Source organism: Pongo abelii, chromosome 20 (assembly GCF_028885655.2).
Source record: "Pongo abelii isolate AG06213 chromosome 20, NHGRI_mPonAbe1-v2.0_pri, whole genome shotgun sequence".
Taxonomy (NCBI): Eukaryota; Metazoa; Chordata; class Mammalia; order Primates; family Hominidae; genus Pongo; species Pongo abelii.
The window spans coordinates 21,177,276-21,321,454 of NC_072005.2; the positions used below are offsets into that span (position 1 = coordinate 21,177,276).

At 40.0% G+C, this 144,179-nt stretch overlaps 2 protein-coding genes, 1 long non-coding RNA gene and 1 pseudogene across 6 annotated transcripts; all 4 read left to right on the forward strand.

Annotated features, from left to right (window-relative positions):
* The first annotated feature begins 2,712 nt into the window (after positions 1 to 2,712).
* LOC129051921 (uncharacterized) lies at positions 2,713 to 14,484 on the forward strand. Its single transcript, XR_008516478.2, has 3 exons — positions 2,713 to 5,892; positions 8,269 to 10,432; positions 11,126 to 14,484. It is a non-coding gene; the product is annotated as an uncharacterized LOC129051921 (long non-coding RNA).
* Positions 14,485 to 18,646: 4,162 nt separating this feature from the next.
* LOC112131818 (zinc finger protein 430) lies at positions 18,647 to 61,222 on the forward strand. Of its 4 annotated transcripts, none has more exons than XM_063720029.1 (5): positions 18,647 to 18,837; positions 20,803 to 20,895; positions 31,500 to 31,626; positions 32,134 to 32,229; positions 53,913 to 61,222. In XM_063720029.1, the coding sequence occupies exons 1-5, from the start codon at positions 18,835 to 18,837 to the stop codon at positions 55,301 to 55,303; spliced, it is 1,710 nt and encodes a 569-aa protein (XP_063576099.1). In that variant the 5' UTR covers positions 18,647 to 18,834; the 3' UTR covers positions 55,304 to 61,222. The 4 variants fall into 4 exon arrangements, with proteins under 4 accessions (XP_063576099.1, XP_063576098.1, XP_063576100.1 ...); XM_063720028.1 differs by having other exon boundaries at positions 18,649 to 18,837; positions 32,131 to 32,229; XM_063720030.1 differs by lacking the exon at positions 53,913 to 61,222 and adding an exon at positions 32,446 to 47,129 and having other exon boundaries at positions 18,650 to 18,837.
* Positions 61,223 to 86,023: 24,801 nt separating this feature from the next.
* LOC129051918 (zinc finger protein 714-like) lies at positions 86,024 to 127,952 on the forward strand. The gene is given in 8 exon segments (XM_063720041.1): positions 86,024 to 86,227; positions 102,241 to 102,367; positions 102,866 to 102,961; positions 120,070 to 121,429; positions 121,740 to 121,805; positions 121,807 to 121,897; positions 121,899 to 122,016; positions 122,019 to 127,952. Coding segments are annotated over 8 exon segments (1,938 nt in total). The 5' UTR covers positions 86,024 to 86,224; the 3' UTR covers positions 122,096 to 127,952.
* On the forward strand, positions 127,070 to 127,822 carry PONPYGV1R-PS1896 (vomeronasal 1 receptor ponPygV1R-ps1896 pseudogene; annotated as a pseudogene).
* Positions 127,953 to 144,179: the final 16,227 nt, after the last annotated feature.

Consider the following 144,179-nt stretch of genomic DNA (forward strand, 5'->3'; position numbering starts at 1 on the left):
CACCTGAGGTCGGGAGTTCGAGACCAGCCTGACCAACATGGAGAAATCCCGTCTCTACTAAAAATACAAAATTAGCCAGGTGTGGTGGCACATGCCTGTAATCCCAGCTACTAGGGAGGCTGAGGCAAGAGAATCACTTGAACCCGGGAGGCGGAGGTTGTGGTGAGCTGAGATCCTGCCATTGCACTCCAGCCTGGGCAACAAAAGCGAAACTCCATCTCAAAAAAAATAAAATAAAATAAGGAGTTGACCTTTGTATTAATTTATTTTCACACTGCTATAAAGACCTACCTGAGGCCAGGCACGGTGGCTCACACCTGTAATCCCAGCACTTTGGAAGGCCAAGGCAGGTGGATCACGAGGTCAGGAGTTCAAGACCAGCCTGGCCAAGATAGTGAAACCCCATCTCTACTAAAAATACAAAAATTAGCCGGGTGTGGTGGCAGGTGCCTGTAGTCCCAGCTACTCGGGAGGCTGAGCCAGGAGAATTGCTTGAACCTGGGAGGCAGAGGTTTCAGTGAGCAGAGATCGTGCCACTGCACTCCAGCCTGGGCGACAGAGCGAGACTCCATCTCAAAAAAAAAAAAAAAAAAAAAAAGGACTACTTGAAACTGGGTAGTTTATGAAGAGAAGAGATTTAATTGACACAAAATTCTGCATAGTTGGGGAGGTCTCAGGAAACGTACAATCATGGCAGAAGGCAAAAGGGAAGCAAGGCATGTCTTCAAAGGGTGGCAGGAGAGACTGAAAGAGACAGAAAGAACCACAGACTTATCAAACAACCAGATCTCCTGAGAACTCTATCGGAGAACAGCAAGGGGGAAGTCTGCCGCCAAGACTCAATCACCTCCCACAAGGCCCCTTCCCGACATGTGGGGATTACAATTCAAGATGAGATTTGGGTTGGGACAAAGAGCCAAACCATATCAGCCTTTAATCTATTCCCTTCACATCTAAACTTTGGAGGTCAACATTGTGAAGAGACCTGAAAAAATGGGGTTTCCTCCTTCTGAGGAGGCCCTACCATCCATTGTTTACTGTCTGATGTTTGGAAGAGAAATCCCTCCAAACAGCAACTGGGACACAGTGGTCTACGTGTGGACACTTGCTGCTTGCAGCTGCTGCTCTGTCTAAGTGCACTGTCTCTCCCACCCTTGGGCCTGAACAGAGAAGTTTATAGGCACAGGCTGTTCTCTCACTTCCAGCAGAAAAAGGATATTCAGGTCCTTTACCTCTTTGAGGTCAGAGAGTCAGAGTCTTCAGAGATGCACTTCAGTGTGCCAGCTCCTTGCCATTTGAGGCTACTGGGTACCTGGAATGTGGCTGATTTAAAATGAGATGTGCTGCAGATGTGAAATAGAGTCAGTTAAGAAGATTTCGAACCAAAAATCACTCTATTAATAATTACATATTGGGCTAGGCACGGTGGCTCACGCCTGTAAGCCCAGCACTTTGGGAGGCCGAGGTGGGTGGATCATGAGGTCAGGATATCGATACCATCCTGGCAAACATGGTGAAACCCCGTCTCTACTAAAAATACAAAAAATTAGCCAGGCGTGGTGGTGGGTGCCTGTAGTCCCAGCTACTCGGGAGGCTGAGGGAGAAGAATGGCGTGAACCCAGGAGGCGGAGCTTGCAGTGAGCCGAGATCATGCCACTGCACTCCAGCCTGGGCGACAGTGAGACTCCATCTCAAAATAATAATAATAATTATTATTATTATTATATATTGGGCTGGGTGCGGTTGCTCACACCTGTAATCCCAGCACTTTGAGAGGCCAAGATGGGTGATCACTGAGGCCAGGAGTTCAAGACCAGCCTGGCCAACATGGCAAAATCCTGTCTCTACTAAAAATACAAAATTAGCTGGGTGTGGTGGCACACATCCGTAATCCCAGCTACTTGGGAGGCTGAGGCAGGAGAAGCAATTGAACCCAAGAGGCAGAGGTTGCAGTGAGCTGAGATCACGCCATTGCACTCTAGCCTGGGCAACAAGAGCAAAACTCTTTCTCAAAAAAAAGATGATGATAATAATTATTATTATATATTGATCACACATTTATTCCCAGTGTTCCATTATTGGAACACTAAGCATATGGGAGTTATTTATATCCCACTGCTCAAGGTCATTGCCAACGTCTGATTGCAAAAATTTTAAAAATTGCAACCTCAGGCATAAATGGGTTAAAATAATAATATTTTGGATGTACTGGGTTAAAAAATAACAAATAATTTCACTTGTTTCTTTTTATTATATTTAATGTGGCTACTAAAGTATTTAAAATCCACAAACGGCTAACATTTTATGTTTTAGAGGATTGCTTTTCTTTTAAAATCTCAGGTTGCCTACTCAGAAGATCAGGGGCCAGAAAGGTTATGAAATATTAAATATTAAAATAATTGTCATTATAGTGTTTCCATTTGTAAACAACATATATGTGTGTGTATAAAATTTATAAGTGGACCTAACCTTATACACAAGATTAAAAAATTACCCCCAGGCAGAGCTAAGCCCAGCACAGAGAAAGCCCTTGCTGGAAATGACTGGAGCCAAGAGTCTGTCACTCTTGCCTCATTCAGTGCACTGTCTGATAGCATCTTCTGTCACTCAAGGCCTGAGGGCGCGGGGCCTGGAGCTCTATCCAATCAGGGCGCTGGGGTGGAAACTGTCCAATCAGATTCACAGTCAGAGAGGAAGGGGTGGCTCCCGGTATCTGGCGGGGCCTTTGTCTTTCGCTCCAGGAAGAGCTTGGGGTTAGTACTTCACTGACCTGCGTGCTCCGCCCCAGGAGGTCTTGGTGATTCTGCCACAGCCTCAGCCTCCGTCGCTCTGTGACCTGCTGGTATTGGAACAGTCATAGCTAAGACTCCAGGACACCCACAAAGCCGAGAAATGCTGAGTGTGCGGGGCAGGGCGTCCGGAGACTGGGGAGGCCTCATCGGAGTCGGCCGGAAATGGCGGTGGCGGGACCGAGTCTGTGAGCCTAAGCCCCCTTCAGCTCAGCCCTCAGTCTCCTCTGGTGCAGGGTCCCCAGGCGTCCTGTCCCGTTTCAGCACAGCGGCTTTGGCCCCAGCCTGTAGCCCTCTTTGCGCAGCTCTGCGCCCGCAGCCCCACATCTTCCCCAGCCTGTGAGGTGATGATGAGAGGGGTCACCAGGGAAAGACGCCGACTCAGTGTGCAGGGCTCCTGCGTGGAAGGAGCTCTGGTCTGTGGGGTCACCAGTCCCTACTTTAACCTATTCAGAAATAAACGGAGGCACCATTAAAACATTAAAGAGTTTATATGAGCAAATAATGATGAACCAGTGGGACAGCCCCAGACACGGTTTGTCGTTTGGGGGCTACCAACGGGTCTTGAAGAAAAGGCTTTAAGGTTTGTGAAGAAGCAAAGCAAACCAAATAATTGATTGGGTACAGTTATGTAGTCGTTTCATTTGGAGTGTCCAGGAGAAAATTTTCTGGTTATGTAATCAGATTAATTGGAGATTTATGGTTGGTTAAGCCTGAATTTTGTTTTCTCCTAAGGTAGTAACTTACAACATATGCATTTGAGTTCGATCGTTTTGTTGTTGTTATACAGGAACCTAGATCCCTAGAGCCACTTCAGTCTACCTATTTAATTATTTTAACTTTAATCAGAAGCACTGTTTTTTTCCTGCATTTTCCAAATGTGTGGCAAGCAGAGTCTTAAATCTGTTCTGCCAGCCTAACTTGGCTTGCAGTAAAATCTTAAATTTCCAGTTTCTTTTTTTTTTTTTTTTTTTTTGTGACGGAGTCTCACTCTGTCTGCCAGGCTGCAACCTCCGTCTCCCAGGCTCAAGGAATTCTCCTGCCTCAGCCTCCCAAGTAGCCAGGATTACCGGCGTGTGCCACCACACCTGGCTAATTTTTGTATTTTTAGTAGAGATGGGGTTTCACCGTGTTAGCCAGGCTGTTCTCCAACTCCTGACCTCAGGTAATCTACCCGCCTTGGCCTCCCAAAGTGCTGGGATTACAGGCGTGAGCCACCACACCCGGCCTGAAATTTCCAGTTTCTTTTCAACATTCACCAAAGCCAACTCTTCCCGTCCAATTCACAACATTATCAACTATTTTTGTTTTTTATTGTATGTTTCTATTTGTAAATATTTCACCGGAGGAAAGCAGAAAATAATCCCATTACACTCCACTGTCAAAAGTTTTTCTGCTTTTTCTCCTTTTATCTTCCCTAGGCACAAATGCCTTATCAGGATATCTTTAAATTCAAGTTTCCCTTTGGAAACTTGATGGGACAATGTGTCCTCAGCCATACTGCTTTTTTTTAAGTCTTGAGTTTTAGAGCTCTCTTGGGATAACCCAAGATACACACAACAGCCATGCCTTTTGGAAGCTTTGATGAATATCAGCCCCTTGGTCATCTCATTCCAGAGGACACACTGATGTATGGAAATGGAGCTTCTCAGGAGAGCAGCTGAATGTCCCGAGGCTGAGAGAAATATCCTGGCTTACCCTTCCCATAAAAAGAACCTTTGGGGATCTTAAGATTTTCTTTCCCCAACCCCAGTTCTTCCTGGTCAGCCAATTGGATGGTTGTATTTAGAGAAAAAGACAAAAATAATGCCTGTCTTCTGAATTATCTCATATTTGTGAAGGGGGAAAAACTGTTTTAAAAGACAAAAAAACAACAACAACAACAAAAAAAACTCACCCCAAGGAGGCATGCAAGAACTTGCAAAGCAAAAACAAAAAAAAACACCAGGGACACACTGTAGGGCACTGTGCAGTGTCTTCTGGGAGGGAGAGCTTTGAGCACTTTAGTGAGTAGGGTAAGGGTGGCAGAATGTCCCAACTTATAGGATTGCCTGATTTGACACTTGAGTCAGATATGTGTCTCTTCTGGCCGGGTATGGTGGCTCATGCCTGTAATCCCAGCAGTTTGGGAGGCCAAGATGGGTGGATCATGAGGTCAGGCGATCGAGACCATCCTGGCTAACGCGGTGAAACCCCATCTCTACTAAGAATACAAAAAAAGTAGCCGGGCATGGTGGCACGTGCCTGTAGTCCCAGCTACTTGGGAGGCTGAGGCAGGAGAATTGCTTTAACCAGGGAATAGGAGGTTGCAGTGAGCTGAGCTCACACCAGTGCACTCCAGCCTGGGCCACAAAGCAAGACTCCGTCTCAAGAATAAGGAAGGAGACCAGCCCTCATATTGTCTTATGCCCAATTTCTGCCTCCAAAGAAAGAAGAACTAAAAACTAAAAGGCAGAAATGAAATCCACAGGCAGACAGCCCGGTGCCACACCCTGAGCCTGGTAGTTAAAGATTGACTCCTGACCTAATTGGTTATGTCATCTATAGATTACAGACATTGTATGGAAAAGCACTGTGAAAATCCCTGTCCTGTTCTGTTCCATTCTAATTACTAGTGCATGCAGCTGCCAGTCAGGTACCCCCTGCTTTCTCAATTGATCACAACCCTCTCATGCGGACCCCCTTAGAGTTGCAAGCCCTTAAGAGGGACAGGAATTGCTCACTCAGGGAGCTCAGTTTTTGGAGTTGTGAATCTGCCAGTGCTCCCAGCTGAATAAAGCCCTTCCTTAACTTGGTGTCTGAGGGATTTTTGTCTGCGGCTAGTCCTGCTACATTTCTTGGTTCCCTGACTGGGAAGTGAGGTGATTAATGGATGGATGGTCAAGGCAGCTCCTTAGGCAGCTGAGGCTTGCCCTGTGGAGCATCCCTGCGGGGGACTCTGGCCAGCTTGAGCAACACGGATCCTGAGAGCACTCCCGGATAGGCATTTGCCCTGGTGGAATGCCTCGTTAGAATGGTGCATGGCAGGCCCCTGTGGAGAATCAATGCAGTGGCTGAACACCAGGAAGGAACGGGCACTTGGAGTCCAGACATCTGAAACTTGGTAAGACTGGTCTTTGGAACTTGCCCACTCCATTTGAGTGGAAGCATGGCCTGATCACCCACAATGTGCCTGTACTGGCACTTTGGTTTTTGTTTTTGACTTGACTTGGATTGCTTGATACTTTGGTTTTGGTTTTGACCTGGCTTGGATTTCTTGATACTCTGATTTTGGTTTTGGTTCTGATTTGGTGTAAACTGTAAAAGTGTGTGTGTGCCCTTTTTACCCATTCTTTGTTTTGTGGTGTGCGTGTGGTGTGAGCGTCGTGTTTTGTCTTGAGGAAGCATGGGTCAGGCACAAAGTAAGCCCACCCCACCAGGAACTATGTTGAAAATTTCAAGATTTAAGGGAGACTATGGAGTACTATGACACCAGGAAAACTTAAAACTTTGTGTAAGATAGACTGAACAGCATTAGAGGTGGGTTGGCCACCAGAAGGAAGCCTGGACAGGTCCCTTGTTTCAAAGGTATGGCACAAGGTAACCTGTAAGCCAGGGCACACAGACCAGTTCCCGTACATAGACACTTGGTTACAGCTGGTTTTAGACCGCCCCCCACAGTGGTTGAGAGAACAGCAGGGTAAGCAGCGGCAGAGGCAAGGAAAGACCAGCAGAGAGAGAGAGAGGAAGAGACAGACAAAGAGGGAGTCGAGAGAGAGAGAGAGAGAGACAGAAGGTGAAAGAGAGAAAGAAAGAGGGAAATATACAAGTAGTTAAGAAAAAAAAGTGTACCCTATTCCTTTAAAAGCCAGGGCAAATTTAAAACCTATAATTGATAATTGGAGGTCTTTTCCGTGACCCTATAACACTCCAATACAACCTTGTTGTAAGTGTAAACAAGGGCGAAGCCCAAAAGCACTGAGGCCACTGACAACCTGTAGCCTTCCTATCAAAAATTCTTAACCGAGTAATCTGTGGATGGCCCAAATGCGTTCAATCTGTAGCAGCAACTGCTTTGTTAACAGAAGAAAGTAGAAAAATAACTTTTAGAGGAAACCTCATTGTGAGCATACCTCACCAGTTCAGAAGTATCCTAAGGGGAAAAAAAAAAAAAAAAAAAGATGATTTAACATTAGCCACTGAAAATTCCCTTAACCTAGCAGGTTTCCTAACAGGGGATCTAAATCTTAATTACCATACAAAGTTCTGACCAGACCTAGGAGGAACTCCCTTTAGGACGGGATGATAGATGGTTCCTCCTGGGTAATTGAAGGAAAAAAAAAAAAAGCCATCTATACCAATTCTAAGTTAATTTGGACTAAGCGAGGTCTTGTTAGTAGCAAAGGATAATTGAAATCCCAAACTTACAAGGTTTTCAACAAAAGTAAAGATTGCTAAAAGTTAACAGTGTAACATGTATTATAGTAACTTCTAATCTTGTGGCCTTAGACAATCTAGTCCACAGACATAAAGGAAGTTCACTTTGGAAAAGAATGCTTATCATCTTTGGGAAAAAAAAAAAGGGAAAGAAGGTGAGGGAGCAGAATTTATGTAAAAAGAATGTTATATGGTAAATTCTTATCCTGAAATAAATTAACTGGTTGTTTAAAGAAAGAAATGTTTGTAATAAGTCAGAAAGTTGAGGCCTGTCGAAGAATTGTCTGTGAAAGTCGTGAAAGAAAAAAAAAGTTATAAAAAAAGAATTTATGCAAGAAATGTTGTATAATTTAAAAGTAACTAGGCCTCCTGAATGTAAAACTAATGAAAATACAGTTTATATGCAAGGTGTATAAACAAAGTAAAATATACCTTTGGTAAAAGGATTATAAGGAGGCATAAGAATGTAAATTTTTACCTACATTAGAAGGTTAAAAAAACTTGTTTTGAAGGTTTAAGCAAGTTTTAAAACATTAATTTTAAAGAAAATTCTGTGTGTAAACATATTAGCTAAAGTTAAAGGGGTATCATCCAGTTTTTCTGTGAACTGCACATTAAAGTAAAAACACAACGGGTTTTTCTTAAAGCACCAACGTGATCTTTAACAAAGATTATAAAAGGTTAAAAAGGGTCTGTAAAAATCTTACCTTATGATCCAACATTAAAAATCGAATAAATGTGTCTACAAAGTTTTATTAAAACTAAGTTTAACATTAATAGCACTCTAATATAAAGGTGAAATTTAGCTTATCTTGTATAAAAATCATACAGGAAGCATTGTCCAATATAAAATGGTATTTGGCTTCTTTGATCTAAAAACTAATAAAAAATACATGCTAAAGGAAATTTCTCAGTAGAAAGGCACCAAGGACTACAAAGTCCACTGCTGATGTCTCCACATTTAAAACAAAAGGTCAGTTTCTTAGAAATTATATACTTGGTTTATCTTCCACTTTCCTTTCCATCAAAACTAAAAGTCTTTTGGCACATGTACCACCCCTAGAATTTCCAGTAAACCAGCACCAGCCTGAAGATCACGTTCTCATCAAAGGGTGAAAAGAAAGGAAACTCGAGCCAGCCTAGGAAGGACCCTACCTTGTGCTGCTAACCACTGAGACTGCTGTTTATACAGTGAAAAAAGGATGGACTCATCACAACTGAGTCAAGAAAGCGCCACCCCCTCCAGAGTCATGGGCCATAGTCCCAGGGGAAAACCGTACCAAACTAAAGCTAAGAAAAATTTAACTCTCTCATCTATTCTATTACTCTTTCTTCTTTCCTTGCTCTATTGCTGACCATCAGTTATTAATGTAGCCAAGTCAATTTCACCTCAAACTATTGCATTTAATGCATGCCTTGTTATACCCTGTGGGGACTTGCCAAGTCAAAGACAGCTCTCTACTTCAGAAAAGTACCTCTGTCCCTCCTGACTCTCCTCAGGAGGTCCTAATTAGTAAATTAGGACCATTTAATCCGGGGAAATTTCGATAAAGACTCCAGTGTCAACCAGGAGCCTTGCTCCCCAATGTAGAGCTTTGATGCCATAGTTGGTCCAACATTCTGTGGACCACTAAAGAGCAAGGATGGACTGCCCCAACCGGTTTTTGTAATTTCCTAAAATCATACATTAATTTTACTAGAGGAACATAGAAGTTAAAGACTTAAACTTTGGCAAACAGGATACGAAGATGCAAATGCCTGGTTGGAATGGATCAAATATTCCATTCGCACGTTAAACAAAAGCAATTGTTATGCTTGGGTACATGGCAGGCCAGAGGCCCAGATTGTCCCCTTTCCACTAAGGTGGTCCTCCTGTCAACCAGGCATGAGCTGCATGGTAGCTCTTTTCCAGGATTCTACAGCCTGGAGTAATAAGTCGTGCCAAGCTCTCTCTGTGATATCCCAAAGTCCGGCACCCTGTGAGTCAGCCCCCGAGGGCCATCCAGCTTCAGTCTCCCAACACTAAGTTCACTTTGTATCTCTCATGACAGGGAGGAAACTTAGCATTCCTTGGAGACCTGAAGGGATGCAGTGAGCTTAAGAATTTTCAAGGGCTTATCAATCAGTCAGCCCTTGTTCATCCCTGAGCGGATGTGTGGTGGTATTGTGGTGGACCTTTACTGGGCACTCTGCCGAATAACTGGAGTGGCACTTGTACTTTAGTCCAATTGGCTATCCCTTTCAACCTGGCATTTCATCAAACAGAGGGAGGAAAAATAAGACATCGTAAAGTGAGAGAAGCCCCTTATGGGTCTTTCAACTCTCACGTCTATTTAGACGCAATTGGAGTCCCACGGGGAATACCAGATCAATTTAAAGCTTGAAATCAAATAGCTGCAGGATTTGAGTCAATATTTTGGTTGGTGACAGTTAATAAAAATGTAGATTGGATAAACTACATCTATTACAACCAACAGCAACGAGCTTTTCGTGAGTTAAAAGAAAAGCTCATGGTGGCTCCAGCCCTGGGGCTACCTGACCTGACAATAGTTTTACATTCAGGAGGACTAATTACTTTTAAATGTATACAACAATTTATTGCATAAATTCTTTTTTTATAACTTTTTTTTTACACTATATGTGTCAGAAAAAAAAAAAAAATTGGTAGTTAAGAGTTTTAACCCAGACTGTGGGACACTGGCCAAAGCTGGTGGCCTACCTCTCTAAACAACTAGACAGGGTTTCTAAGTGTTGGCCCCCATGTTTGAGGGCCTTGGCAGCAACAGCCCTGCTGGCACAACAAGCAGATAAGCTAACTCTTGGGCAAAACCTGAATATAAAGGCCCCCCATGCTGTGGTAAATTTGATGAATACCAAAGGACATCATTGGCTAACAAATGCTAGATTAACAAGTACCAAAGCTTGCTATGTGAAAATCCCCACATAACCATTGAAGTTTGCAACACCCTAAACCCTGCCACCTTACTCCGGTATCAGAGAGCCCAGTTAAAACATAATTGTCTTAATCCTTTTAAATGGATCAAACCCCTCGGAGGATCATTGTTGTCACTGGCATTATTAATATTGGTATGTTTATGTTGTCTACTTTTAGTCTGCACATGTCTCCAAGGAGTCCGAGGACAAGTCCAAAGTCAACGACAAGCAATGATGGTGGTGGTGATCCTAGTCAATAAAAAGGGGGAAGATGTGGATGGCAAGCCACCCGGGTGCCAAAGCAAGAGGCTGAGGGCACAAGCTGTTCCAGTATAATAAAGAAAATATATAGAATAAGAATAGTTATACTAGAAATAGATTACAGATATGATTATATATGAATGTCATTAATCATTAGTTTGTAGCATTATTCTTTATTCTAATATTATAATAATCTTTGTTCTACAATTATAAGCTAGGAAAAACCAGGCCATACAGAGATAGGAGGTGAAGGGACATGGTGAGAAGTGACCAGAAGTCAAGAATGTTAGCCCTCTGTTACGCCCAGACAGGGCCACTAGAGGGCTCCCTGGTCTAACAGTAATGCCAGCGCCCATTACCTAGCGGACCTTGGTCTAGCAGTAGCATCAGTGCCTAGGGAAGGCACCCATTACTTAGCAGACCAGGAAAGGGAGTCTCCCTTTCCCTGGGGGAGTTAGAGAAGACTCTGCTCCACCACCTCTTGTGGAAGGCCTGACATTAGTCAGGCCCGCCCGCAGCCATCTGGAGGCCTAACCGTCTCCCTGTGATGCTATGCTTCAGCAGTCATGCTCCTGGTCCGCTTTCATGTTCCACCCTTTACACCTGGTTCTGCCTTCTAGTTAGCAGTAGCAGAATTAGTGAAAGTACTAAAAGTCTTTGAAATGCACAGAAGAAATAATGGTGTAATCTGTCCTCTCTCTCTCTCCACCTCGGCTGCCAAACAGGGAAGGGCCCCCTGTCCAGTGGACACATGACTCGCGTGACCTTACCTATCATCGGAGATGGCTCACACTCCTTACCCTGCCCCCTTGTCTTGTATCCAACAAATAACAGCACGGCCAGGCATTCAGGGCCACTACTGGTCTCCACACCTTGGTGGTAGTGGTCCCCCAGGCCCAGCTGTCTTTTCTTCTATCTCTTTGTCTTGTGTCTTTATTTCTATGATCTCTCATCTCCACACATGAGGAGAAAAAACCCACAGACCCTGTAGGGCTGGACCCTACATAACTGTGTAGAGGTATTGGACTCAGTTTATTCTAGTGGGCCCAACCTCCAAGACCATCCTTGAATATCAGTAGACTGTGAGATGTACTTGGACAAGAGCAGCTTTGCCAATCTCTGCAAAGTGACTCTGAAAAAGATGACAAGCCCTGGTCCAGTCACAGCTGGAAGCCAACTGGCCCCCGCATGGCCAAAGCATGAAGAAATTCATCACAGAACTCATTTCCCTTAAAATTTGGACTTGTACAGTAAGGACTTCAACTGACCTTCCTCAGACTGAGGACTGTTCCAAGCATATACATCAAGTCACTGAGGTAGGACAAAAGTTTGCTACAGTCCTATTATTTTATGGTTATTTTAAGTGTACCAGGACTCTAAAAGGAACTTGTTTGTATAATGCTATTCTATACAAGGTATGTAGCCCACAAAATGACCAGCCTGATGTGTGCTATAACCCATCCTTTTTCCTACTGCCCATAAAAACAGGCGAACTTCTAGGTTTCCTGGTCTATGCTTCCCGAGAAAAGAGAAGCATAGCTATAGGCTACTGCAAAGATGACAAGTGGCCCCCTGAAAGAATCATACAGTACTATGGGCCTGCCACTTAGGCACAAGACAGCTCATGGGGATACCGAATCCCCATTTATATGCTCAACTGAATCATACGATTACAAGCTGTCTTAGAAATAATCACTAATAAAACTGGCAGAGCTTCAACTATTTTAGCCCAGCAAGAAACCCAGATGAGAAATGCTATCTATAAAAATAGACTAGCCCTAGACTACTTGCTAACAGCTAAAGGAGGGGTCTGTGGGAAATTTAACCTTACTAATTGCTGTCTACACATAGATGACCAAGGGCAAGTAGTTGAAGACATAGTTAGAGATATGACAAAACTGGCACATGTGCCTGTGCAAGTGTGGCATGGATTTAATCCTGGGGCCATGTTTGAAAATTGGTTCCCAGCACTAGGAGAATTTAAAACTCTTATAGTAGGAGTTATAATAGTAATAAGAACATGCTTACTGCTCCCTTGTTTGCTACCTGTACTTCTTCAAATGATAAAAAGCTTCATCGCTACCTTAGTTCACCAAAATGCTTCAGCACAAGTGTACTATATGAATCACTATCGATCTGTCTTACAAGAAGACATGAGTAGTGAGGATAAAGGTGAGAACTCCCACTAATGAGTGAGGTTCTCAAACGGGGGGAATAAGGGAGGAGACCACCCCTCATATTGTCTATACCCAATTTCTGCCTCCAAAGAAAGAAGAAGTGAAAACTGAAAGGCAGAAATGGAATCCACAGGCAGATAGCCCAGCATCATGCCCTGGGCCTGGTAGTTAAAAATCCACCCCGACCTAACTGCTTGTGTTATCTATAGATTTCAGACATCGTATGGAAAAGCATCATGAAAATCTCTGTCCTGTTCTGTTCTGTTCTGACTACTGGTGCATGCAGCCCCCAGTCACATACCCTCTGCTTGCTCAATCAATCATGACCCTTTCACGTGGACCCCCTTATAGTTGTAAGCCCTTAAAAGGGACAGGAATTGCTCACTCAGGGAGCTCAGTTTTTGGAGATGTGAGTCTGCCAATGCTGCCAGCTGAATAAAGCCCTTTCCTTCTGCAACTCAGTGTCTGAGGGGTTCTTGTCTGTGTCTCATCCTGCTACAACAGAGGTGGGCAGATCACGAGGTCAGGAGTTCAAGACCAGCCTGACCAACATGGCGAAACCCTGTCTCTAGTAAAAATACAAAAATTAGCCAGGCGTGGTGGTGCAAGCCTTTAATCCCAGCTACTCAGGGGGCTGAGGCAGGAGAATCACTTGAACCTGGGAGGCAGAGGTTGTAGTGAGCCAAGATTGCACCATTGCACTCTAGCCTGGTCGACAGAGCAAGACTCCATCTCAAAAAAATAAAAAAATAGGCTGGGCGATGTGGCTCATGCCTGTAATCCCAGCACTCTGGGAGGCTGAGGTGGATGGATCACCTGAGGTCGGGAGTTCGAGACTAGCCTGACCAACGTGGAGAAACCCAATCTCTACTAAAAATACAAAATTAGCCAGGTGTGATGGAGCATGCCTGTAATCCCGGCTACTCAGGAGGCTGAGGAAGGAGAATTGCTTGAACCCGGGAGGCAGAGGTTGTGGTGAGCCAAGATCGTGCCATTGCACTCCAGCCTGGGCAACAAGAGTGAAACTCTATCTCAAAAAATAATAATAATAAATAAATAAAATAATAAAAATAATGAATAAGTAAATAAAATGAAAATAAGTGAAGGGAGAAATATGCAAGGACATAGCATAAACAAAAAACAATCAGAACTTCAGGAAATATTGGACACACTTATAAAAATGCAAAATGCTCTGGAAAGTAAGCAATAGAATTGAACAAGTAGAAGAAAGAAATTCAGAGATCAAAGACAAGATCTTCAAATTAACACAATCCAGCAAAGACAAAAAAAATGAACAAAACATTAAAGAAGCCTGGGATTATGTTAAATGACCAAACCTAAGAATAATTGGTTTTTCTGGAAAAGAAGAAAAACCTAAAAGTTTGGAAAACATATTTGGGGAAATAATTGAAGAAAACTTCTCTGGTTTTGCCAGAGGCCTAGACATTCAAATACAAAAAGCACAAAGAATACCTGAGAAATTCATCGCAAAAAGATCATCACCTAATCACATTGTCATCAGGTTATCTAATGTTAAGATGAAGGAAAGAATCATATCTCATACACACACACACACACACACACACACAATGGAATACTACTCAGCCATAAAAAGGAATGAATTAACATTTGCAGTGACCTGGATAAGATTGTAGACTATTATTCTAAGTGAAGTCACTCAGGAATGGAAAATCAAACATTGAATGTTTTCACTGAGATGTGGGAGCTAAGCTATGAGGACACAAAGGCATAAGAATGATGCAATGGACTTTGGGGATGTTGGGGAAAGAGTGGGAGGGGGATGAGGGATAGAAGACTACCAATATGGTGCAGTGTATGCTGCTCGGGTGATGGGTGCAACAAAATCTCACAAATCACCACTAAAGAACATACTAATGTAACCAAATACCACCTGTACCCCAGTAACTTATGGGGGAAAAAAAAGAGACTTAAAAAAAATATATATATATATATATATACAAAAATTAGCCCGGCATAGTGGTGCATGCCTGTAATCCCAGCTACTTGGGAGGCTGAGGGGAGAATCACTTTAACCTGGGAGGTGGAGGTTGCAGTGAGCCAAAATTGTGCCATTGCACTCCAGCCTGAGACACAGAGTGAGACTCTGTCTCAAAAAATATATATAAAAAATAAAACTAGTAATCCAGGCAAAACAAAAATTAATTATACATTGTGAAAAATACTCTGCCACATTCTTAAACTAAATCAGCCAGTACTGAATTTTTTTAGATATGCCATTTGAATAAACTGTGTGTTCCAAGTCAAATTACCTATGATAAACTCTCAGTTATCAGTGCTATGAACCTAAATTGAAGAAACAAACCTGATATTTAAGAGGACATAAATTTAATGTTAACTGTGAACTCATGGAGAACCTAGACAGCAGTGACTTTTTTCATTCCTGAGTTCTTAAAGCTTCCTTTATCAAAAGCACTGCATTTTATCACTCGCCACAGAAGAGATAAAAAAATAGTCTAAGTTGGCGGGGCACAGTGGCTCATGCCTGTAATCCCAGTACTTTCGGAGGCTGAGGCAGGCAGATCACCCAAGGTCAGGAGTTCAAGACCAGCCTGACCAACATGGAGAAACTCTGTCTCTACTAAAAATACAAAATTAGCTGGGCGTGGCGGTGCACTCCTGTAATCCCAGCTACTTGGGCGGCTGAGGCAGGAGAATCACTTGAACCTGGGAGGCAGAGGTTGCAGAGAGCTGAGATGGCACCATTGCAGTCCAGCCTGTGCAATAAGAGTGAAACTCCATCTCAAAAAAATACATAATAATAATCTAAGTTAAATATAAATTAAATGTGTGTGTGTGTGTGTGTGTGTGTGTGTGTGTGTGTGTGTGTGGTGACAGTCCTAACTGCTAAAATAGGTTAGGACCATTTTTTTTTCTCTAAAACATATAATACTGAGAAGACAATCCAAACTTCATGTACACTTTGGGAGGCCAGGGCGGGTGGATCACAAGGTCAGGAGATTGAGAACATCCTGGCGAACATGGTGAAACCCCGTCTCTTCTAAAAATATGAAAAAAAAAATTAGCCGGGCGTGGTGGCGGGCGCTTGTAGTCTCAGTTACTCAGGAGGCTGAGGCAGGAGAATGGCATGAACTCGGGGGACGGAGGTTGCAGTGAGCCGAGATCGCGCCACTGCACTCCAAGCCTGGGTGACAGAGCGAGACTCCATCTCAAAAAAAAAAAAAAAACAAATGTTTCATGTACATTTCTGCTACCTGAGGAACTATTTAAACATTTATAAAGAAATTTTATTCAGTTTTCATGTTTAATGTATATTTTCTTGTAGAATAAAAATTTTCTCATGGGAAAAGTCTGATGTTATAACAGTAGCTTAAAGGATAATAAAAAATATGTTTTGCTCATGAGACATTTCTGAAAAAGTCTCCAATAATATACTTATTTCGGCTGGGAGCAGTGGCTCATGCCTGTAATACCAGCACTTTGGGAGGCCAAGAAGGGTGGAGCACGAGGTCAGGAGTTCAAGACCAGCCTGGCCAAGATGGTGAAACCCTGTCTTTACTAAAAATACAAAAATTAGCCAGGCATGGTGGCGGGTGCCTGTAATCCCAGCTACTCGGGAGGCTGAGGCAGAGAATTGCTTGAACCCAGGAGGCAAAGGCTGCAGTGAGCTGAGATCATGCCACTGCACTCCAGCCTGGGTGACAGAGTGCGACTCTGTCTCAGGAAAAAAAAAAAAAAAAAAAAAAAAAACTATTTCACTGGAGAAGTTATAAACTGTTAAATAAGGTATTCCAGAAACAATAGTATTGAGAAAATCCAGCTAAATTGACCGGATTGCTTTTGTAATTGCAGATTGATGACAATCAGATTCACTGAGAGTGAAAAACTGTTTTGACTATTATAAACTTGTCATTGGATGGCTTATGTACCTGATAATAGAACCTCATGTGTATTCTGTTACTGAAGTTTAATATGACTAAATGCAGCAAGAGTTTAATGCGTTATGGCAAAGCATATTTTCACCAGGTAAACAACCTTTTATGGTCTACTGACTAAGGACAGAAAAACCCTTTATAGTCTAGAACCCAGAGATTGAGTCTGCTTGTCATCCCTAGATCAGGCTGGCCTTATTTGCTCAGGGCAGTAGAAACCTGTGAACATGGTAATGGGCTAGTTTTGGGCCTAGGCTCAAATGGTCTTGAATGCTTCTATTTTTCTTTTAGAATGTTGACATCACCTTGGAAAAAAGCCCATGTTAGCCAGCTGTAAAATAAGTATCATGGGGAGGAGAAGCAAGGTGTCCCTGTTGACAACCCCAGAAGCAGAACATCACCCCCAGAAGCACAGCTGCCTAGTCAACAAGCAGCTGACGACATATGTCTGAAGGAGCTCAGCTGAAACCAGAAGAATGGCCCCACTGAGCCCAACCTAAATGGCTGACCATCTCAATTATGAACTAATAAGTTTTGGATGATTTGTTATGCTGCAATAGCTAACTAATACATGCACTCAGTGCAGATAGGATGCCAGGATTTAATGACAGGTTGATTACTAGTTACGTTCTAACAGTGGGCACCCTATAGGTACTGATTTTTTCTCCTGATTTAAAGTTGGGTGACTTGTAAGAGAATGTTGAGTAATGCAGAAATACACGTAGACATGTATGCATGTGATTGGTGCTTATACCCACACAGTCCCACACACCACAGGAGAAAACAGGTAACTATAGCCTGACTATTAGGGCCAAGGCCAATAGCAAAATAAGTTTTGCCTTTAATCTGTTTTCTCCATATCTAAACATTTGAGGTCAAGAGTGTGGACAGATCTGAAAACACAGAGTTTTATTATCCTATGGCCCTAACATTCTTTGTTCACTGTCTGATCTCTGGAAGAAAAGTGGGCAACAGGTGGCCAGCAGTGGTCTACCTGTGGTTATTTTACTCCTGCTGCCATCTGCTCTTTTGATGGCCACTATCTGTTCCACCCTTAGAACTGAAGAATGATATTGGTAGGGAGAGGCTCTGCCTTCACTTCTGGCAGAAAAGGGATGTTCAGTTCATTCACCCCCCTGACATCAGAGCTGAACTTCAATGTGGCAGCTATTGGCCACGTGTGCCTCCTGAGTGACTGGAATGTGGCTGGTCTGAACTGCGATGTGCTAGAAAGGTAAAATACAGTTAGTCTCAAAGATTTAGTTTCAAATGTTTATATACATTATTAATAATTACACATTCCTCACACATTAAAATGATAATATTATGGACATATTGGGTTAATTAAGTTGTTACAATCAGTTCAACCTGTTGCTTGTTTCTTTTTCGAGTTTGTCTACTAGAAAATTTAAGATTCACATGTGGCTCACATTTTATTTCAGAGATGACCTCCTTTCTAAAATCTCAGGCTGCCTGCTCAAAGACCAGAGCCAGGAAGCTCATAACATCTGAAATTTTAAAATAATTATTGTTACATTCTTTTCATTTTTGAATAGCCACTATATATATATATATATATATATATATATATATTTTTTTTTTTTTTTTTTTTTTTTTGGACAGAGTTTTGCTCTTGTTGCCCAGGCTGTAGTGCAATGGCACAATCTCGGCTTACCGCAACCTCCGCCTCCCAGGTTCAAGCGGTTCTCCTGCCTCAGCCTCCCGAGTACCTGGGATAACAGGCATGGGCCACCACGACCCGCTAATTTTATATTTTTTGTAAGAACTGGGTTTCTCCATGTTGGTCAGGCTGGTCTCTAACTCCCGACCTCAGGTGATCTGCCCGCTTCGGCCTTCCAAAATGTTGGGATTACGGGCGTGAGCCACCGCGCCCGGCCCCATATGTTATTTATAAGTGCATATGACCTTACACACAAGGTTAAATGCAAATAACCTCTGGGGTGGGCCTGGCTCAGCTCAGGGAGGAAGCCCTGTCAGAGAAGGATGCAGCCCAGGCTGTCACTCTTCTTTCAGCCCCGCATCTCATCACATCTCCGTCAATCATGGCCTGAGGGGGCGGGGATTTAAATGTTATCCAATCAGAGACGTTAGGCAGGGAACCGTCCAATGAGGCACGCAGGTGAAGCGAACAGGGCGGCTTCCGGGTTTGGCGGGGCCTTTGTCTCTCGTTGTGCCCTGAGTTCTAGGTCTCGTTTTCACCGTTCTGTGTCCTCTGCTCCTAGAGGTCCAGGCTCTGTGGCCCTTTGACCTGCAGGTACTGGGAGATCTACAGCTAAGACGCCAGGAACCCCTGGAAGCCTAGAAATGGTGAGAGCGCCGGGTCCGACATCCCCAGGGAGGGGAGGGGCTGGTTGTAATGGGTGGGAAGTGGCTGTGGCGGGACTCAGGCCTCCCGGCAGTCAGCTGCACAATCTGCGCCCCGAGTTCTCCTTTCCCAGCTGGGCCTCAGTCCTCATCAGCCATAAGATGGCGGCTGCGCTGACAGGCGGGCCCCCGCACGTCCTGTCTCTTCCTTGAGCAGTGACTGTGCCCTGGCCTGGAGCCCTCTGAGCAGCTCTGCATCCGCAGCGCCGCGTCTCACTCAGACTGTGCAGGGACCACGGGAGGATCGTTACGGGAGAATCCTGACTTGGGGTGCGAGTTGATGAATGGGGAAGAACTTTGGTCCTGGGTTCCTAGTTCCTCTTTTCTTCTATTAAAAATGTACAGGCCGGGCGGGGTGGCTCACGTCTGCAATCCCAGTACTTTGGGAGGCCGAGGCGGGCGCATCACTAAGTCAGGAGTTCAAGACCAGCCTGGCCAGCATAGTGAAACCCCCGTCTTTACTAAAAATACAAAAATTTGCCGGGCATGGTGGCACACGCCTGTATTCCCAGCTGCTTGGGAGACTGAGGCAGGAGAATCACTTGAACCTGGGAGGTGGAGGTTGCAGTGAGCCGAGATCGTGCCACTGCACTACAGGCTGTGTAACAGAGCAAGACTCCGTCTCGGGAAAAAAAAAAAATGTACAGAAGTCACCGCAAAAAATTAAAGAAATTAATCAAAGAGTGATTAAAAAACTGTAGAGCACCCAGCTGTGGTTTGTGATTTGTTGTTCATGGCGGGGCTTGAAGGAAAGACTTTTATAAGGTGCATGATGAAGAAAGCCAAATTCAGTAATTGGTTAGGTACCGTTATGTAGTTTCTTAGCTTGTACAGTAAAGGTGAAAATTTTCTGATTGTGTAATCAGAGCTTAATTGGCAGTATACAGTTGGTTAAGCCTGAATTTTGTGTCTTTCAATGTAGTAATTTTCAAAACGATACGCTTGAGTTAGATTTTTTTTTTTTTTTTTTTTTGAGTTGGAGTCTCGCTCTTGTCGCCCAGGCTGGAGTGCAGTGGCACAATCTCGGGTCACTACAACTTCTGCCGCTGCCCGTGTTCAAGCTTCTCCTGCCTCAGCCTCTTGAGTAGCTGGAATTACAAGCACTCACCACCCTGCCCAGCTAATTTTTGTACTTTTAGTAGAGACGGGGTTTCACCATGTTGGCCTGGCTGGCCTCGAACTCTTGACTTCAGGTGATCCGCCTGCCTTGGCCTCCCAAAATGCTGGGATTACAGGTGTGAGCTACCACGCCCAGCCACATTAGATCTTTTTAAAAGTAGGAACCCAGGGTCTAGAGACACCTCAGTCTAATTGCCTGCCACTCAATTATTTTCACACTCCATGGGGAACTGATTTTCTGCTGCATTTTTCACCTGTGTCCCAAGCAGGGTCTTAAGTCTAACCCCCGTCCCCCATTTCTCCAGCCTCACTCTGGCTTACAGTAAGATACTAAATTTCCAATTCTTTCTGGCGTTCCCACATGCCAACTTTTCCTCCCTAATTCACATTATCACCTATTTGTCCTTTAGTGTACTTTTTTTACACCGTATTTTAATTAGTTATTTTCTGACAAAGTATTAAATGGTGCTTTTAATAAGATTTGTTATCTGTTTGTAAATATTTCCCATGTGAAGAAAGCAAAGAATAATCCCCTGACACTGTATTGTAAAAACTCTCCGTGCTGCTTCTCCTTGTATCTTCTCTGGGCACAGAGATCTTGTCTCAGGATGTTTTTGGGTCAAGGTTTTCCTTTGGAAACTTTATGGGGTGATGTGTCCTCAGCCACCCTTCAGTTTTTTTCTGGTCCTGGGTTTCAGTACTGTCTGGGGATAAACCAAGATATCCACCATGGTTATGTCAGCTAGAGTGTCTAGTGGATATCAGCTTCTGGGTTATTTTCTCCCATAGGAGAACCTGAAGTCTGGAGTGTATCCTCTCAAGGAAGCAAGTGGATGCCCTGGGGCTGACAGGAATCTTCTGGTGTACTCTGTTTATGAAAAGGTAACCCCTTGAGATGTTAAAATTGTCTTCATCCAACCCAGCTTTCATTTCTTGGAGACACATTGCTGGTCAACCAATCAGACTGTGGCACTGAGGGGAAAGCAAATAACTTTTGCCTCTGGATTGTCTAAGGGAGGCAGAAAAATAGTGAAATAAATATAGTGAAAGTAAAATAGTGGAAAAAAGTGGAACATTTGTGACAGAAAAAATAGTATCCCAAAAGACAAAAAGAAAAAGAAAAACACTGACCCCAGTGAGATGCTGTAAGAACTTGCAAAGTTAAATGCCTGTGGGACAGTCACTGGGGCATAGTGTGGTATCTCCTGAGTGGGTGGTTCTTGAGCACATAAGTGAGCAGGAGTGGGTGGAAGACTGTTTCAAGTAATTGAATGGCCTGACTTGAAACATGAGTCAGACACATCTGTTTTTTCATCAGCACTGCCACTCCCTGGGTTTGTCACCTTGAAAAGATTTGTTCACTTATTTTAACCTCAGTTTTTTAGCTGTAAATTGTATTAGTAGGGCTTGAAAGGTAGGAAAATATTTACCAAAGGCATAAAAGTGGTGGGTTTAAGAAAAAAAATAGTATCTAATAATATATTCCATTCATTAAAAATTCTCTATTCCCTTTTTCCCCCCAGGGTGAGTTTAGGAATTTTCTCAGGTGTGTTTTTTATGGCTGGGTGATTTCAAACAGAATTCTAAGGCTCAACTTTTAGAATGCTACCAAGGAAATGAGTAGGGAAAATCTCTGTTCCATTTTTTTGTAGAAAATAAATACATTTCTACAAGAAAATGTGATAGATAATTGGTGAGTTACATAGGTTCATGAAAACATCAGTTTCTCTCTCCGCAGGGTAAATTTGTGACAGTGAGTATCTCTGTTCAAATCCTGTTATCTTGATTTCTGAGTTTCATGCTAAATTTTATGAGGTGAAACTTGGTACCACCTAGAAGTTTTCCCATATGACTAATTGTTTACTAAATGATTCTTAACGGAATTAATAAAATAATGCATATATTATGTGAAAGAAATAGATACTTCTGCTTTTTTTATTGAGGTATAAATTGCAAACACCTTAAAATTTCCTTCCCTTATATGAACACTGTGAGTAATTTTGCTAGATTTTTCAAACACATAGTTTCAAAACCAAGTGAGTAACTCTAACATAGAAATTAAAGCTTGAGCCCAGTGACTCAGAGCTGAGGCTAATATTGAGCCTGCAAAAGGAGTTTATTACAGGCCCAGTTAGTTTTTTCTGGGGAGCCTCCCCTGTAGATGTCCTAGCCAGCTCACTCTAGCTGTGGAAGAAGCTTTTCTCCTGAGAGAAGCTACAGAGTCCTGGAAAGGTGGGGACCCACAGGCAGATGCAGTTAAGGTTAAGATGGTAGGGGATTGAGAGGGTCTTACTGATGATAAAGTTGTTACTGTTTGAAGGCAGTTTCTAGACTTTGTAATACATAACAAAGTTAGATTTATGTTAAAAATTTGAATTCCAAAGGACTATTGCAACAGGAGGAAATACCAACTGTAAGAACCTTAAGGATTGCAAAGTTTAGGCAGAAAAGGGCTTTCTTTCATGGGGAGGAGCAAACAAAATTAGAAGTTGGAGACGGCCGGATGCTGTGGCTCACGCCTGTAATCTCAGCACTTTGGGAGGCCGAGGCAGGCGGATCATGAGGTCAGGAGATCGAGACCATCCTGGCTAACATAGTGAAACTCCGTTTCTACTAAAAATACAAAAAAAATCAGCCAGGCATGGTCACGGGCGCCTGTAGTCCCAGCTACTCGGGAGGCTGAGGCAGGAGAATGGCATAAACCCAGGAGGCGGAGCTGGCAGTGAGCCTGGATCGCGCCACTGCACTCCAGCCTGTGTGACAGGGTCAGACTCCGTCTCAAAAAAAAAAAAAAAAAGAAGTTGGAGGGGACTGGCAAATGAAGGGTGAAATAATCAGATTTTAGACCAGAGAATGTTTTACCCTGAAGTCAACATGTTCTTAGGAAGGACATAAAATGGAATTGTATATTGGCTTAGATTGAGGGTAGCTCCAAGTTCAGGAGCCTGTGGAAAATTTTATTTAGACCACTGAAGACAAATTCAACTGATTTTTTTTAATGAGGAAAAGAAAATGTGCAGAGTTCTTATCGGAAAGGGGTCACAATCCACACCCCAAGAGAGGGTTCTTGGATTTCGCTCAAGAAAGAATTCAGGTTGAGTCTACAGAGTAAAGTAAAAGCAAGTTTGTTAGGAAACAGAAGGAATAAAAGAATGGCTTACTCTATAGGCAGAGCAGCCCTGAGGGCTGCTGGTTGCCCATTTTTATGGTTATTTCTTGATTATATGCTAAACAAGGGGTGGATTATTTTTGCCTTCCCAATTAGACAATATAAAGTAATTTCCTGATGTTTCCATGATGTCTCTATGGCATTTTGTAAACTGTCATGGCACTGGTAGTAGTGTAGCAGTGAGGACGACCAGAGGTCACTCTCATCCCATCTTGGTTTTGGTGGGTTTTATCCACCTTCTTTACTGCAACCTGTTTTATCACCCAGATCTTTATAACCTGTATCTTGTGCTGAAATCTTGTCTCATCCTGTGACTTAGAATGCCTAACCATCTGGGAGTGCAGCCCCATAGGTCTCAGCCTCATTTTACCCAGCCCCTATTCGAAATGGATTTGCCCTGATTCAATACACCTCTGACATTTCTCCTTTCTTTTTTTTTTTTTTTTTTTTTTTTTTAATCTAAGATGGAGTCTCACTCTGTTGGCCAGGCTGGAGTGCAACGGCATCATCTCGGCTCAGTGCAACCTCCACCTACCGGGTTCAAGTATTTCTCCTGCCTCAGCCTTCCCAGTAGCTGGGATTACAGGCACCTGCCACCACGCCTGGCTAATTTTTGTACTTTTTTTTTTTTTTTTTTTTAGTCCAATCAGTTTACTCTGCTTTCTCCATCTCCTCCTCCCATTAGTCAGCCATTGGAACTGGGAAACCTCCTACTTTCCCCCTCTTTGTGCTCTTTCCACAATTCATCTTGTCTTTCTGCAGCCATATCTTCTTAATACAGACTGAAGGTTCTGTCATTGAGAATAGAGTGATCCATAAACCTGGTCATCGCACTTTTTATGAGACAGTGATGTGGGCCCCAGATCCATGGCATGGTTTCCTCTGGATGCACTCCTGGATCTAATTTTTTGTATTTTTAATAGAGACTGGGTTTCACCATGTTGACCAGGATGGTCTCCATCTCTTGACCTCATGATCCACCTGATCCACCTGCCTCAGCCTCCCAAAGTGCTGGGATTACAGGCATGAGCCACTGTGCCTGGCCGTATCTCTGACTTTTTTTTTTTTTTCTTGAGACGGAGTCTCACTCTGCTGCCCCAGCTGGAGTTCAGTGGCATGATCTCAGCTCACTGCAATCTCCACCTCCCAGGTTCAAGTGATTCTCCTGCCTCAGCCTTCTGAGTAGCTGGGATTATAGGCGTATGCCACCACGTCTGGCCAGTTTTTGTATTTTTAGTAGAGATGGTGTTTCACCATGTTGGTCAGGCTGGTCTCAAACTCCTGACCTTGTGATCTGCCTGCCCCGGCCTCCCAAAGTGCTGGGGTTACAGGCGTGAGCCACCGTGCCCGGCCAATCTCTGACTTCTTTAAGCAGTGTTTTGTGATTCTTGTCATAGGGATCGTTCACCATTCTGATTAGCTGTATTCCTAGATATTCTATTCTTTTTGTGGCAATTGTGAATGGGATTATGTTTTTGATTTGGCTTTTGGCTTGGATGTTTTGATGTACAGAGATTCTACTGATTTTTGTACATGTATTTTGTATCCTGAAACTTTGCTAAAGTTGTTTATCGGTTTAAAGAGCTTTTCTGCTGAGACTATAGGGTTTTGAAGATATAGAATCATGTCATCTGCACACAGGGATAGTTAGACTTCCTTTCTTCCTGTTTGGATGTCTTTTCTTTTCTTTTCTTTTTTTTTTTTGAGACAGAGTATTGCTCTCGCCAGGCTGGAGTGCAGTGGTGTGATCTCGGCTTATTGCAACCTCCGCCTCCCGGGTTCAAGCGATTCTCCTGCCTCAGCCTCCTGAGTAGCTGGGACTACAGGCGCATGCCACCATGCCCAGCTAAGTTTTGTATTTTTCGGAGAGACGGGGTTTCACCATGTTGTCCAGGATGGTCTCAATCTCTTGACCTCGTGATCCACCCGCCTCAGCCTCCCAAAGTGCTGGGATTACAGGTGTGAGCTCCCACGCCCAGCAGATGCCTTTTATTTTCATCTCTTCTCTGATTGCTCTGGCCAAGATTTCCAATTTTATGTTGAATAGGATGTTTGAGAGAATGCATCCTTATCTTGTGCCAGTTTTCAAGGAGGAATGCTTCCAGCTTGTATCCATTCAGTATGTTGGCTGTAAGTTTGTCATTGATGTCTCATTGTTTTGAAGTATATACCTTCAATGCCTAGTTTGTTGAGGGTTTTAAACATGAAAAATATTAAATTATATTGAAAATGTTTTAGCATCTATTGAGATAATCTTGGTATTTGTTATTAGTTCTCTTTATGTGATGAATAACATTTATTGATTGTATATTGAACCAACTTGCCTCCCAGAGATGCAGCCTACTTGATTATAATGGATTAGCTTTTTGATGTTCTTCTGAATTCAGTTTCCCAGTATTTTGTTGAGGATATTTTCATCAATGTTCATCAAGGATATTGGCCTGAAGTTTTCTTTTTTTTAATCTCTGCCAGGTTTTGATATCAGAATGATGCTATTCTTATATATAATGAGTTGAAAAAGAGTCCTTTCTTTTCAATATTTTGAAATATTTTTAGTAGAAATGGTACTAGCTCTTGTTTGTACATCTGGTAGACTTCAGCTAGGAATTTGTCTGGTTCTTTGCTTTTTTTTTTTGGCTAGTAGGCTATTTCTTACTAATTCAATTTTGGAGCTTGTTATTGGTCTATTCAGGGATTCACTTTCTTATTTGTTCAGTCTCTAGAAAATGTGTCTTTGCTCCCAGGTTGCTATTCTCAAGCTTGGCCCAAATAAACTCTCTTATATTCATGTTGCCTCAGCTTTTTCCTTTTAGGTAGTCATATCACGTAGAATGAGCTAGAGCAGCCTCTATGAGGGGATCTCTCCTTTGATTGTACTCCACTTGCTGTAACACCCAAGAATGCAGAGTGTGGTTGATCCTACCTAGAATCTGCACATAAGGTCTGGCCTCTTCCTGGGATTTATAGGACACGGCCAGACTTTAGATTGAGAATGTACAGAAAACCAACAGGAGGCATTTTCTCCATTATGAGTTGTCAACATAGACATCTTAAAGCCCCCTTTGAGAGTGTGGTTCTTTAAGCTTTTCAGATCTTGTTCAGTGATTTGCCACAGTTATGTGAGAGGCTCCAGATATAAATAGAATCTGATGACAGAATCAGCATTTTAAGAGTGAGATATCAAAGTCATAATGTATCCATAGCCATGACCACAACTATACCTACCTGTAAAATGTGATACTGGAGTAGAGTATTCTTGTCTTTCTCCTTACCCAAAAGCTAGCAAATTGGGACAAGTGATTAGGTTCTGGAGCTCCACCAGGCCATTTTCTATTTAGAATCAGCCTGAATCTCTCCAGCCTGGCTTATCATTGGGCCATCAGCCCAGGGTCACTAAGAACCCTCTCACAATCACCTAGGCGTCTTTGAGACATTTGAGGATGTCCAGGGCAGAATTGTGTCAGGCTGATGAGTGGTTAATTCTGCTTCTGGCTTGGTGTAAGAGAAATGAGTCATTCTGTGTGTGTGTGTGGTTTTTTTAGGGGTTTTTTTTTCTTCTTTTTTTCTTTTTTTAGACGGAGTATTGCTCTAGCGCCCAGGCTGGACTGCAGTGACGCGATCTCGTCTCACTGCAACCTCTGCCTCCCGGGTTCGAGTGACTCTTTTGCCTCAGCCTCCCAAACAGCTGGGAATACAGGCTCTTGCCACCATGCCTGGCTAATTTTTGCATTTTTAGTAGAGACGGGGTTTCACCATATTGCACAGGCTGGTCTTGAACTCCTGACCTTGTGATCCACCCACCTCAGCCTCCCAAAATGCTGGGATCACAGGTGTGAGCCACCATGCCTGGCAATTCTGTGTTTTTTTCTCTCCTTATACAAGAGATAACTTTGGTTGGTACCCAGACGAGAGTTTCTCAAGTTTCCTGGTACTTGGATGAAAGCAATAGGAGGTCTGGTGACTCAGACAGATAAAGTAATTGTTTTCATTTTATATGGCCATTCAAAAAACAGATGAAGCAGTCATGATCCTTACTATCCAGGAACATTTTGTCTAGACTAACAACTGGATACATGGGTGAATTAAGCATTATATGGTTGGTACAATGAATAGATGTGTCCAAAAAAAATTTGGGCCACTGTTTTATATTGTTATTTCTGATACCATCAGCTGAAGGGATATTTATGGAGCGAAGATTTGTTATTATTTGTGTTTCTTTTACTTTGCTAAGAATATATATTTATCTTCTAATATAATTATTCTAAAGAACTAATAAATTTGTTTAAATTGCTCATTAGCATATGTTATAAAATTGACAGGGCAGTGGCAAAAATAGATTAAAGTTACATAAGCTCTGGGATTTAAGATTCTCTTATGTAAGCTTAGGAAAAACAGAACTGGAAATACCTTGGTGGCAGAGAGAACATAATTCTACATAGGGTCCTTTCCCTGCCCAAATTCTGTTCAGATTCACCCTTTTTGGAGGCCTTATTTATGTCTGGCCCTACTCTGGAGCCTTGCCTCACAAAACTGATTTATAAAAATCAGAGTTTTGGCTGGGTGTGGTGGCTCACACCTGTAATCCCAACACTTTGGGAGGCTGAGGCAGACAGATCACGAGGTCGGGAGTTTGAGACCAGCCTGACTAACATGGTGAAACCCCGTCTCTACTAAAAATACAAAAATTAGCCAGGCGTGGTGGCACATGCCTGTAATCCCAGCTGCTCAGGAGGCTGAGGCAGGAGAATCACTTGAACCCAGGAGGCAGAGGTTGCATTGAGCCAAGATTGTGCCACTGCACTCCAGCCTGGCAACAGAGCGAGACTCCGTCTACAAAAAAATAGATTGGAGTTTTGTCTGGTGAATCTTGCTGCTTTTCTAGAGCTGGTGCTCACAATTTTCTGAAACCCAAAAACAGATAAATGACAGAAATAAACTATTTATTTTAGGATCTTATTTTTAAAATTTTGTATTAAAACCAGTGCTTACAGAAACCTTCCATTTAGCACCTTGTTTTCTGTTTCTGCCAATCTAGCAGTTGCTCCACAAGCCACAAACAAGTAAATGTATACACAATAAAAATTTCTCTAAACTACATTAAACTTTTTCTATGTTCTTCTCATCTGCCTGTATTTAACTTTTATTCTATACATTTAAAACAAAATCAATGACAGAGAAACAGAGGAAGAAATAAAAATGCTGAACACTTTATCTAAATCCTGGGAATTATTGAACACTTAGTGTCAACTTCCAGGGTGTTACTAGGATTAAATCCCAAAATGTGTTATTCCCAGCACAGTGCTCTGTAACATACCCTTGAGCACGTAGTACCTGCTTAATAAACATTGCATTTGTATATGTGTACATGTTATTTTCCAAAGGCAGATTTATTCAGACATTGCCGCCTTCTGTTTGTTCTGTAAACTTTAAAGAGCCAGCAAAGAATATAAAACTTTAAGATGGAGATTGGTTTTATTTGTACCAGAAGTATTTGTGTTGTGACAAGAGTGCTAAGTGTAAGGGACTCTGTGCTGTACCTGCTTCTCTAACTAATGCTAATGAGCCCAGGGGGAACAACATCAGCATTGACAGGGAACTTGTTTGAAACACCCATTCATGAACCCTTTTCAAACTTGCAAATCCACATTACATAGAGTGGGGCCAAAATTACCAAGCTGGTTTTAAGCTCATTAAAGTTTGAGAGGCAGTGCTTAGCTAAGTGGTTATCAGCCCCGTCTTGTTTTTTTGTTTTGTTTTGTTTTTGTTTTTAAGACAGGATCTCACCCTGTTACCCAGTCTGGAGTGCAATGGCATAATCTCGGCTCAGTGAAACCTCCGCCTCCCGGGTTCAAGCCATTCTTATGCCTCAGCCTCCTGAGTAGCTGGGATTACAGGTACCCGCCACCATTCCTGGCTAATTTTTTGTGTTTTTAGTAGAGATGAGGTTACACCATGTTGGCCAGGCTGATCTTGAACTCCTGACCGCAGGTGATCCATGTGCCTCGGCCTCCCAAAGTGCCGGGATTACAGGTGTGAGCCACCGCGCCCGGCCTCTGCCCAGTCTTCTAATTAGGATTACATGGCAGAAATCTCTGTACTTATGCCCTTTCCATGGATTTCGTTTATTGTTCTGGGTGGAAGCATCCATGTTGTTTTAATGAAGTGCCTCATGTGCCTCTAAGGTGAGGCCAGAATCAAGTATGAGGGCTTCAATATACATTCATGAGAGCTAAGTGCCACCTTTGCACTAAAGGGTGGTCACAGGGCCCGTTCTGTTTGGGTTTGGTAGGGACGGAGGAGTGTGGCTCATATTTCCATTACTGTAGCAGAAATTGCTGGTGTCTGTGGCGGGGGAGGGCACCTAAGGACAGGAAAAGAGAAACATACTTTTATATTCATAGAGCAGCCCATTGTTCCTGAATCCCTTCTGTTATAAAGGACAGAGAAATGGGTGGACTTTTTCTGCAGGACCTTCCTTCTATTTGTGTGCGTGATGGTAGCAGACAAAAAGGTGGTGCTGACATTTTTAAAGGAACATTCTCAAAATGCAGGTATAACTTGTCCAGAGAATGTTATCTAAAAAGGATTTTCAGAGAAGGAGAGAGAAAAAATGGCTTTTTTCAGCTAAACATGTCTCAGATGAAGAGCTGTGTGCACTCTGCTTCATGGAATGCCATGCGTTTAGTACTTGCAAATCTTTACTTCTCTATTTGTGTTTTTCCTTCTTAAGGAGTTTGTTTTAACTACATTTAAAAATTCTTAAAATATTCAAGGCTCTCTGCAAAACATTACTATATACCAGAGCTTTCTCTACATTCTCTACATCATGGCTTCTTATATGCCACGCAGAATTCCTACCATAAATTTATAATTGGCACTACTAAAAATGTTCCCTTTGTGGCTGTTAAACATGGGGAGATGTAGATACTCAAGATTCCTATTGGGGGAAAGCTGGGGTCCCTAGTAAAGATAGAGAATATGTAATGTTGAGGTTTCATCTGTTTTCTCTATTAACTCTGTGCAGAACAGGATTAAGAAAATGCTTATTTAAACAGAATACCATTTATTACCCAGAAAGTTATGAAAAAAATTATTAGGAGATACCTGCTCTCTAGGGTGCTAAAGAAAGACTACTTAAAATCACTATTAAAAATAACAGAACATGGGAGATATTTGTATTTTGAACTTTGTATAAAACTGATGTATCTTTATGGTTGCATTCAGACTATAATTTACTGTCTGAGGGGCAATATCTTAGCAGTGATGCCGTGTTCTTCTATGTGCATCAGCACATCATAAAAATTTGTTGGCCGGGTGTGGTGGCTCACACCTGTAGTCCCAGCACTTTGGGAGGCCGAGGTGGGCGGGTCACCTGAGGTCAGGAGTTCGAGACCAGACTGACCAACGTGGAGAAACCCCGTCTCTACTAAAAATACAAAATTAGCTGGGCATGGTGGTGCATGCCTGTAATCCCAGCCACTTGGGAGGTTGAGGCAGGAGAATCGCTTGAACCCAGGAGGTGGAGGTTGCAGTGAGCCAAGATGGTGTCATTGCACTCCAGCCTGGACAACAAGAGCAAAACTCCATCTCAAAGAAAAAAAAAAGAAGAAAGAAATTTAGAAATTCAGACTTTACTCCAAATCTTCTGAAGAAAAAAAATCTGCACAACAGGATCTCCAGTTTATTGTTCACCTTTAAAGTTGAGAGGTACCTTCGAACTCAGCATGTCTTTTTTGTCTGAAAAATATACACAACTCAAACTTTATGATGTAAATATAGCACTCAAAGTGTACAAATTTTTGTTTATGCCCTTAATTTTATGCTTCTCATCCAGAGAAGTATCATATATATATTGGTGTTATGGATCTTATGCCATTCTCTTCTCTCAGAGTTAGAGAAAACATTAGATAATATTTCTGTGTGAAAAATTATTGGGGCCGGGCACAGTGGCTCACACCCGTAATGCCAGCATTTTTGGAGGCCAAGGCTGATGGATCACCTGAGGTTGAGAGTTCGTGACCAGCCTGACCAACATGGAGAAACCCCGTCTCTACTAAAAATACAAAATTAGCTGAATGTGGTGGTGCATGCCTGTAATCCCAGCTACCCGGGAGGCTGAGGCAGGAGAATCGCTTGAAGCCGGGATGCAGAGGTTGCCTTTGTCTCAAAAAAAAAAAAATTATTGGATAATTTCAGTCATTCCCGTAAGTCAGAACCAATTCTCTTTATTCTCTCATTTCACTTTAATTCAAATAATAAATTCTGCCCGTGGCCACTTGGTAAATATACGTGTGTCTTGTGTGCTTGTGTTTTTCAGGGGCCGTTGACATTTAGGGATGTGGCCATAGAATTCTCTCTGGAGGAGTGGCAATGCCTGGACACTGCTCAGCAGGATTTGTATAGAAAAGTGATGTTAGAGAACTACAGAAACCTGGTCTTCTTGGGTGAGAATAACTTTAGTACACAATTACTAATATACCCTAAAGGTTTCATTTCTCATTTTTTTTAGAATAATGTTTGGTAATTTATGCTTTGCATAAATGAGTTTCTGCTAATTGTTCTTAAGAAAACCTTGAGGATTTTTCCATATAGAAAAGAATTTTTTCAGGAAGTTTTATCTTGACTCAAACTTTCCACATTCCTGGGCTGATCTGTATCCTTCACTCTAGATTAGTGGCAATTCCAGAAATTTAGTGGCATAAAATATTGTTGCCCATATCTTAAAATCTATTTGCCACCACCAATTTTTGATTAATGAATACCAGGTAGTGAAATTAAGAACCTACAAATGTAAAATATTTTCTAAATACTTAGAAATTTCTGTTATAAATTAGTATTTTTAGGATTAATTTTCTAGAATATTCTACTACATCCTCTTTACTCAGCACAGTACTAGGTTGGTAACTGAAGAATATGAGAAAGATTCATGTTATTTATTTTCAATAAAGCAGGTATTGCTGTTTCTAAGCCAGACCTGATCACCTGTCTAGAGCAAGGAAAAGAGCCCTGGAATATGAAGAGACATGCGATGGTAGATGAACCCCCAGGTAGGTGAGAGTGAACACAACAGACGACATGAATGAGAGGTCGAAAAAAAAAGAAAGCTAATGCTTAAAATGTTATTTGAGAAGCTGTGTTCCAAAGCAAATATTTTCTGGAAAGCCTGAGTTTTTTTTTTTAATTTTGCTCTCGCATAGGGGCGTCTTCTGTCTTATGCTTTTAAATTCTTTAAGGATTCTTTCCCCTTGGTGATCTCCCTTCAGGTTTGCTTCAGAACCAAAGTGCTCTTCATGGCATGTGAGACTCGCAATCTGACTGCTTTTCCATTGTTTTGGGGGACACACAAATATCTACATGATTTTGAGAAACTCTATGTTAAACTATTTTCTTTTCTTTTCTTTTTTCTTTCTTTTTTTTTTTTTTTTTGTTTGAGACTGAGTTTCGTGCTCGTTGCCCAGGCTAAAGTGCAATGGCACGATCTAGGCTCACTGCAACCTCTGCCTCCTGGATTCAAGCAATTCTCCTGCCTCAGCCTCCCGAGTAGGTGGAATTACAGGCACCCGCCACCATGCCCAGTTAATTTTTTGTATTTTTAGTAGAGACAGGGTTTCACCATGTTGGGCAGGCTGGCCTTGAACTCCTGACTTCAAGTGATCCGCCCGCCTTGACCTCCCAAAGTACTGGGATTACAGGTGTGAGCCACTGCACCTGGCCAAACTATTTTCTTAGTTCTCTTTTTGCATCATGTCTGAAATGTGTAAGAGTAGTGGCTTCTGCTCCATTGTTTGTTGTTGTTGTTGTTAACTTTTCTGTACATTCCATTCTGTTCTTATTACTATATTCTCGAAATATAGTTTGAAATTATAAAGTATGATGTCTTTCTACTTTGTTCTTTTTCCTCACGATTGCTTTGGCTATTTGAAGTTTATTGTAGTTTCTTGTAAATTTTAGAATTGTATTTTCCATTACTATGAAGAAAAATGCCACTGAAATTTTGATTGGGAATTTATTGAATCTATAGATTACTTAGATAATATGACACTTTAACAATATTTATTTTTTCAATCTGTAGACATGCAATATTTTTAAATTTGTTTGTGTCTTCTCTAATTTCTTTTATTAATAACATATCTTTCATTGTAAAGATTTTTCACTTGTTCTCAGAAATTTGTTATTTTAATGCTGTTTTAAATTGTTTTCTTTCTCTGTTAGTTTAAGCGTATGGAACAATAACTTAATACTTGTGTTAATTTTATGTTTTGCTAATTTACTGAGTATTAATTCAGACAAATTTCAATGTAGTGTTCATGGTTTTTTATATATAAAATCATATGATCCACAAAGAGCAACTTTTTACTTGTCTTCAATTTCAGTGGCTTTTTAAAAATGTTTTTGACTCATTATTCTGCCACATACTTCCAGTGCTATGTTAAAATAGAAGCATTGACAATGGGCACAATATAATTTTGCATTAGCGTCTGTGAATTTGAAGGAGCAAACAACTCCTCAAGCTTCTATAAACTGGTTTCAGTAGGTAAAGATCTTTTTCTGTCATGTCTCCAGGGTCATAGAATGCTATCTGGGTTTGTAGTGGAGAGGGGGTGTAGCTTGGTCACAAGGCTGCTGGGACTGCACTAGGGTCCACCTTTAGTTGGCTTGTTACAGGGGTTTGGGTGGTTGTAATTCCCATTTTATTTTTGGACACACTGAATATCCTTCAAGACTTTGATCTGTAAAGCAGATAATAGGGCAGGTTTCTGCAGTCAGGTTCATATATAATGGTCCTTATATCAGGATGTGAATGAGTATGGCTTTTATTGAATACCAGAGAGGATTACTGTAGTTATGCAGACAAATTCTTTTTAATGGTATATCAGTGTTGCACAGCAGATTTTATGAGTTAATATGTCACTTACTATTGTTGTGCAGTTTCATATCAGTGTTTTGTTAGTGTAGGTTTCTTAACATTGAGTTATTCTGTTTTTTTGTTTCACTTTTGTATTGTAATTTTAGAGAGTTTGCAATTTGGTTTATCTCTTATAATTAAGAGATAAATCAGCCATATGTCTGTCACAATTAGATATATATGTGTGTGTGTTTATCTATAAATATGACCCCAATATTGGTTATGGCTTATCTTGTATATATTCTTTCTTAGCTAATTTTCAGTGGTTGTTTTATCTCACCTAAGTGAGTAGTCATAGAAATATTTTCACCATCTCTTATTTTCACCATATGTTTAATGATGATGTTTCTCTCACCTTTGTGTGAGAGAAACACTTTTGTAATTTGAAGGTAGTTTTTGAAAAGAGTTATAAATCTGTATTTTTTTCAGTTTTTCCTTTAGAAAAATTAATTGTTGTAAAAACACATAATATTTACCATCTTAAATCTGTTTAAGTGTACATTTTAGGGCCAGACATGGTGGTGGCTCACATCTGTAATCCAGGATTATTTGAGCTCAAAAGTTTGAGACCAACCTGGGAAACATATGGAGATTCCCTCTCTACAAAATGTTTTCTAAAAATAGCCAGGCATGGTGTTATGCATCTGTGGTTCAGGCTACTTGCAAGATTGAGGTGGGAGGGTTACTTGAGCCTCGGAGTTTGAGGCCGAAGTGAGCCATAATTGTACCACTGCACTCCAGCTTTTTGACAGAGTGAGACTCTGTCTCAAAAAAAAAAAAAAAAAAAAAAAAACCAGAGCTCTACATTTCAGGCAGGCATGTTAATTATATTCACATTGTTATGCAAAAGACTTAGATATTTTACATTTTGTGAAACTAAAACTCAATACCCATTAAATAACAGCAACCCATTTTACCCTCTTTCCAGCCCTTGACAAACATCCTTCCACTTTCTGCTTTTAGGAGTGTGACTAATTAAAATATCTCATATAAGTGGAATCATACTGTATCCATCATTTCGTTACTGGGTTATTTCAGGTGACATAATATTCTCAAAGTTTATCTTAAAATGTGACAAGATTTTCTTTTTTTTTTTTTTTTCTTTTTTTTTTTTTTGAGACGGAGTCTCCTGTCACCCAGGCTGGAGGAGTGCAATGACGCAATCTCGGCTCCCTGCAACCTCTGCCTCCCCGGTTCAAGCGATTCTCCTGCCTCAGCCTCCCGAGTAGCTGGGACTACAGGCATGTGCCACCACGCCCAGCTAATTTTTTTTTATTTTTATTAGAGGGAGGGTTTCACCATGTTGGTCAGGCTGGTCTCGAACTCCTGACCTCAGGTGATCTGCCATCCTCGGCCTCCCAAAGTGCTGGGATTACAGGCGTGAGTCACACGCTTGGCAAGATTTTGTTTTTTAAGACTGAATAATATTTCACTGTACACATATGTTACATTTTTGATGTGTTTATAAATCAAGAGACACCTGGGTTGCTTCAGCCTTTTAGCTTTTGTGAATACTAGTACAATAAACATGGATGTTCAAATATGTCTTCCAGGTCATGTGTTGCATATTTTAAATTGATAAACAGGATTGCTGTATTTGATGATAATTCCATTTTTAATTATTTGAGAAACATTTATAACATTTAAAAATAATGACTGCATCTTTGTTTTCTACCAACAATCGACATAGGTTTTATTTTCATTGCATCATCAACAGATTTGGTGTTTTTAAATAATTTATAGTGGCCATTGTAATGGGTATGACATGATTTCATTTTTCATTGTTATTTTTATGTGTTTCTCTACAAATTATTAATTTTGCATGTCATTTCAAATGCTTTTTTCATTTGTGTATCTTTTATGATAAAAATTTAGTTCAATTGTTAATTTTCAAATCAAGTTATTTAACTTATTCAGTTTTAAGGGTTTTTTATATATTCTGAATATTAACTATCACATGTAATTTGGAAATATTCTTACCCATTTTCTAGGAGGCGTTTTCACTGAGTTAAATGTTTTGTTTTAATGTGCAGAAATTTTGAAGTATAGCATAGTAAATTTTTTGTTGTTGTTCCTCATGCATTTAGTGTCTTATCTAAGAAAATGGTGCCAAGACCAATGTTATGTCTTCTATTTTTTTCTAAGAGACTTATTAGTCTTTTTATGTCTAAATATTTTACTTAAAATATTTTTGTATATGATTCAAAGCAATGATCCAACCTTATTTTATCAGTATTGCTATTTAGTTTTTAACATTGTTTAAAAGACTATCTTTATTGTTTCCTCTTGGCAGCTTTGTAGATCATTTAATTATATATAAAGGGTTTCATTTCTGGGCTTCATATTCTGTTCTTTCATCTGTTTATCTGCCTTTGTGTCAATATTACACTGTTTTTGTTACTGTAGCTTTTAATTTTTTGTTACTACTATTTTTGAGATGGAGTCTGGCTCTGTCGCCCAGGCTGGAGTGCAGTGGCTCGATCTCAGCTCACTGCAACCTCCTCCTCTGGGATTTCAGCGGTTCTTCTGCCTTAGTCCTCCGAGTAGCTGAGGTTACAGGCGTGCACTACCACGCCTGGCTAATTTTTGTATTTTTAGTAGAGACGGGGGTTTCACAATGTTGACCAGGCTGTTCTCAAACTCCTGAGCTCAGGTGATCCCCCCACCTTGGCCTCACAAAGTGCTGGCATTACAGGCGTGAGCCACTGCACCCTGCCTAATATGTTTAAAAATCAGGAAGTATAATGCCGGTTTATTCTTTTTCATGGGTGTTTGGCTATAGTTCATAATCAAATTTAAAAATTTTAAACAATATTTGTGTAATAAAACTGTGCTATTGTCATTTTTATAGAGATCATATTTAATTTGTTCACCACTGTAGGTTGTATTGACAACTTAACTAAATTAAACTTTTTGAACCTTGAGCTGAAGAGTGTGTTTGATTGATTGATTTGAGACGGAGTCTCGCTCTGTCGCCCAGGCTGGAGTGCAATGGCATGGTCTCGGCTCACTTCAACCTCTGCCTCCCGGGTTCAAGGAATTCTCCTGCCTCAGCCTCCCGAGTAGCTGGGATTACAGGTGCCTGCCACCATGCCTGGCTAACTTTTGTATTTTTAGTAGAGACGGGGCTTCACCATGTTGGCCAGGCTGGTCAACTCCTGACCTCAAGTGATTCACCCACATCGGCCTCCCAAAGTGCTGGGATTACGGGCATGAGCCACCATGCTTGGCCTTAGTTTTATTTTATTTATTTTTATTTTTAGAGACAGGGTTTTCCTATGTTGCCCGTGGTAGTTTGGAACTCCTGGGCTCAAGCAATTTTCTTGCCTTGGCCTCTCAAAGTGCTAGTATTATAGCCGTGAGCCCCTACACTCGGCCCATGTGTTTTTTTTGTTGTTGTTGTTGTTTTTTCAAATATGTTATTGGATTTGACAGTTTTACTTTTGCTTTTTTTTAATTTATTTTTATTTTTTATTGAGACGGAGTCTCACTCTGTTGCCCAGGCTGGGGTGCAATGGTGCGATCTTGGCTCACTGCAACCTCCGCCTCCCAGGTTCAAGCAATTCTCCCGCCTCAGTCTCCCGAGTAGCTGGGATTACAGGCACCCACCATTATGCCCGGGTAATTTTTGTATTTTTGTAGAGACAGGGTTTCACTACGTTGGCCAGGTTGGTCTTGAACTCCTAACCCCAGGTGATCCACCCACCTTGACCTCCCAAAGTGCTGGCATTACAGGTGTGAGCCACCACACCCGGCCTACTTTTGCTTTTAATTTTTAGTTTCATTCAGTTTTGGTCAGAAAACACACAGTGTGTGATTTTGGTTTTCTTATATTTATTTGTTGTTGTTTTGAAACAGGATCATACTCCATCACCCAGGCTGGAGTATAGTGGCATAATTTTGGCTCACTGCAACCTCAGTCTCCTTGACTCAAGTGATCTATTCTTCCTCCTAAGTAGCTGAGACTACAGACATGCACTACCATGCCTCGCTAATTTTTTTATTTTTTGTAGTGACAGAGTCTTACTATATTATTCAGTCTGGTATCAAACTTCTGGTCCCAAGTGATCCTCCCACCTTCATCTTCCAAATTGTTGGGATTAGATGTATCAGCCACTACTCCCAGATGGTATTCTTTAATAAGACTTGTTATCTGTCCTAACAGAATATATCACATCCAAATAGAAATACTGTGTATTCTCTTGCTTTTAACTGGAAAGTTTTGTACATGCTGTTAAGCCTAGTTGGTCTGTGGTACAGTTTGGATGTCCACGATCTGCAAGGCTCATGCTGCAATGTAATACTCAATGTTGGATGTGGAACCTGGTAGGAGGTGTTTGGGTCATGGGGACTAATTCTCATAAATGCCATGGCACCATCCTTTTAGTAATCAGAAAGTTTTCACTACATTAATTCAAATGAGAGCTGGTTCATTAAAATAACCTGCCTCCTTCACCTCACACTTGCTCTGTCTCTTACTATGTGATATGTCCAGCTACTCTGTCTTCCACTAAGATTATAAGTTTCCTGAGACCCTCACCAGAAGCAGATACTGGCACACACTTCTTATACAGTCTGCCAAATTGTAAACCAAATAAACCTTTTTACTTTATAATTTATCCACTCTCAGTTATTTGTCTATATGCAAAATAGTTAATACAGTCTATAATGTCTGTTTTCTTACTGATCTTTTATCTAAATTTTCTATTTATTATTGCAAATGGGATCTTGATGTCTACAATTATTATGTTGCTATATATTTCTTGCTTTACCTTTACCAAAATATGCTTTATATATTTTGGAGTCCTGATGTTATATATACATATACATATAAACATAAATAGGTAGATATGATAGTTATAGATTCTTGACCCATTTGGCCATTATATAATATCAGTGTTTGTCTCATGTTAGTACTTGACTTAAAGCATATTATATTCAATATAATTACTACCACCTCACCCAGTTATGGTTACTATTTGCATGGAATATAGATTCTTTTCATTCTGTTACTTTCAGCCTATTTGACTCAATGCTAAAATGAGTCTGTTATAGACAGCATATTGTATGCTTTTTTACTTAAACTACTCAGGCATCTTATTTCTTTTTCTTTTTATAAATTTATCAGTTTTTGAGATAGAGTCTCATTCTGTCAACCAAGCTGGTTTGCAGTGGCATGATTACAGCTCACTGCAGCCTCAACCTCCCAAACTCAGATGATCTCATCTCAGCTTCCAAGTAGCTGGGCTGCAAATGTGTGCCATCAGGCCCAGCTCATTTTATTGTTTTTATTTTTGTTTTTGTAGGGACAGAATTTTGCCATGTTATCCAGTCTGGTCTCAGACTCCTAAGTTAAAGTAATCAGTCCCCCTGGGCCTCCCAAAGTCCTGGGATTACATTTTTTTATTAAGTAGTTTAATTAATTTATATTTAAAATGATTGCTTAAAGAAATAAAGTTACTATTACCAGTTTCATTGTTATTGTTTTGTTTAAATATTTTGTGTGTGTGTGTTCTGGGATACATGTACAGGATTTACAAGTTTGTTACATAGGTAAACATGTCCCATAGTGGTTTACTGCACCTATCAATTCATCACTTAGGTGTGAAGCCCTGCATGCATTAGCTATTTATCTTGATGCTGTTTCCCCCACTCTGACAGGTTCCAGTGTGTGTTGTTCCCCTCTGTGTGTCCATGTTTGTTTTTGTTTCTGTTTTTGTTTTTGTTGTTGAGACAGAGTCTCGCTCTGTCGCCAGGCCAGAGTGCTATGGCATGATCTCAGCTCACTGCCAACTCCGACACCCTGGTTCAAGCGATTCTCCTGCCTCAGCCTCCCAAGTAGCTGGGATTACAGGCATGCACCACCATTCTCAGCTAATTTTTGTATTTTTAGTAGAGATGGGGTTTCACCATGCTGGCCAGGATGGTCTTGATCTCCTGACCTCGTGATCTGCCCGCCTCAGCCTCCCAAAGTGCTGAATTGCAGGCATGAGCCACCGTGCCCGGCCCATGTGTTCTTATTGTTTGGCTCTCACTTACGAGTGAGAACATGTGGTGTTTGGTTTTGTGTTCCTGCATTAGTTTGCTGAGGATAATGGCTTTCAGCTCTATCCATGCCTTTGCAAACTACATGCTCTTATTTTTTATGGTTGCATAGTATTCCATAGTGTATGTGTACCACATTTTCTTTATCCAGTCTATTATTGATGGGCATGTGGGTTGATTCCATGTCTTTGCTATTGTAAATAGTGCTGCAGTGAACATACACATCCACATATCTTTATAACAGAATTATTTATATTCCTTTGGGTATATACCCAGTAATGGGATTGCTGGGTCAAATGGTATTTCTGGTTCTAGGTCCTTGAGGAATTCCCATACTGTCTTCCACAATGATTGAACTAATTTACATTCCCACCGACAGTGTAAAAGTATTTCTGTTTCTCCACAGCCTCACTAGCATCTGTTGTTTCTTGACTTTTTAATAATCACTATTCTTGGCCGGGCACTGTGTCTCACGCCTGTAATCCCAGCACTTTGGGAGGTTGAGGCAGGAGGATCACGAGGTCAGGAGATCGACACCATCCTGGCTAACACGGTGAAACCCCGTCCCTACTAAAAATACAAAAAATTAGCCGGGCGTGGTGGCAGACGCCTGTGGTCCCTGCTACTCAGGAGGCTGAGGCAGGAGAATGGCGTGAACCTGGGAGGCAGAGCTTGCAGTGAGCCAAGATCGTGCCACTGCACTCTAGCCTGGGCGAAAGAGTGAGACTCCGTCTAAAAAAAAAAAAAAAAAAATTTAGAAAAAATAATCACTATTCTTACTGGCATAAGATGGTATCTAATTCTGGTTTTGATTTGCATTTCTCTAACGATCCCTGAGGTTGAGCTTTGTTTGTTTCTTGGCCACATAAATGTATTCTTTTGAGAAGTGTCCATGTTCTTTGCCCACTTTTTAATGGGGTTGTTTTATTCTTGTAAATTTGCTTAAGTTCCTTTTAGACTCTGGATATTAACGTTTGTCAGATGAATAGGTTGCAAAAATGTTCTCCAATTCTGTAGGTTGTCTGTTCACTCTGATGATAGTTTTTTTGTTGTTGTGCAAAAGGTTTTTAGTTTAATTAGATTCTATTTGTCAAGTTTTGCTTTTGTTGCAGTTGCTTTTGACGTTTTCATGAATGAAATCTTTGTCCATGCCTATGTCCTGAATGGTATTGCCTAGATTTTCTTCTAGGGTTTTTATAGTTTTGGGTTTCATATTTAAGTCTTTAATTCATCGAGTTAATTTTTGTACAGATGTAAGGAAGGGTTCCAGTTTCAGTTTTCTGCATATGGCTAGCCAATTCTCCCAGCACCATTCATTAAATAGGGAGTTTGTTCCTCATTGCTTGTTTTTGTCAGATTTTTCAAAGATCAGATAGTTGTAGATAAGCAGTCTTAGTGAGTTCTGCATTCTTTTTCACTGGTCTATGTGTATGTTTTTATATCAGTACCAGGCTGTTTTGGTTACTATAGCCTTGTGGTGTAGTTTGAAGTCAGATAGCATGATGCTTCCAGCTTTGTTCTTTTTGGTTAGAATTGTCGTAGCTATATGGGGTCTTTTGGGTTCCATATGAATTTTAAAATAGTTTTTTGTAATTCTGTGAAAGATGTCAGTAATAGTTTAGTGGGATAAAATAAACTTAGTGGGATAAGCATTGAATTACTTTTGGCAATATGGCCGTTTTTACAATATTGATTCTTTCTATCTTTTCCATTTGTTTGTGTCTTCTCTGATTTTCTTGAGCAGTGGTTTGTGTTCTCCTTAAAGAGGTCCTTCACTTACCTTGTTAGCTGTATTCCTAAGTATTTTATTCTTTTTGTAGCAATTGTGGATGGAGGTTCATTCATGATATGGCTCTCTGCTTGTTTATTATTAATGTATTGAAATGCTTGTAATTTTTGCACATTGATTTTGTATCCTGAGACTTTGCTGAAGCTTCTTATTAGCTGAAGAAGCTTTTGGGCTGACATTGGGGCATTCTAGATATGGGATCATGTCATCTGCAAACACAGACAGTTTGACTTCCTATTTGAATACCCCTTATTTATTTTTCTTGCCTGATTTTCCTGGCCAGAACTTCCAATACTATGTTGAATAAGAGTGGTGAGAGAGGGCATTCTTGTTGTGCTGGTTTTCAAGGGGAATGCTTCCAGCTTTTGCCCTTTCAGTATGATATTGGCTGTGGGTTCATCATAAATGACTCTTATTATTTTGAGGTATGACATAGTTTATTGAGCATTTTTAACATGAAGGTATGTTGAATTTGATCAAAGACCTTTTCTGCATCTATTGAGATAGTCATATGGATTTTATTTTTAGTTCTGTTTATATGATGAATTGTATTTATTGATTTGTTTATGTTGAAATAGCCTTGCATCCCAGGGATGAAGCTGACTTGAACGCGGTGGATAAGCTTTTCGATGTGCTGCTGGATTTGGTTTGCCAGTATTTTATTGAGAATTTTTGCATCAATGTTTATCAGGGATATTGGCTTGAAGTTTCTTGTTGTTGTTATATCTTTGCCAGATCTTGGTATCAGAATGATGCTGATCTTATAAAATGAGTTAGAGTGGAGTCCCTCTTTTTGTATCATTTGGAATAGTTTCAGAAGAAATGGTACCAACTCCTCTTTGTACCTCTGGTAGAATTCAGCTGTAAATCCATCTGCCCCTGGGCATTTTTAGTTTGTAGGCTATTTATTACTTCCTCAATTTCAGAACTTCTTATTGGTCTATTCAGGGATTCAAATTTTTCCTGGTTTGGTCTTGGGAGGGTGTATGTGTCCAGTAATTTATCTATTTCTTCTAGCTTTTTCAGTTTATGTGCATACAGATGTTTATAGTATTTTCTGATGGTTTGTATTTCTGTGGGGTCAGTGGTGATATCCTCTTTATCATTTTGTATTGTGTCTATTTCTTCTTCTCTCTTTTGTTCTCCATTACTCTAGTTAGTGTTCTATTTTATTAATGTATTCAAAAAAATAGCTCCTGGATTCATTGGTTTTTTGAAGGGTTTTTTGTGTCTCTATCTCTTTCACTTTCAGTTGGATTCTGGTTATTTCTTGTCTTCTGTTAGCTTTGGGGTTTGTTTGCTCTTGGTTTTCTTGTTCTTTTAATTGTAATATTAGGGTGTCATTTTGAGATCTTTCCAGCTTTTTTCTGTGGCTATGTAGTGGTATAAAATTTCCCCTTAACACTGCTTTAGCTGCATTCTAGAGATTCTAGTACATAGTCTCTTTGTTCTCATTGGTTTCAAAGAATTTCTTGGTTTCTGATTTAATTTTATTATTTACCCAGAAGTCATTCAGGAGCAGGTTGTTCAATTTCCATGTACTTGTGTGGTTTTGAGTTTCTTACTCTCGAGTTCCAATTTGATTGCACTGTGGTCTGAGAGACTGTTATGATTTCAGTTCTTTTGCATTTGCTAAGGAGTGTTCCTTCCAATTATGTGATCAATTTTAAAATTTTAAAGTAAGTGCCATGTGGCACTTAGGAGAATGTGTATTGTGTTGTTTTTGGCTGGAGAGTTCTGTAGATATCCATCAGGTCCATTTGACCCAAAGCTGAGTTCAAGTCGTGAATATCTTTGTTACTTTTCTGTCTCAATTGTTGGTCTAATATTGGCAGTAGGGTGTTAAAGTCTCCCACTATTATTGTGTGGGAGTTTGTTTAAGTCCCTTTGTAGGTCTCTAATAAATCTGGATGCTCCTTGAATTGATTCCTTTAACATTATGTAATGCCCTTCTTTTTCTGTTTTGATCTTTGTTGGTTTAAAGTCTATTTTGTCAGAAACTACAATCGCAACCCCTCCTTTTTTCTTCTTTTATTTGCTTGGTGAATTTTCTTCCATTCCTTTATTTTAAGCATGTGTGTGTCTTTGCATGTGAGATGGGTTTCTTGAATATGGCTCACCAATGGGTCTTGACTCTTTAATCAGCTTGACATTCTGTGTCTTTTAATGAGGGCATTTAGCCCATTTAAATTTAAGATTAGGCCAGGCACGGTGGCTTATGCCTATAATCCCAGCACTTTGGGAGGTTGAGGCAGGTGAATCACCTGAGGTCAGGAGTTCATGACCAGCCTGGCCAACATGGCGAAACCCCGCCTCTACTAAAAATATAAAAATTAGCCTGTCATGGTGGTGCACATCTGTAATCCCAGCTGCTCAGGAAGCTGAGGCAGAATTGCTTGAACCTAGGAGGCAGATGTTGCAGTTAGTCAAGATTGTGCACTGCGCTCCAGCCTGGGTGACAGAACAAGACTCCATCTCAAAAAAAAAAAAAAAGTTTAAGGTTAATATTGCTATGTGTGAATTTGATCCTGTTTTCATGGTGCTAGCTGGTTATTTTGAAGACTCTTTCATGTAGTTTTTTCATAGTGTCATTGGTCTTTGTACTTCAGTGTGTTTTTGCAGTGGCTAGTAATGGTTTTTTTCTTTCCACGTTTAGTGCTTCTTTCAGGAGCTCTTGCAGGGCAGGCCTGGTGGTGATGAATTCCTTCAGCATGTACTTGTCTGAAAATGATTTTATTCCTCCTTTACTTATGAAGCTTAGTTTTTCTGGATATTCTTGGTTGGAAATTCTTTTCTTTAAGAATGTTGAGTGGTGGCCCCCAATCTCTTACGGCTTGTAGGGTTTCTGCTTAAAGGTCTGTTATTAGTCTGATGAACTTTTGTCTGTAGGTGATGTGGCCTTTCTCTCTGGCTGCCTTATCGTTTATTCCTGAATTTCAATCTTGAAGAATCTGATTATTATGTGTCTTGGGGATGATCTTCTCATGGAGTATCTTCCTGGGGTTTTCTGGATTTTCTGAATTTGAATGTTGGCCTTTCTTGTTAGCTTGGAAAAGTTCTTCTGGATGATATCCTGAAGGATGTTTTCTAATTTGGTTCCATTCTCCCTGTCTATTTAAGGTACCCCAGTCAATCATAGGTTCGGTCTTTTTACATAATCTCATAGACCTCAGAGATTTCTTTCATTCCCGCTTATTCTTTTTTCTTCAATCTTGTCTGCCTGTTTTATTTCAGCAATATTGTCTTCAAGCTCTGAAGCTCTTTCCTTGGCTTGGTCTACTCGGTTATTGATACTTGTGGTTGCATTATGAAGTTCTGATGCTGTGTTTTTCAGTTCCATCAGGTCATTTATGTTCCTCTCTAAATTGGTTGTTTTGGTTAACTGCTCCTGTAACGTTTTTCATGGTTCTTAGCTTCTTTGCATTGGGTTAGAAGATACTCCATTAGCTCAGCAAAGTTCATCATTACCCACCTTCTGAAGCCTACTTTTGTCAATTTATCAACCTTAGCCGCCGCGCAGTTCTGTGCCCTTGCTGGAGATATGCTGGGATCATTTGGAGGAAAGGAGGCACTCTGGCTTTTTAAGTTTTCAGCATTTTTTGGTTTATTCTTTTCATCTTTGTGAGTTTTTCTAGCTTCGATCTTTGAGGCTGCTGACCTTTGGATGGGATTCTTGTGAGGACTTTTTCGTTCATGCTGTTTTTGTCGTTGCTTTCTGTTTGTTTTTCTAACCATCAGGCCACTTTTCTGTAGCACTGTTGTGATTTGCTTGGGATCTACTTCAGACCCTATTTGCCTGGGTTTCTCCCACATCTGGAGGTGTCAACCAGTGGAGCCTGCAGAATAGCAGAGATGACTGCCTGCTCCTTCCTCTGGGGTCTTTGTCCCAGAAGGGCAATGACCTGATGACAGTGGGAACACTCCTTTATAAGTTGTCTGATGATGTCTGTTGTGGGGGTCTCACCCAGTCAGGATGCATGAGATCTGGGAACCACTTAAGAAAGCACTCTGGCTGCCCCTTGGTGGAGTGGCTGTGCTGCACTGCGGGAGATTCCATACATCTGTACTGCCTGGATTGCTCAGAGCCAGCAGAGGGAAAGACTAAGTCTGCTGATCTGCAGAAACCACCTCATTGTTCCTGTTTTATGTGTTTCTTGTAGATAAGTGTTTTCTCATTTCCTGTTTTACTACCTTTATTTTTGTTAACTTTATCGTTACATGCTTCAATTATTTTTTCATTTTTTTGCATACTTTTTATAAATATTATGTAATTATCTTGAAGTATAATGTAATCATCTTAAAGTGGAGATTACATAAAACATCTTAAAGTTAAAAAAATAAGGCCAGGCATGGTGGCTCACACCTGTAATCCCAGCACTTTGGGAGGCTGAGGTGGATAGATCACCTGAGGTCAGGAGTTTGAGACCAGCCTGGCCAACATGGTGAAACTCCGTCTCTACTAAAAATACAAAAATTAGCTGGGTGTGGTGGCAGACACCTGAGACTGAGGCAGGATAATCACTTGAACCCAGATGGCAGAGATTGCACCACTGCACTCCAGCCTGGGTGACAGAGTGAGACTCCATCTCAAAAAAAAAAAAAAAAGTAAAGAAGATATATTTTAACTTCTTAAAAACTTTAATTAAATACAAAACCTATACTGCTACATTTTCCAGTTTGTTATTGATACTACAAATTATATTATGTATCTATTAACAGATTTATATCTTGTATTTTTATATCTACAGAACTTTAACGGTTTTAGGTACCATTACTATGGTAGTAAAAAATTCTATATGTATCTGCATATTTATATTTAATAGGGAGTTTTATATATATATGTGGTTTTATGATGCCATCTAGCATCATTTTATTTTTCAACAAAATGGATTCATTTTAGCATTTCTATTTGTTTATGCGCAGAGTCTGTGTTTCTCAGACTGGATCTTGGACTCCTGGTCTCAAGAGATCTGACTGCCTTGGCTTCCTAAAGCTGTAGAATTACAGGCATGAGCCACTATGTCTGGCCACCATGTAACATTTCTTGTAGGAATGTGCTAGTTGTAATGAACACCCTGAAATTTAATTTAGGAAAGTCTGTATTTTTATTTTGTTTTTCAAGTAAAATAACTTTGAATTAAATATTATTGGTTAGAATTTTTTATTACATCAAAATTTGGGAAGTTCTCAGCTTTCTTTTTCTTTAATTTACCTCTGTATTACTTTTTCCCTATATTATTCTTCTTTTTTTTTTTTTTTTTTTTTGAGACAGAGTCTCTCTCTGCTGCCCAGGCTGGAGTGCGGTGGCTCGATCTCAGCTCACTGCAAGCTCTGCCTCCCGGTTCACGCCATTCTTCTACCTCAGCCTCCCGAGTGGCTGGGACCACAGACGTCCACCACCATGCCCGGCTAATTTTTTGTATTTTTTTAGTAGAGGCGGGGTTTCACCGTCTTAGCCAGGATGGTCTCGATCTCCTGACCACATGATCCACCCACCTCGGCCTCCCACGCTGGGATTACAGGCATGAGCCACTGTGCCCGGCCCCCCATATTCTTTTTCTAAGATTTATTTCATGAATATATTGATGGACTTGATGGTGTCCAATAAGTTTTACATTCCATATTTTTCTTTTGTTTTGCAATTTTATATTTTTATGTTATATATTTTAGGGTATGCCACCTCATACCAGTTAACTGTGTTTTGATGTTTTAGTTTATATTATAATTGTGTATGACAATGTTTAACTCTGTACAATCTAAGGCAGTTTGGAGCAGAATCAAATATAAATCAGCCATATGTCTATTGCCAATATAATTATCTCTTTTATCTCTTTTTCCCTGTATAAATATTATCTCTGTATTTTTTATGACTTGTATATTTGTTATGTAGGTTTGTTGTGAATGGCTATTCAATCTTGTCTAGGTGAGTCATCTCCTAATTTCAATATCTATTGTGAAGCTATATTATTTTTGTGTGGAAGGAACACTCTTGGATTTGAAGATTATATACAAACTATCATAACTTTGTATCTTTTTTAGGTATTATTATTTTTACTTGTCAGAACCACATAACAAAATTTATTATCAAACATTTTAAAATATGCTGTTTAGGCTAGGCGCAGTGGCTCATGCCTGTAATCCCAGCTCTTTCGGAGGACAAGGTGGGAGGATTGTCCGAGGTCAGGAGTTCGAGACCAGCCTGGCTAACTTGGTGAAATCCTGTCTCTACTAAAAATACAAAAATTGCCCTGGTGTGGTGGCGAGTGCCTGTAGTCCTAGCTACTCAGGAGGCTGAGGCAGGAGAATCACTTGAACCCGGGAGGTAGAGGTTGTAGTGAGCTGAGATCATGCCACCACACTCCAGCCTGGGCAACAGAGCAAGATTCTGTCTTTGAAAAAAATAAAATATGCTGTTTAGTCATATTAATTATATGACAATATTATGCAACATATCCCTATAATATTTATATGTTGCAAAGCTAAATCTCAATACACACTTAACAAGAACCAATTTTTCTGACTTTCTGGCACTTTGCAAACACCACTTTGTTTTCTTTTTCTAAGAGTGTAACTGCTTCATGTATCTCCTACAGTCTCTTTTTGTGGCTGGCTCATTTCATTTTGCATAATGTCATCAAGCTTTATCTTTATAATTGTTAGAATATTTTTGGCTTTTTAAGTCCTAGGTGATACTCCAGTATTTTTATATTTTAAATTATATCTACTGAATAATTGGGTGACAGAAATTTGCATTCCTTTTACCTACTGGCTTTCAGTAGCAATGCTGCAATAATTATGGATATGCAAATAACTTCATATGGCCATATATGTGAACATTTATACATGTGCTAACTTCTATTTTATTAGTTCACTTTGTTTTGAGACAGAGTCTCACTTTGTCACCTGGGCTGGAGTGCAGTGGCGTGATCTCGGCACACTGCAACCTCCACCTCCCGGGTTCAAGCGATTCTCCTGCCTCAGCCTCTTGAGTAGCTGGGACTACAGGCTCGTACCACCAAGCCCAGCTAATTTTTTTACTTTTAGTAGAGATGGGGTTTCACCGTGTTGGCCTGGATGGTCTCGATCTCTTGACCTCGTGATCCGCCCACCCTGGCCCCCCCAAAGTGCTGGAATTATAGGCGTGAGCCACTGCACCCAGCCTATTAGTCTACTTTTTAGCCATTATACTCATACCAAATTGTTTTTATTCTGTAACTTTGTAATGTATTTTGAAATCAGGAACTATAATGACTTCAACATTGTTCCTTTTTTTGAATACTTTGGGTACTTTATTGTCTTTTGAGAGTCCATATACTACTTTTGGAGTTGCTGTTTCTGTTTCCTCAAAAATGCAATGAGAAATTTTTAAAAAACCATTGCATTAAATCTCTATATTACATTGAGCAGTATGGACATCTTCAAAATATTAATTATTTCAACCTTTGAACAGGAGCATGCTGGAGAATTTGTTTAATATCTATATAGTTATAAATTTTTCAGTTTTTGTCTGTTGTTTTATACTCATTTCATTTTGGTCATAGAATGTAATTCATAAATTTGTTTTTAAAAACTTAAAAATTAAAAAAATTTGTTAAGACTTCTTTTTTTGCCTGCCAGGTGGTCTATCAAGGAGAATGTTGTATGAGCTATTGAGAAGGGCGTGCATCCTGATATTGTTGAGGTGTCTTCTCTATACCTCTGTTAGAAATAATTGTTTTATACTGCCTTCAAGTCCTCTCTTTACTTACTAATATTCTGTCTTGTGTTATTTTTATTACTGAAAGTTGGGTATTGAAATGTCCTACCATATATATTACTGTCTAGGTGTTTTTTCCATTCTGTCAATATTTGCTTTATATATTTGGAGACTTAATGTGAGATACAAACACACACACACACATATATATACATAGGTTCCCAGTAAATGAATGTATTATTGTTTAATGTCCTTCTTTGTCTCTTTGCAGTTTTGACTTAAAGTACATTTTATAAACTATGACAGTTTTTGACTTAAGATGTAGCTTGTGTAATATTATTTTGGCCTCTTCTGCTCTCATTTGGTTAATATTTGCATGGAGTGTCTAAGTCCATCTTGCCACTTTCAATCCTTTTTTATCATTAGATTTTAGCTGACTCTTGTAGAAAGGCAAGTTGCATCTTGGTGTGAGAAACAAACTCACCGATCCAAACCCAAAGAACGGACTCAGAGACCCGGAGAACAGCGAAAGTGAGACTTTTAATGACGGTCTTGCAAGATTGAGTGTCTGGCATACAGGCACATGCAGCACAGTTTCAACAAACAATTTATCTCTTCGTGCACAGGTTCCTCGTAGGCTAACTACTATTGGGTCACAATCTTCCCAGATGTCACCTATTGGCAAGGGCTTTAGGTGTTTCTCTTATGAGTTGTCTTGTTGCATTTTGTTGCAGCCCAAAATGCATCGCGACTGTTCAGGACTCTTCAGACATTTGACTTCTGGCCCTAGTGGCTGCACTTAGCTGATAAGAAAGGGTACAATTATCTATGTTGCAAACTAACCTAAATTTTTTGGTGGGGTGGAGGAGGGGTAGTTGCGGAGACCCTGACCTATAGGCGCCTGGCTACTGGGTAAAAGAGAAGGCAGGAAGGAGGGGGGTAGTGACTCAGTACACTCTACTTCTTTATGTCTTTATTTCCATGTAACCTGCTTAAAACTAACGCACTTAGAATTGAGATTGGACCATCACATATAGGTTATTTTCTACATTGGTTTTTTTATTTTTATTTATTTATTTATTTTGATACAAAGTCTCAGTGTGTCGCCTAGGCTGGAGTGCAATGGCATGATCTTGGCTCACTGCAACTTCCGCCTTCCAGGTTCAAGTGATTCTCCTGCCTCAGCCTCCCGAGTAGCTGGGATTACAGGCAGGTACCACCACACCGAGCTAATTTTTGTATTTTTGCTAGAGATGGGGTTTCACCATGTTGGCCAGGCTGGTCTCAAACTCCTGACCTCAAGTGATCCGCCCATCTTGGCTTCTGAAAGTGCTGGGATTACCGGCATGAGCCACTGCACCCAGCCAAACATTTTTTTAATAAATCACTTTATTGAACGTATGTCTCATGAGTGGAAAGTTAGTTATATACATGTATGTGTATATATATAAACTCTGAAACAGAAAGACTTACTAATGTTATTTTATTGTTTTATTTGATTCTTGTATCTTTGCCTCTCATTTTCTCTCTTAATTTGTGTCTTTTTAATTTTTATGTTGATATGCTTTTACTTCTTTCTTATTTTGTTTGCGTCTCTATACAAATATATTATTTGTGCTATTTTGGGGATTACATAAAACCTCTAACAGATACAACGATATATTTCAGTCTGGTAAAAAGAAAAAAACTTCAGTTACATGCAAATATTTTTTCTCATTACATCTGCCCTCAAATTTTTCATTGATGTTTGAATTATATTTTTTTATGTGGTATATTCACTAACAGATGTTTATAATGATTTCTATGCTTTTAACTTTCAAATTTTAGAAAATAATTAAAAATGTTTTCTGCACCATTATAATAATGCTTAAAAATTCAATTTTTGTGTTTGTGCATATCTTTTCCAGAAAATAATGTATTTTTCTATGATTATGTGTTGTTTCATTGAATAATGTTATTTTCAGTAGAAGCAACTGCTTTTAGCATCTTTTATGTGTAGAGCATACGGATTACCAATGCACTTTTTCAGAATTTGGTTATTTTTTAAGGTTTTTTTTTTTTTTTGCTGATGGTATTATACTCACTTGATAGCTATTTTTTTCAGGACTTTGACTATATCAGACAGTACCCTTCTGGCCTGCAAAATTTTTGTTGACAATTTACTGGCCGTCTCATAAGACTATGCTTGCAAATGACATCACTTTTATCTTGCAGTTTCCAAGAGGCTGTTTTTTGTCTGTGACTTTTGAAATTGTGCTTATATATGTGTTTGTTATAAATATCTTTGTGTGTATCCTAGTTTGTTTTTTGAGCTTCTTCATTTTCACGTCTTTTTTTTTTTTCTTTTTTTGAGATGGATTTTCTCTCTGTCGCCCAGGCTGGAGTGCAGTGGCGCATCTCTGCTCACTGCAAGCTCCGCCTCCCGGGTTCACGCCATTCTCCTGCCTCAGCCTCCTGCGTAACTGGGACTACAGGCGCCCGCCACCATGCCCGGCTAATTTTTTGTATTTTTTTTAGTAGAGACAGGGTTTCACCATATTAGCCAGGATGGTCTCGATCTCCTGACCTTGTGATGTGCCGTCTTGGCCTCCCAAAGTGCTGGTATTACAGGCGTGAGCCCCCGCGCCTGGCCGTCATTTTTTCTTTCAGGATTTTTCAGTTAGTCTTATTGATATTTTTTGCCTTCATAATTTCTGTTTTTCTGGTATTTTACGTATTTTTGTTCTTACCCTCATTTTTCTGATTTTCTGTAGTTCTCTATATTTCTATGTCACTCACTATTATTCAATTTGTTTTCAATTTTTAAAATTAATATATACATTTTTATGGTTTCTCTCTGAAACTTATATTTTTGATAAAACCATATTGCCTTATTTTGTATACATTGTAATCTTTGATTGAAATTTGTACATTTAAAAAAGCTACCTGTCACAATCTTTATAATGTAGCTTTGTCCTGGCATAGTCTGAACAATTGTCTTGATTAGACATACTGGGAGTCTCTCAAACATGTTGCTAGAATGTGTCTTGTCTACAATTTTGTGTTTATTTTTTAATTAAAGGAGTTTTTCTTCTTTTTTTAGTTTTTTTTTTTTTTTTGTCAGACGGAGTCTTGCTCTGTCTCTCAGACTAGAGTGCAGTGGCGCAATCTCAGCTCACTGCACCCTTCGCCTCCTGGGTTCAAGTGATTCTCCTGCCTCAGCCTCCCAAGTAGCTGGGAATACAGGTGCACTCTATCACACCTGGCTAACTTTTGTTTTGTTTTTTTAGTAGAGATGGAGTTTCACCATGCTGGCCAGGCTGGTCTCAAACTTGTGACCTCAAGTGATCCACCAGCCTTGGCCTCCCAAAGTACTGGAATTACAGGCATGAACCACCACACCTGGCCTTTTTTTGTTTCTTCTTAATAGTAATAACTTGCTACACCTGTTTTCTGTGTGTGGCACTGCAGTCTCTCTGCTGCTGTAACATTTAGCTTTGGTCTCAGCAGACTTAAACTGTCATTCCAAAGTATACCACCATTTCTTTCAGCACTGTATGTCATAGGAGACAGAAACCAGTGTCTAGATAGGCCCCTAGAAGCAAGTAATAAAGATGTATGTGCCAGTATTTTAATTGTCTTTTAAAAAAGAAACCAAAAGTTGGCAGTTTACTTCAAAAGGCACTATATTATATTGGGGAGCAGGAAGAGCTGTGTTGGGTAAATTTAACAGACTTTTCTTTTTCTTCTGTGTCACTCTCTATGTTGTGCTCAGCTGGGGCACTTCACACACTTATTTATAAATTTTCCTCAGATGTATTTTTGTTGGATGTTTTTGTTACATTTACATGTCCATAAAAAATTAGGGCCTTTGGGCCAGGCGCTGTGGCCAGTGTGCCAAAATGCGGTAATCCTAGCACTTTGGGAGGCTGAAGTGGACGCATCATCTGAGGTCAGGAGTTCGAGACCAGACTGGCCAACATGGCGAAACCCCATCTCTACTAAAAATACAAAAATTAGCTGCGTGTGGTGGTGCGTGCCTGTAATCCCAGCTACCTTGGAGGCTTGGGCAGGAGAATAGCTTGAGCCTGGGTGGCGGAGGTTGCAGTGAGCAGAGATCATGCCATTGCACTCCATCCTGGGCTACAGAATGAGACTCCGTCTAAAAAAAAAAAAAAAAAAAAAAATTAGGGCCTTTATTATTTTGCTATGCCATCTTGTTTATGTAGTTTGTATAATTTTATGGGTTAGATTTGTAAAGCATATTCATCTGAGTCTAGTAAATGGAGTAATTTGTTATTTTTATTTCTTTCAGTTATATATTCTCATTTTGCCCAAGACCTTTGGCCAGAGCAAGGCATAAAAGATTCTTTCCAAGAAGTCATATTGAGAAGATATGGAAAATGTGGACATGAAGATTTACAGTTAAGAACAGGCTGTAAAAGTGTGGATGAGTATAGTCTGCACAAAGAATGTTATGATGAACTAAACCAGTGTTTGACAACTACCCAGAGTGAAATATTTCAATGTGATAAATATGTGAATGTCTTTTATAAATTTTCAAATCCAAATATACATAAGATAAGACATACTGGAAAGAAGCCTTTCAAATGTAAAAAATGTGACAAATCGTTTTGCATGCTTTTACACCTAACTCAACATAAAAGAATTCATATTAGGGAAAATTCTTACCAATGTGAAGAATGTGGTAAAGTCTTTAACTGGTTCTCAACCCTTACTAGACACAGAAGAATTCATACTGGAGAGAAACCCTACAAATGTGAAGAATGTGGCAAAGCTTTTAAGCAGTCCTCAACCCTTACTACACATAAGATAATTCATACTGGAGAGAAACCCTACAGATGTGAAGAATGTGGCAAAACCTTTAACCGGTCCTCACACCTTACTACACATAAAAGAATTCATACTGGAGAGAAACCCTACAGATGTGAAGAATGTGGCAGAGCTTTTAACCGGTCCTCACACCTTACTACACATAAGATTATTCATACTGGAGAGAAACCTTACAAATGTGAAGAATGTGGCAAAGCTTTTAACCAATCCTCAACCCTTACTACACATAAGATAATTCATGCTGGAGAGAAACCTTACAAATGTGAAGAATGTGGCAAAGCTTTTTACCGATTCTCATACCTTACTAAACATAAGATAATTCATACTGGAGAGAAATTCTACAAATGTGAAGAATGTGGCAAAGGCTTTAATTGGTCCTCGACCCTTACAAAACATAAAAGAATTCATACTGGAGAGAAACCCTACAAATGTGAACAATGTGGCAAAGCTTTTAATGAGTCCTCAAACCTTACTGCACATAAGATAATTCACACTGGAGAGAAACCCTACAAATGTGAAGAATGTGGCAAAGCCTTTAACCGGTCCCCAAAACTTACTGCACATAAGGTAATTCATTCTGGAGAGAAACCCTACAAATGTGAAGAATGTGGCAAAGCTTTTAACCAATTCTCAAACCTTACTAAACATAAGATAACTCATATTGGAGATACATCTTACAAATATCTAGAATGTGATAAAGCCTTTAGCCAGTCTTCAACTCTTACTAAACATAAGGTAATTCATACTGGAGAGAAACCCTACAACTGTGAAGAATACGGCAAAGTTTTCAACCAGTCCTCAAACCTTATTGAACAAAGTAATTCATACTGGAGAGAAACCCTACAAATGTGAAGATTGTGGCAAAGCCTCTAACCAGTCCTGAATTCTTACTAAACATAAGAACATTCATACTGAAGAGGAACCCTATGAGTGTGAAGAATATGGCAAAGCCTTCAACAAGTCCTCAATTCTTACCAGACATAAGATAATTCATGGGCTGGGTTTGGTGGCTCACGCCTGTAATCCCAGCACTTTGGGAGGCTGAGACGGGTGAATCACATGAGCTCGGGAGTTCGAGACCAGCCTGACCAACATGGTGAAATCCTGTCTCTACTAAAAATACAAAATTAGCCATGCGTGGTGGTGCATGCCTGTAATCCCAGCTACTCGGGAGGCTGAGGCAGGAGAATTGCTTGAACCCGGGAGGCAAAGGTTGCAGTGAGCCGAGATCGCGCCATTGCACTCCAGCCTGGGCAACAAGAGTGACACTCCATCTCAGAAAAAAAAAAAAGATAATTCATACTGAAAAGAAACTCTACAAACTTGAAGGATGTGACAATGCTTTTGACAACACCTAAAACTTTTTTAAACGTAAAAAATCATACTGGTGAGAAATCCTAGAAATGTAAAGAATGTGACAAAGCCTTTAAATGGTTGTCACACTTCATTATACGTAAGATAGTTCATACTGAAGAAAACTTCTACAAGTGTGAACAGTGTGGCAAAACTTTTAACAAATGCTCACACCTTATTGCACAGGAGAGCATTTATACTTGAGAAAAATTGTACAAATATAAAGACCATGAAAAAGCCATTAATATCTATTCACATCTTACCACTGGAGAGTTCATACTTAATAAAAGGAATATAAGTGCAATTACTGTCAAAAGATCTTTCAGAAAATATAAACCTTTAAAGCGAAGAAGGTATTTATTTTGAAGATGAACATTACAAATGTGAAGAGGGTTGTAGTACCTTTATTTGTATCACAGATTTTATTGTACACATTTTGTACTAGAAGAAAACTCTGAAGTAGTTGCTCAAACTTTGTTCAACATCAGGGAATTTATATTGAAGAAAAACCTTGCAAATTTAATAAATTTTAAAAAATACTTTTTCAAAAAGTACAGCTTAGAAGACACCAGAGTTCATACTAAAATATATTTTTGCAGATGCAGTAAAAATGAAAATATTTAATCGAAAATTAAGTCTATGTAAATATCAGAGAATTTACTGTAGAAATATATAAGGCACTGAGACTTCAGATATTATACTAAATCAGAGTGCTGAGTACAGAAAATAAAACTGAAGTTGGGGCCAGGTGCAGTGGCTCACACCTGTAATCCAGCACTTTGGGAGGCCGAGGAGGGCGGATCACCTGAGGTCAGGAGTTTGAGACCAGCCTAACCAACATGGAGAAAACATGGCTCTACTAAAAATACAAAATTAGCCAGGTGTAGTGGTGTATGCCTGTAATCGCAGCTACTCGAGAGGCTGAGGCAGGAGAATTGCTTGAACCCGGGAGGTGGAGGTTGCAGTGAGCTGAGATTGCACCATTGCACTCCAACCTGGGCAACAAGAGTGAAACTCTGTCTCAAAAAAAAACAACAACTAAAGTTGGTAGAAAAATTATTTGTATATAACTTTAAAAGGAGTAGAAGGGCTTTTTGCAGAGTTATTACGTTTGAAGTATACTTTATTTCTTGAAAAAGTTACAGATTTTTTGTAAATAATGATGTAATTCAACTCTCAAAATATTTCCTACTGTTTCTTTATTCCGGTTGTATTCACGTGTGAAAGCATGTGATCAGTTATTGCTGCATTAAAAACATGAGTCTTTTTTATTAGGTGGCCATTATTTATGATCTTTTCTATGAAAGAGTAAGGACATTAAAATGTAAGATTCATGATGAAAAATTAAGTGAAGAGGCTCCTTGTGGTTAACTTATATTGAATAATGCATTAGGTAGGTGTTCAGAGTAATATTATTTTGCATTATGAGAAGAAAACTTTTAATTTTATTTAAAATTAAATGAAAATAAATTAGTATATTATTGTACTAATTGTACTTTTGTATAATAAAATCCAGTGTATTTTAAAAATGTTAGATTATGTGTGAAGTTAATATTTTAATCCAATATTTTTAACATGCTAAATACTATTGTGCATTCAGTGAAGTGTTATTATGCCACGAACTTTAACCTGTTCCACTTAAGTGTATAGATGAAAGATCATAACAATAAGGGGCCAGGCGCAGTGGTTCACGCCTGTAATCCCAGCACTTTCGGAGGCTGAGGTGGATGAATCACGAGGTCAGGAGTTCGAAACCAGCCTGGCCAACATGGTGAAACCCCATCTCTACTAAAAATACAAAAATTAGCCAGTTGTGGTGGCTGGCGCCTGTAATTCCAGCTACTTGGGAGGCTGAGGCAGAAGAATTGCTTAAAACCAGAAAGTGGAGGTTGCAGTGAGCCGAGATCGTGCCACTGGGCCTGGGCGAAAGAGTGAAACTCTGTCTCAAGAAAAAAAAAAAAAAAAAAAATGATGGTAACAATATACTATTTGGCAACATAGTGGATTAACATCTTGAGTAATCTCTTTTGTCAGTGGGTTTAAACTGCAAATTAGTTAAAGAATATTATTTCTGTAGGTTAAATTTTTCTTTTTCAATTATTTAAATTTATTTTTAAAATTTTTGTGGGTACATAATATGAGTATATATTTATGCCATATATGGCATATTTTGATACAGGAGTACAATATATAATAATCACATCAGGGCAAATGGGGTATCCATCACCTCTAGCAATAATTTATCCTTTGTATTACAAACAATTCAGTTCTACACTTTTAGTTATTTTAAAATGTACAATTGTTATTGGTTACAGGGTTATTTTTATGGTCATAATAAAAAATATGCAAGTATAAATAAAATCCATACATTTCTGTATCCTGAATAAATATTATTAAAATTACAAGTATAAATAAAATCCATACATTTCTGAGTCCTGAATAAATATTAAAATTTTCTTACATATATTTTTGAATATGTGGCCTGTCTGCCTGCAAACATACAAACTTTTAGTTTTGATTTACATAGAGTTAAATATATATTAGTCTAAAGATAAACCTTAGTTGTAAGAAAACTATGGAATATGAGTTTGTACCTATTTTCAGAAAAAAAAGCAATATAGGAGCAAAACAAGTCATTTTAACAAGGTGACTACTAGAAAACTAAAAACCTCAAAAATGCCAAAAGCAAACGTATACTCTCTGCTTTGTATTGAATTTATTACTGTATAATCTATGCCTTATACTTCCAAATCTCCCCATGCAATTTCTGTGTTTATACTTGCCTGGTACTCATCATAGACACCTACTTTTTTTGTATTTTGCATATTTATTTTATAGTTTATGAAATATTCATTATATGAGCTGGAATGTGAGTATAAGAATAATTTTTATGAAGTGTGCATACAAAATAATTTGTATATGTAATTCCACAATTAGTATATTAAGTTACATTTTATTTAGTTAGAACACTCCATTTTGTTTTCAATTCGAGAACCCTATATAAGCTTACTATTCTTTAGTTATTGTTCTTTTTACTTTTTATAATTGACATAAGTAAATTTATTTATGGAGTCAAATTGTTCAGGTAAATACAAGGGAAGCTTAGTAAGTCATGAAGATGTTTTTATATGTAAATGTGGAAAGCATATATAGCAGTTCTTGGTGTGTAACATGCTCCAGAAAAAGCCATAAACATTTCTGCTAAAGTTAGTTTGTAACTTCAAGTCAGAGATAGAAAATATTAGTGGTGAAGAAATACAGCTGATGTTTTATGTGGAGAGGACACTTTTTCCAGGCTGCAAAGCTGAGTGTTGCTGAATAAAAAAAAAAAAAAAAAATGTGGCCTGGCATGGTGGCTCACGCCTACAATCCCAGCACTTTGGGAGGCCAAGACAAGTCGATCATGAGGTCAGGAGTTCAAGACCAGCCTGGCCAAGATGGTGAAACCCCATCTCTACTAAAAATACAAAAATTACCTGGGCATGGTGGCAGGTGCCTGTAATCCCAGCTGCTTGGGAGGCTGAGGCAGAGAATCCCTTGAACCTGGGAGGCGGAGGTTGCAGTGAGCTGAGATCGCACCACTGTACTCCAGCCTGGGTGACAGAGCGAGACTCCGCCTTAAAAAAAAAAAAATGCCGGCTGGGTGCGGTGGCTCACGCCTGTAATCCCAGCACTTTGGGAGGCCGAGGTGGGCGGATCACGAGGTCAGGTGATCGAGACCATCCTGGCTAACACGTTGAAACCCCGTCTCTACTAAAAATACAAAAAATTAACCGGGCGTGGTGACAGGCGCCTGTAGTCCCAGCTACTCTAGTCCTAGCTATTCGGGAGGCTAAGGCAGGAGAATGGCGTGAACTCGGGAGGCGGAGCTTGCAGTGAGCCGAGATCACACCACTGCACTCCAGCCTGGGTGACAGAGCAAGACTCCGTCTCAAAAAAAAAAAAAAAAATGTTGCTTTTGTTTTCTTCAGGTTTGTTTGTATTATGTGTATTCCAGCTATGTATGCATCACAGCCCTTATTTTTCTATGTTATGGCTACAGTTTTCTCTTTGTTGTCTTCATGCCGTTTCATTTCACGTGGTACTTTATAGATTTTGATGAGAAACTTGGTAATTTTTAACGCCCTGAAAAAATGTTTTTGTTTTCTATTTCTTTAAGGTGGAGTTTCACTCTTGTTGCCAAGGCTGGAGTGCAATGGTGCGATCTCGGCTCACTGCAACCTCTGCCTCCTGGGCTCAAGTGATTCTCCTGTCTCAGCCTCCCAAGTAGCTGGGATTACAGGTATGCGCCACCACGTCCAGCTAGTTTTGTAGTTTTAGTGGAGATGGGGTTTCACCTTGTTGGTCAGGCTGGTCTTGAACTCCTGACCTCAGGTGATCCACCCACCTCGGCCTCCCAAAGTGCTGGGATTACAGATGTGAGCCACAGCACCCAGCGTGAAAATTGAGTTTAACTGGAGAGTTTGCTTATCAATATAACTTTCAGATCAGTGAATTAAGATAAAGGCATACACTGTCCACAGGTGAGAGAATTAAATCAGTTGCATGGGTTTTGTTTGTTTGTAAAAGGAAAAGCTTATTAGATTGTTATACAAAGTGTGGCAAATAAAAAATTTGCTAGAAAATATACCTTAAAAATTATTTATGTATTTTTTATTCATTTATTTTTTTTGAGAAAGAGTCTCACTCTGTTGCCCAGGCTGGAGTGCAGTGGCGCGATCTCGGTTCACTGCAACCTCTGCCCCCCGGGTTCAAGCGATTCTCCTGCCTCAGTCTCCTGAGTAGTTGGGATTACAGGCGTGCACCACCACGCCCAGCTAATTTTTGTATTTTAAGTAGAGACAGGGTTTCACCATGTTGGCCAGGCTGGTCTCGAACTCCTGACCTCGTGATCTGCCCACCTTGGCCTCCCATAGTGCTGGGATTACAAACACTGCACGTAGACTTTATTTTTTATTTTATTTTATTTTTTTTTTTTTGAGACGGAGTTTTGCTTCTGTTGCCCAGGCTGGAGGGCAATAGCATGATCTCGGCTCACCGCAACCTCCACCTCCCGAGTTCAAGCGATTCTCCTGCCTCAGCCTTCCCGAGTAGCTGGGATTACAGGCATGCCCTACCACACCCTGCTAATTTTATATTTTTAGTAGAGATGGGGTTTCTCCATGTTGGTCAGGCCAGTCTCGAACTCTCGACCTCAGGTCATCCACCCTCCTCGGCCTCCCAGAATGCTGGGATTACAGGCATGAGCCACTGCACCTGGCAAAAATTAAATTTTTGAGAGAGTTAATGGTAAGTGAACAATTTTATATTTAATTCTCTATGATATAGCAAAACTTAGTTTTCCATGCAGAATCTTCTATTTTTAAGTGTAAATGTTAAAGTTTGCAAAATAATAAAATGACCTCTGTGAATTTGCAATTTGGAAGAATACTTTTTTCCATATTGATATTGAAATTTGGAGGAATTTCTCTTATTTTGTAGAATTTTTTTAGTGGGTGAAGTTCAGTCTTCAGTTTTTATTTTTAGTCACCTAACTATAGCCAACTCCTCAGTCATTTTCTCTGGATAACTTTTGGAGATCCTGACAGTTTTTGTATTAAAACATTTACTGTTAGTTTGCATGCAAACTAGTTATGTTGTGTTCACAGAGTGGCCAGTTATGGGACCATAGGCAACACCTGCCCCCTTAGTGTCTTTCATACCATTACCATCATCACCAGAAACTCCAGGTGCCCCAAGCTTAAAGCAAAAATCCTGAAGTACATCAGCTGCTCCCTTGCAAGGTGCTGGGTTCAGAACATGCTGTTAAAATATCAGAGTTCCTGGCCAGACGTGGTGGCTCACGCCTGTAATCCTAGCACCTTGGGAGGCTGAGGCGGGCAGATCACAAGGTCAGGAGTTCGAGATAGCCTGGCCAATGTAGTGAAACCCCGTCTCTACTAAAAATACAAAAACATTAGGCAGTATGGTAGCACACACTTGTAATCCCAGCTACTTGTGAGGCTGAGGCAGGAGAATCGCTTGAACCTGGAAGGTGAAGGTTGCAGTGAGCTGAGATGGAGCCACTGCACTTCAGCCCGAGCAACAGGGGGAGACTTCCGGCCTCAGGTAATCCACCTGCCTCAGCCTCTCAAAGTGCTGGGATTACAGGTGTAAGCCACCGTGCCCGGCCTTTAACTGTTGATTCTATATTTTGTCTTTTATGAAAAGTGCTGCAAACAACATAGAAGTGCAAATGTTCTTCATTAGGCATTATCTGTTTCGGACACATATCCAATGGTGCAATTGCTGTGTTACATGGTAGTTTGATTTCAAGTTTTTTGAGAAACCTCTATTTCATTTTTCATAATAGCTGTCTTCATTTACATTCAAACCAACAGTATGCAAGTATTCCCTTTTCTTCACATCTTTACCAGCACTTTATTCTTTTTCTTTTTAATAAGAGTCATATTACAGGAGTGAGTTGATATCTCATAGTGGTTTTTGGCTTGCCTTTCCCTGATCATAATTGACAATGAGCATTTTTAAATATTTCTGTTGGCCATATGTATGTCTTTTCTTGAAAAAGACTTATTTAAGCCTTTTGCTTATTTTAAGTTATTTGTTTTTTGTTGTAGTCATTTGAGTTTCTTATATATTTTTAATATTAACTCCTTGTCACATGTATGATTTGCAAATATTTTCTCTCATTAATTAGTTGTCTCATCCTGTTGATTGTACCACATTCTGTGCAGCAGCTTTATAATTTGAAGTAATCTGATTAATCTATTTTTTCTTCTATTCCCTGGGATTTTGAGGTTAAATAAACTCACTGCCCAGAACAATGTGATGGAGATTTCACTCTATTTTTTAGTAGTAGTTTCAGGCCTTACATTTAAGTATCTAATTTATTTTCAGTTGATTTTTTTATATGGTGTGAGATAAGGGTCTCATTTTACTTTGCTGCCTGTGGATATAGTTCTCTCAACACCATTTATTGAAGATACTGTTCTTTCCTTAAGAAATCGTCACCTTTATTTAAAATCAGCTAGTTGTAAATACACAGATGTATTTCTGGTCTCTCTTTTTCTGCTCGATTGGCCTATATGTCTGTCTTTATTCAGTACCATACTGTTTTAGTTACTATAGCTTTGTGGTATATTTCAAAGTCAAATAGAGGGATATCTTCACTTTTTTTTTTTTTTAATTGCTTTGGCTATTTGGATCTTTTGTGGTACCATATGAATTTTAGATATACATTTTTAAATTTCTTTTTTTTTTTTGAGACGAAGTCTCACTCTGTTGCCCAAGCTGGAGTGCAGTGGTGTGATCTCAGCTCACTGCAACCTCCGCCTCCTGGGTTCAAGTGATTCTCCTGCCTCAGCCTCCTGAGTAGCTGGGATTACAGGCCCAACAGGTGCACACCATCACGCCCAGCTAAGTTTTGTATTTTTGGTACAGACGGGGTTTCACGGTGTTGGTCAGACTGGTCTCAAACTCCTTACCTCAAGATCTGCCCACCTCAGCCTCCCAAAGTGCTGGGATTACAGGCGTGAGCCACCATGCCCAGCCTACTTTTTTAAATTTCCATAAAGTATGTCACTGGTATTTTGATAGAGGTTGCATTATATCTGTAGATCATTTTGTGTAATACAGATATTTAATTACTAATAATGCCAATTCATGAATGAATATTATTTTATTTGTATATTACTTAATTTCTTTAATATTCTTTAGAGTATAATGCAAGATGTTTCAACTTTTTGGTTATATCTATTTCAAAGCATAGTTACTAAAGTTATTTTAGATGGAATTGTTTTTTAATTTCATTTTGAGATAGTTGTTATTGTATAGAAATGCTACTTACTTTTGGATGTAGCTTATTTATTCTGAAAGTTTAATAACTTTGTTTATTAGTTCTAATAGTTTTTGTAAAGTCTGAGGCTTTTCTATACTTCAGATATTGTATAGAAATAAAAGATTATTATACAGGGATAATTTAAATTCCTTTTTTCCAATCTGAATGCTTTTGATTTTACTCTCTAATTTCTTTGTCTTGGACATTTAGTACTATGTTTAGTAAGACTGACTAGAGTGGGCATGCTTGTCTTGTTCTAGCTCTTAGAGTAAAAGCTTGCAACATATCCCTGTTTAGCGTGTTATTAGCTGTGCATTTTTTGGTTATATGTGGCATTTATTGGCTGAGGTGCATTTGTTCCATACCTATTTTTTTCAGAGATTCATCATAAGGGAGTGTCAACTTCTGTCAAACTTTTCTTCTGCATCTCTTTCTTTCTTTTTGTACTTTGCATCTATTTAAATGTTAGAGTTGTGAAATCACAATAAATCCTACATAGACATGAAAAATCCGCAGAGACTACTATGAACATCTCTATGCCTGCAAACTAGAAAATTAGAAGAAAATAGATAAAATCCTGGATACACAAACTTCCAAGATTGAGCCAGGAAGAAACAGAAGTCTTGAACAAAGCAAAAATGTATAAAATATATAATGAAATTGAATTAGTAATAAAAAACCTACCAAGTGTGATTCAACATGTAAAGATGATAAAACCAAAAAACGATATGATTAACACAATAGATGCAGAAAAAAGCATTCAAGAAAGTTCAGCATTCATGAAAATATTCTCCACAAAGTAGGCATTGATGAAACATACCTCAAAATAATAAGCCATCTATGACAAATCCTCAGCTAACATTATACTTAAGCAAAAGCTGGACGCATTCTCCATTAGAATAAAAATAAGACAAGAATATCCACTTTATCCCTTCTATTCAACATAGTTCTGGAAGTCCTAGTCAGAGCAATTCAACAAAATAAAGAAATAAAAGGCATCTAAAGCCTGGCATGGTGGCTCATGCCTGTAGTACCAGCACTTTGGGAGGCCGAGGCGGGCAGATCACCTGAGGTCAGGAGTTCGAGACCAGCCTGACCAATATGGAGAAACCCCATCTCTACTAAAAATACAAAATTAGCTGGGAGTGGTGGCACGTGCCTGTAATCCCAGCTACTCAGGAGGCTAAGGCAGGAGAATCACTTGAACCCAGGAGATGGAGGTTGCGATGAACCGAGATCATGCCATTGCACTCCAGCCTGGGCAACATGAATGAAACTCCGTCCCCCCACCCCACCCCCCCAAAAAAACTCATCTAAATAGAAAGAGAGGAAGTCAAATAATCTTCACTGATTATATAATTCTCTACCTAGAAAACAAAAGATTTTGGGCCAGGTGCAGTGGCTCACGCCTGTAATACCACACTTTGGGAGGCCGAGGTGGGTAGATCACTTGCGGTCAGGGGTTCAAAACCACCCTGGCCAACATGGCTAAACCCCATCTCTACTAAAAATACAAAAGTAGCTGGGTGTGGTGGCGCATGCCTGTAATCCCAGCTACTTGGGAAGCTGAGGCAGGAGAATCATTCGAACCTGGGAGGCAGAGGTTGCAGTGAGCTGGAATCACATCATTGCACTCCAGCCACTCCAGCCTGGGTAACGAGCAAAATTCCATCTAAAAAAAAAAATTCACCAAAAGACTCCAAAGCTTAATGAATGACTTTAGCAAAGTATCGGGATACAAAATTAATATACACAAGTAGCATTTTTGTGCACCAATAACATTCAAAATCAAGAACAGTTTTATTTTATTTATTTATTTTTGAGATGGAGTTTCGCTCTTGTTGCCCAGGCTGAAGTTCAATGGTGCGATCTTGGCTCACTGCAACCTCCGCTTGCCGGGTTCAAGCGATTCTCCTGCCTCAGTCTCCCAAGTAGCTGGGATTACAGGCGCACACCACCATGCCCAGCTAATTTTTTGTATTTTTAGTAGAGACGGGGTTTCACCATGGCCAGGCTGGTCTTGAACTCCTGACCTCAGGTGAGCCGCCCGCTTTGGCCTCCCAGAGTGCTGGGATTACAGGCGTGATCCACCGTGCCTGGCCAAGAACAGTTTTATTTTGAATAACCACAGACAAAAAATAATATACCTACATATACACTAAATCGAAGAGGTAAAATATCTCTACAAGAAGAAGTACAAAACACTACTGGAAGAAATAAGAGACAATGCAAATAAATAAAAAAGCATTCTATGCTCATGGATTTGAAGAATGAATGTAATTAAAATGTCTATGCTGCCTAAAGCAGCCTAGAGATTAAGTGGTATTTCTATCAAACTATCAATGACATTTTTTATAGAATTAAAAAAAGAAGGCCGGGAGCAGTGGCTAACACCTGTAATCCCAGCATTTTGGGAGGCCAAGGCAGGTGGATCCCAAGGTTCAAGAGATCGAGACCGTTCTGGCCAACATGGTGAAACCCTGTCTCTACTGAAAATACAAAAATTACCCTGGCGTGGTTGCGTGTGCCTGTAGTTCCAACTACTCAGGAGGCTGAGAGGGGAGAATTGCTTGAACCCAGAAGGTGAAGGTTGCAGTGAGCCGAGATTGTGCCACTGCACTCTAGCCTGGGGACAGAACCAGACTCCGTCTCAAAAAAAAAAAAAAAAAAAAAAACACGCCGGGTGCGGTGGCTCACGCCTTTACTCCAGCACTTTGGGAGGCCGAGGCAGGCAGATCACAAGGTCAGGATATCGAGACCATCCTGGCTAACACAGTGAAACCCCATCTCTACTAAAAATACAAAAAATTAGCCGAGCGTGGTGGCGGGCGACTGTAGTCCCAGCTACTCGGGAGGCTGAGGCAGGAGAATCGCATGAACCTGGGAGGCGGAAGTTGCAGTGAACCAAGATTGCGCCACTGCACTCCAGCCTGGGTGACAGAGTGAGACTCCGTCTCAGAAAAACAAAAACAAACAAACAAAACAAAAAAGCTATTCTAAAATCTATATGGAATAATAAAAGAACTCTAATAGCCAAGGCAACTTTATACAAAATGAATAAACCTGGAGGCCTCCCATTACCTGACTTTAAACTACTACGAGTTACAGTAACCAGTGTAACATGGTTCAGGTACAAAAATATACATATATACCAATAGAACAGAAGAAAGAGCCCTGAAATAAAGCTACACTTTTACAGCCAACTTATTTTTGACAAAGTCAACAGAAATAAAGGGGAAATAACTCCCTGTTTAATTAATTGCACTGGGAAGACTGGTTAGCAATATGCAGAAGAAAACTGGACGCCTACCTCTTCCCATATAAAAAATGTAACTAAAGACATATTAAAGACTTATCTGTGAGTCTTCAAGCTACAAAAATTCAGGAACACCTAGAAAGTACTCTTCTAGACACTGGCCTCTGGAAAAAAAAAAAAAAAAAAAACTTTAATAAAAGTGAGTGCAACAAACATAAAAATCAAAAATTGGCATCTAATTAAACTAAAGAACTTCTGCAAAGCAATAGAAACTATCAACAAAGTGAACAGACAGGCTACAATATGGAATAAAATATTTGCAAACTGCATACAACGAAAGATTAATATATGGAATATATAAGAAATATCCAGGAGCGGTGGCTTATGCCTGTAATCCTAGCACTTTGGGAGGCTGAGGCGGGTGGACCACCTCAGGTCAGGAGTTCGAGACCAACCTGGCCAACGTGGTGAAACCTCGTCTCTACTAAAAAAAAATACAAAAATTAGCCGGGCATTGTGACGCATGTGTGTAATCCCAGCTACTCGGGAGGCTGAGGCAGGAGAATCATTTGAACCCCGGGAGATGGAGGTTGCAGTTAGCCAAGATCGTGCCACAGCACTCCAGCCTAGGCGACAAGAGTGTAACTCCGTTTCAAAAAAAAAAAAAAGAAAAAAGAAAAGAAATTTAATAAGAAAAAGGGCGGCAAATGATATGAATATGCATTTCCCAAAGGAAGACATGAGAGCTGCCAATAAACATGCAAAAATTGCTCAACATCCCTAATCATCACAGAGATGTAAATCAAAGTGACAGTGTGATACCATTTCACAGCAGTTAGAATGGCTGTTATTAAAATGTCAAAAATTGGCTGGGCGCGGTGTCTCATGCCCGTAATCTCAGCACTTTGGGAGGCCAAGGCGGCTGGATCACCTGAGGTCAGGAGTTGGAGACCAGCATGGACAACATGGTGAAAGCCCGTCTCTAATAAAAATACAAAAATTAGCCAGCGTGGTGGTGGGCATCTGCAGTCCCAGCTACTTGGGAGGCTGAGGCAAGAGAATCGCTTGAACCTGGGAGGCGGAGGTTGCAGTGAGCTGAGATCGCACCACTGCACTCCAGCCTGGGTGAGAGAGTGAGACTCTGTCTCAAAAACATAATAATAAAAAATTTTAAAATTGAAAATGTTGAAGTTGTGAAGAAAAGGGAATCTTTATACACTGTTGGTAAAAATGCAAATTAATTTAGCCTCTTTCAAAAGCAGTTTGGAGATTTCTTACAAAACTAAAAATAGAGCTGCCATTTGACCCATGAGCCTCATTACGGGGTATCTACCCAAAGGAGAATAAATTATTTTTCTAAAAAGACACCTGCAGTCAGCCAGGTGCGCTGGCTCACACCTGTAATCCCAGCACTTTGGGAGGCCGAGGCGGGTAGATCACGAGGTCAGCAGTTAGAGACCAGCCTGGCCAACATGGTGAAACCCCGTCTCTACTAAAAATACAAAACATTAGCCAGGTGTGGTGGCAGTCGCCTGTAATCCCAGCTACTCAGAGGAGGCTGAGGCAGGAGAACTGCTTGAACCTGAGAGGCGGAGGTTGCAATGAGCCGACACCACACCATTGCACTCCAGCCTGGGTGACAGAGTGAGACTCCGTCTCAAAAAAAAAAACAAAAACAAAAACAAACAAACAAAAAAAAACACCTGCCATCAGATGTTTATTGCATCACTATTCACAATAGCAAAGACACAAAAGTAAACCAGGTACTCATGAAACTTAGATTGAATAAAGAAAATGAGGTCCTTATACACCTTGCAATACTATGCAGCCACATAAAAAAAATGAAGTAATGTCCTTTGCAGCAGCATGAATGAAACAAATGGCCATTATTATAAGCAAATTAACACAGATCAGGAAAACAAATACTACATGTTCTCACTTACGTGTGAGAGGTGAACATTGGATGCACATGGAAACAAAGATGGGAACAATAAACACTGGGAATTCCAAAAAGAAGAAAGAAGGAAGGGAAAACAAGCCCTGAAAAACTACGTATTTACAAAATTAGCCGGGCATGGTGGCACATGCCTGTAATCCCAGCTACTCGAGAAGCTGAGGCAGGAGAATCGCTTGAACCCGGGAGGCAGAGGTTGCAGTGAGCCGAGATCGTGCCACTGCACTCCAGCCTGGGCAACAAGAGCGAAACTCCATCTCAATAAAAAAAAAAAAAAAAAAAAGAAAAACTACGTATCAGGTATAATGTACATATGTACATAACTTGGGCAATGGGATTATTAAGTGCCCAAATGTCGGCATCATGCAGTATACCTGTGTGACAAATCTGCACGCATACCCTCAAATCTAAAATAAAAATAATAAAATGCTTTGGGCTATAATAACATCACATTTTTCTAGCTCTTGGTTAATAGCTGGAATTAGGGGTGAAAGACACGGAATTATATCCCCTTTGGGCATGGGGTGAATGTTTCTATTCCAGGTCACCCCAAATTTTATGAGCTAACATCTGTAAAAGCTCTTGGCCTATAGCCCAAGGTTTTCTTCTCAAGTATGCAGTTAAAATAAATGACTCTACATCTTTATTTTTTATTAACTGTACATTAAACTATAGAGTTAATTTGTCACTCTGCTCTTTGGGGAATAAATATTAGTATACAACCTGTATTGCTTTAATAAAGAAATTATTTCTTTAGTTTTGATTCTTCAGGATGATTCAATTCCCTGGTGAATCAAAACTGAGGAGAGAATAACTTACTTGTTAAGGTAATAGATGTAGGGAAGACTCATTATTTTGACCAACATCTCCTCCACCACCAGCCCCAGGCAATCATTGTTCTACACTTTGCTTTTATTAGTTTGAATTTTTTAATATTCTACATAAAAATGAGATAATGTAGCCGGGCGTGGTGGCTCACGTCTGTAATCCCAGTTACTTGGGAGGCTGAAGCCAGAGAATCTCTTGAACCCTGGGAGGTTGACGTTGCAGTGAGCTGAGATGCGGCCACTGCACTCCAGCCTGGGTGACAGAGAGAGACTCCATCTCAAAAAAAAAAAAAAAAAGAAAGAAAACAAAACAAAAAACTACAAGTACATAAACAACAAGGCACTTAACATGATCTTCATCAGAATTTGTGGGGGCTCCACAGATGTAACTTCCCGTTGGGGGTCTGGGTACAGCTAGTTGTTTTAAGTTTCTGTGCTGCCTACTCATCCTCATGGAAACTGTGAAGCTGGGGTGGAAACTTAAAGGGTAAGGTGAAACATGATGATGGCAAGAAAGCTGAAGCTCTTAATAATAAATATTTTTAAAATAATAATGCCATAAAATAGTAAGGTGGCTAAATTACTTGCTGTAAACAAACTCACAATTTGAAAATAAAATTAATTTTTTGCCTATTTCAAGATAATTGAATAGGAGTTTCTGAATGTGTCTCTAGTTAGTTAGTACATTAAAGCTGACCTTTTTTTTTTTTTTTTTTTTTTTTTTTGAGGCAGAGTCTCGCTCTGTTACCCAGGCTAAAGTGCAGTGGTGTGATCTTGGCTCACCGCAACATCCATCTCCCAGATTCAAGTGATTATCGTGCCTCAGCCTCCCGAGTATCTGGGATTACAGACGTGTGCCACCAGGCCTGGCTAATTTTTGTACTTTTAGTAGAGATGAGGTTTCACCATGTTGGCGAGGCTGGTCTGGAACACCTGGCCTCATGTAATCCATCTACCTCGGTCTCCCAAAGTTCTGGGATTACAGGCGTGAGCCATTGTGCCCGGCCAAAGCCAACAATTCTTATTGAGAACTTTCTACTTCACCATTAACTGTCATTTTATGCTTTATATGTTGGGATCTTTGCTAGGTACAAATATATTTACAACTATCATATTATCTTGATAGATTTACAATTTTTTCAATATAAAAGGTTGTCATTTGTCAGTTAATTACAACACTTTTGTCTTAACACCTTTCTTTTCTAAGTGTAGCCACCCCAGCTCTCTTTTGGTTACTATTTGTATGAAACCTTTTCATCTATCCTTTCATTTTAAAACTATTTGTGAGTTTAGAACTAAAGAGAGTCTCTTTTAGATAACATAAATTTCTCGAATCCGGGTGTGGTGGCCCACGCCTGTTATCTCAGTACTTTGGGAGGCTGAGGTGGGCAGATTACCTGAGGTCAGTAGTTCAAGACCAGCCTGGCCAAGATGATGAAACCTCATCTCTACTAAAAATACAAAAATTAGTCAGGTGTGGTTGCAGGTGCCTGTAGTCCCAGCTACTCAGGAGGCTGAGGCAGGAGAATCGCTTGAACCCAGAAGGTGAAGGTTGCAGTGAGCCAAGATCACACCACTTCACTCCAGCCTGGGTGACAAAGCGAGACTCCATCTCAAAAAATAGAAAATAATTTTTTAAAAACCATAAATTTCTCTTCAATTTATTTTATAGTCCCTCTCTCTATTAATATTTCTATTTGCAGCATATTTAGGATAGGTAATTTAGACTTTTTCTAGGCTTTCTAATGCCTAGGCTTCCTCTAGGACTTTTTTTTTTTTTTTTTTTTTCATTCATGTTATTTATTTATTTATTTTGTCTTGGTGTTTTGGTGTTTATTTCTTTTTCTTTTTTTTTATTATTATTACTATTATTATTATTATACTTTAGTCTCTATGGTACATGTGCGCAACGTGCAGGTAAGTTACATATGTATACATGTGCCATGCTGGTGCACTGCACCCACCAACTCGTCATCTAGCATTAGGTATATCTCCCAATGCTATCCCTCCCCCATCCCCCAACCCCACAACAGTCCCTGAAGTCTGATGTTCCCCTTCCTGTGTCCATGTGTTTTCATTGTTCAGTTCCCACCTATGAGTGAGAATATGTGGTGTTTGGTTTTTTGTTCTTGCGATAGTTTACTGAGAATGATGATTTCCAATTTCATCCATGTCCCTACAAAGGACACGAACTCATCATTTTTTATGGCTGCATAGTATTCCATGGTGTATATGTGCCACATTTTCTTAATCCAGTCTATCATTGTTGGACATTTGGGTTGGTTCCAAGTCTTTGCTATTGTGAATAATGCTGCAATAAACATACGTGTGCATGTGTCTTTATAGCAGCATGATTTATCGTCCTTTGGGTATATACCCAGTAATGGGATGGCTGGGTCAAATGGAATTTCTAGTTCTAGATCCCTGAGGAATCGCCACACTGACTTCCACAATGGTTGAACCAGTTTACAGTCCCACCAACAGTGTAAAAGTGTTCCTATTTCTCCACATCCTCTCCAGCACCTGTTGTTTCCTGACTTTTTAATGATTGCCATTCTAACTGGTGTGAGATGGTATCTCATTGTGGTTTTGATTTGCATTTCTCTGATGGCCAGTGATGTTGAGCATTTTTTCATGTGTTTTTTGGCTGCATAAATGTCTTCTTTTGAGAAGTGTCTGTTCATGTCCTTCGCCCACTTTTTGATGGGGTTGTTTGTTTTTTTCTTGTAAATTTGTTTGAGTTCATTGTAGATTCTGGATATTAGCCCTTTGTCAGACGAGTAGGTTGCGAAAATTTTCTCCCATTTTGTAGGTTGCCTGTTCACTCTGATGGTAGTTTCTTTTGCTGTGCAGAAGCTCTTGAGTTTAATTAGATCCCATTTGTCAATTTTGGCTTTTGTTGCCATTGCTTTTGGTGTTTTAGACATGAAGTCCTTGCCCATGCCTATGTCCTGAATGGTAATGCCTAGGTTTTCTTCTAGGGTTTTTATGGTTTTAGGTCTAACATTTAAGTCTTTAATCCATCTTGAATTGATTTTTGTATAAGGTGTAAGGAAGGGATCCAGTTTCAGCTTTCTCCATATGGCTAGCCAGTTTTCCCAGCACCATTTATTAAATAGGGAATCCTTTCCCCATTTCTTGTTTTTGTCAGGTTTGTCAAAGATCAGATAGTTGTAGATATGTGGCATTATTTCTGACGGCTCTGTTCTGTTCCATTGATCTATATCTCTGTTTTGGTACCAGTACCATGCTGTTTTGGTTACTGTAGCCTTGTAGTATAGTTTGAAGTCAGGTAGTGTGATGCCTCCAGCTTTGTTCTTTTGGCTTAGGATTGACTTGGCAATGCGGGCTCTTTTTTGGTTCCATATGAACTTTAAAGTAGTTTTTTCCAATTCTGTGAAGAAAGTCATTGGTAACTTGATGGGGATGGCATTGAATCTGTAAATTACCTTGGGAAGGATGGCCATTTTCATGATATTGATTCTTCCTACCCATGAGCATGGAATGTTCTTCCATTTGTTTGTATCCTCTTTTATTTCCTTGAGCAGTGGTTTGTAGTTCTCCTTGAAGAGGTCCTTCACATCCCTTGTAAGTTGGATTCCTAGGTATTTTATTCCCTTTGAAGCAATTGTGAATGGGAGTTCACTCATGATTTGGCTCTCTGTTTGTCTGTTATTGATGTATAAGAATGCTTGTGATTTTTGCACATTGATTTTGTATCCTGAGACTTTGCTGAAGTTGCTTATCAGCTTAAGGAGATTTTGGGCTGAGACAATGGGGTTTTCTAGATATACTATCATGTCATCTGCAAACAGGGACAATTTGACTTCCTCTTTTCCTACTTGAATACCCTTGATTTCCTTCTCCTGCCTAATTGCCCTGGCCGGAACTTCCAACACTATGTTGAATAGAAGTGGTGAGAGAGGGCATCCCTGTCTTGTGCCAGTTTTCAAAGGGAATGCTTCCAGTTTTTGCCCATTCAGTATGATATTGGCTGTGGGTTTGTCATAAATAGCTCTTATTATTTTGAGATACGTCCCATCAATACCTAATTTATTGAGAGTTTTTAGCATGAAGGGTTGTTGAATTTTGTCAAAGGCCTTTTCTGCGTCTATTGAGATAATCATGTGGTTTTTGTCTTTGGTTCTGTTTATATGCTGGATTACATTTATTGATTTGCGTATATTGAACAAGCCTTGCATCCCAGGGATGAAGCCCACTTGATCATGGTGGATAAGCTTTTTGATGTGCTGCTGGATTCTGTTTGCCAGTATTTTATTGAGGATTTTTGCATCAATGTTCATCAAGGATATTGGTCTAAAATTCTCTTTTTTGGTTGTGTCTCTGCCAGGCTTTGGTATCAGGATGATGCTGGCCTCATAAAATGAGTTAGGGAGGATTCCCTCTTTTTCTATTGATTGGAATAGTTTCAGAAGGAATGGTACCAGCTCCTCCTTGTACCTCTGATAGAATTCGGCTGTGAACCCATCTGGTCCTGGACTTTTTTTGCTTGGTAAGCTATTGATTATTGCCACAATTTCAGCTCCTGTTATTGGTCTATTCAGAGATTCAACTTCTTCCTGGTTTAGTCTTGGGAGGGTGTATGTGTTGAGGAATTTATCCATTTCTTCTAGATTTTCTAGTTTATTTGCGTAGAGGTGCTTGTAATATTCTCTGATGGTAGTTTGTATTTCTGTGGGATTGGTGGTGATATCCCCTTTATCATTTTTTATTGCATCTATTTGATTCTTCTCTCTTTTTTTCTTTATTAGTCTTGCTAGCGGTCTATCAATTTTGTTGATCCTTTCAAAAAACCAGCTCCTGGATTCATTAATTTTTTGAAGGGTTTTATGTGTCTCTATTTCCTTCAGTTCTGCTCTGATTTTAGTTATTTCTTGCCTTCTGCTAGCTTTTGAATGTGTTTGCTCTTGCTTTTCTAGTTCTTTTAATTGTGATGTTAGGGTGTCAATTTTGGATCTTTCCTGCTTTCTCTTGTGGGCATTTAGTGCTATCAATTTCCCTCTACACACTGCTTTGAATGCATCCCAGAGATTCTGGTATGTTGTGTCTTGGTTCTCGTTGGTTTCAAAGAACATCTTTATTTCTGCCTTCATTTCGTTATGTACCCAGTAGTCATTCAGGAGCAGGTTATTCAGTTTCCATGTAGTTGAGCGGTTTTGAGTGAGATTCTTAATCTTGAGTTCTAGCTTGATTGCACTGTGATCTGAGAGAGAGTTTGTTATAATTTCTGTTCTTTTACATTTATTGAGGAGAGCTTTATTTCCAAGTATATGGTCAATTTTGGAATAGGTGTGGTGTGGTGCTGAAAAAAATGTATATTCTGTTGATTTGGGGTGGAGAGTTCTGTAGATGTCTATTAGGTCCGCTTGGTGCAGAGCTGAGTTCAATTCCTGGGTATCCTTGTTGACTTTCTGTCTCGTTGATCTGTCTAATGTTGACAGTGGGGTGTTAAAGTCTCCCATTATTAATGTGTGGGAGTCTAAGTCTCTTTGTAGGTCACTCAGGACTTGCTTTATGAATCTGGGTTCTCCTGTATTGGGTGCATATATATTTAGGATAGTTAGCTCTTCTTGTTGAATTAATCCCTTTACCATTATGTAATGGCCTTCTTTGTCTCTTTTGATCTTTGTTGGTTTAAAGTCTGTTTTATCAGAGACTAGGATTGCAACCCCTGCCTTTTTTTGTTTTCCATTTGCTTGGTAGATCTTCCTCCATCCTTTTATTCTGAGCCTATGTGTGTCTCTGCATGTGAGATGGGTTTCCTGAATACAGCACACTGATGGGTCTTGAGTCTTTATCCAATTTGCCAGTCTGTGTCTTTTAATTGGAGCATTTAGTCCATTTACATTTAAAGTTAATATTGTTATGTGTGAATCTGATCCTGTCAGTATGATGTTAGCTGGTTATTTTGCTCATTAGTTGATGCAGTCTCTTCCTAGTCTCGATGGTCTTTACATTTCGGTATGATTTTGCAGTGGCTGGTACCGGTTGTGCCTTTCCATGTTTAGTGCTTCCTTCAGGAGCTCTTTTAGGGCAGGCCTGGTGGTGACAAAATCTCTCAGCATTTGCTTGTCTATAAAGTATTTTATTTCTCCTTCACTTATGAAGCTTAGTTTGGCAGGATATGAAATTCTGGGTTGAAAATTCTTTTCTTTAAGAATGTTGAATATTGGCCCCCACTCTCTTCTGGCTTGTAGGGTTTCTGCCGAGAGATCCGCTGTTAGTCTGATGGGCTTCCCTTTGATGGTAACCCGACCTTTCTCTCTGGCTGCCCTTAACATTTTTTCCTTCATTTCAACTTTGGTGAATCTGACAATTATGTGTCTTGGAGTTGCTCTTCTCAAGGAGTATCTTTGTGGCATTCTCTGTATTTCCTGAATCTGAATGTTGGCCTGCCTTGCTAGATTGGAGAAGTTCTCCTGGATAATATCCTGCAGAGTGTTTTCCAACTTGTTTCCATTCTCCCCATCACTTTCAGGGACACCAATCAGACGTAGATTTGGTCTTTTCACATAGTCCCACAGTTCTTGGAGGCTTTGCTCGTTTCTTTTTATTCTTTTTTCTCTAAACTTCCTTTCTCGCTTCATTTCATTCATTTCATCTTCCAGGGCTGATACCCTTTCTTCCATTTGATCGCATCGGCTCCTTAGGCTTCTGCATTCTTCACGTAGTTCTCGAGCCTTGGTTTTCAGTTCCATCAGCTCCTTTAAGCACTTCTCTGTATTGGTTATTCTAGTTATACATTCTTCTAAATTTTTTTCAAAGTTTTCAACTTCTTTGCCTTTGGTTTGAATATCCTCCCGTAGCTCGGAGTAATTTGATCGTCTGAAGCCTTCTTCTCTCAGCTCGTCAAAGTCATTCTCCGTCCAGCTTTGTTCCGTTGCTGGTGAGGAACTGCGTTCCTTTGGAGGAGGAGAGGTACTCTGCTTTTTAGAGTTTCCAGTTTTTCTGCTCTGTTTTTTCCCCATCTTTGTGGTTTTATCTACTTTTGGTCTTGATGATGGTGATGTACAGATGGGTTTTTGGTGTGGATGTCCTTTCTGTTAGTTTTCCTTCTAACAGACAGGACCCTCAGCTGCAGGTCTGTTGGAGTACCTGGCCGGCCGTGTGAGGTGTCAGTCTGCCCCTGTTGGGGGGTGCCTCTCAGTTAGGCTGCTCAGGGGTCAGGGGTCAGGGACCCACTTGAGGAGGCAGTCAGCCCGTTCTCAGATCTCCAGCTGCGTGCTGGGAGAACCACTGCTCTCCTCAAAGCTGTCAGACAGGGACATTTAAGTCTGCAGAGGTTACTGCTGTCTTTTTGTTTGTCTGTGCCCCGCCCCCAGAGGTGGAGCCTACAGAGGCAGGCAGGCCTCCTTGAGCTGTGGTGGGCTCCGCCCAGTTCAAGCTTCCAGGCTGCTTTGTTGAGCTAAGCAAGCCTGGGCAATGGCGGGCGCCCCTCCCCCAGCCTCGCTGCCGCCTTGCTGTTTGATCTCAGACTGCTGTGCTAGCAATCAGCAAGACTCCGTGGGCGTAGGACCCTCTCAGCCAGGTCTGGGCTATACTCTCCTGGGGCACCGTTTCCTAAGCCCATCGGAAAGGCACAGTATTTGGGTGGGAGTGGCCCGATTTTCCAGGTGCCGTCTGTCACCCCTGGAAGGGGAACTCCCTGACCCCTTGCGCTTCCCGAGTGAGGCAATGCCTCGCCCCTGCTTCGGCTGGCGCACGGTGCACTCACCCACTGACCTGCGCCCACTGTCTGGCACTCCCTAGTGAGATGAACACGGTACCTCAGATGGAAATGCAGAAATCACCCGTCTTCTGCGTCGCTCGCGCTGGGAGCTGTAGACCGGAGCTGTTCCTATTCGGCCATCTTGGCTCCCGGTCCCTCTAGGACTTTTTCTGTTCATATCTGTTACTTATTCATAGGCCATATTTTCTCATTTCTTTGCATGCCTTGTATCTTATTGCTGCTGAAAACTGGACATTGTTCTACTATAATATAAAAACCATAAAATCATATGTACTCTTGTCCTTTGGGTTTTTGTTGCTGCTTATTTTAACTTGTACTTTTGCGTTTAGTTTTCAAAATTATTATTATTATTATTATTTTTTTTTTTTTTTTTTTTTTTTTTTTTTTTTGAGATGGAGTCTCGCTCTGTCGCTCAGGCTGGAGTGCAGTAGTGTGATCTCAGCTCACTGCAACCTCCGCCTCTTGGGTTCAAGCAATTCCCTGCCTCAGGCTCCCAAATAGCTGGGATTACAGGCATCTGCCACCACGCCTGGCTAATTTTTGTATTTTTAGTAGAGATGGGGTTTCATCATCTTAGCCAGGCTGGTCTTGAACTCCTGACCTCGTGATTCACCTGCCTCAGTCTACCAAAGTGCTGGGATTACAGGCTAAAAGTTATTTTTTTTAAATACTGGTTTTTGTTGTGTTTGGCAGTAAAAATCTGTTTCTTTAGCTTAATGCGAACTAGTGATTTGAAAGAGATTTACCTCAAATGCCTGCTCACCTCAAATATACATTTCCTAATTCTTGCAGCTGGGTTTACACAGCTAGGAAGATTACAACTTTGCCACTGTCTTCTCTTCTTGCATGTTTAGAGATTGAGGGTAAAGCAGAGATGAGAGATAACATCTTCTTAGGTCTTTCTGAGCATTTGCCTGGCCCTTGACTGACCCTGAACATGCTTATGAGCTTCTGGATTCTTAGACATATGTGGACAATTTTCAAAGCCCTAATCCTACAAGCACCTCACTCCTCAGTTTTTTCTCATACATACTACATGACTTTTGCTTGCCCAAACTGATACTCTTTTTCCCAGGTATAATGAGTAGTTAATTTGTCCTTAAATATTTTTGCCAAAAAATAGGTTATTGATTCTAAATTGTTTATGTTTTATGTAGGTGTTTACTGCTATGAATTTCTCTGAACAGTTTGCTCCATCTCATATGTTTGATAGGTTGTGGCTTCATTTTCATTCATCTGAAAATATTTTCAAATTTTGTTTTTTTTTCTTTGACACATTAGTTACTTAGAAATGTTTTATTTCCACATATATGTGAGTTTCTCAAACTTTCTGCATTTATTTATTTTTAATTTCCTTCTATGAAAGTCAGAGAACATACTTTGGATTATGTTTATCCTTTTAATTTATTGATGTTTCCTTGCTGTATGGCCTACCATATGATCTATCCTGAAGAATAACCTATGAGTACTTCTTTTTTTTTTTTTTTTTTTTTGGAGATGGAGTCTCACTCTGTCACCTGGGCTGGAGTGCAGTGGCACGATCTTGGCTCATTGCAACCTCTGCCTCCTGGGTTCAAGCTATTCTCCTGCCTCAGCCTCCCGAGTAGCTGGGATTACAGGCACCTGCCACCATGCCCGGCTAATTTTGTTTTGTGTTGTTTTGTTTTTTTGAGACAGAGTCGTACTCTGTCACCCAGGCTGGAGTGCAGTGGCGCTATCTCGGCTCACTGCAAGCTCCACCTCCCGGGTTCATGCCATTCTCCTGCCTCAGCCTCCCGAGTAGCTAGGACTACAGGCTCCCGCCACCATGCCCGGCTAATTTTTTTATATTTTTAGTAGAGACGGGGTTTCACCGTGTTAGCCAGGATGGTCTCGATCTCCTGACCTCGTGATCCGCCCGCCTCGGCCACCCAAAGTGCTGGGATTACAGGCATGAGCCACCGTGCCTGGCCTAATTTTGTATTTTTAGTAGAGATGGGGTTTTATCATCTTGGCCAGGCTGGTGTTGAACTCCCCACCTCAGGTGATCCACCCGCCTCGGCCTCCCAAAGTGCTGGGATTACAGGCATGAGACATCGTGCCCGGCCACCTATGTGTACTTCTAATCTTGAGTGGTGATTTCTGTAGAAGGCTCTTTATATTTGTTAACAGTGTTGTTCATGTGTTATATTTTCTTGCTGATATTCTGTCTAGTTTTTCTATTATTTAAGTTCAGGTATGAAAGTTTCTGATCTGACAATCTCGGCCATTGGATTTAATTATTTAACCCATTCATAGCCAATGATATTATCAATATAGTTGGATTTGCATTGGCCATTATGCTTTTTGCTTTTTTTTTTTTTTTTTTTTTTGAGATTTAGTCTTGCTCTGTCACCCAGGCTGGAGTGCAGTGGCGCTATCTCGGCTCACTGCAAGCTCCGCCTCCCGAGTTCATACCATTCTTCTCCCTCAGCCTGCAGAGTAGCTGGGACCACAGGTGCCCGCCACCACACCCGGCTAATTTTTTGTATTTTTAGTAGAGAGGGGTTTCACCATGTTAGCCAGGATGGTCTCGATCTCCTGACCTTGTGATCCGCCTGCCTCAGCCTCCCAAAGTGTTGGGATTACAGGTGTGAGCCACCGTGCCTGGCCTGCTTTTTGCTTTTTATTTGTTTCATGTATTTTTTTTTTCTTTTTCTTTTTTTTTTTGCGACAAAGTCTCACTCTATCACCCAGGCTGGAGTGCAGTAGCATGATCTCCACTCACTGCAACTTCCACCTCCTGGGTTCAAGCACTTCTCCTGCCTCAGCCTCCCGAGTAGGTGGGATTACAGGCACCCACCACCATGCCTGGCTAATTTTTGTATTTTTAGCAGAGACGGGGTTTCACCATGTTGGCCAGGCTAGTCTTGAATTCCTGACCTCAGGTGATCCACCCACCTCAGCCTCCCAAAGTGCTGGGATTATAGGTGTGAGCCACCGTGCCCAGCATATTTTTATTCTTCCTTTACTGCTTTCTTTTATATTAGATACTTCCTATATAATATTTAAATTTCTATAGTGATTGTTTATGTTTTTGCAGTTACTTTCTTTTTTTTTTTTTGAGACGGAGTCTTGCCCTGTCGCCCAGACTGGAGTGCAATGGCTTGATCTCAGCTCACTTGCAACCTCTGCCTCTCGGGTTCAAACAATTCTTCTGTCTCAGCCTCCTGAGTAGCTGAGACTACAGGCACCCGCCACCACGCCCAGCTAATTTTTTTTTATTTTTAGTAGAGATGGGGTTTCACCATGTTGGCCAGGCTGGTCTTGAACTCCTGACCTCGTGATCTGCCCACCTTGGCCTTCCAAAGTGCTAGGATTACAGGCATGAGCCACCGCACCCAGCTACTTTCTTATTTTCTCTAGGCCTTATAACATATCTTATTATAATCTGCTTCGTGTTTACATTAACTTAATTCCAATGAGATATAAAAATATTACCCCTATATGGTTCTTTTGCCTTGATTTAGACTGAATTTAGTTTTTATCAAAATGTATAGGGTAAGCCCTAACCTGCAATGTGATTCTTTTTTTTTTTTTTTGTATTTTAGTAGAGATGGGGTTTCACCATGTTGGCCAGGATGGTCTTGATCTCCTGACCTTGTGATCTGCTGGCCTCAGCCTCCCAAAGTGCTGGGATTACAGGTGTGAGCCACAGTGCCTGGCAGAGAACAGCAATTTTAGAAAGTGATTAAGGTTAAATAAGTTTGTATGAGTTGGATGGAAAAGCCATAGGCACTCAATGTCAGCTTGTGAAAGCAGCTGCAGGGGCTGTACTCTGCAGAGCCACAGGGGTGGAGCTGCCTAAGGCCTTGGGAGCTCACCCCTTGCATCAAAGTGGCCTAGATGTGAGACACCAAGTCAAAGGAGATTATTTTGCAACTTTAAGATTTAATGACTGCCCTGCTGGGTTTTGGAGTTTGATAGACCCGGAGCCCTTTTGCTTTGGCAAATTTCTCCCTTTTGGAAGAGGAACATTTACCCAGTGCCTGCACATCCATTGTATCTTGAAAGTAACTAACTTGTTTTTGATTTTACACACTCATAGGTGGAAGAGACTTGCCTTGTCTCAGACAAGACTTTAAACTGGACTTTTGTGTTAATGCTGAAATTGGTTAAGAATTTGGGGGACTGATGTGAAGGGATGATTGTCTTTTGAAATGTGAGAAGGGAATGAGGTTTGGGAGGGGCCAGGGGCAGAATGATATCGTTTGACTCTGTATCCCCACCCAAATCTCGTGTCAAATTGTAACTGTATTAGTATAGGTAGGGATCCAGTTGTGTTCTGCATATGATCAGCCTTAAACTTCATTTTTAAAACAAAAAAAGAGCCAATTTTTAATGATAAATTATTTTGCTTCTTATTTTTCAGTTTGGAGAACCCCTAGTATATTTATAATATTTTACAATTTGTTGAATTTATGATATCTTAATACATGAGATAATTTAAATATTTTATAATATTTCAAGTGTCATTTTTTCTTATTTCGTTATGAAAATTGCTAATAGATAAATTTTTTTCTGGTTATCACAAAACTATCTGAAAATGTGACATTTGCCATTTAGCAGATCTTCATGGTTAATACGTTACCTGAATGGGGGCTTGTGATATGTACTATAATTTTTCATGTTGTCTTAAATTAATTCAGTTTTATTATTTTATTTTATTAAAAAAAGCTAAACTTATAAAATTGGTTGTATATTAGTTTAGGTGAAATTGCTTAGCGATGAGAGAAAAATAATTTGCAAAATATAGAGACTGGATAATTTTTTTAATTTTTTTTTTTGAGACAGAGTTTCGCTCTGTCACCCACGCTAGAGTGAAGTGGCTGGATCTCAGCTCACTGCAAGCTCTGCCTCCCGGGTTCACACCATTCTCCTGCCTCAGCCTCCCGAGTAGCTGGGACTACAGGCGCCTGCCACGGCGCCTAGCTAATTTTTTGTATTTTTAGTAGAGGTGGGGTTTCAGTGTGTTAGCCAGGGTGGTCTCGATCTCCTGACCTCGTGATCTACCCGCCTCGGCCTCCCAAAGTGCTGGGACTACAGGCGTGAGCCACCGCCCTCGGCGGATAATTTTTTTATAATAAAAATGTTATTTATGTTTGCCCCTTACCTTTTTTTTTTTTTTTTTTTTTTTTTTTAAGATGAAGTTTTTGCCCTTGTTGCCCAGGCTGGAGTGCAGTAGCGCGATCTCGGCTCACCACAACCTCCACCTCCCAGGTTCAAGCGATTCTCTTGCCTCGGCCTCCTGAGTAGCTGGGATTACAGGAATGCGCCACCACGTGCGGCTAATTTTGTATTTTTAGTAGACACGGGGTTTCTCCATGTTGGTCAGGCTAGTCTTGAACTCCTGACCTCAGGTGATCCACCCGCCTCAGCCTCCCAAAGTGTTGGTATTACAGTTGTGAGCCACGGTGCCCAGCTGCCCATACCATTTTCTTTGAAAGTTGAAGTTGTAACTCCCTAATTAGAAAATATATTCATAAATGTGACTTGTAAATATTGAAATTTATGTTTGCTTTTTCTGCCTTCAGTAGAAATGGTGTTTTCTAGCATCTATGTCTTTTTAAAATAAAAGAGAGGATGGAATCAGAATAGGTTGAAAACGCTATTAACAAAATGATGTTGACAGAGATGATCTATCTGGTCTACCAGGGCATTAAAAATTTCAAAAATCATAATCAGTAGAAAACCTCTATGTCCGTTAATATTACGGAATATTGCTTGTGTTAAAATCATTTATGTTGGCCGGGCGCAGTGGCTCACGCTTGTAATCCCAGCACTCTGGGAGGCCGAGGCAGGCAGATCACGAGGTCAGGAGATCGAGACCACCCTGGCCAACATTGTGAAACCCCCGTCTCTACTAAAAATATAAAAAAAATTAGCTGGGCGTGGTGGCGCGCGCCCATAGTTCCAGCTACTTTGGAGGCTGAAGCAGGAGAATCGCTTGAACCTGGGAGGCGGAGGTTGCAGTGAGCCGAGATTGAGCCACTGCACTCCAGCCTGGGTGACAGAGCGAGACTCCGTCTCAAAAAAAAAAAAAAAAATTATGTTAAAAACTCTGCCTCCCCGAGCACGGTGGCTCACGCCTGTAATCCCAACACTTTGGGACGCCAAGGCAGGCAGATAATGAGGTCAGCAGTTAGAGACCAGCCTGGCCAACATAGTGAAACCCCGTCTCTACTAAAAAGACAAAAAATTAGCCGGGCGTGGTGGCGGGCGCCTGTAGTCCCAGCTACCCCGGAGGCTGAGGCAGGAGAATGGTGTGAACCCGGGAGGCGGAGCTTGCAGTGAGCTGAGATTGTGGCACTGCACTCCAGCATGAGTGACAGAACGAGACTCCATCTGAAAAAAAAAAAAAAAAAACAAAAAAAACTCTGCCTCTCATGCATTTAGTAGAGATAAAGTCAGAGGGCAGAACCCTCCGCTGATCCTTATCAGGACACCTGAAGTACAGATGATATATTTCTGTTTTCTCTCAAACTCCATATTGGATACAGTTACTCTGCTTCTAATCCATATTATTACAGTAATGCACAGACACGGGATCATAAAAGAACTTGCAAGCTTTTTTAAAAAGTGTTATATTTTGCACATGTTTGTATGTATTTGTAGACAGCTCTGTCATCTTGGCCAGAGTGTAGCTCAATCAAACCTCAAAATTCTTAGCTCTCAGCCTCCTTAGTAACTGGGACTTGAGGTACACACCACTACAGTGGCTAATTAAATTTTTTTTGTAGAGATGGGGTCTTATTATGTTGACCAGGCAGCTCTTTTTTTTTTTTTGAGACAGAGTCTCCTTCTGTCGCCAGGTTGGAGTGCAGTGGTGCGATCTTGGCTCACTGCAACCTCCGCCTCCCGGGTTCAAACAATTCTCGTGCCTCAGCCCCCCGAGTAGCTGGGAATACAGGCGTGCGGCATCACACCCAGCTAAGTTTTTGTATTTTTGGTAGAGACAGGGTTTCACCTGGTTAGCCAGGATGGTCTCGGACTCCTGATCTCTTGATCCGCCCACCTCGGCCTCCCAAAGTGCTGGGATTGCAGGCGTGAGCCACCGTGCCTGGGCAATTCTATTTTATTCTTTGATCTTTTGTGGTGCTTTTACAATTTTACATCTACATATTATAAATCCAATAACAGAGTCATAATTGTTGCTTTTAATAGTGATAGGTTGCTTTAAAAATGAAGGGTACAATTTAGTCAGATACTTTGGTGCTATGCAAATACAATGCTTATTTTTTAAGTGTTATTTACAATTTTTACACTCCTCAGTTAACCTTGGATACAATAATAACTGTGGTGGTTTTGTGATGGTTGCTTTAGCATTTTATCTATGTTGATTAGTATTTGGAATTCTGTAAAAAAAATTTCCCTATCCTTTTTTCTTTTTTATTTATTTAAAGTTTTTTGTGTATCAGTGTAAATGCATGGGTATTTATTTATTTGAGTTGATTTATTTTATAGGTCAGTGCTCTAATTATTCATTTGGATGCTTATGTTGTTCCAGGATGGACCATTGGGAGTTCTTTCAGGCTGGCTCCCTTTGACATGTTCCCATCATTTTTTAAAATGACTTAAAAAGAAAGAAAGAAAGAAAACATTTTGAGGCTGGGCGCGGTAGCTCACGCCTGTAATCCCAACACTTTGGGAGGCCGAAGCGGGCAGATCACTCGAGGTCAGGAGTTCAGGACCAGGCTGGCCAACATAGTGAAACCCCGTGTCTACCAAAAATACAAAAAATTAGCCGAGCATGGTGGCGTGCGCCTGTGATCTCATCCAGCAGTGCTTTACCTGTGATTATTTTATTCCTGCTACCCTCTCCTCTTTCTTTGGCCACTATCTGTTCCACCCCCGGAACTGAAGAGAGATGTTGGTAGGGAGAGGCTCTTCCTTCACCTCTGGCAGAAAAGGTTTGCTTGGGCCCTTCACACCGCTGACATCAGAGCCGCACTTCAATGTGGTAGTTATCGGCCATGTGCGGCGCCTGGTCTGAAGTGCGATGCTAGAAAGGTAAAATACAGAGTTAGTTTCAAAGATTTAGTTCCAAATATTTATATACTTTAATAATAATTACATATTTCTTACACATCAAAATGAAACTTTTTTTGATATATTGGGTTAATTAAATTGTTACAATCATTCAACCTGTTCTTGTTTCTTTTTCAAGTTTGGCTACTAGAAAATTTAAAATTCACATGTGGCTCACATTTTATTTCAGAGATTACCTCCTTTCTAAAATCTCAGCCTGCCTGCTCAAAGAACCAGAAAGAAGCCAGGAAGCTCATAAAATCTGAAATTTTAAAATAATTGTTATTATAAAATTATATTTTTTCCTTTGTGAATAGCCATATATTATTTATAAATGCATATGACTTTACACACAAGTTTAAAGGCAAATTCCCTCTGGGGTGGGCCTGGCTCAGCTCTGGGAGGAAGCCCTGCCTCAGAAGGCTGCAGCCTAGGCTGTCACCCTTTCTTCACTTAGCCCAGCATCTGATCACATCTTCTGTCACTCAGGGCACGAGAAGGTGGGGTTTTAAACGTTATCCAATCAGCGACGCCGGGTTGGGAACCATCCAATCAGGCCCACAGCTAGAGCGGACAGGATGGCTTCGGGGATGTGGCGGGGCCTTTGTCTCTCGTTGCAGCTGGAGCCGCAGGTCTCGCCTTCACTGCCCTGTGTCCTCTGCTCGCAGAGGCCCAGCCTCTGTGGCCCTGTGACCTGCAGGTATTGGGAGATCCACAGCTAAGACGCCAGGACCCCCTGGAAGCCTAGAAATGGTGAGAGTGCGGGGTCCGACATCCCGAGAGAGGGGAAGGGGCGGGTTGTAACCGGTGGGAAGTGGCTGTGGCGGGACTTAGGCCTCCCCGCAGTCGACTCTGCAATCTGTGCCCCGAGTTCTCCTTGCTCAGCTCGGCCTCAGTCCCCTTCAGCCATAAGATGGCGGCTGCGCTGACTGCGGGACCCCAGGCGTCCTGTCTTTTCCCTGAGCGGTGACTGGGCCCTGACCTGGAGCCCTCTCAGGGCAGCTCTGGACCCGCAGCGGCGCGACTCTCCCGGATTGTGCAGGGACCACTGGAGGGTCCCCGGGGAAGAATCCTGACTCGGGGTGCGGGTTTATGAATGGGAAGAGCTTTGGTCCGTGAGGTTCCCAGTTCCTCTTTTCTTCTGTTGAAAATGTATGGGAGTCACCGTTAAAACACTAAAGCATTTAATCAAAGAGTGATTCAAAAATTGTGGAGCACCCAGCTGTGGTTTGTAATTTGTGGTTCATGGGCGGGGCTTGAAGTAAAGACTTTTATAAACAGCATGATGAAGAAAACCAAATTCAGTAATTGGTTAGGTTCAGATACATAGTTTCTTAATTTGTAAAATAAAGGTGAAAATTTCCTGGTTATGTAATTAGATGTTAATTGGCAGTTTATAGTTGGTTAAGGATGAATTTTGTTTCTCTCAGTGTAGCAATTTACTAAAAATGCACTTCAGTTAGATTTTTTTTTTTTTGAGACGGAGTTTCGCTCTTGTTGTCCAGGCTGGAGTGCAATGGGGCGATCTTGGCTCACCGTAACCTCTGCCTCCCGGGTTCAAGCGATCCAATGCCTCAGCCTCCCAAGTAGCTGGGGTTACAGGCATGCGCCACCACGCCCGGCTAATTTTGTGGTTTTAGTAGAGACGGGTTTCTGCATGTTGGTCAGGCTGGTCTCAAACTCCCGACCTAAGGTGATCTGCCCTCCACGGCCTCCCAAAGTGCTGAGATTACAGGCGTGAGCCACCGCGCCCGGCCAGATTTTTTTAAAAGTAGGAATCCAGGGTCTAGAGACACCTCAGTCTAATTTCCCGCCGCTTAATTATTTTCACACTCCATGGGGATCTGATTTTCTGGTGCATTTTTCAACTGTGTCCCAAGCAGTGTCTTAAATCTAACCTCCCGTCCCCCATATCTCCAGCCTCACTCTGGCTTGCAGTAAGATATTAAATTTCCAGTTCCTCCTGGCATTCCCAAATGCCAGCTTTTCCTCCCTAATTCACGTTATCACCTATTTGTCTTTTAGTGTACTTTTCTATACCGTATTTTAATTAATTATTTTTTTGACAAAGCATTAAATGACGCTTTTAAAAAGGTTTGTTACCTGTTTGTAACTATTTCCCATGAGAAGAAAGCAAAGAATAATCCCCTGACACTGTATTGTAAAATCTCTCTGTGCCTCTTCTCCTTGTATCTTCTCTAGGTACAAAGATCTTGTCAGAATGTTTTTGGGTCAAGGTATTCCTTTGAAAACTATGAGGTGATGTGTCCTCAGCCACCCTTTAGTTTTTTTCTGGTTGTGGGTTTCAGTACTGTCTGGGGATAAACCAAGATATCCACCGTGGTTATGTCAGCTAAAGTGCCTAGTGAATATCAGCTTCTGGTTTATTTTCTTCCATAGGACGACCTGAGGTCTGGAGTGTATCCTCTCAAGGGAGCAAGTGGATCCCTGGGGCAGAGAGGAAGCTTCTAGTGTACTCGTATTTTGAAAAGGTAATCAGATGTTGGTACTGTGTTTTACAGAAATAACATCTGCCTCCTGGATTGTCTAAGGGGGCAGAAATATAATGAAATAAATATAGTGAAAGAAAAAATGGTGTTAAAAAGAAAAAAAATTGTGACAGAAAAAATAGTGTCCCAAAAGACCAAAAAAGAAAAAAAAATCAAACAACAACAACAAAAAAACCACAAAAAACCTGACTCCAGCAGTCAGGATTTTTTCCAGCAGTTCCGTTAGCACTTAAGTTTTCCCTTTTGGAGAAGAAAAAGATCCCCATGTCCTATGGTCCTGTAGATGCCTAATTCTGTCACCCATAGCCATCAGCAAGGTTAACTGAGATGGTGTAAGAACTTGCAGAGTAAAATGCCTCTGGAGCAGCCACCGGGAAATACTGCAGTGTCTCCTGAATGGGTGCTTCGTGAGCACATAAGTGAGCAGGAGTGGGTGGAAGAAACTCTCAAGTGACTGAATGGCTTGACTTGAAACATGAGTCACACACATCTGTTATTTAACCATCACTGCCACTTCTGGATTTGTCACCTTGAAGAGATTTGTTCACTTATTTTTACCTCAGTTTTTTTGCTGTAAGTTGCATTATATTGGGCTTGAAAGGTAGGAACTTTTTTTTTTTTTTTTTTTTTTTTTTGAGACAGTTTCACTCTTGTTGCCCAGGCTGGAGTGCAGTGGTATGATCTCGGCTCACTGCAACCTCCACCTCCTGGGTTCAAGTGATTTTCCTGCCTCAGCTGGCCAGGCTGGTCTCAAACTCCTGACCTCAGATGATCTGCCTGCCTTGGCCTCCCAAAGTGCTGGGATAACAGGTGTGAGCCACCACGCCCAGCCAGCAGGAAGATATTTACAAAGGGCATAAAAGAGATGGGTTTTAGAAAAAGAAATTAATGCTTAATTATATATTCCATTTGTTAAAAATTTTCATTTACCTTTTTCTTTCCCAGAGTGAGTTTAAAAGTTTTCTCAGGTGTGTTTTTTTTTATGGCTAGGTGAATTCAAACAGAATTTCAAGGCTTAGCTTTTAGAATGCTAGCTACCGAGGAAAAGAATAGGGAAAATCTCTATCTATTTTGGCTGTAGAAAATGAATACATGTCCATAAGAAAATGTGGTAGATAATTGGTGAGTAAACATAGATTCATGAAAACATCAGTTCCTCTATCTGTGGGGTAAATTTGTGACAGTGAATATCTCTGTTCAAATCCTGTTATCTTGATTTCTGAGTTTCATGCTACATTTTATGAGATGAAACTTGGTACCACCTAGAAGTGTTCCCATATGACTAATTGTTTACTACATGATTTTTAATGAAAATAATACAATAATAGATATATTATCGTAAAGGAGTAGATACTTTTGCTTTTCTTATTGAGGTATAAAATGTAAGTACCTCAAAATTTCCTTCCCTTATATGAACACTGTGAGTAATTTTGCTGGATTTTTCAAACACGTAGTTTCAAAAACCAAATAAGTTAACTCTAACATGGAAATTAAAGCTTGAGCCCAGTGTCTCAGAGCTAAGGCTAATATTGAGCCTACAAAAGGAGGTTATTAAAGGACCAGCTAGTTTATTTCTGGGGATGCTCTCCTACAGATGTCCAGCCTGCTCACCCCAGCCATGGAAGAAGCCTTTCTGCTGACAGAGCCCTGGAAAGCTGGGGACCCACAGGCAAATGTTAAGATGAAAGGGGACTGAGAGGGTCTTACTGATGATAAAGTTGTTATTGTTTTGAGGCAGTTTCTAGGCTTTGGAATATCAAACAAAGTTAGGTTTATGTAAAAAAAAAAAAAAAGAAAATGAATTCCAAAGGAGTATTGCAACAGGAAAAAGTACCAACTATAAAAATTTTAAGGATTGCATAGTTTAGGCAAACAAGGGCTTTCTTTCCTAGGGAGCGGCAAGCAAGATTAGAGAGAAGGTGGGAGGGGAATGGCAAATGAAGGGTGAAAATTCAGATTTTAAATCAGAGAATGTTTTACCGTGAAGACAGCGTGTTCTTAGAAGAGACATAGAAAGAGGTTTTATATTGACTCAGACTGAGAATAGTTTAAAGTTCTGGGGCCTGTGAAAAATTTTATTTAGACCACTGAAGACAAATTCAGCTGAATCTTTTAATGGGAAAAAGAAGAAAATGTGCAGAGTTCTTACTAGAACAAGGTCCCAATTCAAGCCCCACAACAGGGTTCTTGATTTCGCTCAAGAAAAAATTCAGGGTGAGTCCACACAGTAAAGTAAAAGGAAGTTTATTAAAAAGTAAAGGAATAGGGGGGAGGGATAGCTTTAGGAGATATACCTAATGCTAAATGATGAGTTAATGGGTGCAGCACACCAGCATGGCACATGTATACATATGTAACTAACCTGCACATTGTGCACATGTACCCTAAAACTTAAAGTATAATAATAATAAAAAAGAAAGTAAAGGAATAAAATAATGGCTTACTCCATAGGCAGGGCAGTGCCGAGGGCTGCTGGTTGCCCATTTTTATGCTTATTTCTTGATTATATGCTAAACAAGGGGTGGATTATTTATGCCTCCCAATTTTGGACCATATACAGGAACTTCTGATGTTACCATGGCATTTGTAAACTGTTATGACACTGGTAAGAGTGTAGCAGTGAGGGTGACCAGAGGTCACTCTCGTCACATCTTGGTTTTGGTGGGTTTTATTTGACTTCTTTACTGCAACCTGTTTTATCCGCAAGGTCTTTACAACTTGTATCTTGTGCTGACCTTCCATCCTATCCTGTTACTTAGAATGCCTAACCATCCAGGAATGCAGCCCAGTCAGTCTCAGCCCTATTTTACCCAGCCCCTATTCAAAATAGATTTGCTCTGATTCCATATGCCTCTGACATCTCCCCTTTCTTTTTAACATGGGGCACACTTAATCCTAAGAGTTGTACAGGGATGAAGATTCATTTTCTGTAACTACTTCATGCTGAATAGGGGTGATGATATTTTTGCCTAACTAGTCAGAGTCTTCTTGACCCTGAAAAACAAAACAAAGGATCAGTGACATTTTATGCAAAGTCAAAAAATATAACTTCAGTCTTCTATTAGTTCAGTCCATTCAGTTAATTCCTATTCTGTTTGATAGTCATGAACTTTTCAGTTCTCCATGAATACTGAAAGTTTTCTCTCTATTCTAATGTCACAGTTTCTAAAGTTACAACAAACTTGCATTTGAGAACATCTGTCAAAGTCTTAAGTTAACTATAAATCATCTTTTGAAGAGGATCAACACATGATGATTGTCTGGATGGGAAAGTCTTAGGGCAGTCTCAGTAAAAAAAAAAAAAAAAACATGATTGACAAGGAAATTTGGTTAGCTCTGTGGCATACAATAATTTTATGTAACAATTGTGATTATTAATGATATACACTTAGTCATTAGAATTACAGGAGTTTCTCATAATTTTGGAACACATACCAGTAACATTTAGAAAAACAGTCCAAAAATAGTCAAACATGATTTCACATTTGACAGTGTTTTCTATGTGATTTTTTTATACTAAATGAGCCAAATCTTACTATTATATTTGTGTATTATTGATGTCAAACCCAATTCTTAATCTTTATAGACAAACCTATCCAATTTTAGTATTTGACCATAAGGTAATATTCTTATAAACCTTTTATAACTCTTTACAAAGTCCTTGTTGTTAAAGAGTAGATCAGTGCTTTCAGAGAAACCTGTTGTTTTTATCTCAATGTTCAATTTATAGAAAAACTGAATAATACCCATTTAACTTTGTATGTTCACACACAGAATCTCTTTTGCAATTAAATTTTAGCACATCTTTCACAATTTGTTTAAACCTTCAGTTTTATTCTAATTTAAAACAATCCTTTAACCTTTTAATCCAGGCAAAAGTCCACATTTCCATGTCTTCTTATAATCTTTTATCAAAAACACATTTCACTTTCTCTGCATACCTTGCATGTAAAACTGTTTTTTAGTAGTCAAAGTTACATGTTACAATGTTAACTCTTAGCAACTTTTACTTTTGATGAAACCCTTGGTAAGTAAGGGATTTTAATTATGTACTAGGCTTGGAGTCCAGGACACAGACACAAGTGTATATAAGGTCTGACTCCAGTGTATTAATAGTTAGGGGGTGTGGCTAACTTGATGTGTCCCAGGCCTTACCTAGCTGTAAAGCAGGCAAGTTGTACAGTGAACAGTCATAGTGGCATTTTGAGAAGTCTTTAAGAGGCCTAGTAACCTTTAAATTGTACAATATTTCTTGCATAAATTTCCTTTAGTGAATTATTTCATGACTTATACAGACCATCTATAATATGTTTGGACTCTCTGATTTGTCCTAAACATCCATCTTTTTAAATAACCAGTCATTTTATTTTAGGATAATAATTTACTATACAACAACTTTTCTTATATGAAATCTCTTTTCTTTATAACCTTTGTATATTTAGGGGACATGGCTAATTCCATATGTCCCAAGGCCTTACTTAGAATCTACTGGCTTCAAGGTAGGTAAATTGAACAATTTTTAAAAGTCAAAGAACCAATTTATGACCTTAAAGTATTTGGCAAATCTAATATCTGACCTATATAATTTAGATCAAATGGTTTATATTTTGAAGACATTTTTATTTTCCCATTGATCTTTTAAACTTTTTATTTTGAAAAGATTACTTGTCACATGAACTAAAAGGCATTGCACTTTTTACTTTTCTGACAAAATATTTGATTTAAGCTCTTATTATTTTTAAACCAATTAATCAGAGTTTTTTTATATCACACACACAGACAGAAGATTCAGTAGTTGTAAGGTTTTTCTTTGTCAGTTTCTTAATTGGATTACTAACCCACGACCAGGAAAGCATGTAGTTTCTATGGCTTAATAAGTAAACAGAGCTGGACAACAAAATGGATCCCCCTAAATTAAGGCTCCCATTTTTACATCAGATCTTGGATCTAAAAAGGAGAGAATCAGTTTATCCCAAGGGATGTCTTATTTCTCAGTGGGACATGGGTACACCTCCATACTTCCTAAGTGGTCCAGAGTATGTTTCTCTGATCCAAATGTGAAGAGCTGAGTTTTTCCCCATAACTGCCCTTAGCCATTCCAAAAGTATATTTCTCGCCCAGTTATTACATGCCAAAGTTCTTTTATAATGTGAAGTAATTCATGATACCCCCAAAAGTAAAAAACATCAGATAATGCAATGCAAAACAGAAGATAAACTTAGATTTTGAGAAGGATCTATTCACTTCCAATTCCTGGGGTTTCATGAGGAAAAAGAGGTGTTTCCCAAAACAGGGTCTATAGTGTCTCTTCTGTTTTTCCCAAGGAGTCCCAGGCTGTTAGAGCTTGAATACCTGCTTTTAATTAAGCTGACTTTTAACCATAGTGCTCTTTTAAAAAATCCTTTTAAATTTCTTATTACCAGGCGTTAGTCAGGTCAAACAGCCAATATCTCTGGCTTTTGAATTTTACCAAAAGTAACTTCACAGGTGTTCTGAAAAAGGAGAATTCAAGATGGTTCCTGGAGGGGAAGAGAATCAACAAATGGTAAAGCTCACCCAAATATCAAACAAGAAAGTACTCATTCCCTAAGCTGAGAATGGAACCCTGAACCTGGGCCACCACTGTGATGGTGGAGACCAAGAGAAAGTACTGTCATGTGGTCACAAGGTCGAGCTTCCAAGGACATGACTGAGCACTTTTCTGGGCCATCTTGAACAGCAGCCTTAAAGGGTCCTAGGTCTGCATTCTATCCTAAGGTACCCCTCTTAATGACAGAACCATACAGAAAGACAAATTTATAGCACAGAGTACAACAGATTTGTTACAGCTTAAGACTAACCTCACAAATGCATCTCCAAATTAATTAGAACTTTACATAGGAGATAAACAGTAATTTTTTTACCATTCATTCCATCAGTTTACATAGAGAGAGGCCAGAAGTCTGGTAAGAAATTTGTACCCTTTTGCCAGCATGCCAGGCTTCTGGGTTCCCTTCCCCTGGGTTGCCCTAGTGACGTGGCTGGCTGCACCACAGCACTGGGGGCCAAGCCACAACACAAAGGAAAATGATCTTTTTCTATTCTGGCCATAGCAAAATATGTGTGACAACACAGGCATTAGCTACTCTGCTTAGCAACCAATATCAAACGCAACTCTTAAACTTGGCCCCAGTTGGGCCCTGTCATCATTAATTCAACCTCTGATCAGGAGTTTCAACTTGAGGCCTCTGGGCAAGATGGTTACTCTGAGTAATAGAAAAGATAAGAAAGGGAAAAGAGAGAAAAAGCATTGCCTGTGGCAGGGTGGGGAAGGCAAAAAGCTCAGGGGGCCAGAGAAAGACCTGCCCATTGCAGTGATAATAAAAAGTTGAGGTGGCCACCTCTTGGTAGGAAAGATTTTTTCCAGAAGTCCCATTAGCACTTAAGTTTTCCTTTTTGGAGAAGAAAAAGATCCCCATGTCCCATGGTCCTGTAGATGCCTAATTCTGTCACCCATAGCCATCAGCAAAGAGTGCAAGACAGATTAATCCAAAGAGAATAGCAATGAATATCCCGTAGTGTCAAACCAGTTCTTGCTGAGTTGGATTTTACTGAGAGGTTTACCCAGGTATATGCACCCCAGTCACCCAAAGTCAGCCAGTTGGTGCACACAGATGATTTTCCTTTGGGTCAGAGTATAGTCCCTTTGTGGTTGCCAGAAAGATGTTACTGGAAAGAAGTTCTGATCCAGACCCCAAGAGAGGGTTCTTGGATCTCGCTCAAGAAAGACTTCAGGGCAGGTCCATAAAGTGAAAGCAAGTTTATTAAGAAAGTAAAGCAATAAAAGAGTGACTACTCCATAGGCAGAGCAGTCCTGAGGACTGATGGTTGCACATTTTTATGGTTATTTCTTGATTATATGCTAAACAAGGGGTGGAATATTTATGCCTCTCCTTTTTTTTTTTTTTTTTTTTTTTTTTTTTTTTGAGACAGGTTCGCACTGTTTTGCCAGGCTGGAGTGCAGTGGCATGATCTCAGTTCACTGCAACCTCCGCCTCCCGGGTTCAAGCGATTCTCCTGCCTCAGCCACCCGAGTAGCTGAGACTACATGCACGTGCCACCACGCCCAGCTAATTTTTGTGTTTTTAGTAGAGACAGGGTTTCACCATGTTGGCCAGGATGGTCTCAATCTGTTGACCTCGTGATCCACCCACCTCAGCCTCCCGAAGTGCTGAGATTACAGGCGTGAGCCACCGCATCTGGCCTGTGCTTTTCCTTTTTAAACTGCTATAAGATAACTTCCAGACTTTGCCATGGCATTTATAAGCTATCATAGCACTGGTGGGAGTGTAGCAGAGAGGATGACCATAGGTCACTCTCATCACCATGTTAATTTTGGTGGGTTTTATAACCAGCTTCTATACTGCAACGTGTGTTATCAGCCAGGTCTTTATGACCTGTATCTTGTGCTGACCTCCTATCTCATCTTGTGAGTTAGAATGCCTAACCATCTGGAAATGCAGCCCAGTGGGTCTCAGCCTTATTTTACTCAGCCTCTATTCCAAATGGAGTTGCTCTGGTTCCATACGCCTCTGACAGAGTCTGTGTCTGGCTGTGTGATAAATAAGAAAAGAGAGCACCATCTAAGTCATAATGGGAAGGGTGTTTCTTTCCATAAACTTTCTAGAGAACACAAAGGATGAAGGATTTTATTAATCACATCTATTTACCTAGATTATGTTTGTGCTTCATTGTTCCCCACCTCTTTTCTTTGTCATGTACATTTCTTCCATTTGACTTTTCCTGGGTTGTACTTTTTGTAATAAACTAGTAAACATAACTACAGTGTTTTGCTGAGTTCTGTGAGTAGCTTGATCTAATTATTGAACTTGAGGAAGTTTGTAGGAGTCCCCCATTTTTAAACAGTAGCTCAGAAGCATAGATGGGCCTATGGGGTTTGTGACTGGCATCTGCAATGAGGGCAATGTTGTGAGACTAAGCCCTGAATCAGGGTCTGTGCTGACTCTGGGTGGTGTCAGAATTGAAATGTTAGACATTGAGTTACTGTTGGAGAATTGCTTGGTGTTAAGCTAACTCTACAGATTTGGTGCCGGAAGAAAGATATCACAGAGGCCTGTCCTGGAATAAAACTCTTGGTATCTGGAAATGGGAGGCTCTGCTCTCCTGTACACAGGCTTTCACACTGCCCATTGTCCTGGGATCCCAGGCCTCCTCCCAGGGTGAGAGAGGATGAAAACTTAGAGGTAAGGAGCTCTGATGACAGACCCCCTTTTCCCACAGCTGCCACCACAGGATTCCCACCCACTCCCAAACATGCCCACTAGACATTGACATGCGCACACCACTCCCAGGACTAGGCACCACCCTCAGGAATTTCACCACAGCATTGTTGATTTTAGTGTTTCTTGACAAAAACCCACAAAAGTGTCAAGTCTCCTGGCATATTCCAACCCCTAGACAGTGAATCTGCAGCAGCAAACTGTTTTCCCCAGTAACCTAGAGTTCTGGGCCACCTGTTCATAATCTCATCTACCTGCATGGGCACAGAAATAAATCAGAGTCCAGCCCCACCTGGGCCACTATCTGTAGAACAAACAACTCCTTCCACTTACATTGCATTCTTCCCCACGCATGGATTTTTTTTTTCTTTCAACTTTTCTTTTTGGTTCAGGGATCCATGTGCAGCTTTATTATATAGGTAAAATTGTGTCATGGGAGTTTGGTGTAGATTATTTTGTCACTGAGGTACTAAGCATAACACCAAACAGGTACGTTTTCTGTTTCTTTTGTTCTCTCATTGTCTATTCTCAACTAGACCTCAGTGTCTGTTGTTCTCCTCTTTGTGTCCATGTGTTCTTATTATTTAGCTCTTATCAATGAGAACATGCATTTGGTTTTCTGTTTCTGTTTTAGGTTCCTAAGGATAATGGTCTCCAGCATCGTCTACGTTGCTGCAAATAACTTAATCTTTTTTTTTTTTTTTTTTTTTTTTTTTATTTTGAGACAGAGTCTTGCTCTGTCGCCCAGGCTGGAGTGCAGTGGCATGATCTCAGCTCACTGCAACCTCCGCCTCTCGTGTTCAAGCGATTCTCCTGCCTCAGCCTCCTGAGTAGCTGGGACTACAGGTGCCCGTCACCACACCTAGCTAATTTTTTGTATTTTTAGTAGAGAATTTTTAGTGTTAGCCAGGATGGTCTCGGTCTCCTGACCTTGTGATCCACCCACCTCAGCCTCCCAAAGTGCTGGGATTACAGGCGTGAGCCACCATGCCCGGCCTTGCAAATCACTTAATCTTGTTTTTATTTAACTTATTTATTTTTTGAGACGGAGTTTTCACTCTTGTTGCCCAGGCTGGAGTGTGATGGCACCACCTCAGCTCACCACAACCTTCGCCTCCTGCGTTCAAGCAATTCTCTTGCCTCAGCCTCCCGAGTAGCTGGGATTACAGGCATGCACCACCACTCATGGCTAATTTTATATTTTTAGTAGAGGTGGGTTTCACCATGTTGCCCAGGCTGGTCTCAAACTCCTGACCTCAGGTGATCCGCCCGCCTCAGCCTCCCAAAATGCTGGGATTACAGGCTGAGCCACCATGCCCAGCTTGTTTTTTTTGTTTTGTTTTGTTTTGTTTTATTGGCTACATAATCTTCCATCATGTTTATATATCATACTTTGTTTTTATTAGATCTTCTATTTTATTTAATTAATTTATTTATTTGGAGACAGTGTTTCACTCTGTCACAAAGGCTAAAGTGCAGTGGTATAATCTTGGCTCACTTCAGCCTCAACCTTCCAGGCTCAAGGCACCCTCTTCAGCCCCCTAAGTAACTGGGACTACAAGCATGCACCACCATACCCAGTTAACTTCTTTTTCTATCGTTTGTAGAGATGGGGTTTTGTCATGTTGCCCAGGCTGGTCTTGAACTCTTGAGCTAAGGTAATCCACCTGCCTCGGCCTCCCAAAGTGCTGGAATTACAAGTGTGAACCACCTCACCTGACCATACCTTATTATTTTAATCTAGTCTACATTAATAGGCAATTAGATTTGTTCCATGCGTTTGTTTTTTGTTTGTTTGAGACAGAGTCTCACTCTTGCCCAGACTAGAGTGCAGTGGCACCATCTCAGCTCACTGCAACCTCTGTCTCCTGGGTTCAAGCGATTCTCCTGCCTCAGTCTCCTATGTAGCTGGGACTACAGGCACATGTAACCACACCTGGCTAAATGTTGTATTTTTAGTAGAGATGGTGTTTTGCCATATTGGCTAGGCTGGCCTAGAACTCTTGACCTCAGGTGATCCACCGGCCTCAGCCTCCCAAAGTGCTGGGATTACTGACATGAGCCACTGCACCCAGCCCATGTCTTTGTTATTGCAAACAGTGTTGTAATAAACATGCATATGCATGTGTCTTTATGGCAGAATAATTTATATTTCTTTGGGTATATACTCAATTTGGAGGTTGCTGGGTCAAACAGTAATTCTGTTTTCAGTTCTGTGAGGAATCACCACACTGCTTTTCACAATGGTTGAACTAATTTACCCTCCCACCAGCAGTGTATAAACATTCCATTTTCTCTGCAACCTTACCAGCATGTTACTGACTTCGGTTTTTGAGACAGAGTCTCACTCTGTCACCCAGGCTGGAGTACAGTGGTGTGATCTCAGCTCATTGCAACCTCCACCTCCTTGATTCAGTAGATTCTCATGCCTTAGTTTCTAGAGTAGCTGGAACTACAGATGTGCGCCACCAAGCCTGACTAATTTTTGTATTTTTAGTAAAGATGGGATTTCTCCATATTGGCCAGGCTGCTCTCAAACTCATGACCTCAAGTGATCTGCCTGCCTTGGCCTCCCAAAGTGCTGGGGTTACTGCACCCAGCCTGTTACTTTGTAACAACAGCCATTCGGATTGGTGTGAGATGGTATCTCATTGTGGTTTTTGTTTTTAGCATTTCTCTAGTGATTAGTGGTGAGCATTTTTTGCACATGCTTGTTAGCCACGTTTGTCTTCTTTTGAAAAGCATCTGTTCATGTTTTTTGCCTACTTTTTAATGAAGTTTTTTTTTTTTTTTTCTGTAAACCTGCTTAACTTCTTTATGAATTCTGGATATTAAACCTTTATCAGGAACATAGTTTGCAAATATTTTTGTTTATTTGGTATGTTTCTGTTTACTCCATTGATAGTTTCCTTTGCTGTGAAGAAGTTCTTTAATTAGGTCCCTGTAGGGAAAAAGCTGGGTGTTGGGAGGGAAACTGAGGCAGAGCTTGCATAATGTCCTCTGGAATGAGTCTAGACCTGCTGGCTCCTTGCTTCTAGCTTTCCTAGGTTCCTATTCCCATTATCTCAAGTAGCAGAACATGTTCCTTATAAATGCTAAACCATCACAGCTGTAGATCATGCGCCTGCTCTTTTGACCTCCACGTTCTCACCACCTGTTTCTTTGTTGGATTACCAATAAATACTGTGGGCTCCCAGAGCTCAGGGCCTTCGCAGCCTCCATGATGGTGATGGCCCTCTGGTGTCCCACTTTTTTTTTTTTTTTTTTTTTTTGAGACGGAGTCTCACTCTGTCACCCAGGCTGGAGTGCAGTGGTGTGATCTCGGCTCACTGCAAGCTCCGCATCCCAGGTTCACGCCATTCTCCTGCCTCAGCCTCCTGAGTAGCTGGGACTACAGGCGCCCGCCACCGCGCCCAGCTAATTTTTTTTTTTTTTGTATTTTTTAGTAGAGACGGGGCTTCACCGTGGTCTCGATCTCCTGACCTCATCGTCCGCCTGCCTCAGCCTCCCAAAGTGCTGGGATTACAGGTGTGAGTCACCGTGCCCAGCCTGGTGTCCCACCTTTATATCTCAAACTGTCTTTTTCTCAGTCCTTTGACTCCACTGGACTTTCTCACCCCCATGACCTGGTGTTGAGTCTGATCACCCCAAGAGGTCCCATTTGTCAATTTTTGCTTTTGTTGCAGTTGCTTTTGGTATCTTCGTCATGATACATGTAGATATGTGTGGTAAGAGAGTGAAACTCCAGGGCCTCATGTGACTCTACGGTGAGGCCAGAATCAAGCATGAGGGCTTCAAGATACATTCCTGAGAGTTAAGTGCCACATTTGCACTAAAGGGTGGCTTCAGGACCTGTTCTGTTTGGGTTTGGTAGGGACAGGGCAGTGGCCCATATTTTCATATTTTCATTACTGTAGCAAAAATTGTTGGTGTCTGTGGCAGGGGAGGACACCTGTGGACAGTAAAAGAGGAACATATATTTTTATTTCCGTGGAGCAACTCATTGTTCCTGAATCTCTTCTGTTATAAAGGAGAAAGATGAGTGGACTTTTTGGTCTTGGTCCTTCTGTCTGTGAGTGTGAGGCTAGTAGGTAAGCAGGTGGTGCTGATGCCTTTAAGGGACTTTTCTCAAGATGCAGGTGTTACTTGTCCAGAGAATTTCATCTGAAAAGGATTTCCAGAGGAGGAGAAAGAGGAAAAATGCTTCTTTTCAGCTAAACATGTCTCAGATCAAGAGCTGTGTCCACTCTGCCTCCTGGAGTGCCATGCGTTTAGTACTTGCAAACCTTTACTTCTCTACTTGTGTTTTCCCTCCCCAGTGATTTTGTTTCACGTACTTTTAAAAATTCTTGTGATAGTCAAGGGTCTCTAAAAAATATTTCTATCCTATGTACCAGAGCCTTCTCTACATCATGGCTTCTTATATGCAATGCAGAATTCCTACCATGAATTTATGATCTGCCATATTAAAAGTGTTCCTTTTATGGCTGCTGAACATGGGAAGATGTGGATACTCAAGATTCCTATTGGGGGAAAGCTGGGGTCCTTAGTAAAGATGGAGAACATATAATGTTGAGGTGTCGCCTGTGTTCTCCATTAGCTCTATGCAGAACAGGATTAAGAAAATGCTTATTTAAACAGGATGGCATTTATTTATTTTTTTATTTATTTTTTTTTATTTTTTGAGACAGAGTCTCACTCTGTCGCCCAGGCTGGAGTGCAGTGGCGAGATCTCGGCTCACTGCAAGCTCCACCTCCCAGGTTCACGCTTTTCTCCTGCCTCAGCCTCCCCAGTAGCTGGGACTACAGGCGCCCACCACCACACCAGGCTAATTTTTTGTATTTTTAGTAGAGACAGGGTTTCACCATGTTAGCCAGGATGGTCTCGATCTCCTGACCTCGTGATCCGCCCGCCTCGGCCTCCCAAAGTGCTGGGATTACAGGTGTGAGCCACCGTGCCCGGCCTGTTCAGGATGGCATTTATTACCCAGGAAGTTCTGGAGAAAATTATTCAGAGATACCTGCTTTCTAGGATGCTAAAGAAGGAATACTTAAAATCATTATTAAAAATTATAGAACATGGGAGATATCTTGACCTTTGCATAAAACTGATTTTTCTTTATGGTTAAATTCAGTCTGTAATTGACTTTTTGAGGGGCAATATCTCAGCAGTGATGTTGTGTTCTGTGTGCATCAGCACATCATAAAAATTTATTCTAGTGTTGTTGATGTTAATAATTTGCTTGGTTAAAGACTTTTTTTCACTATAGAGTTAATTGTTTTTCTCTTTATTATTAAGTATCTTTATGTAGCTAATAAACTATCACATTTAATCTGGCACCTGCCCTTTTTTCTTAGGTTTTTTTGTTTGTTTTTTGCAAGTATCTGTCTTTGGAAAATGAAGGCTCTTATCTTTGTTTACAGACCAGAAAAGTTGGGAAAAACACAATCTCTTTCACTTACTGAATGTCTGACAAAATAGTCTTCTGGGGTCAAAAACACTGGCATTACTAGTGACCTTGTTAGAATTTTAAAAACTCAGACTTTATTCCAGATCTTCTGGGGAAAAAAAAAAAAAAAGCTTCACGACAGGATCTCCAGTTTATTGTACATATTTAAATTTGAGAGGTACCATCTAACTCAACATGTCTTTTTTTGTCTGAAAAATATACACAACTCATTATGATGTAGATATAGCACTCAAAAATGTATACATTTGTGTCCTTAATTATATTCTTTATCATCCAGAAAAGTATTATATATGCACTGGTGTTGTGGATCTTATGCCATTCTCTGCCCTCAGAGTAAGAATACATTAGAGAATATTTCTGTGTTAAAAATTATTGGATAATTTCAGTTATTCTTATAAGTCAGAACCAATTCTCTTTACTCTCTCATTTCACCTTAAGTCAAATAATAAATTCTGCCCATGGCCACTTGGTAAATATATGTGTGTCTCTGTGCTTGTGTTTTTCAGGAGACATTGACATTTAGGGATGTGGCCATAGAATTCTCTCTGGAGGAGTGGGAATGCCTGAACCCTTCTCAGCAGAATTTATATATGAATGTGATGTTAGAGAACTACAAAAACCTGGTCTTCTTGGGTGAGAATAACTTTAATACGTAATTCTTAATATACCCTAAACGTTTTATGTCTTTTTTTGTAGAATTTTTTAGGTAATTTATGCTTTGTATAAATGAGTTTCTGATCCCAGTTTTCAAGAAAATCTTGATGATTTGTCTGCGTAGAAAAGAATTTCTTCAACATGTTTCATCTTGACCTGAACTTTCCACATTCCTGAGCTGATCTGCATCCTTCACTCTAAATTAGTGGTAATTCCAGAAATTTGGTGGCATAGTATATTGCCCGTATCTTAAAATCTATTTTCCGCCATCAATTTTTGATTCATGAGTACCAGGTAGTAAAATTAAGGACCTACAAATTTAAAATATTTTCTAAATAGTTAGAGATGTCTCATTAATTAGTATTTTAGGATTAATTTTCTAAAATATTCTATTACATCCTTTTTACTGAGCACAGTACTAGGTTGGTAACTAGAGAATATAAGCAAGATTTATGCTATTTACTTTTAATAAAGCAGGTATTGCTGTCTCTAAGCAAGACCCGATGACCAGTCTGGAGCAAGAAAAAGAGCCCTGGAATATGAAGAGACATGAGATGGTGGATGAATCCCCAGGTAGGTGAGAGTGAACACAACAGATGACACAGATGAGAGGTACAAAGGTAAAAAAAAAAAAAAAAAAAAAGCAAGCCAGTCCTTACAATGTGATTTGGGAAGCTGTGTTGCAAAGCATATAGTTTCTGGGAAGACTGAATATTTTCTTAAAATTTTCTCTCACTAAAGGGCATCTTCTGTCTTATGCTTTTAAATTCTCTAAGAATTTTCCTTTTCCTTGGGTGAACACACAAATATCTGCATAATTTTGAAAAACACTGTTTTTTTGTTTTGTTTTGTTTTGTTTTGAGACAGAGTTTCGCTTTGGTTGCCCAGGCTGGATTACAGTGGGGTGATCTCGACTCACTGCAACCTGTGGCTCTTGGGTTCGACGATTTTCCTGCCTCAGTCTCCTGGGTAGCTGAGATTACAGGCGACTGCCACCATACCCGGCTAATTGTTTTGTATTTTTAGTAGAGACGGGGTTTTACCATGTTGGCCAGGCTGGTCTTGTACTCCTGTCCTCAAGTGATCTGCGCACCTTGGCCTCCCAAAGTGCTGCGATTACAAGTGTGAGCCACTGCACCCGGCTGAAAAACTCTATGTTACATTATTTTTTAGTTCTGTTTTTGCATCCTGTCTGAAATATGTGAGAGTAGTGGTTTCTGTTCCATTAGGGGTTTCTTGTTAATTTTTCTGCATAGTCCATCCTGTTTTTATTACTATAGTCTTAAAATATAGTTTGAAATTATAAGTTATGATGTCCTGTCTCTCTGCTTTGTTCTTTTTATTCTCAAGAATGCTTTGGCTATTTGAAGTTTATTGTAGTTTCTTGTAAATTTTAGAATTGTATTTTCTGTTGTGAAAAAAATGCCACTGGAATTTTATTAGGAAGTTTATTGAATGTGTAGATTACTTTAAATAATATGGCACTTTAACAATATTTATTCTTTCAATCCATAGACATGAAATTTTGTGTTGTTGTTGAGACAGAGTCTCGCTCCGTCACCCAGGCTGGAGTGCAGTGGTGCAATCTCAACTCACTGCAACCTCCACTTTCCGTGTTCAAGTGATTCTCCTGCCTCAGCCTCCCTAATAGCTGGGATTACAGGCATGTGCCACCACGCCCGGCTAATTTTTGTATTTTAGTAGAGATGGGGTTTCACCATGTTGTCCAGGCTGGTCTCGATCTCCTGACCTTGTGATCCGCCTGCCTTGGCCTCCCAAAGTGCTGGGATTATAGGCGTGAGTCACCATGCCCAGCCGACATAAAATATTTTTAAATTTATTTTTGTCTTCTCTAATTTCTTTCATTGATATCTTATATATTTCATTGTAAAGATTTTTTACCTTGGCCAGCCGCAGTGGCTCACACCTGTAATCCCAGCACTTTGGGAGGCCAGGGAGGGTGGATCACCTGAGGTCAGGAGTTCGAGACCAGCCTGACCAACATGGAGAAACCCTGTCTCTACTAAAAATACAAAAGTGGCTGGCCATATTACAGGCATAGATTACATGCCTGTAATCCCAGTTACTCGGGAGGCTAAGGCAGGAGAATCGTTTCAACCCAGGAGGCAGAGGTTGTGGTGAGTCAAGATGGCACCATTGCACTCCAGCCTGGGCAACATCAGCAAAACTCCATCTTAATAAAACAAAAAGATTTTTTACCTTCTTAGTTAAATTGGTTTTCAGAAATTTATTATTTTAATACTATTATAAATAAGATTGTTTTCTTTATTGCATCAGATAGTTTAAGTGTATGGAACCATAACTTGTATGTTAATTTTATATTTTGCTAATTTACTGACTGTATTTATTAGTTTAGACAATTTTTTTGTTGTTGTTCAAGACAGAGTCTTACTGTTTCTCCCAGGCTGGAGTGCAATGGCACGATCTTAGCTCACTGCAACCTCCACCTCCTGGGTTCAAATGATTCTCCCTCAGCCTCTCAGGTAGCTGGGACTACAGGCGCCCACTGCCACACCTGGCTAATTTTTTTTTGCAGTTTTAGTAGAGACAGGGTTTCACTATGTTGGCCAGGCTGTTCTTGAAGTCCTGACCTCGTGATTTGCCCGCCTCGGCCCCCAAAAGTGCTGGGATTACACATGTGAGCCACCATGCCCAGCTTTTTAGACAAATTTTAATGTACTGTTTATGGGTTTTTATATAATAAAATCATACGATCCACAAAAAGCAACTTTTTACTTATTTCTCTTCAATTCCAACGGCTTTTTAAAAATGTTTTTGACTAATCCTTGTGCCATACACTTCCAGTGCTACATTAAAATAGAAGCATTGACAATGGGCACAAATTCACAGATATATTGATATCTGTGAATTTGAAGGAGCAAACAACTCCTTAAGCTTTTATAAACTGGTTTCAGGAGGTAAAGATCTTTTTCTGTTGTGTCCCTAGGGTCATGGGATGCCCTCTGGGTTTGTAGTGAAGAGGGGTTGTAGCTTGGTCACAAGACTGCTCGGTCTGCACTAGCATCCACCTTTAGATGGTTTGTTACAAAGGGCTTGGGTAATCGGAATTTCCATTTTATTTTTGGACAGATTGAATGTTCTTTAAGACTTTGATCTGTAGGGCAGACACGAGGGCAGTGTCTGCAGCTGGCTCCATATATAATGGCCCTTATATCAGGATGTGAATGGGTTTGCCTTTCACTGAGTACCAGAGAGGATTTCCTCAGGTCACTGTGTGGGTTTCTACTTAAGCAAAACTGGTCATGAACTGTGTCTCAGAGCTGGAACTGAGTCATTAAACTATTTCAGGGACTGCAGTAGAAACTTGTCGTAATTTTAGATTCAGACATTTAGGACAATATGCTAGAATTTACATGTTATGCCTGAAATAAATTAGATAATTGATAGGCACTCCATATTACTAGAATGGTTACTTAATTTAAGTTTGCTGCAGGTAAAAAGGAATTATAGGATTTTCACCCACTTTCTTCAGCATATATCTAAATGATAATTTACTTGTAAATATTTGTTTTACATATCAGAGGCTCTAACCCTATTTTGAAAAATATAAGTTTTAATTTAGCAATGTAATGCTGTTCTTTGCTTCTGAAGTTGGATTACAGCAGTTTCATTTTGTGTAAGAATAGCATATATTTAAAACATAAAAATTATCACATTTCTTTTACATGCTTATTAAAAGTTTCTCATTAGTATATTCTATTTATAATTATACTGCATATTCTGTGAAATTTTACTGCCACATAGTCCATGCCAATTATTCGAAATACCTGCCTTCCATGAGTACACAAATATTGTGGTTATCCAGACAATTCTTTTTTAAAGGTATATTAATGCTGCATACCAGATTTTATGAGTAAACATGTCTCTTACTGTTGTGCAGTTTTCATATTAGTGTTTTTTCAGTGTAGGTTTCTTAACATCAGCTTATTGTGTTTTTTAGTTTTTCTTATCTACTATAATTTTAGCCAATTTGCAATTCTGTTTGTATACTTTAAGTCAATGTGATGTTTAATTAAGAGATAAATCAGCCATACATCTATCACAATTGGATTATATATGTGTGGGTGTTTATCTATAAATATGACCCCAATATTGGTTATGGCTTATCTTGTATATATTCTTTCTTAGCTGATTTTCAGTGGGCATTTTATCTTGTCTAAGTGAGTAGTCATGGAAATATTTTCATTATGTCTTATTTTCTCCATGTGTCTAATGATGAATATATATTTCCTTTGTGTGAGAGAAACACTTTTTGTGATTTGAAGGTAATTTCTGAGAAGATTTGTAATTTAGTATTTTTTCCATTTTTCCTTTAGAAAAAGTAATTGTTGTAAAAACACATAATAGGCCTGGCTCAGTGGCTCACGCCTGTAATCCCAGCACTTTGGGAGGCTGAGGCAGGCAGATCACTTGAGATCAGGAGTTCCAGACCAGCCTGGCCAACATGGTGAAACCCTGTCTCTACTAAAAAACAAAATTAGCTGGACATGGTGGCCTACGCCTGTATAATTCGGGCTACACAGGAGACTGAGGCAGGAGAGTCGCTTAAACCCAGGAGGCAGAGGTTGCAGTGAGCCGAGATCACACCACTGCACTCCAGCCTGGGTGACAGAGCGAGATTCTGTCTCAAAAGAATGAGAAGAAAAAACAGTAAAAACATTAAAATTTAGCATCTTAAGTCTATTTAAGTGCACATTTCAGGGCCAGACATGGTGATGGCTCACATCTGTAATCCCTGGATTTTGGGAGGCCAAGACAGGAGTATCATTTGAGCCGAAAAGTTTGAGACCAGCCTGGGCAACATTCGGAGATTCCCTCTCTACAAAAATTTTTAAAAATATCCAGGCATGGTAGTGTGCACCTGTGGTCCCAGCTGTTTGGGAGATTGAGGGGAGGATTACTTGAGCCTGGGAGTTTGAGGCTGAAGTGAGGCATAATTGTGCCACTGCACTTCAGCTTGAGTGACAGAGTGAGACCCTGTCTCAAAAAGAAGCTGTACGTTTCAGTCATGTTAAATATATTCACATTGTTATGCAAAAGACTTCTAGAAATTTTACATCTTGTGAAACTAAAACTCAGTACCCATTTAAGTAACAAGAACCCATTTTACCCTCTCCCCAGCCGTTGACAAACACTGTTCCACTTTGTTTTTATGAGTGTGACTACTTAAGATATCTCATATACATAGTGGAATCATATAGTTTTATCATTTTGTTATGGGCTTATTTCCCATGACATAATATTTTCAAAGTTTATATCAAAATGTGACAAGATTTCTTTGATTATATTTGATTTAATTATGATAGTATTTGATAATCTTTGATTTCTGTGATATTTCATTGGATGTATATGTTACATTTTTGATGTGTTTGTAGGAGACACCTGGGTTGCTTCTGCTTTTGGCTTTTGTGAATACTGGTACAATAAACATGGATGTTCAAATTTGTCTTCCAGGCCCTGTGCTTCATATTTTGGAAATATATTCATAAGTGGGATTGCTATATTTGATGATAATTCCATTTTTAATTAAGAAGCATTTATAACATTTTAAAATAATGGTTGCATCTTGTTTTCTACCAACAATCAACATAGTTTTATTTTCATTGCATCATCAAGAGATTTGGTGTTTTAAAAAAAGGTATAGTGGCCTTTGTAATGAGTGTGAGGCAATTTTGTTTTTTCATTTTATTTATTTATTTATTCATTGTGATGAAGTCTTACTGTTATCACCCAGGCTAGAGTACAATGGTGCAATGGCTCACTGCAACTTCCGCCTCCTGGATTCCAACAATTCTCATGCCTCAGCCTCCCGAGTAGCTGAGATTACAGGCACCTGCCATCATGCCTGGCTAGTTTTTGTATTTTTAGTAGAAACGGGGTTTTCACCATGTTGGCCAGGCTGGTCTTGAACTCCTGACTTCAGGTGATCCTACCTGACTCGGCCTCCCAAAGTGCTGGGATTACAGTTGTGAGGTGAGCGCCTGGCCTCTATTTTTATGTGTTTCTCTGCAAATCATTAATTCTGCTTTCCTTTTCAAATGTTTTTTCCCATTTGGGTTTATTTTTTGATAAAAATTATTTTTTCATTTCTTTCTTTTTTTTGAGACAGAGTCTCACTCTGTCTCCCAGACTGGAGTGCCATCGTGTGATCTCGGCTCACTGCAAACTCTGCCTCCTGCGTTTAAGTGATTCTCCTGCCTCAGCCTGTCTCAGCCTCCTGAGTAGCTGGGATTATAGGTGCCTACCACCACACCTGGCTGATTTTTGTATTTTTAGTAGAGAAAGGGTTTCACCATCTTGGTCAGGCTGGTCTTGAACTCCTGACCTCGTGATCCACCCACCTCGGCCTCTCAAAGTGCTGGGATTACCTGCGTGAGCCACCGTGCCTGGCCCTACTTTTTCATTTCTAAATAAAGTTATTCAACTTTATTGTTCAGTTTTAAGAGTTGTTCATATATTCTGAATATTAACTACTTTCACTTATGATTTCCATATATTTTCACCCACTTCCTAGATGACATTTTCTGTTTATTGAATTTTTTTAATGTGCAGAAATTCTGAAGTATAGTGTAGTTAAATATTTCTGTTCTTTCCTTTGTTGCATATGCATTTAATGTCGTATCTTAGGAAATGGTGCCAAGACCCATGTCAAGTTTTTTTTTTCTAAGAGATTCGCTAAGGCAGGAGAATTGTTTGAACCCGGAAGGTGGAAGTTGCAGTGAGCCAAGATCATGCCACTGCACTCCAGCCTTGGTGACAGAATGAGACTCCATCTCAAACAAAATAAATAGGCTGGGCGTGGTGGCATATGCCTGTAATCCCAGCATGTTGGGAGGCCAAGGCAGGAGGGTCACGTGAGGGTCAGGAGGTCGAGACCAGCGTGGCCAACATATAGTGAAACCCCATCTCTACTAAAAAATACAAAACTTAGCTGGACATTTTGGCACGTGCCTGTAGTCCCACCTACTTGGGAAGCTGAGGCAGGAGAATCACTTGAATCTAGGAGGCAGAGATTTCAGTGAGCCAAGGTTGCACCACTGCACTCCAGCCTGGGCAATAGAGCGAGACTCCGTCACTCCAAAAATAAATAAATAAATAAATAAAATAAAATCGGGCTCACGCTTGTAATCCCAGCACTTTGGGAGGCTGAGGCAGGCGGATCACGAGGTCAGGAGTTCGAGACCAGCCTGACCAACATGGTGAGACCCCGTCTCTACTAAAAATACAAAAATTAGCTGGGCGTGGTGGCAGGTGCCTGTAATCCCAGCTACTCAGGAGGCTGAGTCAGGAGAATCACTTAAACCTGGGAGTCGGATGTTGTAGTGAGCCGAGATCGTGCCATTGCACTCCAGCCTGGGTGACAGAGCAAGACCCCATCTGAAAAACAAAAAACAATAAAATATTTTTTGTATATGCTTCAAGGAAATGATTCAACTTTATCAGTGTTATCCAGTTTATGGCATTATTTTTTGAAAAGATTATCTCTTCTCTGTTGTGTGCTCATGGCAACTTTGTGGAAGATCATGTAATCATATACAGAAGGCTTCATTTCTGGGCTCTCCACTCTTTTCTTTCATCTGTTTATCTGCCTTTGTGTCAGTACCATACTGTTTTTGTTATTTTAGCTTATATATGTATGTATGTATGTATGTATTGAGATGGAGTCTAGCTCTGTCACCAGGCTGGAGTGTAGTGGTGCGATCTCGGCTCACTGCACCTCTGCCTCCCGGGTTCAAGTGATTATCCTGCCTCAGGCTCCTAAGTGGCTGGGATTACAGGCACGCGCTGCCACACCCAGCTAATTTTTGTATTCTTAGTAGAGACGAGATTTCACCATGTTGGCCAGGATGGTCTCGATCCCCTGACCTCGTGATCCACCCACCTCAGACTCCCAAAGTGCTGGGCTTACAGGCATGAGCCACCGTACCTGGCTTATTTTAGCTTGTAATATATTTTAAAATTTGGAAGTATAATGCTTCTTTGTTCTTTTTCCTGGGCGTTTGGCTGGTTATAGTTTATAATCAAATTTTTAAATTTTAGACAAGATTTCTTTCTTTTTTTTTTTTTTTGAGACGGAATTTCGCTCTTGTTGCCCAGGCTGGAGTGCAATGGTGCAATCTTGGCTCACCGCAACCTCTGCCTCCCGGGTTCAAGCAATTCTCCTGCCTCAGCCTCCCGAGTAGCTGGGATTACAGGCATGCGCCACCACACCTGGCTAATTTTGTATGTTTAGTAGAGACGGGGTTTCTCCATGTTGGTCAGGCTGGTCTTGAACTCCCAACCTCAGGTGATCCGCCCGCCTTGGCCTCCCAAAATGCTGGGATTGCAGGTGTAAGCCACCATGCCCAGCCATAGACAAGATTTCTATAATGAAACTGTACTATTGGGATTTTTAAAGAACTTATATTGAATTTGCTTCCCACTGTAGTTTGTACTGACATCTTAACAAAATTAATTTTACTGACCATTGAACAAAAATATGTTGAAGAGTGTCTTTTAATTTAATTTTATTTGTTTTAGAGACAGGGTTTTCCTATGTTGTCCATGTAGTTTTGAACCTCTGAGCTCAAGCAATCTTCCTGCCCGGCCTTCCTAAATGCTAGTATTGGAGGCATGAGCCACCATACTCAACCCGTGTGTTTTATTTTTAGATATTCTTGGATTTGCCAGTTTTACTTTTTAATTTCTAGTTTTATTCAGTTTTGGTCAGAAAACAAAGTGTATGATTTTGGTCTTATTTATTGTCGTTTTGAGACAGGATCATATTTGTCACCCATGCTGGAGTACCTTGACATAAATTTGACTCACTGCAACCTCAGCCTCCTTGACTCAAGCGATCTTTCCACCTCAGCCTCCTATGTAGCTGAGACTACAGACATGCACTACCATGCCTCACTAATTTTTTTGGTTATTTGTAGTAATGGGTCTCACTAGACAGGGTCTCACTATGTTACTCAGGCTGGTGTCAATCTTCTGATCCCAAGTGATCCTCCCACCTTCATCTTCCAAATTATTGGGATTGTAGGTACCAACCACACATCCAGCCAGTATTTAATAAGACTTGTTATGTGTCCTAACAGAATACATCAGGTGCAAATAAGAACATTGTGTTGTTTCTTGCTTTTAACTGAAAAGTTTTGTACCTATCTGTTAAGCCTAGTTGGTCTGTGGTATGGTTTGGATGTCTATGTCCTGCAAACCTCATGCTGCAATGTAATCCTCAATGTTAGATGTGAAACCTGGTGTGGGAGGTGTTTGGGTCATGGGAACAAATTCTTCATGAATGCCTTTGTGCTATCCTGGTCATGAGAAAGTTTTCACTCCATTAATTCAAATGAGAGCTGGTTCATTTAAAGAAACTGACTCCTTCACCTCATGCTTGCCATCTCTTACCATGTGATATGTCCAGTTACTCTTTGTCTTCCACCATGATTGTAAGTTTCCTGAGACCCTCACCAGAAGCAGATGCTGTTACACCCTTCTTGTACAGTCTGCTGAGCTGTGAGCCCAATAAACCTGCTTTCTTTATAAGTTATACACTCAGGTATTCCTCTTTATGCAAAATAGTTAATACAGTCTATAATGTCTGTTTTCTGTTTTCTTATTGATCTTTTATCTGAATTTTCTATTTATTATTGCAAATGATGTCTTGATCTCCACATTTATGTTGCTATGTATTTCTTGCTTCTCCTTTGCCAAAATTTGCTTTGTATATTTGGGAAACCTCATGTTATATATACAGACACATATACATATAAATAGATATGACAGTTATAGATTCCTGGTAAATTGACCCATTTGACCATTATATAATACCGTGCTTGTCCTATGCTAGTACTTGACTTAAAACATATCCAATATAATTATTACCACCTCACCCAATTGTGGTTACTATTTGCATGGAATATAGATTTTTTCCCATTCTGTTACTTTCAACCTATTTGACTTAATGCTAAAATGAGTCTGTTATAGACAGCAAATTGTATGCTTTTTAAGTTAAGCCACTAAGCCATCTTATTTTTTTCTTTTTATAAATTTATTTATTTTTGAGATAAAGTCTCTGTCAACCAGGCTGGTTTGCAGTGGCATGACCATGACTCACTGCAGCCTCAACCTCCCAAACTCAGATGATCTCATTTAGCTTCTTGAGTAGCTGGGTTGCAAATATTTGCCATCCCAAGCCCAGATAGTTTTTTGTTACCTTTTTCTGTAGATACAGTTTTTTGCCCTGTTGTCTAGGTTGGTCTCAAACTCCTGAGTTAAAGTGATCAGATTCCTCAGCCTCCAAAAGTTCTGAGATTACATTTTTTAAATAAGTAGTTTAATTAATTTATATTTAAAATGACTGCTTAAAGATATAAAGTTACTATTACCAGTTTCATTGTTTTTTTTTAAATTTAATTTAATGTAATTTAATTTTATTTCAGGATACATGTGCAGGATGTGCAGGTTTGTTACATAAGTAAACGTGTGCCATGGTGGTTTGCTGCACTTATTAACCCCTCACCTCGGTGATAAGCCCTGCATGCATTAGCTATTTATCCTGATTCTCTCCCTCCCCTGCAACAGGCCCCAGTGTGTGTTGTTTCCCTCCATGTGTCCATGTGTTCTTATTGTTCAGCTTCCACTTATAAGTGAGAACATGTGGTGTTTGGTTTTCTGTTCCTGTGTTAGTTTGCTGAAAATAATGGCTTCCAGCTCCATCTCTGTCTTTGCAAAGTACATGATCTTGTTCCTTTTTATGGCTGCATAGTAGTCTATGGTGCATATGTACCACATTTTCTTTATCCAGTCTGTCATAGATGGGCATTTGGGTTGATGCCATGTCTTTGCTATTGTGAATTGTGCTGCAATGAAGGTACACATCCATGTATCTTTATAGTAGAATGATTTATATTCCTTTGGTATATACCCAGTATAATGGGATTGTTGGGTCCAATAGTATATCTGGTTCTAGGTCTTTGAGGAATCGCCATACTGGCTTTCACAGTGGTTGAACTAATTTACATTCCCACCAAAAGTGTAAAAGCATTTCTATTTCTCCATAGCCTCACCAACATCTGTTGTTTCTTGGCATTTTAGTAATCACCATTTTGACAGGCATGAAATGGTATCTCATTGTAATTTTGATTTGCATTTCTTTAATGATCACTGATGTTGAGCTTTTTTTCATGTTTGTTGGCCACATAAATGTCTTCTTTTGAGACGTGTTTCTTCTTGTTCTTTGCTCACTTTTTAATGAGGTTGTTTGTTTTATTCTTGTAAATTTGTTTAAGTTCTTTGTAGACTCTAGATATTAACCTTTGTCAGATGGATAGATTGCAAAAATGTTCTCCCATTCTGTAGATTGTCTGTTCACTCTGATGATAATTTATTTTGCTGTGCAGAAGCTCTTTAATTAGATACCATTTGTCAATGTTTGCTTTTGTTGCAATTGCTTTTGACGCTTTCATCATGAAATCTTTGCCCATGCCTCTGTCCTGAATGGTATTGCCTAAATTTTATTTTAGGGTTCTTGTAGTTTTGGGTTTCAAATTTAAGTCTTTGATTCATCTTGAGTTAATTTTTGTATAAGTGTAAGAAAGGGGGTCCAGTTTCAATTTTCTGCCTATGGCTAGCTAGTTCTCCCAGCACCATTTATTAAAAGGGAATCCTTTTCCCATTTCTTGTTTTTGTCAGGTTTTTCAAAGATCAGATGGTTGTAGATATGCAGTCTTAGATTTCTGAGTTCTTTATTCTGTTCCGTTGGTCTGTGTGTCTGTTTTTATAACAGTACCAGGCAGCTTTGGTTACTATAGCCTTGTAGTATAGTTTGAAGTTGGATATCATGATGCCTCCAGCTTTGTTGTTTTTGCTTAGGATTCTCTTGGCTATATGGGGTCTTTTGGGGTTTCATATGAATTTTAAAATAGTTTTTTTTTCTAATTCCGTGAAGAATATCAGTAGTAGTTTAGTCAGAATAGCATGGAATCTATAAATTACTTTGAGCAGTATGGCCATTTTTACAATATTGATTCTTTCTGTCTTTTTCATTTGTTTGTGTCCTCTCTGATTTTCTTGTGCAGTGGTTTGTAGTTCTCCTTGAAGAGGTCTATCACTTCCCTTGTTAGCTGTATTCCTTGGTACTTTATTCTCTTTGTAGCAGTTGTGAATGGGAGTTTATTTGTGATTTGGCTCTCTGCTTGTTTATGGCTGGTGTATTAAAATGCTTGTGATTTTTGCACATTGATTTTGTATCCTGAGACTTTGCCGAAGTTGCTTATTAGATGAAGAAGCTTTTGGGCTAAGACAATGGGACTTTCTAGATCTAGGATCATGTTGTCTGCAAACATGTCGTCTGCGAGCTTCTGCAGACAGAAGTTTGACTTCCGAATTGAATACTGCTTATTTATTTCTCTTGCCTGATTTCCCTGGCCGGAACTTCCAATACTATGTTAAATAGGAGTGGTGAGAGGGCATCCTTGTCTAGTGCTAGTTTTCAGGGGGAATGCTTCCAGTTTTTGCCCTTTTAGTATGATATTGGCTGTGGGTTTGTCATAGATAGTTCTTACTATTTTGATGTATGTTCCATGAATACCTGGTTTATTGAGAGTTTTTAACATGAAGCGATGTTGAATTTGTTCGAAGGCCTTTTCTGCATCTATTGAGATAATCATGTGGTTTTTGTCTTTAAATCTGTTTATGTGATGTTGAATTATGTTTATCGATTTTTGTATGTTGAACTAGGCTTGCATCCCAGGAATAAAGCTGACTTGATTGTGGTGGATAAGCTTTTTAATGTGTTGCTGGATTCAGTTTGCAAGTATTTTATTGAGAATTTTTGTATTAATGTTTATCAGGGATATTGGCTTGAAGGTTTTTTTTGTTGTTGTTGTTGTTATGTCTCTGCCAGGTCTTGATATCAGGATGATGCTGGCCTCATAGAATGAGTTAAGGAGAGGCCCCTCCTTTTCTATCATTTGGAATAGTTTCAGAACAAATGGTACTCTTTGTACCTCTGGTAGAATTTAGCTATATATTCATCTGGTCCTGGACATTTTATGATTGGTAGGCTATTGGCTATTTGTTACTGCCTCAATTTCAGAACTTGTTATTGGTCTATTCAGGAATTCAACTTCTTCCTGTTCAGACTTGAAAGGATGGGTATGTCCAGGAATTTATCCATTTCTTCTAGATTTTCCAGTTTTTGTGCACAGAGGTGTTTATAGTATTTTCTGAAAGTTGTTTTTATTTCTATGGGGTCAGTGGTGATATCCCCTTTATCATTTTTTATTGTCTATTTCATTCATCTCTCTTTATAGCTAGTGTCTACGTTACTAATTTGGTCAAAAAAACAGCTCCTGGATTCATTGATTTTTTTTTTTTTTTTTGAAGGGTTTTTTTGTGTCTCTGTGTCCTTCACTTCCAATCTGAATCTGGTTATTTCTTGTCTTCTGCTAGCTTTAAGGTTTGTTTGCTCTTGGTTTTCTCTTTCTTTTAGTTGTGATGTTAGGGTGTCCATTTGAGATCTTTCTGGCTTTTTCATTTGGGTATTTAGTGCTATAAATTTCCCCATGAACACTGCTTTAGCTGTGTGCCAGAGATTCTGGTACATTGTCTCTTCATTCTCATTGGTTTCAAATAGTTTTTTGATTTCTGAGTTTTTTTTTTTTTTTCTTTTTGAGACAGAGTTCTTCTCTTGTCGCCCAGGCTGGAGTGCAGTGGCGCAATCTTGGCTCACTGCAACCTCCACCTCCCAGGTTCAAGTGATTCTCCTGCCTCAGCCTCCTGAGTAGCTGGGATTACTGGCACCCACCACCATGCCGGGCTAATATTATGTATTTTTAGTAGACATGGTGTGTTTCACCGTTTGCCAGGCTTGTCTTGAACTCCTGACCTCAAGTGATCTGCCCACCTCGGCCTCCCAAAGTGCTGGGATTACAGGTGTCAGCCACCATGCCCAGCCAAAGCCTACAGCACCTGGTATTCCCAGGTGGTCTCCCCTCCAAGTCCCAGCAAGGCCCGACCCTGCTTAGCTTCCAAGATTGGGCATGGTCAGAATGGTGTGGCTGTGGATGCCGGCCTCTGATTTAATTTTATTATTTAGCCAAAAGTCATTCAGTAGCAGGTTGCTCAATTTCCATGTAGTTGTGTGGTTTTGAGTGAGTTTCTTACTCGTGAGTTTTTTTGTTTTTGTTTGTTTTTTTGTTTGTTTGAGACAGAGTATTACACTGTCACCCAGGCTGGGGTGCAGTGGCATGTTATGATTTCAGTTCTTTTGCATTTGCTGAGAAGTGTTTTACTTCCAATTATCAATTTTTTTTCTTTTCTTTGTTTTTTTTTCTTTTTCTTTTTCTTTTTCTTTTTTTTTTTTTTTTGGACCAAGTCTTGCTCTGTCACCCAGGCTGGAGTGCAATGGCACAATCTTGGCTCACTGTAACCTCCACCTCCCAGGTTCAAGCGATTCTCCTGTCTCAGCCTCCTGAGTAGCTGGGATTACAGGCACATGCTGCCATGCCTGGCTCATTTTTTGTATTTTTAGTAGAGGTGGGCTTTCTCTGTGTTCCCCAGGCTGGATTTGAACTCCTGAGCTCATGCAATCCACCCACCTCGGCCTCTCAAAATGCTAGGGTTACAAGTGTGAGCCACCATGCCCAGCCATGTGATCAATTTTAGAGTAAGTGCCATGTGGAACTTAGAAGAATGTGTATTGTGTTGTTTGTGGCTGGAGAGTTCTGTAGATGTCTGTCAGGTCCACTTGACCCACAGCTGAGTTCAAGCCTTGTTACTTTTCTGACTCAATGATCTGTCTAATATTAACAGTGGAGCATTAAAGACTGTCAGTATTATTATGTGGAAGTCTAAGTCTCTTTATAGTTCTCTAAGAATGTGTTTTATGAATCTGGGTGCTCCTTGAATTGATCTCTTTACCATTATGTAATGCACTTCTTTGTCTTTTTTGATCTTTGTTGGTTTAAAGTTTGTTTTGTCAGAAACTATGATTGCAGGCTGGGCTCGGTGGCTCACGCCTGTAATCCCAGCACTTTGGGAGGCCAAGGTGGACAGATCACGAGGTCAGGAGATCAAGACCATCCTAGCTAACACAGTGAAACCTCGTCTCTACTAAAAATACAAAAAATTTGGCCGGGTGTGGTGGCGGGCGCCTGTAGTCCCAGCTACTTGGGAGGCTGAGGTGGGAGAATGGCATGAACCCAGGAGGTGGAGCTTGCAGTGAGCTGAGATCGTGCCACTGCACTCCAACCTAGGTGACAGAGTGAGACTCCATCTCAAAAAAAAAAGAAACTGTGATTGTAACCCCTGCTTTTTTTTTTCTGCTTCTATTTGCTTTGTAATTTTCCTCCATTCCTTTAGTTTGAGCCTACGTTTGTCTTTTCATGCGAAACGAGTCTCTTGAATACAGCACACAAATGGGTCATGACTCTTTATCCAGCTTGCCCTTCTGTGTCTTTCAATTGAGGCATTCAGCCTATTACATTTAAGGCTAATATTGTTATGTTTGATTTTGATTCTATCCATTTGGTGCTAGCTGCTTATTTTGCAGAGTCATTGATGTAGTTGTTTTATAGCATCATTCATCTTTGTACTTCACTGTGTTTTTGCAGTGGCTGGTAATGGCTTTTTTTCTTCCCATATTTAATGCTTCTTTAATAGCTCTATCTAGCAAGGCAGGCCTGGTGGTCATGTATTCCTTCAGCGTTTGCTTCTCTGAAAAGAATTTTATTTTTCTCCAGTTACAAAGACTTAGTAATGTTATTCTATTGTTTTATTTGATTCTTGTATCTTTGTTCCTCATTTTCTCTTTTTCTGTCTTTGTGTCTTTTTTTATACTTATCTTGATATGCTTTCACTTCTTTCTTATTTTGTTTTGTGTATCTATGCAGATATATTCTTGGTGGTATATTGGGAATTACGTAACACCTCTAAAAGATAAAACAGTGTATTTTAATCTGGTAAAAAATGAACTTCAGCTGGATTCATAAATTTTTTCTCATTATATCTGCCCTCAAATTTGTCATTGATGTTGCTAATCATATATTTTATGTTGTATATCATTAACAAATGTTTATAATGATTTCTATTCTTTTACCTTTCAAATTTTAGAGAATAATTAAAAATGTTTTTTGTGCCATTAATATAATGCTAAGAAATTCCATTTTTGTGTATGTGCATTTTTCCCTAGAAAACAATGTATATGATAAAATTATTATTTATAAAAGTATTTTGTTTAATCATTATTTTCAGTAGAAGCAACTGCTTTCAGCATCTTTTATGTTCAGGGCATATGAAGTGCCAATATATTTTTTCAGAATTTGGTTATTTTTGAAGGTTTTTTTTCTTTTTATTTGGCAGGACTGGTATTATTCTCACTTGATAGCTATTTTTTTTTTTAGGACTTTGACTATATCACAGTTTCCTTCTGGCCTGCAAAGGTTTTGTTGACAGTTCACTGACTATCTTATAAGACTATGCTTGTAAATGACACGCCATTTTTATCTTGCGGCTCCATTCTCTTCTTGTCTGTGGTTTTTGAAATTGTGCTTATGTATGTGTTTGTTATAAATATCTTTGTGTGTATCCTAATTGTTGAGCTTCTTCATTTTGACAATATTTTTTCTTTCAGAATTTTTGAGTTATGTTTTCTTTTGATATTTTTTACCTTTACAATTTCTGGTTTTTGGATATTTTAAATATTTTTTTCTTTTCCTCAGTTTTTTTCTGGTTTTCTATAGTTCTCTGTGTTCCTATTTTACTCATTGAGTATTCAATTTATTTTTAATTTTTAAAATTAATATATACATCCTTTTTATGGTTTCTTTCTGAAAATTTTATAATATTTTTGATAGAACCATTTTGCCCTATTTTGTATTCGTTGTAATCTTTGATTAAAATTTGGACATTAAATAAAGCTACCCGACACAGTTTTTATCATGTAGCTTTCTCCTGGCATAGTCTGAAAACAATTATCTTGGTTAGAGATCCTGGTAGACTCTCAAACATGTTCTTAGAATGTATCTTGCCTAAAATTTTGTGTTTACTTTTTAGTTAAAGGAGTTTATTTCTGCTTCATCTTAATCAGTAACCATTTGCTCTATCTGTTTTCTGTCTGTTGTACTGCAGTCTCTCTGCTGCTGTAACAATTAGCTTTGGTCTCAAGACCCAAACTGTAACTCCAAAATATACTACCATTTTTTTCAGCACTTTATGTTATGGGAGACCAGTTTCTGGAAAGGCCCCTAGAAGCAAGTAATATAGATGCATGTGCCAGTATTTTACTTTTTTATTATAAAAGAAACCAAAAGTTAGCAATTTACTTTGAAAGGCACTATGTTATACTGTTAAGTAGGAAGAACTGTGTTGGGCAAAGGTAACAGACTTTTCTTTTTCTTCTGTGTCTTTGCATTCCTGTGTACTCATCTGTGTACTCACCTGGGGAACTTTACACGCTTATTTATAAGTTTTCCTCATGTATTTTGGTCAGTATGTTTTTTATTACATTTATATGTCTATGAAGGATTTAGGGCCTGTGGTATTTTATTATGGCATCTTGCTTATGTAGTTTGTATATATAGGTTAGATTTGTAAAGGATGTTTATCTAAGTCTAGTAAGTTGAATAATTTGTTGTTTTTATTTCTTTCAGCTATGTGTTCTTATTTTACCAAAGACCTTTGGCCAGAGCAAGACATAAAAGATTCTTTTCAACAAGTGATACTGAGAAGATACGGAAAATGTGAACATGAGAATTTACAGTTAAGAAAAGGGTCTGCAAGTGTGGATGAGTGTAAGGTGCACAAAGGTTATAATGAACTAAACCAGTGTTTGACAACTACCCAGAGCAAAATATTTCAATGTGATAAATATATAAAAGTCTTTCATAAAATTTTAAATTCAAATAGACATAAGACAAGACATACTGGAGAGAAACCTTTCAAATGTAAAAAATGTGATGAATCATTTTGCGTGCTTTTACACCTACATCAACATAAAAGAATTCATATTAGAGAGAATTCTTACCAATGTGAAGAATGTGACAAAGTCTTTAAGCAGTTCTCAACCCTTACTAGACACAAGAGAATTCATACTGGAGAGAAACCCTTCAAATGTGAAGAATGTGGCAAAGCTTTTAAGCACTCCTCAACACTTACTACACATAAGATGATTCATACTGGAGAGAAACCCTACAGATGTGAAGAATGTGGGAAAGCTTTCTACCATTCTTCACACCTTACTACACATAAGATAATTCATACTGGAGAGAAGCCCTTCAAATGTGAAGAATGTGGTAAAGTTTTTAACCACCCTTCAGCCCTTACTACACATAAGTTCATTCATGCTAAAGAAAAACCCTACAAATGTGAAGAATGTGACAAAGCTTTTAACCGATTCTCATACCTTACTAAACATAAGATAATTCATTCTGGAGAGAAATCTTACAAATGTGAAGAATGTGGCAAAGGCTTTAACTGGTCCTCAACCCTTACAAAACATAAAAGAATTCATACTGGAGAGAAACCCTACAAATGTGAAGAATGTGGCAAAGCCTTTAATGTGTCTTCACACCTTACTACACATAAGATGATTCATACTGGAGAGAAACCCTACAAATGTGAAGAATGTGGCAAAGCCTTTAACCACTCCTCAAAACTTACTGTACATAAGATAATTCATACTGGAGAGAAACCTTACAAATGTGAAGAATGTGGCAAAGCTTTTAACCAATCCTCAAACCTTACCAAACATAAGATAATTCACACTGGGGAGAAACTCTACAAATGTGAAGAATGTGGCAAAGCTTTTAACCGATCCTCAAACCTTACTACACATAAGAGAATTCACACTGGAGAGAAACCCTACAAATGTGAAGAATGTGGCAAAGCTTTTAACCGATCCTCAAACCTTACTAAACATATCATAATTCATACTGGAGAGAAATCTTACAAATGTGAAGAATGTGGTAAAGCCTTTAACCAATCCTCAACTTTTACTAAACATAGGAAAATTCAGCAGGGTGTGGTGGCTCACGCCTGTAATCCCAACACTTTGAGAGGACTAGGTGAGCAGATCGCAAGGTCAGGAGTTCGAGACCAGCCTGGCCAACATGCTAAAACCCTGTCTCTACTAAAAATACAAAAATTTGCTGGGTGTGGTGGCAGGCACCTGTAATCCCAGCTACTCGGGAGGCAGAGGCAGGAGAATCGTTTGAACCCGGGAGGCAGAGGTTGCAGTGAGCCAAGATCGTACCATTCTACTCCAGCCTGGGCCACAAGGCAAGACTCTGTCTCAAAAAAAAATAAAAATAAAAATAAAAAATCATACTGGAAGGAAACCCTACAACTGTGAAGAAAGTGCCAGTGCTTTCAACCAGTCCTCAAACCTTATTAAAGAAAATAATTCATACTGGAGAGAAATTCTACAAATGTGAACAATATGGCAAAGCCTTTAACCAGTCTTCAACTCTTACTAAGCATTAAAAAAATTCATACTGTACAGAAACCCTACGAGGGTGAAAAACATGGCAAAGCCTTTAACAAGCCCTCAATTCTTAACAGACATAAGATAATTTATACTGGAAAGAAACTCTACAAACCAGAAAGTGTGGCAATGCTTTTGACAACGCCTCAAAGTTTTCTAACCATAAAAGAAATTATACTGGTGAGAAATCCTAGAAATCTGAAGAATGAGACAAAACCTTTAAATGGTTTTCACACTTCATTGTAGGTAAGATAATTCGTACTGGAGAAAACACCTACATGTGTGAACAATGTGGCAAAACTTAACCAATGTTCACACTTTATTGTACAGGAAAGCATTTGTACTTGAGATAAATTATACAAATATAAAGACTGAAAAAGCCATTAATATGTGTTCATATCTCAACACCAGAGAGTTCATACTTAATAAAAGCATTATAAGTACAATTACTGTCAAAAGATCTTTCAGAAAATACAAGCTTTTGACCAGGTGTGGTGGCTCAGGCCTGTAATCCCAGCACTTTGGTAGGCCAAGGCAGGTGGATCATAAGGTCAGGAGTTTGAGACCAGCCTATCCAAGATGGTGAAACCCCATCTCTACTAAAAATACAACAGTTAGCCGGTCGCGGTGGTGGTGCCTGTAATCCCAGCTACTCAAGAGGCTGAGGCAAGAGAATCACTTGAACTTGGGGAGGGAGAGATTGCAGTGAGCTGAGATTGCACTCTAGCCTGGGCCACAGAGCAAGACTCCATCTAAAAAGTAAAAAAAAAGAAAATATGAATTTTCACAGTGAAGAATATTTATTTTGAAGATGAACGTTACAAATATAAAGCGGGTGGTAGTGCCTTTACTTGTATCACAGATCTTATTGTAGACATTTTTTGTAGAGGAAAAACTCTGAAGCACTTTCACACTTTGTTCAATATCAGGGAATTAATATTGAAGAAAAATCATGCAAATGTAGTAAATTTGGAAAAACACTTTTTCAAAAACTACAGCTTAGAAAACAGAGTTCATACTAGAATATAGATGCAGTAAAAGTTAAAAAAAATTTAATCCATAAGTCTGTGTAAATATCAGAATTTATGGTAGAAATACATAAGGCACTGACACATCAGATATACTAAATCAGAGGGCTGAGTATAGAAAATAAAACTCAAGTTGGTAGAAAAATTATTTGTATATAACTTTAAGAGGATCAGAAGGTTTTTTGCAGTTATAATTACATTCAAAGTATACTTTATTTCTTGAAAAATATTACAGATTTTTTGAAAAGTGAGTAATGATGTCATTCAACTCTGAAATTCCTGCTGTTTCTTCATTCCTATTGGATTCACATGTGAAAGCATGGGATCAATTATTGCTGTATCAAAGATATGAGAGATTCTTTATTTGTTTTGTTCTGTTTGAGATGGAGTTTTGCTCTTTCGCTCAGGCTGGAGCGCAGTGGCGTGATCTTGGCTCACTGCAACCTTCAACTTCCAGTTTCAAGCGATTCTCCTGCCTCAGCCTTCTGAGTAGCTGGGATTACAGGCGCATATCACCACGCCCAGCTAATTTTTATATTTCTAGTAGAGACAGGATTTCATCATGTTGGCCAGGCTGGTCTTGAGCTCCTGACCTTGTGATCTGCCCACCTTGGCCTCCCAAGGTGCTGGGATTACACAGGCATGAACCACTGCTCCTGGCAAGAGATTCTTTTTTATTAGGTGGGCATTATTTGTGATCTTTTCTATTGAAAAGTAAAGACATTAGAATGTAAGATGCATAATGAAAATATAAGTGGAGAGGCTCTTTGGGGTTAACTTATAATATTGAGTGGTGCATGAGGTTGGTGTTCAGAGTAATATTCTGCATTATGAAAAGAAAACTTATTTAAAATTAAATTTAGTAGTATATTATCATACTAATTATACTTTTATATAAGAAGATGCAGTACGTTTTTAAAATTTTAGATTGTGTGAAGTTAATAGTTTAACTTAACATTTTTAACATGTTAAATACCATTGTGCATTCAATGAAGCATTATTATACCACAAACTTTACCCTCTTCCACCTTACTCGAGGGGTATAGGTATAAGATGGTAACGATATACTATTTAGTAGCATAATGGATTAACATCTCTAGTAATTTTTTTTGCCAGTGGCTTTAAACTGCAAATAAGTTAAAAAATATTGTTTCTGTAGGTTAAATTTTTATTTTGTTTTTAATCATTTAAGTTTATTTTAATTTTGGTGGGTACATAATATGAGTATATATTTATGCACTTATATGGCATATTTTAGTACAGGAATACAATATATAGTAATAGCATCAGGGTTAAGTGAGGCATCCTTCACCCATAGCATTTCTCCTTTGTTTTACAAACAATCCAATCCTACACTTTTTTAAAATTTTTTGTTGTTGTTGTTCTTGTTGTTGTTGAGACAGAGTCTCGCTCTGTCACCCAGGCTAGAGTGCACAATCTCAGCTCACTGCAAGCTCCGCTTCCCGGGTTCATGCCATTCTCCTGCCTCAGCCTCCCAAGCAGCTAGGACTACAGGCGCCCTCCACCATGCCTGGCTAATTTTTTATATTTTTAGTAGAGATGGGGTTTCACCATGTTAGCCAGGATGGTCTCGATCTCCTGACCTCGTGATCCGGTCTCGATCTCCTGACCTCATGATCTGCCTGCCTTGACCTCCCAAAGTGCTGGGATTACAGGCGTGATCCGCTGTGCCCGGCCACTTTTTTAAAATTTTAAAATGTACAATTAAATTGTTATTTACTATAGGGTTATTTTTATGGTCATAATACAAATTATATATGAGTATAAATAAAATTCATTTCTAAACTCTTGATATTTTTTCCAAATTGTTATATATTTTTCTTTGAACATGTGGCCTGTCTGCCTGCAAACATGCAGACTTTTTGATTCACATAGAGTTAAATATATATTAGTCTAAAGACAAACTTTAGGTGTAAGAAAATTATGGAATAAGTGTGTGTGTGTGAGTATGAGTTTGTACCTATTTTCAGAAGAAAAGAACAATATGGGAATAAAAATCATTTTAATAAGGTGGCTACTGTAAAACTAAAAACTTAAAAAATACTGAAAGCAAATGTATACTTTGTGCTTTGTATTGAATTTATTACTGTACAATCCATGACTTACAGTTCTGAACCTTTTCATGCAAATTCTCTGTATATACTTGCCTGGTACTCATGCTAGATCCATACTTTTTTTGCTTCTTACGTATGTTTTTGTTTTATGGTTTAGGAAGTATTATGTGAGCTGGTCTGTGATTATAAGAATTTTTATGAAATTTAGTGCACACAAAATAATTTTTAGATGTAATCCCAAAAGTAGCGTATTAAGTTACATTTTATTTAGTGACAGCACTCCATTTTGTTCTTTTAAGGGGAGAACAATATATAAGTTTTCTTTAGTGATTGTTCCTTTCACTTTTTATAATTGACATAAGTGTATTTATTTATTGAGTCAATTTGTTCAGGTAAGTACTGGGGGGCTTCATAAGTCATAAGGATGTTTTTATATATAAATGTAGCTAACATACAGTTCTTACTATGTAATCAGTGCTCCATAATAATTCATAAATATTCCTGCTGGAGTTAGTTTGTAATTTCAAGTCAGAAATGAAAAATATCAATGGTGAAGAAATAAGATTGATTCTTCATATGGAGTGGACATTTTTTCCAGACTATAAAACTGAATCTTGCTGAATTTAAAGAGAAATTCTGGACGAGGCAGATGGATCACCTGAGGTTAGGAGTTTCAGACCAGCTTAGTGAAACCCGGTCTCTACTAATAAACTACAAAAATTAGCTGAATGTGGTGGCATCCACCTGTAGCCCAGCTACTCAGGAGGCTGAGGCAGGAGAATTGCTTGAACCCAGGAGGCGAAGGTTGTGGTGAGCCGAGATTGTGCCATTGCACTACAGCCTGGGTGACAGAGCGAGACTCATTAAAAAAAAAAAAAATTCTGCTTTTATTTTCACTTCTCTTCAGATTTGTTTCTCTTATGTACTTTCCAACTATGTATGCATCACAGTCCTTCTTTTTCTGAGTTATACAGTTTTCTCACTGTTCTCTTCACGCCATTTCATTTCACATGGTACTTTGTAGATTTTGATGAGGAAATTCTATTTTTAGTGCACTTAAAAATGGATTTTAACTGGTGAGTTTGCTTATCAATATAACATTCAGATTAGTTAAGATAAAAGCCAGGTGTGGTGGCTCACGCCTCTAATCCCAGCACTTTGGGAGGCCGAGGCAAGTGGATCACTTGAGCTCAGGAGTTCAAGACCAGCCTGACCAACATGGTGAAACCCCATGTCTACTACAAATACAAAATTAGCCACATGTTGTGGCGCATGCCTGTAATCCCAGCTACTCGGGAGGCTGACACAGGAGAATCTCTTGAACCCAGGAGGCAGAGGTTGTAGTGAGCCGAAATTGCGCCATTGCACTCCAGCCTGGACGAGAGCAAAATTCCGTCTCAAAAAAAAAAGAAAAAAATGATAAAAGGCGCATGCTGTCCACAGGTAAGAGGATTAAATTAGCATTGCATTTCTTTGTTTTTAAAAGAAAAATCTTTTTATAGACTTATACAAAGTGTGGCAAATATAAAACTTGCTTGAAAAGACGGAAATTAAATTTTTAAGAGAGTTAATAGTAAACGAATTTAATTTTCTTTTTTTATTTTTATTTTTTACTTTTTTGAGATGGAGTCTCGCTCTGTCTCCCAGGCTGGAGTGCAGTGGTGTGATCTTGGCTCACTGCAAGCTCCGCCTCCCGGGTTCACGCTATTCTCCCGCCTCAGCCTCCCGAGTAGCTGGGACTATAGGGGCCCGCCACCGCACCCGTCTAATTTTTTTGTATTTTTAGTAGAGACAGGATTTCACCATGTTAGCCAGGATGCTCTCAATCTCCTGACCTCGTGATCTGCCCGCCTTGACCTCCCAAATTGCTGGGATTACAGGCATGAGCCACCGCGCCAGGCCACGAATTTAATTTTCTGTGATAGAATTACAGCACAATTTACATTTCCGTGCAGAATCTTTTATTGTTAAGTGTGGTGGTAAAGATTGCAAAATAATGACTTCTGAATTTAAAATTTAGAAAAATATGTCTTTTCTATATTGATTTTACAATTTGGAGAAATTTCTGTTATTTTTTATATTTTTTCTTTTAGTGGGAGAAGTTTAGTCTACAGTTTTTATTTTTAGTCACCAAGCTGTAGCCAACTCCTGGGTCATTTTCTCTGAAAAGCATTTGGAGATCATGACAACTTTTGGATTAAAACATTCTGTTATTTTGTATGCAAACTAGTTTACTGTGTTCACAGACTGGCCAGTCATGGGACCATAAGCAACACCTGCCCCTTTAGTGTCTTTCATACCATTACCATCAGTACCAGAAACTCTAGGTGCCCCAAGCTTAAAGTAAAAATCCTAAAGTACATTGGCTTCTCCCATGCAATGTGCTGGGTCCAGAACATGCTATTAAATATCAGAGTTCCTATGGTTATGACTGACAAATGACAATAATAGCCCCAAAATACATATTTTTGATACTATTTAGCCAAGATTATCACAAAGATACAGAGAGTATTTGACACATTCTTATTCTTCTATAACGTTTTAAAAATATTTTGACAGATAAAATGTGTACTTTTTCTGTAGAACATATTTTGAACGTGCTGTTAAATATCAAAGTTCGTATGATTATGACTAAAAAATTAAATGACAATAGTCCCCAAACTATGTATTTTCATACTATTTAGCCAAAATAATCACAAAGACACAGTATTTGACACAGTTATTCTTTTATAATGTTTGAAAAATATTTTAACTTGACAGACAAAATGTGTACTTTTTCTGTAGAACATTTTGAAGTATATATAGTTATTATTTCTAGGTAATTAATACCTCACATAGTTAACGTTTTTGTGGTGAGACCGTGTGACATTGTCTTATCATTTTTCAAAAATCCAAATACATTATTATGAACTAAGTCACTATGTTGTACAATAAATCTCTTGAACTTATTTCTCCTATTTGACTATAATTACGTATTATTTGACAGACTTTTTCCAACCCCCCATTTCTTCTAAATACCTTGGCATCTGATGGTCACCATTTTACTCTATACATTAATGGGATTAAGTTTTTTGGAATCCATGTGTAGGTGAAATCATGAGATATTAATCTTTCTGTGCCTGGCCTATCCCAACTAATATAATGTCCTCCAGCTTAATCCATGTGATTTAAAATAATATAATTTTTTTCTTTCTTTTTTCTTTTTTTTTTTTTAAGGCCAGGTGTGGTGGCTCACACCTGTAATCCCAGCACTGTGGGAAGCCAGGGCAGGTGGATTGCTTGAGCCTAGGAGCTTGAGACTAGCCTGGTCAACATGGAAAAACCCCGTCTCTACAAAAAAAAAAAAAAAATTTCAGCTGGGCATGGGCATGGTAGTGCATGCCTGTAATCCCAGCTACTCCAGAGGCTGAGGCATGAGAATCCCTTGAGCCAGGGATGCAGAGGTTGCAGTGAACTGAGATCATGCCACTGCACTCCAGCCTGGGTAACAGAGTGAGACGTGGTCTCAAGAGAAAAGGAATTTTCTTATTTAAAAAATAATATCCCGTTGTGTATATCTACCACATTGTCTTCATTTACTCATTAGATGTTAAACTGTTTATTCTGTATTTTGGCTATTGTGAAAAGTGCTGCAAACAGAATTGCGAATGTTTCTTCATTCTGATTTTATTTGTTTTGTATATATATCCAGTACTGCAATTGCTGTTATGACATGGTAGTTTAAGTTTTTTGAGAAATCTCTATTTTGTTTTTCATAATGGCTGTCTTCATTTACATTCCAAACCAACAGTGCACAAGCCTTCCCTTTTCTTCATATCTTTACCAACGCTTTTTCTTTTTAATAAGAGTCATTCTATCAGGAATGAGTTGATATCTCCTAGTTTTGTTTTTTCTTTTTTGGCTTGCCTTTTTGTGATAATTGACATTGAGCATTTTTAAATATATCAGTTGGCCATTATGTATGTATTTTCTTGAAAAATATTTCAGCTACTTATTTTTAATAGTTACTTATTTTTGTTGTATTGTCATTTGAGTTTTTTATATATTTTTTATATTAACCCGTTGTCACATGTATAATTTGCAAGTATTTTCTCCCTTTTTTTAGTTGTCACATTCTGTTCATTGTATCAGATTCTGTGCAGCAGCTTTTTAATTTGAAGTGGTCTGACTGACTTGTTCTTCCTTTTGTGTCCTGGGATATTTAGGTTAAATCAAAAAACTTGCTGCCCAGACCAATGTTATGGGGCTTTCACTCTATTTTTTGGTAGTAGTAGTTTAAGAGTTTTAGGCCTTACATTTAAGTGGCTAATTTATTTTGAGTTTGTTTTTACATATGGTGTGAGATGAAGGTCTCACTTTTTTTTCTCTGCATGTGGATATAAAGTTTTCTAAACATCATTTATTGAAGATACTGTTATTTCCCTTAAAAAAAAAAAGTCACCTGTACTTAAAATCAGTTAGCTGTAAATACACAGATGTATTTCTGCTCTTTTTTCTTCTGCTCCATTGTCCTATATCTCTGTTTTTATTCAAGTGCCATACTGTTTTGGTTACCATAGTTTTGTAGTGTATTTCAAAGTCAGGGTGATACCTTAACTTCTTTTGCCTTGATTGCTTTGGCTATTCAGGGTGTTTTGTGGTACCATATGAATTTTAGATATGCTTTTTAAAAAAGCATTTGGATATTTGGTATTTGGATAGAGGTTGCATTATATCTACAGATCATTTTGTGTAATACAAATATTTAACTATTAATAATGCCAGTTAATGAATGAGTAATATTATTCCATTTATGTATTACTTAATTTGTACAATGTTCTTTAGAGTAGAATATAAGGTGTTTCAACTTTTTGGTTAAATTTATTTCAAACTGCAGTTAGGTAGATGGAATTTTTTTGAATTTCATTTTGAGATAGTTACTAATGTATAGAAATGCTATGACTTTTTGATGATGCTTTTGTATTTTGAAAGTTTAATAAATTTTGTTTGTTTGTTTTTTGTTGTTGTTGTTGTTTCAAATGGAGTCTCAGTCTATCGCCCAGGCTGGAGTGCAGTGGTGCATTTTACTTTGCAAGCTGTTACACCATCTCACTGGAGTCAGTTTGTTGTTGTTTTTGTTGCTTGTCTTTTGGGATACTGTAGCAGGATTGATAAGAAATCAGAGAGACCGATGGGGTTGAGGAGGATATTTATTATTTAGGTGCACTGGCCCAGTCGGATTAACGTCAAAAGGACTGAGCCGTGAACAAAGAGTTAAGTTACCTTTTAAGCATTTTGTGGGGCAGCAGGGGGAGATCTGTGCAGGGGAAGCATATTACAGAAGCAAGAAACAAAGACAGTTATTCAATTAACTGAGATATGCGTTACATAATTTTTTACTTTCCAAGGAAAAACATGTTTTACAACTTGAGTTTATCTGTCTAGTGACCTTGCAGCTGCACAGCTAGAGAAACAGGGCTTTCAAAATGCCTGGGAAAGGAGGAGAGATAAGGCTCACTAGCCACAGAAAAACAGGCAGTTAATTTTTAAAGGACTCCAGCTGTTTCTCTTCTCAGGGGGAATTAGGTTTTCTTACATACAACTGAGTTTCTGCTTACGTATTCTTTAATTTCATTTAATTTCTGTTCCATTTCCCCCCTTTGGTGCTTTTTATAACAAAGGTGTTAATAGAAAACATCACTATTTGCCACCTCTTCATGGAGCTGAGCTTTTTCTTCTACTGGCAGCAGCTGATATTTGGTTAATGCCATCAACTGCGCGGTTGTGTGTCGGGTTATTATTGCCTCCGTAGTTGACTGAATATTCCTAATAAACGGGATAATAGGCAAGGGAGGATGAGGCAGATGCCAAGAATAAGCAAGAACTCACCAATGAGGGTTTTGAATCTTCCGAAGTTTGAGAACCATCCTCCAAAAAAGGAATCCAGGGACCACCTGGACCATGACTGAACTGGAACATGGGCCAACTTGTGCATTCTAGCTGTGATTTTCATGACAGCTCAGCCATTATTATCAATTTTTAGACAACAGTTGGTTAAATTAAATTTTCCACATACTCTCCCTTCTGAGGCTAAGAGGTAATCTAAAACCAATCTATTTTGATATATAGCACTTCTTATTTGTGTTGCTTGTATTGCCAATAAATCTAGTGCCTTTGATGTTTCATTGGTTATAATTTCAAGGACTGCCTGCAACCTTATGATGCAGTTGAGCATATAGATTGGGGTGCGGTATCTCCATGACCTGTCTTGCCCCAAGGTAGCTGGCCTGTAATATTTAATGACTCTTTCAGGAGGTCATTCATTATCTTTTTAGTTTCCTATGTCTACATCCTTTTTGATATTTGTGTCTATTTTTGTGATTATGCTTCTTCTAGTTCTTTTATTTTCATCATAAACTGGATATCCTAAGAGTTCCACTTGCTTTAGAGGAATTAGAAAGAAAGATGGCTTGATTGTTCTTAACACACATGCCCCTGTCCATTTAGCTCACAGTTGTTGATATGCCTGTGCTCCACAGATCCAATATAGGCCAGAGGGTGCCTTTCAAGCATTTGGAGCCTCTAGCTAAAGCCAAGTGTGGCTTAGAGTACAGAATCAAGAGAAAGGGTTTGGATCTAGTAAGTAGGAGTCATTCTCAGTGTTTCTCCATGGAGTTTTGTTTTTAGTCTCATCATAATACTGTTGCCCTAGGCAGGTTGTTTCTCCCACTGCCTCTGTGAAAGCCTTTCGCCATCGCGTGATACGGTACTTTCCACTTATGGAGGTTTTTAACAACCAAACACTGGCTGAGGCTGTTGGTTCACTGGCAGGGTTAAGCGAAATGAAGTTATCTTGTGACATTAATTTCTTTGCCTTCCATGGCCACTGGTCCCCCATATTAGTTCCTCCACATACATAGAATGAGGAAATTCCTAAGCTGCCAGCTATGTTTTCAGCTAGTTGAGCAAATAAGTTTTCAGTTGATGGGGGAAGCTCAGGCACTGTCTGATGAAAATGCTTATAGAATGACTTACGGACCTGGAATTGTGGGGTTGAACGCATTTGAGTCCTTCTGGTCTTTCTGACAATGAGTAGTGGAACTCTAAGGCCTGCTCCTTGTCTATCAACTCATAATAGTGCTGTCTGTCCTGTAGACCAAAAAGGTAGCTCTGGCTTTAAGATAGTAAAATTTAAAGGATTGCATGTCCTTGTCTTATAATCTGGTTTTTGGGATTATGAACATAAGTGGCATGGCAGGCATCATAGTACAAGGAAATAGGCCCTTTATAGGAGGGAGTGGCTTTTTTGGTTCAAGCTATAAGCTCTCCTTTTTTTTTTTCTCTGATTTAATATGTACTTTAAACCAGAATTCATAGGGTAAGAGCGTGGGGTCATGACACACATATAGCTGATTGTTTCTTGGGTCACAGACTAAATAGGTGGTCTGATTGTATGTGCAGGTTCCTAACTTGGTTTCTGTACATTTATAGTCGGTGTGGTCCAGTAGAGTTGTAACTATGGTATTCCTTACCCAGGTAGTGTCTACACTGTGTGGGCATTTTTTTTTTAGAGATTTCTCCCCTTTTAGTATAGGCAAAAATGGTACGAACACAAGTGTATGTAATATAAACATGCTTACACTACACATGGGCACAGCAAACCTTCCTGTGGGCATAGACATTTGAAGCATTTGCAGTAATAACAGAGCAATCAGTATTGATAGAATTATAACTAGGCTTATTAATTGTATCTACGTTTACTTATCTGGAGATGGTCCTCTTAGCTTCAGCTGTGCATAGACTAGTCAGCTTCCAGGATGTGACTACAATAGAGCTTGCAGGATCCTCTAGCTTCAGCCATGCGTAGACTGACCAGCCTCCGGTGTGGTCAGAGCAGGGCAGTTGTCCTTCTTACTGGTGGTTGGGTTTTGCTGTAGGACTATTCGGGTGGGGTAATCTGGGTCTTGTTGGTTAATCCACTGGTCATCATCGGGAGTCACTGCTGCCACTGGTTTCAGCTGACTATGGTGAATCCAAGGTGTGACACCTGCAACTTTAACAGCAGTGGAAGTAGACATGATTACAATATGGGGCCTATCCTCTATGGGTCCTAGAGTGGTTGGATTCCATTTTTTTTTAACATAAACAAAGTCCTTAGGTTTGAAAGGGTGTATTGGGTCTGTTAGATTTATAGGCTTTTTTTTTTTTATACCTAGCCATGCATCTTTTGCATGGCCATATTTAAACCCTGCATTTGCCTTCTCAAAGTTAGTTTTCCTAGTTTATAGAGATTACCTTTAATCTGACTTATGATGGGGGGTGGTCGGCTGAACAAAATCTTATAGGGCTAATACCCAGTTTGTTTGGTGGGAGTGCACCTGACTCAGAGGAGAACCATGGGCAACACCTGATCCTACCTTTGATGAGTTTCTTGACAAAATTTCCTCAGCAGCTGTTTGAGTGTCTGGTTTATGCACTCCACTTTACCTGAGCTCTGTGGCCTGTAGGCTGTATGTAATTTCCACTTTATTTTTAATAGTCGAGTTAAGTCCTGAACAATTTCAGCCACAAGTGTTTGTCCATTGTCTGATCTTAGAGGCAGTCCAAATCTGGGAATAATGTCTTTTAACAACACTTCGGTCACCTCTAGTGCCTTCTCTGTCTGGGTGAGGAAGGACTTGACTTATCTTGAAAAGGTGCAAAGGAACACCAACATGTACTGATAGCCCTCCCTCTCAGGGCAATTAGGTGAAGTCCATAAGCAGTTTTTCACAGGGCATGGCTCCTGTTTCCTGAACTCCTGGGGGCCAAGTAGGTCCTTGTTTTGGATTATTCCAGGCACAAGATAGACATTGTTCACAAACAGCATGGGTGGTGGCAGAGAGCCATGGCACATAGAAATGTCAACCTACCAAAGTCTCTAGGGCCATCCTTCTAATGTGTGTTCCTTGATGGATCTGCTTCACAAACCTTGGGTTATTGTCTCTGGGGCGGCTAGCCTCCCGTCAGAGAATAGCCACCATGCATCTTTAATATATACTCCTGTTTTCTGACCAAACCAAGCGTTTTCATTTGGAGCGTAACTTGGGATCTCCGGGAGGGGAATCTCTGGGAGGAGAGGCATAGCTAAGACTTCCTCTTTAGAAAGTGGAGTTGTCATTGCAGCCTGCTTTGCCTCTTTGTCTGCCTTTTTACTTTTTTCTTTAGCCTTTGGTGTTCTTGCTTTTTGGTGCCCCTTGCAGTGCATCACTGCCACCTCTTTTGGGGCCCATACAACATTTAAGAGCTGTAGAATTTCTTCCTTGTATTTTATTTACTTCCAGCAGTTAAAAGTGTTTTTTCTTTGTAAATAGCATCATGAACATGCAAAGTGGCAGAAGCATATTTGGAATCTGTGTAAATATTTGTCTTTTGGTCTTTTGCTAGCCAGAGAGCTCTTGTCAGAGCTATCAGCTCTGCTTTCTAAGCAGAGTTTTCTGTAGGCAAAGACTGCAACTGTATTACTGAGTCCAAAGTCACCACTGCATACCCAGCTCAGTGGACTCCTTTTAGTATGAAACTGCTTCCATCAGTAAAATATTCAATGTCTGGGTCCCCAAGGGGCCAATCTGTTAAATCTCTCTGGCTTGAGAACACTTAATCTACCATGTCCACACAGCAAAGAAGGGGGCCCCCTGGCACTGACTCAGTGAGGAGCAAGGTAGCCAGGTTTAGGATATTCACAGTCTCTAAAGTCAATTTATTAGTTTTTTTGCACCAGTAGGGCAGTGGCAGCTAGTGCTTTAAAACAAGGAGGCCATCCAAGTGCCACAGAGTCTAATTGCCTGGATAAGTATGTTGCTGGTCGATGCCATGACCGTATGGCTTGAGTTAGAACGCTTATGTCCTCCCTTTCACTTGTGGACATATAAGAAGAAAAGCTTAGTTAGTTAGACCTGGCAGTCCTAAAGCTGGGGTCTGAGTTAAGGCATCTTTGATTTCTTTAAAAGCATTCTCTTGATTGGCCTCCTAGAGGAGGGTCTTTTTCTTTCCTCCCCTTTGTGGCTTCATATAATGGCTCAGTGATGAGCAAGAAATTTGGGATCTAAATGCTGCAGAACCTTGCTGCCCTTAGGAACTCTATTATTTGACGCAGGGTGGTTGGAGTAGGAAGTGAACAAACAGCCTGTTGTGTTCACTACTAAGACATCTTTCCTCTTGGCTTACATAAAAGCTTAAATACTGGACACTTTTAGAGGAGATTTGAGCTTTTTTTCTTGACACTTTATATTCTGCCTTCCACAGCAGGTGCAGGGGGTCTTGGGTTTCTCCTGGGTGCAGTAACCCTTGGCCAGTGGTTTTTTTATACCATGGCCTTGACCATTTTCTTTATTCTTCTGACCTTCATCCTTCCAGTGTCCTTTCCTTTTGCACTGTGAACATTAAGAATGGTGGTTTCATTCACACACTTTCACACACCTCCCCTGCCCCAAGACTCCTCATTGGATGAAATGAGCCTCTTTCTTGTCCTGGGTGAGCCTACTTAGGCTCCCACATTCATACACATACACACACCACTCATACCCCAGGACTCCTCATCAGATGAAACGAGACTCTCTCATGTCCCAGGTAGGTTCACACACACCCACACATTCCCAATTCCTGTCTCCAGATCCAGCGAACCACTTTCACTTTGTTAGTGGGGACATGAGGTTCATCCAAATTGGCAGGCCACTCCTGCCACCCCCAGCCACTCTGGGTTGGATTAGTTGTCAGTCTCCAGGAGGTGATCATGCTCCTCTTCATCTCTATGGGATGGGCATTCCTACCTTGGGCCCTTACTCCTTACCATGGTTCCTGAAGTGCTGGTATTGTCCTGCAGACCCATCCCCAGTTTCATTGTGCTGCCAGGCAGGGTGCTGGGATGCGGGGAGAGCCGGTCTTTATCCAGGTGAAGCTCCCCCGGGGCATGCCGTGGATGCTGGGTCTCCCCCAGCCCCAGGGCTCTAGTACCACAGGCAAAAGAGACAGTAAATCTGTCATCTCCAATCCCAGACAAGCCCCCAGAAATGTAGTGGAATTGATAAGAAATCAGAGAGACCGATGGGGTTGAGGAGGATATTTATTATTTAGGTGCACTGGCCTAGTCAGATTAACATCAAAGGACTGAGCCCTGAACAAAGATTTAAGTTACCTTTTAAGCATTTTGTGGGGTGGCAGGGTGAGATCTGTGCAGGGAGAATATTACAGAAGTGAAAAACAAAGACAGTTATTCAATTAGTTGATACATGCATTACATAATTTTTTACTTTCCAAGGAAAAACATGTTTTACAACTTGAGTTTATCTATCTAGTGACCTTGCAGCTGCACAGCTAGAGAAACAGGGTCTTCAAAATGCCTGGGAAAGGAGGAGAGATATGGCTTGCTAGCCACAGAAAAACAGGCGGTTAATTTTTAAAGGACTCCAGCTCTTTCTCTTTCTCAGGAGGAATTGGGTTTTCTTACATACAATTGAGTTTCTGCTTACACATTCTTTAATTTCTTTTAATTTCTGTTCCAATACTATTTTTTTGGTCACAAATTTTTCACTTTTTTTTTTTCTTTGAGATGGAGTCTTGCTCTGTCACCCAGGCTGGAGTGCAGTGGCGTGACCTTGGCTCACTGCAAGCTCTGCCTCCCAGATTCACACCATTCTCCTCCCTCAGCCTCCTGAGTAGCTGGGACTGCAGTTGTCCGCCACCACACCTGGCTAATTTTTTGTATCTTTAGTAGAGACCGGGTTTCACTGTGTTAGCCAGGATTGTCTCAATCTCCTGACCTCATGCTCTGCCTGCCTTGGCCTCCCAAAGTGCCAGGATTACAGGCATGAGCCACTGCTCTTTTTCTTGTACTATATTTATTTCACTATTCTTCTGCCCCCTTACAGAATCCAGGGGGCAGAAATTATGTCTGTGTTTTCCCCTCATTATCAGCATCTGATTGGCTGACCAGCAATTTGTCTCCAAGAAATGAAAGCTGAGTTGGGTGAAGGCAATTTTAACACCTTTTCAAAGTTAGAGTACACCAGAAGATTCCTCTTAGCCCCAGGGTATCCACTTGCTCCCTTGAAAGGATACACTCCATACTTCAGGTCATCCTAAGGGAGAAAATAAACCAGAAGCTAATATCTACTGGACACTCAAGCTGACATAAGCATGGCAGATATCTCAGTTTATCCCCAGATAGTACTAAACCCAGGACCAGCAAAAAACTAAAGGGTGGCTGAGGACACATCACCCCATAAATTTTCCAAAGCAGAACTTTAACTCAAAAAGATTCTGATAAGACCTCTGTGCCTAGAGAAAATAAAACGAAAAGAGACACAGAGATTTTCTACCATACAGCATCAGGGGATTATTATTTGCTTTCTCCTCAGGGGAAATATTTACAAACAGTTAATACAACTTCTTAAAAGCACCATTTAATGCTTTGCCAAAAAATAATTAATTAAAATATGGTATTAAAAAGTACACTAAAAGACAAAGAAGTGATAATGTGAATTAGGGAGAAAAAGCTGGCATTTGGGAATGCCAGAAGAACCTGGAAATTTAGTATCTTACTGCAAGCCAGAGTGAGGCTGGAGATATGGGGCATGGGGGTTTAGACTTAAGACCCTGCTTGGGACACCGGTGAAAAATGCAGCAGAAAATCAGTTCCCCATGTTGTGTGAAAATAATTAAGTGGCAGGCAATTAGACTGAGGTGTCTCTAGTCCCTGGGTTCATACTTAAAAAAAAACTAACTCAGGTGCATTATTTTTAATTACTACATTCAGAGAAACAAAATTCAGGCTTCACCAACTATAAACTGCCAATTAACCTCTGATTACATAACCAGGAAATTTTCACCTTTAATTTATTGAAGTAGGAACTTAAGAAAATAACAGAATAATAGCATAAGTAATAATAGTAAAGATTATAGCAATAGTAAGAGAAATAACAATAGCTCATAGAATGAATTGCTGTATTAACCAAGGCTAAAAAGAATTTAAGGAGCCCCCTGAAGTTAAAGTTAGAAGAGAATATTAACTGTCTGTCCCAAGAAACATTAACCACATCTACCTTCCATATATTTTGTAGGCTCTGTAAACTCTTGTTTCTTTCTTCCTTGCACAGCTGCAAAGTCACAAGACAGATAAGCATAAGCGGCAAACCAAGTTTTCCCAGAGATGTAAGACATGTTGCAAAAGTGTCACAGCAGCCTTTGTTCTCATTTCTGTAAGCCTGCTTCCTGCTTCACACAGTGCCCACCTCAAAATGCTTAAAGGGGACACATTTTCTTTGTTCTGGGCTGTTTCAGGTCACGTGTCTGCTGTGCCAGTGTACACCTTAAATAAACACTTCCCTGCACTCCATTTGGTCTCCCTAGTTCCTTACTTTCCCGCAACAGTACAAATAAAGAAACCACATAATTGTACCTAACCAATTACTAAATTTGGTTTTCTTCATTATGCATTTTACAAAATGTCAAGCGCATCCATGTGAAGAGACCACCAAACAGGATTTCTGTGAGCAACAAGGCTGTTTATTCACTTGGGTGTAAGTGGGCTGAGTCCAAAAAGAGAGTCAGCAAAGGGGGATAGAAGAGGGGCAGCTTTATCAGGAACAAGTCATAATGGTAGAATGGCATAAGGTGGGTTAATTAGTTAAGGCAGGAACTGGCTGTTTCATTTCTTTGTGGTTTTTTAGCTGCTCCAGACTTCTTGGCTCCTGCAGGCCATCTGGACGTATATGTGCAGGTCACAGGGGTTATAATGGCTGAGTTTCAGCTGAGGCCTGACATTCCTGTCTTTATTTTTAAAATAGAAAGTTATAAGAAAAGATAAAGAAAATATAACTTTTTAGTGATGGTCATTGGGGTAGGGTGATATTTCTCAGGACTGCTTCAAGCATGACCGGGGACTGCGTGGACACCTTAAAGAAAATTTTATAATGAGTTAGTCCAGTAAGTTTCAGGTCTAGGGTGCATTATTTATGTGGCTAAAAAGGTGCCAGTCAGCATATTTTTGAGCTTGGAACTGCCCTAATAAAATAAGTTCTCTAAAAACAGTAATCAGGCATATTAGCTTTAATGTAGGTGGCGATGAGTTTTTAGACCAAGGAAGGAATAATGTTTTATGTACCAAAGCTTTTTTCCCCATTTTCCATCATATGAATAGGATTCCCTGTTGTTAAGCCAATGACCTATTATATTACCCTTTTTCCATAGGTGTGGGTGGTGATGTGAATGGAGAAGTTCAGTAGCTGTGATTGCAGATCCTATGCAGGAGAGATAATAAGTAAAATAATCTTTGTTTCCTGGATAAAGCTGAGGAAGAATAAATTTTTCATGATCTAAGAGCCACTTGCCCTGAGTGGGAAAAGACTAGCAGAGCAGGTTTTCAGAAGAGGAGTAGGTGGGGGTGATAGAGGAGAAAAAAATATTGGCCTTTTGGAGTGAGGGCTGGAATATTTGTGGGTGTGGAGGCATTTGCTATTTCTTTTGCTGTCCTGTCAGCATAGGCATTTCCTTTAGCAATAAGATCAGTTGGTTTCTGGTGTCCTTTACAATGAATGACCCCAGCCTTGGCTGGCAGGAGAGCAGCCTTAAGGAGAGCCTTTATTAGAGAGGCATTGATAATTTGAAGAGCCTTGTGATGGTGAGGAACCCTCTTTCAGCCCACATAACAGCATGATGGTGCAGGATATGGAAGGCATATTTAGAGCCAGTATAAATATTGACATGCAGTACCTTTGCAAGAGGGAGGGCCTGAGTTAAGGCAATGAGTTCGGTTCGCTGAGAGGTAGTGGAGTGGTGCAGAGCAATAGCCTCAATGAAAGATGTGGAAGAGACTATCGCATAGCCTGCCTTTGCTGGTGAGTAGCAATTAGGCCTGGTGGAACTGCCATCAATAAACCAAGTGTGATCAGGGTGAGGAATAGGAAAGATGGAAACATGGGGAAATTGAGTGAATGCCAGGTGGATCAGAGACATACAGTCATGGGGGTCAGGTATGGTATCAGGAATAATGTGGAAGGCTGGATTGAAGTCCAGGCCAGGAACAATGGTAATTATGGGAGACTCAAAAGAGAGCGAGTATAGCTGAAGGAGCTGGGGGCAGAAAGTATATGCCTCAGGCGTGAGGAAGAAAATAGATTTTGAACGTTATGAGAATTGTAGAGAGTGAGTTGAGCATAGTTTGTGATTTTGAGGACGTCATGAGCATAGTTTGTGATTTTGAGGACCTCTAAAAGTATTAGAGTGGTGGCAGTCACCGCACACAGACATGAGGGCCAGGCTAAAACAGTAAGGTCAAATTGTTTGGACAAAAAGGCTACAGGGCATGGTCCCGGTCCTTGTGTAAGAATTCCAACCGCACAGCCCTGCACTTTGGCTGTGTATAATGAAAAGGGTTGGGATGAGTCAGGGAGAGCTGGTGTGGGAGCAGTTTTTAGAGCTGTTTTTAAGGAATAGAAAGAGGAGTGGGGAGAGGATTTGGGATCAATGGGGTCAGCTGTGTTTTCCTTTGTGAGTTTATATAACGGTTTTGTTAGGATGGCAAACCCAGGTATCCAAAGGTGAAAGTATCCAACCATGCCTACAAAGGAAAGGAGTTGTTGTTTTGGTGGTGGGGATAGGGGTCTGTGAGATTAACTGAACACAGTCTGTAGGAAGAGTGCATGTATGTTGACAGAGGACTATGCTGAGATATGTAACACTAGGGGAAGAAATTTGAGCCTTAGAGGGAGATAGTTGGTACCCCTTTGAGTAGAGATGTTAAAGAAGTAGGATACTGTCCTGATGGGACGATTGGTAAGAGGAGTTGCAAAGAAGAAGGTCATCAACATATTGAATAAGGTGAGAAGCAGAGAGATGGAAAGAAAGTAAATCATGAGAAAAGGCTTGGCTGAAGTAATGAGGGCTGTCCCTGAAGCCTTATGGCAGTACAGCCCAGGTAAGCTGCTGGGACTGATGGGTGTCAGGGTCAGTCCATGTAAAAGCAAAGAGAGGCTGGGATGAGGGGTGCAAGGGAATAGTGAAAAGGGCATCTTTAAGATCAAGAATGGAATAGTGAGTTGTGGAGGAAGGTTTTGAGGACAAAAGAGTGTACGGGTTGGGCACCACAGGGTGGACAGGCAAAACAATTTGGTTGATAAGGTGCAGATCCTGAACTAACCTGTAAGACTTGTCCGGTTTTTGGACAGGTAAAATGGGTGAATTTTAAGGAGAGTTTGTAGGCTTTAGAAGCCCATGCTGTAGCAGGCGAGTGATAACAGGCTTCAGTCCCTTTAAAGCCTGCTGTGGGATGGGATACTGGCATTGAGTGGGATAAGGGTGATTAGGTTTTAATGGAATGGTAAGGGGTGCATGGTCAGTTGCCAAAGAGGGAGTAGAGGTATCCCATACTTGCGGATTAAGGTGGAGAGATACAAAGGGAGGATGCAAAACGGGCTTTGGGTTGGGAAGAAGGGCGGCAATGAGATGTGGTTATAGTGCAGGAATAGTCAGGGTAGTGGATAATTTAGTTAAAATGTCTTGGCCTAATAAGGGAACTGGGCAGGTGGGGATAACTAAAAAAGAGTACATAAAAGAATGTTGTCCAAGTTGGTACCAGAGTGGGGGAGTTTAAAGAGGTTTAGAAGCCTGGCCGTCAATACCCACAACAGTTATGGAGGCAAGGGAAACAGGCCCTTGAAAAGAAGGTAATGTGGAGTGGGTAGCCTCCATATTGACTAAGAAGGGGACGGACTTACCCTCCACTGTAAGAGTTACCAGAAGCTTGGCATCTATGATGGTCCAGGGGGCTTCCGAGGCGATCGAGCAGCATCAGTCTTGCCAAGGAGATCTGGGAAGGAGTCAGCCAGAGAGCTTTGAGCCAGAGCTCCAGGGGCCCTAGAAGTGGCTGCAATATTAGCTGGACAGTTTGATTTCCAGTGGGGTCCTGCTCAGATGGGACACAGCTTAGGAGGAATCCTGGGCTGTGAGCAGTCCTTGGCCCAGTGGCCAGTTTTGTGGCACTTGAAGCAAGGTCCATGAGGAGGTTTTAAAGGAGTGCCCAGAGGCTGCGGTTTGGTTGTTCTGCAGTTTTTGTGTGCCAAAGGCATGGCTGGAGTTTGTCTTACAGTGGAGGCAAGCAGTTGCAGCTCTGAAAGATGTTGCCACTTGGTTGCCTCTTGTATATTGTTGAACACCTTGAAGGTGAGATTGATTAATTCTTGTTGTGGGGTTTGAGGGCCAGATTCCAATTTTTGAAGCTTTTCTTAATGTCAGGAGCTGACTGGGTGATAAAATGCATATTGAGAATAAGATGGCCTTCTGGCCCTTCACGATTTAGGGGCTGTAAAGTGTCTAAGGGTGGCCGCCAAATGGGCCATGAACTGGGCTGGGTTTTTATATTTGATGAAAAAGAGCCTAAATGCTAACTGATTTGAGAGAGATTGGATAAAGAAAAAAGGATAATTAACCTTGACTATGCCTCCAGCTCCAGCCATCTCTCTATGAGGAAATTGTTGGGCAGGTTGGGGAGGGCTAGTCACAGAATGAAACTGTAAGCTGGACTAGGTGTGAGGGGGGAGGTGATAGAAGGATTATAGGGTGGGGGAGTGGAGGCTGAGGAAGAATTGCTTGGCATGGGGAGGAGCAGCCTGGGAGGAGGGAAAAGTTCAGATGGGTCCGTAGAAAAGGAGGATTTAAAGGATCCAGAGCTTGGGTTGGAGGCTGAAGGTACAGACAGGAGAGAAAGAAGAAAGATTTGAGATGAGTCACATTGGGAGCAGAGACTAGGGAGGGACCAATGTGTAAAGAATGCCTGGACATCAGGCACTTCAGACCATTTGCCCATTTTTTGACAAAACTTACCTAGGTCTTGTAGGGTGGAGAAATCAAAAGTGCCATTTTCTGGCCATTTAGAGCCATTATCAAGTTTGTATTGGGGCCAAGCGGTGCTGCAGAAGAAAATAAGATGCTTAGGTTTTAGATCAGGTGAAAGTTGAAGAGGTTTTGAGGTTTTTAGAACACAGGTTAAGAGGGAAGAAGGAGGAATGGAGGGCGGAAGGTTGCCCATAGTAAAAAGGTAAGTTTAGAGAAAAGAGAGGGTAAAGACACAGAGAGAGAGGGGTGGTACTTGCCACCCACAGGAGGTGGTACTTGCTACCAAGGTGAAGGATCAAGGCAGGTTTCATCCCCGCGGTGATCAAACACATCTAGAATGTGGGTGAATAATCGGGCAGGCATCCCTGCAGTGATTAGACACCAAGGGAAGACTGTCTTCCCGAGTCTGCGACCAGTGCTGGAGTTTTGGGTCCATGGATAAAACGTGTCTTCTCTGTCTCTACCAGAAAGGGAAAGGAAATTAAAGGAAAGGAGAGATTGAAGGGTGGTGCCAAAACTGAAAGGAGAAAGAGGTTGAGAGATAACAAGAGAGGTTGGAGAAGAGAATAAAAAGATGGTGCTTACCTGATTTAAAATTGGTGAGATGTTTTTTGGGCCAGTCTGAGGACCCGAGGTTGTAGGTGGATTTTCTCATGGAGCAAAAGGCAGGAGGACAGGGGATTCACCTCCCAAGGGAGGTCCCCCAATCCGAGTCACGGCACCAAATGTCAAGCACATCCAGGTGAAGAGACCACCAAACAAGCTTTGTGTGAGCAACAAGGCTGTTTATTCACTGGGGTGCAAGTGGGCTGAGTCCGAAAAGAGAGTCAGCAAAGGGAGATAGGAGAGGGGCAGCTCTATAGGGCTTGGGTAGACAGTGGAAAATTACAGTTAAAGGTAGCTATCTATTGTTAGCAGGGGAGGGGGTCCCAAGGTGCATTGTGGAGGGATCATGGGACTCATTGTCCAGAAGAATGTCACAGGGTCGATTGATCAGTTAAGATGGGGCAGGGAAAAGTCACAATGGTGGAATGTTGTAATGTTGGTTAATCAGTTAAGGCAGGAACTGGCTGTTTCACTTTCTTTGTGGTTTTTTGGCTGCTTCAGACTTCTTGGCTCCTGCAGGCCATTTGGACATATATATGCAGGTTACAGGGGTTATAATTGCTGAGCTTCAGCTCAGATGCCTGACACAAAACACTTTCCTTCAAGCCTCTCCCATAGACCACAAACTACAAACCATAGCTGGGTGCTCTACAATTCTAAAACCACTCTTTAATTGAATTCTTAAATATTTTGGAGTGACTCCCATGAAGTTTTAATAGGCA

Excerpts from the sequence above, each read along its gene's own strand:
- LOC112131818 (XM_063720028.1), top strand. Across the intron at positions 20,896-31,499 it reads TGTACTCTGTTTATGAAAAG|GGGCCGTTGACATTTAGGGA; the intron begins GTAACCCCTTGA and ends TGTGTTTTTCAG. Across the intron at positions 32,230-53,912 it reads GATGGTAGATGAACCCCCAG|TTATATATTCTCATTTTGCC; the intron begins GTAGGTGAGAGT and ends TATTTCTTTCAG.